Source organism: Ranitomeya imitator, chromosome 9, assembly GCF_032444005.1.
Source record: "Ranitomeya imitator isolate aRanImi1 chromosome 9, aRanImi1.pri, whole genome shotgun sequence".
NCBI classification, from domain to species: Eukaryota; Metazoa; Chordata; class Amphibia; order Anura; family Dendrobatidae; genus Ranitomeya; species Ranitomeya imitator.
In genome coordinates, this window is record NC_091290.1 from 156183791 (window position 1) to 156327969 (window position 144179).

The 144179-nt window shown below is 48.9% G+C and overlaps 1 protein-coding gene across 3 annotated transcripts; it reads right to left on the reverse strand.

Moving 5' to 3' along the window:
- Nucleotides 1–29267: 29267 nt before the first annotated feature.
- Nucleotides 29268–107925, reverse strand: LOC138649320 (adhesion G-protein coupled receptor G1-like). 3 transcript variants are annotated; one of them, XM_069739605.1, is made up of 13 exons: nucleotides 107769–107925; nucleotides 80796–81209; nucleotides 51251–51329; nucleotides 51050–51164; nucleotides 50830–50952; nucleotides 50639–50755; nucleotides 40054–40087; nucleotides 39857–39957; nucleotides 39522–39640; nucleotides 39156–39421; nucleotides 38974–39082; nucleotides 38629–38897; nucleotides 29268–29730 (listed from the first exon to the last, which is right to left on the reverse strand). In XM_069739605.1, exons 1-13 carry the CDS (start codon nucleotides 107797–107799, stop codon nucleotides 29585–29587), a joined length of 1923 nt encoding a protein of 640 aa, XP_069595706.1. In that variant the 5' UTR covers nucleotides 107800–107925; the 3' UTR covers nucleotides 29268–29584. The 3 variants fall into 3 exon arrangements, with proteins under 3 accessions (XP_069595706.1, XP_069595707.1, XP_069595708.1); XM_069739606.1 differs by lacking the exon at nucleotides 107769–107925 and adding an exon at nucleotides 61919–62019 and having other exon boundaries at nucleotides 51255–51329; nucleotides 80796–81116; XM_069739607.1 differs by lacking the exons at nucleotides 80796–81209; nucleotides 107769–107925 and adding an exon at nucleotides 55698–56100.
- Between the last annotated feature and the right edge of the window lie 36254 nt (nucleotides 107926–144179).

Sequence of the window (144179 nt, forward strand, 5' to 3'; positions counted from 1 at the left end):
AATGCCGCGCATCGAGGAGCTGCTTGAGAGGTTAGCTTGCGCAAAATATCTGTCCATTACGGATTTGAGTCGGGGATAAAGGCAGATTCCCCTGAGCCCCGAGGCGCAGGAGAAGTCAACCGTTATCACCCCCTTTGGACTGTACAAGTCCACGGTCATGCCCTTCGGCATGAAGAATGCCCCTGCCACTTCCCAGCGGATGGTCAACCATGATATGAGAGAACTCTAAGGGTACCGTCACACAGTGGCATTTTGATCGCTACGACGGCACGATCCGTGACGCTCCAGCATCGTAACAATATCGCTCCAGCGTCGTAGACTGCTGTCACACTTTGCAATGTACGACGCTGGAGCGATAATTTCATGACATATGTGCGATGTAGAAGCCATTGGTTACTATGCGCACATCGTATACAATATCGTGCACACCTTTGTTACACCATGCGATCATGCCGCCACAGCGGGACACTAGACGACGAAAGAAAGTTTCAAACGATCTGCTACGACGTACGATTCTCAGCGGGGTCCCTGATCGCAGGAGCGTGTCAGACACAGCAAGATCGCTGGAACGTCACGGATATATCGCTGGAATGTCACAAATTTACACACACAAAATATCGATATTTGCAGATGATACAAAACTATGTAAAGCAGTTAATACAAGAGAAGATAGTATTCTGCTACAGATGGATCTGGATAAGTTGGAAACTTGGGCTGAAAGGTGGCAGATGAGGTTTAACAATGATAAATGTAAGGTTATACACATGGGAAGAAGGAATCAATGTCACCATTACACACTGAATGGGAAACCACTGGGTAAATCTGACAGGGAGAAGGACTTGGGGATCCTAGTTAATGATAAACTTACCTGGAGCAGCCAGTGCCAGGCAGCAGCTGCCAAGGCAAACAGGATCATGGGGTGCATTAAAAGAGGTCTGGATACACATGATGAGAGCATTATACTGCCTCTGTACAAATCCCTAGTTAGACCGCACATGGAGTACTGTGTCCAGTTTTGGGCACCGGTGCTCAGGAAGGATATAATGGAACTAGAGAGAGTACAAAGGAGGGCAACAAAATTAATAAAGGGGATGGGAGAACTACAATACCCAGATAGATTAGCGAAATTAGGATTATTTAGTCTAGAAAAAAGACGACTGAGGGGCGATCTAATAACCATGTATAAGTATATAAGGGGACAATACAAATATCTCGCTGAGGATCTGTTTATACCAAGGAAGGTGACGGGCACAAGGGGGCATTCTTTGCGTCTGGAGGAGAGAAGGTTTTTCCACCAACATAGAAGAGGATTCTTTACTGTTAGGGCAGTGAGAATCTGGAATTGCTTGCCTGAGGAGGTGGTGATGGCGAACTCAGTCGAGGGGTTCAAGAGAGGCCTGGATGTCTTCCTGGAGCAGAACAATATTGTATCATACAATTATTAGGTTCTGTAGAAGGACGTAGATCTGGGGATTTATTATGATGGAATATAGGCTGAACTGGATGGACAAATGTCTTTTTTCGGCCTTACTAACTATGTTACTATGTAACTATGTTAAATCGTGCCGTCGTAGCGATCAAAATGCCACTGTGTGACGGTACCCTAAGTATTTTCTTTCTTTAATCCCTTTTTATTTTGTAATTGTCTGTATATACGATACTTGTCTCATTTTATAATATCTTTTTACCCTTTTGAAAACACTGCCTACCTTTTTGAAGTAAAGTATATAAAATTTCTAGCTTCGTTTTTCCTTGCTCTAGAACATACTTTAACGTCATCTGAAGTAAATTAGGCTACTAATTGAGTTGGCTCCTGACCCATTATTAATTAATGGTGGCAGCAGAATTGACCTGCGCTGGTGGGTAACGCTGGCAGTGACTGAATGGGATTTTTAGTTTATTGCCTGGCTGCAGCTGGGAATAATTATATCACCCTCACTGCAGTGTTTAGGGGTTTGTACACATAAGGAGGCAAAGCTGAGGGGCGGGGTGTGATGGGGGCTGTACAGGGAAAGGGGAGATGCTGGGGGTGTGTGATGGGGGACTGTTCAGAAAGGGGTGTTGCTGGGGATCTGTGGTGGGGGCTGTACAGGGAAGGGGGAGATGCTGGGGGTCTGTGTGTGGTGGGGGCTGTACAGGGAAGGGGGAGATGCTGGGGGTCTGTGTGTGGTGAGGGCTGTACAGGGAAGGGGGAGGTGCTGGGGGTCTGTGTGGTGAGGGCTGTACAGGGAAGGGGGAGATGCTGGGGGTTTGTGTGTGGTGGGGGCTGTACAGGGAAGGGGGAGATGCTGGGGGTCTGTGTGTGGTGGGGGCTGTACAGGGAAGGGGGAGATGCTGGGGGTCTGTGTGATGGGGGACTGTTCAGAAAGGGGTGTTGCTGGGGATCTGTGGTGGGGGCTGTACAGGGAAGAGGGAGGTGCTGGGGGTCTGGTGGTGAGGGCTGTACAGGGAAGGGGGAGATGCTGGGGGTTTGTGTGTGGTGGGGGCTGTACAGGGAAGGGGGAGATGCTGGGGGTCTGTGTGTGGTGGGGGCTGTACAGGGAAGGGGGAGATGCTGGGGGTCTGTGTGATGGGGGACTGTTCAGAAAGGGGTGTTGCTGGGGATCTGTGGTGGGGGCTGTACAGGGAAGGGGGAGGTGCTGGGGTCTGTGTGTGGTGGGGGCTGTACAGGGAAGGGGGAGGTGCTGGGGGGTCTGTGTGTGGTGGGGGCTGTACAGGGAAGGGGGAGATGCTGGGGGTCTGTGTGTGGTGGGGGCTGTACAGGGAAGGGGGAGATGCTGGGGGTCTGTGTGTGGTGAGGGCTGTACAGGGAAGGGGGAGGTGCTGGGGGTCTGTGTGGTGAGGGCTGTACAGGGAAGGGGGAGATGCTGGGGGTTTGTGTGTGGTGGGGGCTGTACAGGGAAGGGGGAGATGCTGGGGGTCTGTGTGTGGTGGGGGCTGTACAGGGAAGGGGGAGATGCTGGGGGTCTGTGTGATGGGGGACTGTTCAGAAAGGGGTGTTGCTGGGGATCTGTGGTGGGGGCTGTACAGGGAAGAGGGAGGTGCTGGGGGTCTGTGTGGTGAGGGCTGTACAGGGAAGGGGGAGATGCTGGGGGTTTGTGTGTGGTGGGGGCTGTACAGGGAAGGGGGAGATGCTGGGGGTCTGTGTGTGGTGGGGGCTGTACAGGGAAGGGGGAGATGCTGGGGGTCTGTGTGATGGGGGACTGTTCAGAAAGGGGTGTTGCTGGGGATCTGTGGTGGGGGCTGTACAGGGAAGGGGGAGGTGCTGGGGTCTGTGTGTGGTGGGGGCTGTACAGGGAAGGGGGAGGTGCTGGGGGGTCTGTGTGTGGTGGGGGCTGTACAGGGAAGGGGGAGATGCTGGGGGTCTGTGTGTGGTGGGGGCTGTACAGGGAAGGGGGAGATGCTGGGGGTCTGTGTGTGGTGGGGGCTGTACAGGGAAGGGGGAGGTGCTGGGGGTCTGTGTGGTGGGGGCTGTACAGGGAGGGGGGAGGTGCTGGGGGTCTGTGTGTGGTGGGGGCTGTACAGGGAAGGGGGAGATGCTGGGGGTCTGTGTGTGGTGGGGGCTGTACAGGGAAGGGGGAGATGCTGGGGATCTGTGGTGGGGGCTTTACAGGGAAGGGGGAGATGCTGGGGTCTGTGTGTGGTGGGGGCTGTACAGGGAAGGGGGAGGTGCTTGGGGGTCTGTGTGGTGAGGGCTGTACAGGGAAGGGAGAGATGCTGGAGGTCTGTGTGTGGTGGGGGCTGTACAGGGAAGGGGGAGATGCTGGGGGTCTGTGTGTGGTGGGGGCTGTACAGGGAAGGGGGAGATGCTGGGGGTCTGTGTGTGGTGGGGGCTGTACAGGGAAGGGGGAGATGCTGGGGGTCTGTGTGTGGTGAGGGCTGTACAGGGAAGGGGGAGATGCTGGGGGTCTGTGTGTGGTGGGGGCTGTACAGGGAAGGGGGAGGTGCTGGGGGTCTGTGTGGTGAGGGCTGTACAGGGAAGGGGGAGATGCTGGGGGTTTGTGTGTGGTGGGGGCTGTACAGGGAAGGGGGAGATGCTGGGGGTCTGTGTGTGGTGGGGGCTGTACAGGGAAGGGGGAGATGCTGGGGGTCTGTGTGATGGGGGACTGTTCAGAAAGGGGTGTTGCTGGGGATCTGTGGTGGGGGCTGTACAGGGAAGAGGGAGATGCTGGGGGTCTGTGTGTGGTGGGGGTGTACAGGGAAGGGGGAGATGCTGGGGGTCTGTGTGTGGTGGGGGCTGTACAGGGAAGGGGGAGATGCTGGGGGTCTGTGTGGTGAGGGCTGTACAGGGAAGGGGGAGATGCTGGGGGTTTGTGTGTGGTGGGGGCTGTACAGGGAAGGGGGAGATGCTGGGGGTCTGTGTGATGGGGGACTGTTCAGAAAGGGGTGTTGCTGGGGATCTGTGGTGGGGACTGTACAGGGAAGGGGGAGGTGCTGGGGTCTGTGTGTGGTGGGGGCTGTACAGGGAAGGGGGAGGTGCTGGGGGGTCTGTGTGTGGTGGGGGCTGTACAGGGAAGGGGGAGATGCTGGGGGTCTGTGTGTGGTGGGGGCTGTACAGGGAAGGGGGAGATGCTGGGGGTCTGTGTGGTGGGGGCTGTACAGGGAAGGGGGAGGTGCTGGGGGTCTGTGTGGTGGGGGCTGTACAGGGAGGGGGGAGGTGCTGGGGGTCTGTGTGTGGTGGGGGCTGTACAGGGAAGGGGGAGATGCTGGGGGTCTGTGTGTGGTGGGGGCTGTACAGGGAAGGGGGAGATGCTGGGGATCTGTGGTGGGGGCTGTACAGGGAAGGGGGAGATGCTGGGGTCTGTGTGTGGTGGGGGCTGTACAGGGAAGGGGGAGGTGCTTGGGGGTCTGTGTGTGGTGAGGGCTGTACAGGGAAGGGAGAGATGCTGGAGGTCTGTGTGTGGTGGGGGCTGTACAGGGAAGGGGGAGATGCTGGGGGTCTGTGTGTGGTGGGGGCTGTACAGGGAAGGGGGAGATGCTGGGGGTCTGTGTGTGGTGGGGGCTGTACAGGGAAGGGGGAGATGCTGGGGGTCTGTGTGTGGTGGGGGCTGTACAGGGAAGGGGGAGGTGCTGGGGGTCTGTGTGTGGTGGGGGCTGTACAGGGAAGGGGGAGATGCTGGGGGTCTGTGTGTGGTGGGGGCTGTACAGGGAAGGGGGAGATGCTGGGGGTCTGTGTGTGGTGGGGGCTGTACAGGGAAGGGGGAGATGCTGGGGGTCTGTGTGTGGTGGGGGCTGTACAGGGAAGGGGGAGATGCTGGGGGTCTGTGTGTGGTGGGGGCTGTACAGGGAAGGGGGAGATGCTGGGGGTCTGTGTGATGGGGGACTGTTCAGAAAGGGGTGTTGCTGGGGATCTGTGGTGGGGGCTGTACAGGGAAGGGGGAGATGCTGGGGGGCTGTGTGTGGTGGGGGCTGTACAGGGAAGGGGGAGATGCTGGGGGTCTGTGTGATGGGGGACTGTTCAGAAAGGGGTGTTGCTGGGGATCTGTGGTGGGGGCTGTACAGGGAAGGGGGAGATGCTGGGGGGCTGTGTGTGGTGGGGGCTGTACAGGGAAGGGGGAGATGCTGGGGGTCTGTGTGATGGGGGACTGTTCAGAAAGGGGTGTTGCTGGGGATCTGTGGTGGGGGCTGTACAGGGAAGGGGGAGATGCTGGGGGGCTGTAAAAGGAGAGTGTTATGAACAAAAATAAAATAATATTAAAATCTGTTGCTAGAAGAAAAAGCGAGTGGCAAACCACTCGGAACTAATGTACAGTATAAACCCAAAAACCGTCATATGGACACTCAAGACTAAAAATGTAATAAAGCCACGATAATAGAAATATATAAGCCTTTATATATTTATATGGCATAAATGGCACAACAGTGCATGTACTTGGGAGTCAATAGATAAAAAATATATATATAATAATTATAACAATACATAGGGGAATAGACAGGATAAAATACAGTAAAAATAGTAAATAAATACATACTATCTCACAAAATATTCATAATGTGCATTTCATAAGACTATATGTGTAAACGTATGTTTTTTATGGCAAAAAATATATAAATGTGTGTGCAAAAAGAATGTGTGATATACAAATCAATGTAATTTTAAACAGATGGACCAAAAGTGCATGAACAAAAAATAAAAATGAAAATATATATAACTGTAATTATAAACGATGTGTCTCTACACTTGATAAGAACTAAGTTGCATGTGCTAAAAATATATATATAACGTAATAAATTGGCAATGTGCAAAAAAAAGAAAAAGAACCAATCAATATATGCAGGTTCACATATGCAAAAATATATAAAATAGTAGAAATTAATAAAGGTGCGTGTGCTCAAATGCCAAATAAGTGTCTCATAATTGTAAATACATGTGCTGAATGCAAAATAAACTGTGCTGTGTAGTGTTGAACTAAAAGAAGGAAATCATGCCAATATGTAAGTCCACATATGAAACAGGTGGTATATGCACACCAAAAAGTAAGGAGAAAAGGTATTTTTGAGATATCCCATATACATATATACAGTGGGGCAAAAAAGTATTTAGTCAGTCAGCAATAGTGCAAGTTCCACCACTTAAAAAGATGAGAGGCGTCTGTAATTTACATCATAGGTAGACCTCAACTATGGGAGACAAACTGAGAAAAAAAAATCCAGAAAATCACATTGTCTGTTTTTTTAACATTTTATTTGCATATTATGGTGGAAAATAAGTATTTGGTCAGAAACAAAATTTCATCTCAATACTTTGTAATATATCCTTTGTTGGCAATGACAGAGGTCAAACGTTTTCTGTAAGTCTTCACAAGGTTGCCACACACTGTTGTTGGTATGTTGGCCCATTCCTCCATGCAGATCTCCTCTAGAGCAGTGATGTTTTTGGCTTTTCGCTTGGCAACACGGACTTTCAACTCCCTCCAAAGGTTTTCTATAGGGTTGAGATCTGGAGACTGGCTAGGCCACTCCAGGACCTTGAAATGCTTCTTACGAAGCCACTCCTTCGTTGCCCTGGCGGTGTGCTTTGGATCATTGTCATGTTGAAAGACCCAGCCACATTTCATCTTCAATGCCTTTGCTGATGGAAGGAGGTTTGCACTCAAAATCTCACGATACATGGCCCCATTCATTCTTTCATGTACCCGGATCAGTTGTCCTGGCCCCTTTGCAGAGAAACAGCCCCAAAGCATGATGTTTCCACCACCATGCTTTACAGTAGGTATGGTGTTTGATGGATGCAACTCAGTATTCTTTTTCCTCCAAACACGACAAGTTGTGTTTCTACCAAACAGTTCTAGTTTGGTTTCATCAGACCATAGGACATTCTCCCAAAACTCCTCTGGATCATCCAAATGCTCTCTAGCAAACTTCAGATGGGCCCGGACATGTACTGGCTTAAGCAGTGGGACACGTCTGGCACTGCAGGATCTGAGTCCATGGTGGCGTAGTGTGTTACTTATGGTAGGCCTTGTTACATTGGTCCCAGCTCTCTGCAGTTCATTCACTAGGTCCCCCCGCGTGGTTCTGGGATTTTTGCTCACCGTTCTTGTGATCATTCTGACCCCACGGGGTGGGATTTTGCGTGGAGCCCCAGATCGAGGGAGATTATCAATGGTCTTGTATGTCTTCCATTTTCTAATTATTGCTCCCACTGTTGATTTCTTCACTCCAAGCTGGTTGGCTATTGCAGATTCAGTCTTCCCAGCCTGGTGCAGGGCTACAATTTTGTTTCTGGTGTCCTTTGACAGCTCTTTGGTCTTCACCATAGTGGAGTTTGGAGTCAGACTGTTTGAGGGTGTGCACAGGTGTCTTTTTATACTGATAACAAGTTTAAACAGGTGCCATTACTACAGGTAATGAGTGGAGGAAAAAGGAGCCTCTTAAAGAAGAAGTTACAGGTCTGTGAGAGCCAGAAATCTTGATTGTTTGTTTCTGACCAAATACTTATTTTCCACCATAATATGCAAAAAAATGATAAAAAAAACAGACAATGTGATTTTCTGGATTTTTTTTTCTCAGTTTGTCTCCCATAGTTGAGGTCTACCTATGATGTAAATTACAGACGCCTCTCATCTTTTTAAGTGGTGGAACTTGCACTATTGCTGACTGACTAAATACTTTTTTGCCCCACTGTATATACCTGTCAGTCCTGTGGGCCCAAGTACAGAGCAGCCCGACGCGCGTTTCGGAGTTCCTTCGTCAGGGGGTGATGTACTATCAGAAGCGGAGGTATATATATACTTACAGAGGACGCCGATAGGAATGGATAATGGCTATGGCGGCGCACGCGCTGTCAGGAAGACACCGGAAGCACACAGCGCCAGCGTCACGCAACCCGGCAGTGGAGTCTTTCTTATCTATACTGGATCTGTGCAGCGTGCCCGTCCGTATACCACATCTGTCTTGTCTATACTGGATCTGTGCAGCGTGCCTGTCCTTATACCACATCTTTCTTGTCTATACTGGATCTGTGCAGCGTGCCTGTCCGTATACCACAGAGAATCAAAAGACGTGGGCACAGCTACTTACTGACTCGGGCATCCTCCTTGACAGCGGTGGACACCGCGTCCTGACCCGCCTCTACTACAGCCCGCAGCCGCGGCATTGATCGGAGACTGACATCTCCTAAGGGATTTCCCTGCGATTTACCTCGCTTACAGTAGCATTTCCTCAGCGGCTCTCCTAAACTCTTCTTAGTACGTAACTGACGAAGGCCAGACCAGGCCGAAACGTTTTTCATACTACGAAATAAAATACCACCAGTTTGACTCAAGTTGAGTGCCGGGTTCTATTTATCTATATGTCCGTATACCACATCTTTCTTGTCTATACTGGATCTGTGCAGTGTGCCCGTCCGTATACTTCATCTTTCTTGTCTATACTGGATCTGTGCAGCATGCTCGTCCGTATACCACATCTGTCTTGTCTATACTGGATCTGTGCAGCGTGCCTGTCCTTATACCACATCTTTCTTGTCTATACTGGATCTGTGCAGTGTGCCCGTCCGTATACCACATCTTTCTTCTCTATACTGGATCTGTGCAGCATGCTTGTCCTTATACCGCATCTTTCTTGTCTATACTGGATCTTTGCAGTGTGCCCGTCCGTATACCACATCTTTCTTGTCTATACTGGATCTGTGCAGTGTGCCCGTCCGTATACCGCATCTTCCTTGTCTACAATAGATCTGTGCAGCGTGTACGTCCGTATACCACATGTTTCTTGTCTATACTGGATCTGTGCAGCGTGCCCGTCCGTATACCACATCTGTCTCTTCTACACTGGATCTGTGCAGCGTGTCTTTCCTTATACCGCATCTTTCTTGTCTATACTGGATCTGTGCAGCGTGCCTGTCCGTATACCACATGTTTCTTGTCTATACTGGATCTGTGCAGCGTGCCCGTCCGTATACCACATCTGTCTTGTCTACACTGGATCTGTGCAGTGTGCCTGTATGTATACCGCATCTTTCTTATCTATACTGGATCTGTGCAGCGTGCCTTTCCTTATACCGCATCTTTCTTGTCTATACTGGATCTGTGCAGCGTGCCCGTCCGTATACCACATCTTTTTTGTCTATACTGGATCTGTGCAGCGTGCCCGTCCGTATACCACATCTTTCTTGTCTATACTGGATCTCTGCAGCGTGCCAGTCCGTATACCGCATCTTTCTTGTCTGTACTGGATCTGTGCAGTGTGCCCGTCCTTATACCACATCTTTCTTGTCTATACTGGATCTGTGCAGCGTGCCTGTCCTTATACCACATCTTTCTTGTCTATACTGGATCTGTGCAGTGTGCCCGTCCGTATACCACATCTTTCTTGTCTGTACTGGATCTGTGCAATGTGCCCGTCCGTATATCACATCTTTCTTGTCTATACTGGAACTGTGCAGCGTGCTTGTCCTTATACCGCATCTTTCTTGTCTATACTGGATCTGTGCAGCGTGCCCGTCCGTATACCACATCTTTCTTGTCTACACTGGATCTGTGCAGTGTGCCCATCCATATACCGCATCTTTCTTGTCTATACTGGATCTGTGCAGCGTGCCGTACGTATTCCACATCTTTCTTGTCTGTACTGGATCTGTGCAGCTTATCCGTCCGTATACCGCATCTTTCTTGTCTACACTGGATCTGTGCAGCGTGCACGTCCGTATACAACATCTTTCTTGTCTACGCTGGATCTGTGAAGTGTGCCTGTCCGTATACTGCATCTTTCTTCGCTATACTGGATCTGTGCAGCGTGCCCTTCCAGATACTGCATCTTTCTTATCTATACTGGATCTGTGCAGCGTGCCCGTCTGTATACCACATCTTTCTTGTCTACACTGGATCTGTGCAGTGTGCCCGTCCGTATACTGCATCTTTCTTGTCTATACTGGATCTGTGCACTGTGCCCGTCCGTATACCACATCTTTCTTGTCTATACTGGATCTGTGCTGCGTGCCCGTCCGTATACTGCATCTTTCTTATCCATACTGGATCTGTGCAGCGTGCCCGTCCGTATACCACATCTTTCTTGTCTATACTGGATCTGTGCAGCATGCTTGTCCTTATACCGCATCTTTCTTGTCTATACTGGATCTGTGCATCGTGCCCGTCCGTATACCACATCTTTCTTGTCTATACTGGATCTGTGCAGCGTGCCCGTCCGTATACCACATCTTTCTTGTCTATACTGGATCTCTGCAGCGTGCCCGTCCTTATACCACATGTTTCTTTTCTATACTGGATCTGTGCAGCGTGCCCGTCCCTATACCACATCTTTCTTGTCTATACTGGATCTGTGCAGCGTGCCCGTCCATATTCCGCATCTTTCTTATCTACACTGGATATGTGCAGCGTGCCTGTCCTTATACCGCATCTTTCTTGTCTATACTGGATCTGTGCAGCGTGCCTGTCCTTATACCGCATCTTTCTTGTCTATACTGGATCTGTGCTGCGTGCCCATCCGTATACCGCATCTTTCTTGTCTATACTGGATCTGTGCAGAGTGCCTGTCCGTATACCACATCTTATCTACTGGATCTGTGCAGCATGCTTGTCCTTATACCGCATCTTTCTTGTCTATACTGGATCTTTGCAGTGTGCCCGTCCGTATACCACATCTTTCTTGTCTATACTGGATCTGTGCAGCGTGCCCGTCCGTATACCACATCTTTCTTGTCTATACTGGATCTCTGCAGCGTGCCCGTCCTTATACCACATCTTTCTTGTCTATACTGGATCTGTGCAGCGTGCCTGTCCTTATACCACATCTTTCTTGTCTATACTGGATCTGTGCAGTGTGCCCGTCCGTATACCACATCTTTCTTGTCTGTACTGGATCTGTGCAATGTGCCCGTCCGTATATCACATCTTTCTTGTCTATACTGGAACTGTGCAGCGTGCTTGTCCTTATACCGCATCTTTCTTGTCTATACTGGATCTGTGCAGCGTGCCCGTCCGTATACCACATCTTTCTTGTCTACACTGGATCTGTGCAGTGTGCCCATCCATATACCGCATCTTTCTTGTCTATACTGGATCTGTGCAGCGTGCCGTACGTATTCCACATCTTTCTTGTCTATACTGGATCTGTGCAGCTTATCCGTCCGTATACCGCATCTTTCTTGTCTACACTGGATCTGTGCAGCGTGCACGTCCGTATACAACATCTTTCTTGTCTACGCTGGATCTGTGAAGTGTGCCTGTCCGTATACTGCATCTTTCTTCGCTATACTGGATCTGTGCAGCGTGCCCTTCCAGATACTGCATCTTTCTTATCTATACTGGATCTGTGCAGCGTGCCCGTCTGTATACCACATCTTTCTTGTCTACACTGGATCTGTGCAGTGTGCCCGTCCGTATACCGCATCTTTCTTGTCTATACTGGATCTGTGCACTGTGCCCGTCCATATACCACATCTTTCTTGTCTATACTGGATCTGTGCTGCGTGCCCGTCCGTATACTGCATCTTTCTTATCCATACTGGATCTGTGCAGCGTGCCCGTCCGTATACCACATCTTTCTTGTCTATACTGGATCTGTGCAGCATGCTTGTCCTTATACCGCATCTTTCTTGTCTACACTGGATCTGTGCAGCGTGCCCGTCCGTATACCACATCTATCTTGTCTATACTGGATCTGTGCAGCGTGCCCGTCCGTATACTGCATCTTTCTTATCCATACTGGATCTGTGCAGCGTGCCTGTCCGTATACCACATCTTTCTTGTCTACACTGGATCTGTGCAGCGTGCTTGTCCTTATACCGCATCTTTGTCTACGCTGGATCTGTGTAGGGTACCCGTCCGTATACCACATCTTTCTTGTCTACACTGGATCTGTGCAGCGTGCTTGTCCTTATACCGCATCTTTCTTGTCTACACTGGATCTGTGCAGCGTGCCCATCCATACACCGCATCTTTCTTGTCTATACTGGATCTGTGCAGTGTGCCCGTCCATATACCACATCGTCAATACTGGATCTGTGCAGCGTGCCTGTTCGTATACCACATCTTTCTTGTCTACACTGGATCTGTGCAGCGTGCTTGTCCTTATACCGCATCTTTCTTGTCTACACTGGATCTGTGCAGCGTGCCCGTCCATACACCGCATCTTTCTTGTCTATACTGGATCTGTGCAGCGTGCCGTACGTATTTCTTGTCTTGTCTATACTGGATCTGTGCAGCGTGCCCGTCCATATACCGCATCTTTCTTGTCTATACTGGATCTGTGCAGTGTGCCCGTCCGTATACCGCATCTTTCTTGTCTATACTGGATCTGTGCAGTGTGCCCGTCCGTATACCACATCTTTCTTGTCAATACTGGATCTGGGCAGCGTGCCCGTCCGTATACCACATCTTTCTTGTCTATGCTGGATCTGTGCAGCGTGCCTGTCCGTATACCACATCTTTCTTGTCTACACTGGATCTGTGCAGCGTGCCCGTCCATACACCGCATCTTTCTTGTCTATACTGGATCTGTGCAGTGTGCCCATCCATATACCGCATCTTTCTTGTCTATACTGGATCTGTGCAGCGTGCCGTACGTATTTCGCGTCTTGTCTATACTGGATCTGTGCAGCGTGTCCGTCCGTATACTACATCTTTCTTGTCTATACTGGATCTGTGCAGTGTGCCCATCCATATACCGCATCTTTCTTGTCTATACTGGATCTGTGCAGCATGCCGTACGTATTTCGCGTCTTGTCTATACTGGATCTGTGCAGCGTGCCCGTCCATATACCGCATCTTTCTTGTCTATACTGGATCTGTGCAGTGTGCTCGTCCGTATACCGCATCTTTCTTGTCTATACTGGATCTGTGCAGCGTGCCGGTCCATATACCGCATCTTTCTTGTCTATACTGGATCTGTGCAGCGTGCCCGTCCGTATACCACATCTTTCTTGTCTATACTGGATCTGTGCAGTGTGCCCGTCCGTATACCACATCTTTCTTGTCTATACTGGATCTGTGCAGCTTGCCCGTCGTATACCGCATCTTTCTTGTCTACACTGGATCTGTGCAGCGTGCACGTCCGTATACAACATCTTTCTTGTCTATACTGGATCTGTGCAGTGTGCTTGTCCTTATACTGCATCTTTCTTGTCTATACTGGATCTGTGGAGTGTGCTTGTCCGTATAGTGCATCTTTCTTGTCTATACTGGATCTGTGCAGCGTGCCCGTCCCTATACCACATCTTTCTTGTCTACACTGGATCTGTGCAGTGTGCCCGTCCAGATACTGCATCTTTCTTATCTATACTGGATCTGTGCAGCGTGCCCGTCCCTATACCACATCTTTCTTGTCTACACTGGATCTGTGCAGCGTGCCCGTCCAGATACTGCATCTTTCTTATCTATACTGGATCTGTGCAGCGTGCCCGTCCGTATACCGCATCTTTCTTGTCTACACTGGATCTGTGCAGCGTGCCCGTCCCTATACCACATCTTTCTTGTCTACACTGGATCTGTGCAGTGTGCCCGTCCGTATACCGCATCTTTCTTGTCTATACTGGATCTGTGCACTGTGCCGTCCGTATACTGCATCTTTCTTGTCTATACTGGATCTGTGCAGTGTGCCCGTCCGTATACCGCATCTTTCTTGTCTATACTGGATCTGTGCAGTGTGCCTGTCCGTATACTGCATCTTTCTTGTCTATACTGGATCTGTGCAGCGTGCCCGTCCATATACCGCATCTTTCTTGTCTATACTGGATCTGTGCAGCGTGCCCGTCCATATACCGCATCTTTCTTGTCTATACTGGATCTGTGCAGCGTGCCGTACGTATTTCGCGTCTTGTCTATACTGGATCTGTGCAGCGTGCCCGTCCATATACCGCATCTTTCTTGTCTATACTGGATCTGTGCAGCGTGCCCGTCCGTATACCGCATCTTTCTTGTCTATACTGGATCTGTGCAGCGTGCCCGTCCATTTACCGCAACTTTCTTGTCTATACTGGATCTGTGCAGCGTGCCTGTCCGTATACCACATCTTTCTTGTCTATACTGGATCTGTGCAGTGTGCCCGTCCGTATACCACATCTTTCTTGTCTATACTGGATCTGTGCAGCTTGCCCGTCCGTATACCGCATCTTTCTTGTCTACACTGGATCTGTGCAGCGTGCACGTCCGTATACAACATCTTTCTTGTCTATACTGGATCTGTGCAGTGTGCTTGTCCTTATACTGCATCTTTCTTGTCTATACTGGATCTGTGGAGTGTGCTTGTCCGTATAGTGCATCTTTCTTGTCTATACTGGATCTGTGCAGCGTGCCCGTCCAGATACTGCATCTTTCTTATCTATACTGGATCTGTGCAGCGTGCCCGTCCGTATACCGCATCTTTCTTGTCTACACTGGATCTGTGCAGCGTGCCCGTCCCTATACCACATCTTTCTTGTCTACACTGGATCTGTGCAGTGTGCCCGTCCGTATACCGCATCTTTCTTGTCTATACTGGATCTGTGCACTGTGCCGTCCGTATACTGCATCTTTCTTGTCTATACTGGATCTGTGCAGCGTGCCCATCCGTATACTGCATCTTTCTTATCCATACTGGATCCTCAGCGTGCCTGTCCGTATACCGCATCTTTCTTGTCTACACTGGATCTGTGCAGCGTGCACGTCCGTATACAACATCTTTCTTGTCTACGCTGGATCTGTGCTGCGTGCCCGTCCATATACCGCATCTTTCTTGTCTATACTGGATCTGTGCGGCATGCAGTACATTTTCCCGCTTCTTGTCTATACTGGATCTGTGCAGCGTGCCCGTCCGTATACCACATCTTTCTTGTCTATGCTGGATCTGTGCAGCGTGCCCGTCCATATACCGCATCTTTGTCTATACTGGATCTGTGCAGCGTGCCCGTCCGTATACCACATCTTTCTTGTCTATACTGGATCTGTGCGGCGTGCCCATCCATATACCACATCTTTCTTGTCTACACTGGATCTGTGCAGCGTGCTTGTCCTTATACCGCATCGTTCTTGTCTACACTGGATCTGTGCAGTGTGCCCGTCCATATACTGCATCTTTCTTGTCTATACTGGATCTGTGCGGTGTGCCCGTCCGTATACTGCAGCTTTCTTGTCTATACTGGATCTGTGCAGCGTGCCTGTCCGTATACCACATCTTTCTTGTCTATACTGGATCTGTGCAGTGTGCCCCTCCGTATACCACATCTTTCTTGTCTATACTGGATCTGTGCAGTGTGCCCGTCCGTATACCGCATCTTTCTTGTCTATACTGGATCTGTGCAGCGTGCCCGTCCATTTACCGCATCTTTCTTGTCTATACTGGATCTGTGCAGCGTGCCTGTCCGTATACCACATCTTTCTTGTCTATACTGGATCTGTGCAGTGTGCCCGTCCGTATACCACATCTTTCTTGTCTATACTGGATCTGTGCAGCCTCCCCGTCCGTATACCGCATCTTTCTTGTCTACACTGGATCTGTGCAGCGTGCACGTCCGTATACAACATCTTTCTTGTCTATACTGGATCTGTGCAGTGTGCCCGTCCGTATACCACATCTTTCTTGTCTATACTGGATCTGTGCACTGTGCCGTCCGTATACTGCATCTTTCTTGTCTATACTGGATCTGTGCAGCGTGCCCATCCGTATACTGCATCTTTCTTATCCATACTGGATCCTCAGCGTGCCTGTCCGTATACCGCATCTTTCTTGTCTACACTGGATCTGTGCAGCGTGCACGTCCGTATACAACATCTTTCTTGTCTATACTGGATCTGTGCAGTGTGCCCCTCCGTATACCACATCTTTCTTGTCTATACTGGATCTGTGCAGTGTGCCCGTCCGTATACCGCATCTTTCTTGTCTACACTGGATCTGTGCAGCGTGCCCGTCCATTTACCGCATCTTTCTTGTCTATACTGGATCTGTGCACTGTGCCGTCCGTATACTGCATCTTTCTTGTCTATACTGGATCTGTGCAGCGTGCCCATCCGTATACTGCATCTTTCTTATCCATACTGGATCCTCAGCGTGCCTGTCCGTATACCGCATCTTTCTTGTCTACACTGGATCTGTGCAGCGTGCACGTCCGTATACAACATCTTTCTTGTCTACGCTGGATCTGTGCTGCGTGCCCGTCCATATACCGCATCTTTCTTGTCTATACTGGATCTGTGCGGCATGCAGTACATTTTCCCGCTTCTTGTCTATACTGGATCTGTGCAGCGTGCCCGTCCGTATACCACATCTTTCTTGTCTATGCTGGATCTGTGCAGCGTGCCCGTCCATATACCGCATATTTATTGTCTATACTGGATCTGTGCAGCGTGCCCGTCCGTATACCACATCTTTCTTGTCTATACTGGATCTGTGCGGCGTGCCCATCCATATACCACATCTTTCTTGTCTACACTGGATCTGTGCAGCGTGCTTGTCCTTATACCGCATCGTTCTTGTCTACACTGGATCTGTGCAGTGTGCCCGTCCATATACTGCATCTTTCTTGTCTATACTGGATCTGTGCGGTGTGCCCGTCCGTATACTGCAGCTTTCTTGTCTATACTGGATCTGTGCAGCGTGCCTGTCCGTATACCACATCTTTCTTGTCTATACTGGATCTGTGCAGTGTGCCCCTCCGTATACCACATCTTTCTTGTCTATACTGGATCTGTGCAGTGTGCCCGTCCGTATACCGCATCTTTCTTGTCTATACTGGATCTGTGCAGCGTGCCCGTCCATTTACCGCATCTTTCTTGTCTATACTGGATCTGTGCAGCGTGCCTGTCCGTATACCACATCTTTCTTGTCTATACTGGATCTGTGCAGTGTGCCCGTCCGTATACCACATCTTTCTTGTCTATACTGGATCTGTGCAGCTTCCCCGTCCGTATACCGCATCTTTCTTGTCTACACTGGATCTGTGCAGCGTGCACGTCCGTATACAACATCTTTCTTGTCTATACTGGATCTGTGCAGTGTGCTTGTCCTTATACTGCATCTTTCTTGTCTATACTCGATCTGTGGAGTGTGCTTGTCCGTATAGTGCATCTTTCTTGTCTATACTGGATCTGTGCAGCGTGCCCGTCCAGATACTGCATCTTTCTTATCTATACTGGATCTGTGCAGCGTGCCCGTCCGTATACCGCATCTTTCTTGTCTACACTGGATCTGTGCAGCGTGCCCGTCCCTATACCACATCTTTCTTGTCTACACTGGATCTGTGCAGTGTGCCCGTCCGTATACCGCATCTTTCTTGTCTATACTGGATCTGTGCACTGTGCCGTCCGTATACTGCATCTTTCTTGTCTATACTGGATCTGTGCAGCGTGCCCATCCGTATACTGCATCTTTCTTATCCATACTGGATCCTCAGCGTGCCTGTCCGTATACCGCATCTTTCTTGTCTACACTGGATCTGTGCAGCGTGCACGTCCGTATACAACATCTTTCTTGTCTACGCTGGATCTGTGCTGCGTGCCCGTCCATATACCGCATCTTTCTTGTCTATACTGGATCTGTGCGGCATGCAGTACATTTTCCCGCTTCTTGTCTACACTGGATCTGTGCAGCGTGCTTGTCCTTATACCGCATCGTTCTTGTCTACACTGGATCTGTGCAGTGTGCCCGTCCATATACTGCATCTTTCTTGTCTATACTGGATCTGTGCGGTGTGCCCGTCCGTATACTGCAGCTTTCTTGTCTATACTGGATCTGTGCAGCGTGCCTGTCCGTATACCACATCTTTCTTGTCTATACTGGATCTGTGCAGTGTGCCCCTCCGTATACCACATCTTTCTTGTCTACACTGGATCTGTGCAGTGTGCCCGTCCGTATACCGCATCTTTCTTGTCTATACTGGATCTGTGCAGCGTGCCCGTCCATTTACCGCATCTTTCTTGTCTATACTGGATCTGTGCAGCGTGCCTGTCCGTATACCACATCTTTCTTGTCTATACTGGATCTGTGCAGTGTGCCCGTCCGTATACCACATCTTTCTTGTCTATACTGGATCTGTGCAGCTTGCCCGTCCGTATACCGCATCTTTCTTGTCTACACTGGATCTGTGCAGCGTGCACGTCCGTATACAACATCTTTCTTGTCTATACTGGATCTGTGCAGTGTGCTTGTCCTTATACTGCATCTTTCTTGTCTATACTCGATCTGTGGAGTGTGCTTGTCCGTATAGTGCATCTTTCTTGTCTATACTGGATCTGTGCAGCGTGCCCGTCCAGATACTGCATCTTTCTTATCTATACTGGATCTGTGCAGCGTGCCCGTCCGTATACCGCATCTTTCTTGTCTACACTGGATCTGTGCAGCGTGCCCGTCCCTATACCACATCTTTCTTGTCTACACTGGATCTGTGCAGTGTGCCCGTCCGTATACCGCATCTTTCTTGTCTATACTGGATCTGTGCACTGTGCCGTCCGTATACTGCATCTTTCTTGTCTATACTGGATCTGTGCAGCGTGCCCATCCGTATACTGCATCTTTCTTATCCATACTGGATCCTCAGCGTGCCTGTCCGTATACCGCATCTTTCTTGTCTACACTGGATCTGTGCAGCGTGCACGTCCGTATACAACATCTTTCTTGTCTACGCTGGATCTGTGCTGCGTGCCCGTCCATATACCGCATCTTTCTTGTCTATACTGGATCTGTGCGGCATGCAGTACATTTTCCCGCTTCTTGTCTATACTGGATCTGTGCAGCGTGCCCGTCTGTATACCACATCTTTCTTGTCTATACTGGATCTGTGCAGCGTGCCCGTCCGTATACCACATCTTTCTTGTCTATACTGGATCTGTGCGGCGTGCCCATCCATATACCACATCTTTCTTGTCTACACTGGATCTGTGCAGCGTGCTTGTCCTTATACCGCATCGTTCTTGTCTACACTGGATCTGTGCAGTGTGCCCGTCCATATACTGCATCTTTCTTGTCTATACTGGATCTGTGCGGTGTGCCCGTCCGTATACTGCAGCTTTCTTGTCTATACTGGATCTGTGCAGCGTGCCTGTCCGTATACCACATCTTTCTTGTCTATACTGGATCTGTGCAGTGTGCCCCTCCGTATACCACATCTTTCTTGTCTATACTGGATCTGTGCAGTGTGCCCGTCCGTATACCGCATCTTTCTTGTCTATACTGGATCTGTGCAGCGTGCCCGTCCATTTACCGCATCTTTCTTGTCTATACTGGATCTGTGCAGCGTGCCTGTCCGTATACCACATCTTTCTTGTCTATACTGGATCTGTGCAGTGTGCCCGTCCGTATACCACATCTTTCTTGTCTATACTGGATCTGTGCAGCTTCCCCGTCCGTATACCGCATCTTTCTTGTCTACACTGGATCTGTGCAGCGTGCACGTCCGTATACAACATCTTTCTTGTCTATACTGGATCTGTGCAGTGTGCTTGTCCTTATACTGCATCTTTCTTGTCTATACTCGATCTGTGGAGTGTGCTTGTCCGTATAGTGCATCTTTCTTGTCTATACTGGATCTGTGCAGCGTGCCCGTCCAGATACTGCATCTTTCTTATCTATACTGGATCTGTGCAGCGTGCCCGTCCGTATACCGCATCTTTCTTGTCTACACTGGATCTGTGCAGCGTGCCCGTCCCTATACCACATCTTTCTTGTCTACACTGGATCTGTGCAGTGTGCCCGTCCGTATACCGCATCTTTCTTGTCTATACTGGATCTGTGCACTGTGCCGTCCGTATACTGCATCTTTCTTGTCTATACTGGATCTGTGCAGCGTGCCCATCCGTATACTGCATCTTTCTTATCCATACTGGATCCTCAGCGTGCCTGTCCGTATACCGCATCTTTCTTGTCTACACTGGATCTGTGCAGCGTGCACGTCCGTATACAACATCTTTCTTGTCTACGCTGGATCTGTGCTGCGTGCCCGTCCATATACCGCATCTTTCTTGTCTATACTGGATCTGTGCGGCATGCAGTACATTTTCCCGCTTCTTGTCTACACTGGATCTGTGCAGCGTGCTTGTCCTTATACCGCATCGTTCTTGTCTACACTGGATCTGTGCAGTGTGCCCGTCCATATACTGCATCTTTCTTGTCTATACTGGATCTGTGCGGTGTGCCCGTCCGTATACTGCAGCTTTCTTGTCTATACTGGATCTGTGCAGCGTGCCTGTCCGTATACCACATCTTTCTTGTCTATACTGGATCTGTGCAGTGTGCCCCTCCGTATACCACATCTTTCTTGTCTACACTGGATCTGTGCAGTGTGCCCGTCCGTATACCGCATCTTTCTTGTCTATACTGGATCTGTGCAGGGTGCCCGTCCATTTACCGCATCTTTCTTGTCTATACTGGATCTGTGCAGCGTGCCTGTCCGTATACCACATCTTTCTTGTCTATACTGGATCTGTGCAGTGTGCCCGTCCGTATACCACATCTTTCTTGTCTATACTGGATCTGTGCAGCTTGCCCGTCCGTATACCGCATCTTTCTTGTCTACACTGGATCTGTGCAGCGTGCACGTCCGTATACAACATCTTTCTTGTCTATACTGGATCTGTGCAGTGTGCTTGTCCTTATACTGCATCTTTCTTGTCTATACTCGATCTGTGGAGTGTGCTTGTCCGTATAGTGCATCTTTCTTGTCTATACTGGATCTGTGCAGCGTGCCCGTCCAGATACTGCATCTTTCTTATCTATACTGGATCTGTGCAGCGTGCCCGTCCGTATACCGCATCTTTCTTGTCTACACTGGATCTGTGCAGCGTGCCCGTCCCTATACCACATCTTTCTTGTCTACACTGGATCTGTGCAGTGTGCCCGTCCGTATACCGCATCTTTCTTGTCTATACTGGATCTGTGCACTGTGCCGTCCGTATACTGCATCTTTCTTGTCTATACTGGATCTGTGCAGCGTGCCCATCCGTATACTGCATCTTTCTTATCCATACTGGATCCTCAGCGTGCCTGTCCGTATACCGCATCTTTCTTGTCTACACTGGATCTGTGCAGCGTGCACGTCCGTATACAACATCTTTCTTGTCTACGCTGGATCTGTGCTGCGTGCCCGTCCATATACCGCATCTTTCTTGTCTATACTGGATCTGTGCGGCATGCAGTACATTTTCCCGCTTCTTGTCTATACTGGATCTGTGCAGCGTGCCCGTCCGTATACCACATCTTTCTTGTCTATGCTGGATCTGTGCAGCGTGCCCGTCCATATACCGCATCTTTATTGTCTATACTGGATCTGTGCAGCGTGCCCGTCCGTATACCACATCTTTCTTGTCTATACTGGATCTGTGCGGCGTGCCCATCCATATACCACATCTTTCTTGTCTACACTGGATCTGTGCAGCGTGCTTGTCCTTATACCGCATCGTTCTTGTCTACACTGGATCTGTGCAGTGTGCCCGTCCATATACTGCATCTTTCTTGTCTATACTGGATCTGTGCGGTGTGCCCGTCCGTATACTGCAGCTTTCTTGTCTATACTGGATCTGTGCAGCGTGCCTGTCCGTATACCACATCTTTCTTGTCTATACTGGATCTGTGCAGTGTGCCCCTCCGTATACCACATCTTTCTTGTCTATACTGGATCTGTGCAGCGTGCCTGTCCTTATGCCGCATCTTTCTTGTCTATGCTGGATCTGTGCAGCGTGCCCGTCCATATACCACATCTTTCTTGTCTATACTGGATTTGTGCAGCGTGCCTGTCCGTATACCACATCTTTCTTCTCTATACTGGATCTGTGCAGCGTGCCCGTCCGTATACCGCATCTTTCTTGTCTATGCTGGATCTGTGCAGCGTGCCCGTCCCATATACCGCATCTTTCTTGTCTATACTGGATCTGTGCAGTGTGCCCATCCATATACCGCATCTTTCTTGTCTATACTGGATCTGTGCAGTGTGCCCGTCCGTATACCACATCTTTCTTGTCAATACTGGATCTGGGCAGCGTGCCCGTCCGTATACCACATCTTTCTTGTCTATGCTGGATCTGTGCAGCGTGCCTGTCCGTATACCACATCTTTCTTGTCTACACTGGATCTGTGCAGCGTGCTTGTCCTTATACCGCATCTTTCTTGTCTACACTGGATCTGTGCAGCGTGTCCGTCCATACACCGCATCTTTCTTGTCTATACTGGATCTGTGCAGTGTGCCCATCCATATACCGCATCTTTCTTGTCTATACTGGATCTGTGCAGCGTGCCGTACGTATTTCGCGTCTTGTCTATACTGGATCTGTGCAGCGTGTCCGTCCGTATACCACATCTTTCTTGTCTATACTGGATCTGTGCAGTGTGCCCATCCATATACCGCATCTTTCTTGTCTATACTGGATCTGTGCAGCGTGCCGTACGTATTTCGCGTCTTGTCTATACTGGATCTGTGCAGCGTGCCCGTCCATATACCGCATCTTTCTTGTCTATACTGGATCTGTGCAGTGTGCCCGTCCGTATACCGCATCTTTCTTGTCTATACTGGATCTGTGCAGCGTGCCGGTCCATATACCGCATCTTTCTTGTCTATACTGGATCTGTGCAGCGTGCCCGTCCGTATACCACATCTTTCTTGTCTATACTGGATCTGTGCAGTGTGCCCGTCCGTATACCACATCTTTCTTGTCTATACTGGATCTGTGCAGCTTGCCCGTCCGTATACCGCATCTTTCTTGTCTACACTGGATCTGTGCAGCGTGCACGTCCGTATACAACATCTTTCTTGTCTATACTGGATCTGTGCAGTGTGCTTGTCCTTATACTGCATCTTTCTTGTCTATACTGGATCTGTGGAGTGTGCTTGTCCGTATAGTGCATCTTTCTTGTCTATACTGGATCTGTGCAGCGTGCCCGTCCCTATACCACATCTTTCTTGTCTACACTGGATCTGTGCAGTGTGCCCATCCAGATACTGCATCTTTCTTATCTATACTGGATCTGTGCAGCGTGCCCGTCCCTATACCACATCTTTCTTGTCTACACTGGATCTGTGCAGCGTGCCCATCCAGATACTGCATCTTTCTTATCTATACTGGATCTGTGCAGCGTGCCCGTCCCTATACCACATCTTTCTTGTCTACACTGGATCTGTGCAGCGTGCCCGTCCAGATACCGCATCTTTCTTATCTATACTGGATCTGTGCAGCGTGCCCGTCCGTATACCGCATCTTTCTTGTCTACACTGGATCTGTGCAGCGTGCCCGTCCCTATACCACATCTTTCTTGTCTACACTGGATCTGTGCAGTGTGCCCGTCCGTATACCGCATCTTTCTTGTCTATACTGGATCTGTGCACTGTGCCGTCCGTATACTGCATCTTTCTTGTCTATACTGGATCTGTGCAGTGTGCCCGTCCGTATACCGCATCTTTCTTGTCTATACTGGATCTGTGCAGTGTGCCTGTCCGTATACTGCATCTTTCTTGTCTATACTGGATCTGTGCAGCGTGCCCGTCCATATACCGCATCTTTCTTGTCTATACTGGATCTGTGCAGCGTGCCCGTCCATATACCGCATCTTTCTTGTCTATACTGGATCTGTGCAGCGTGCCATACGTATTTCGCGTCTTGTCTATACTGGATCTGTGCAGCGTGCCCGTCCATATACCGCATCTTTCTTGTCTATACTGGATCTGTGCAGCGTGCCCGTCCGTATACCGCATCTTTCTTGTCTATACTGGATCTGTGCAGCGTGCCCGTCCATTTACCGCATCTTTCTTGTCTATACTGGATCTGTGCAGCGTGCCTGTCCGTATACCACATCTTTCTTGTCTATACTGGATCTGTGCAGTGTGCCCGTCCGTATACCACATCTTTCTTGTCTATACTGGATCTGTGCAGCTTGCCCGTCCGTATACCGCATCTTTCTTGTCTACACTGGATCTGTGCAGCGTGCACGTCCGTATACAACATCTTTCTTGTCTACACTGGATCTGTGCAGTGTGCCCGTCCGTATACCGCATCTTTCTTGTCTATACTGGATCTGTGCACTGTGCCGTCCGTATACTGCATCTTTCTTGTCTATACTGGATCTGTGCAGCGTGCCCATCCGTATACTGCATCTTTCTTATCCATACTGGATCCTCAGCGTGCCTGTCCGTATACCGCATCTTTCTTGTCTACACTGGATCTGTGCAGCGTGCACGTCCGTATACAACATCTTTCTTGTCTACGCTGGATCTGTGCTGCGTGCCCGTCCATATACCGCATCTTTCTTGTCTATACTGGATCTGTGCGGCATGCAGTACATTTTCCCGCTTCTTGTCTATACTGGATCTGTGCAGCGTGCCCGTCCGTATACCACATCTTTCTTGTCTATGCTGGATCTGTGCAGCGTGCCCGTCCATATACCGCATCTTTATTGTCTATACTGGATCTGTGCAGCGTGCCCGTCCGTATACCACATCTTTCTTGTCTATACTGGATCTGTGCGGCGTGCCTGTCCGTATACCACATCTTTCTTGTCTATACTGGATCTGTGCAGTGTGCCCATCCATATACCACATCTTTCTTGTCTACACTGGATCTGTGCAGCGTGCTTGTCCTTATACCGCATCGTTCTTGTCTACACTGGATCTGTGCAGTGTGCCCGTCCATATACTGCATCTTTCTTGTCTATACTGGATCTGTGCGGTGTGCCCGTCCGTATACTGCAGCTTTCTTGTCTATACTGGATCTGTGCAGCGTGCCTGTCCGTATACCACATCTTTCTTGTCCATACTGGATCTGTGCAGTGTGCCCCTCCGTATACCACATCTTTCTTGTCTATACTGGATCTGTGCAGCGTACCCATCCATATACCGCATCTTTCTTGTCTATGCTGGATCTGTGCAGCGTGCCCGTCCATATACCACATCTTTCTTGTCTATACTGGATTTGTGCAGCGTGCCTGTCCGTATACCACATCTTTCTTCTCTATACTGGATCTGTGCAGCGTGCCCGTCCGTATACCGCATCTTTCTTGTCTATGCTGGATCTGTGCAGCGTGCCCGTCCCATATACCGCATCTTTCTTGTCTATACTGGATCTCTGCAGTGTGCCCATCCATATACCGCATCTTTCTTGTCTATACTGGATCTGTGCAGCGTGCCGTACATATTTCGCGTCTTGTCTATACTGGATCTGTGCAGTGTGCCCGTCCGTATACCACATCTTTCTTGTCTATACTGGATCTGTGCAGCGTGCCCGTCCGTATACCGCATCTTTCTTGTCTACACTAGATCGGTGCAGCGTGCACGTCCGTATACATCTTTCTTGTCTACGCTGGATCTGTGCAGCGTGCCCGTCCAGATACTGCATCTTTCTTATCTATACTGGATCTGTGCGGCGTGCCATACATTTTCCCGCTTCTTGTCTATACTGGATCTGTGCAGCGTGCCCGTCCGTATACCACATCTTTCTTGTCTATGCTGGATCTGTGCAGTGTGCCCGTCCATATACCACATCTTTCTTGTCTATAGTGGATCTGTGCAGCGTGCCCGTCCATATACCGCATCTTTCTTGTCTATACTGGATCTGTGCAGCGTGCCGTACGTATTTCACGTCTTGTCTATACTGGATCTGTGCAGCGTGCCCGTCCGTATACCACATCTTTCTTGTCTATACTGGATCTGTGCAGCGTGCCCGTCCGTATACCGCATCTTTCTTGTCTATACTGGATCTGTGCAGCGTGCCTGTCCTTATACTGCATCTTTCTTGTCTATACTGGATCTGTGGAGTGTGCTTGTCTGTATACCACATCTTTCTTGTCTACGCTGGATCTGTGAAGTGTGCCCGTCCGTATACTGCATCTTTCTTGTCTATACTGGATCTGTGCAGCGTGCCCGTCCAGATACTGCATCTTTCTTATCTATACTGGATCTGTGCAGCGTGCCTGTCCTTATACCGCTTCTTTCTTGTCTATACTGGATCTGTGCAGTGTGCCTGTCCGTATACCGCATCTTTCTTGTCTATACTGGATCTGTGCAGCGTGCCCGTCCTTATACCGCATCTTTCTTGTCTATACTGGATCTGTGCAGCGTGCCCGTCCATATACCACATCTTTCTTGTCTATACTGGATCTGTGCAGCGTGCCCGTCCGTATACCACATCTTTCTTGTCTATACTGGATCTGTGCAGCGTGCCCGTCCGTATACCGCATCTTTCTTGTCTATGCTGGATCTGTGCAGCGTGCCCGTCCCATATACCGCATCTTTCTTGTCTATACTGGATCTGTGCAGCGTGCCCGTCCATATACCGCATCTTTCTTGTCTATACTGGATCTGTGCAGCGTGCCCGTCCATATACCGCATCTTTCTTGTCTATGCTGGATCTGTGCAGAGTGCCCGTCCATATACCGCATCTTTCTTGTCTATACTGGATCTGTGCAGCGTGCCCATCCATATACCGCATCTTTCTTGTCTATACTGGATCTGTGCAGCGTGCCCGTCCATATACCGCATCTTTCTTGTCTATGCTGGATCTGTGCAGCGTGCCCATCCATATACTGCATCTTTCTTGTCTATACTGGATCTGTGCAGCGTGCCCGTCTGTATACCACATCTTTCTTGTCTATGCTGGATCTGTGCAGCGTGCCCGTCCATATATCACATCTTTCTTGTCTATACTGGAACTGTGCAGCGTGCCTGTCCGTATACCACATCTTTCTTGTGTATACTGGATCTGTGCAGTGTGCCCGTCCGTATACCGCATCTTTCTTGTCTATACTGGCTCTGTGCAGCGTGCCCGTCCGTATACCACATTTTTCTTGTCTATAGTGGATCTGTGCAGTGTGCCCGTCCGTATACCACATTTTTCTTGTCTATAGTGGATCTGTGCAGTGTGCCCGTCCATATACCGCATCTTTCTTGTCTATACTGGATCTGTGCTGTGTGCCCGTCCGTATAACGCATCTTTCTTGTCTATACTGGGTGTGTGCAGCGTGCCCGTGCATACACTGTGCTCCGTGTCCTTGATGCGTATGAGCACATGGTAGAAGTGGTTTCCACAATGTCTGGCACAACGAGTAATGCACTCTTCAGCTGGAGGACATATGTTAATTACTGATTACACAATGAATCTCTGCACAGGCTAAAAAAACAACCCCGCCGCCTATCTGAGGAACAGAACACAGAGGCAGCAGAAATCTGTCCATAGCGTGCATGTCTGCCCAAATGATGCTGCGCTCTTCAGCGACTGGAGCTTGTCTGGTCGGTGCAGTCATTATTTGAGAGGTCTTCTGTAGTTTCCATATATAATGGATTTATATAGGATGGTGTCAGGGGGAACAGCGGTCGGGATGCCACTTTCACACAAGAGGGTCAGCTGTGGCCCCTCCAGTGGACAAATGGCCCCATAAGAACATATACACACCATTACCTGAATTGACCATGGATTCGACACCAGTGGCATTGGTGAGATTTTCACACACATCTCATCCATTTTCAGACATTTTTTTTTTCTTTCCCTCAATGTCATTTCCACAGATTGTGTTTCTAATGGCTGTAACGACTGCTGGAGCATCTCAGCAGTGTGGCATCCACATCTTGAGCAGAGCCGTGAGCGGTGGCTCTACTGTACCAGAACAAAGAATGCATCTGACTGTATTACAGCTAAGTGTCCAAACTGCGCTCTCTAGTTTCCTGCTCGCCCGCACCATGCTCTCTGTTTTCCTCCCCGCATGGTCCGCACTCTCTGGTATTTTCCTCGCAATAATCTGTTCTTTGGTATCCTCCCCACCCCGACTGAGCTCTCGGGTATCCGCCCTGTGTGGACTACTCTCTCTGGTATCCTCTCCACCCGGCCTGGGCTGTCCAGCATCCTCCCCACGTGGACTGCACTTTCTAGTATCCTCCCCACATGGACTGTGTTCTCTATGTTCTCCACCCCTACTGTGCTTTCTGATATCCTCCTGGCCAGACTGCACTCTGGTATCCTACCCACATGGAATGCGCTTTCTGGTATCCTACCCACATGGACTGTGTTCTCTATGTTCTCCACCCCTACTGTGCTTTCTGATATCCTCCTGGCCAGACTGCACTCTGGTATCCTACCTGCATGGACTGCACTTTCTGGTATTCTCTCCACCCCACTGAGCTCTATGGTATCCTTCCCGAGCGGACTGCGCTCTTTGGTATCCTCCTCAAATGGACTGCGCTCTCTGGTATCCTCCGCTCATGGACTGTGCTCTCTAGTATCCTCCCCACCCCTACATTGGCAGTGGTCCTTGCAGCCCTGTACACGTGGTTCTTGCTGGCCTCACTTTCTCGGCGGGTTCTCTCACAGGAGGTGGGTTGCTGAATCTGCAGAGTGTGAGCGGTTTGTGGATGGCTGTCACGGGTGTGTCAGAGGCTGCAGACCTGTGCACTGCATCTTGCTGCAGAAGATCTCAGCAGTTTGCTTTGCAGACTTCTTCTGGTCCTTCTGACTCTTGCAGTGGCAACTTTCCCCCCAGCTCTAATGAACACACCTGGACCTGGATGTTTGACTTCCAACTTGCTGCTGGAGCTATAGCAGGCGGCTGTCTTAATCTTTGGTGTTTGGAGGACGTCTTTTTTTTCTCTCTGAGTCTAATCAAGCTAAGTGTTGTCGTTATTTGTTTATCCCATCTGTCTTTAGTTATAGTGGGGATCGACCAGCAGGGCTTACTGCTAGGGTCAGGCAGGGATTAGGTATCCTGCTCAGCGATAGGTGCTGAACCTATATTGGGACGCTTAGGGCAGACAGGGTGAGGTTAGATCAACCTAGGGGTCTCCACTCCCCGCTTCCCTAGTGTTTGGGCTCTCATCCCCTTATCCCTTTGTGTTGCACTTTCTCTTTCCTACATTGTGTGTGACAATGGGCTTTGATTTGAATCTCTTTTTATAAATTACAATAGCAGAAAACATTTCTATCATCAGAAGTAAAAAGGCCACAAACATGGAAAATCTAGAGTTCTGCTGGCACCTGGGGGCTCTGAAATGCTCCATCTGCAGCTGGGAGTCCTAGCAGTGAGTACACCATGATATAATGGGGGACCCCACAGCTCACACTGTGCACCAGTCCACACCTGACCAGCAGGTACACAAGCGACACCAGTCTCCTGTCCATGGATCCGTGCTACCATTCATATAAAGTGCGTGTGGTGGGGCGAGGGGGCAGGTGGGACCCGCTGACCCCCATCATCCCAGGAGTTTCTTGTGGTCACTGCTGAGGGTCTGCTCGGCTCGAGGGGAGGCTGGAGTAGCACTCGTACAGTCTGAGGAGTGGGATTGCTTCTTAGCAGAAGATTGCGACAAAGCACAATACCACAGGAGGATGAAGAGACCTGAGGGGAGGAAAAGGCAGAGCGGACATTACTGGGAGCAAATATCACCTATGGGCATTCACCGTCCATACAGGCAGCTCGGGGGTTGGCACCACACAGTTGATAGGTGGTTATTGCTGCACAGGAGGCTTCACTACATGGGTGTTCAGGAGTTATCAGCACAGAGGAGCCATCACCACGTGGGGCCGATCACGCATGGAGACGCAGGGGTTACCACACAGGGTCCACCACCGCATGGTGTCTATCACTCCATGGGCTCAGGAGCTATCACCGCATGGGGGCTCGGGGGTTACCACCGCATGGGAGCCATCTCCGCATGGGGCCTCGGGGGGTTACCACCACACGTGGGCTCAGGAGTTACCACCGCATGGGAGCCATCAACGGATGAGGACTCAGGGGTTACCACTGCTGGGGCTCAGGAGTTACCACCACATGTGAGCCACCACTGCATGGGGCCATCACTGTATGATGACTTGGGGGTTACCACACGGGGGCCATCACTGTACAAGGGCTCGCAGGTTACACTTATTCTCACTGTAACAGATGGAAAGAAACAATTCATAGCTTGGAGGAGCACGGCCCGCACTCCTCCTGGTTATGGGTATTTGGTAATGTCTTTATTGTCTCTACAAGTCTCCTCTAAAATTGTAAAGTGCTGCCGAATATGTCAGCGATATAGAAATTAAAATTATTAATTCAACCGGAGATTTCATGTTTCTCATTAGTCGTCAATAATTCTGTACACCGGGAAATTCTAAAAAAAACCTTGCGGTGACTTATTATATTCAGGATTCGCCTTCTGGGCTGACTGCACCAGAGACCATCAGTGATAACATCATCAGACACACAGATGCCTACTAACCCAGCACAGTATACAGTTGTTCTCAAAAGTTTACAAACCTCGGCAGAATTTTTGCTTTCTTGGTAGTTGTGGATGAGGTTCTTAATTTTCTCAGATGTTAAAGCTGCCCACTCTTCTTGGTAAAAAGCCTCCAATTCCTGTAAATTCCTGGGCTGTCTAGCATGATCTGCGCGCTTGAGATCTGCCCAGAGTGGCTCAATGATATTGAGGTCAGGAGACTGAGATGGCCACTCCAGAACCTTCACTTTGTTCTGCTGTAGCCAATGACAGGCCGACTTGGCCTTGTGTTCTGGATCGTTGTCATGTTGGAATATCCAAGTACGTCCGATGCGCAGCTTCCAGCTGATGATTGCAAATTTGCCTTCAGTATTTGCTGATAACGTGCTGTATTCATCTTTCTTTCAACTTTGACCAAGTTTCCTGTGCCTTTGTAGATCACACATCCCCAAAACATCAGCAATCCACCTTCATGCTTTACAGTAGGAATGGTGTTCCTTTCTTCATAGGCCTTGTTGACCTCTCTCCACATGTAACGCTTATGGTTGTGGCCAAAAAGTTCAATTTTGGTCTCATCACTTCAAATTACCTTGTTCCAGAAGTTTTTGAGGCTTGTCTCTGTGCTGTTTTGCATATTGTAGGGGAGATACTTTGTGGCATTTGCCCAGTAATGGTTTTCTTCTGGCGACACGACCATGCAGCCCATTTATCTTCAGGTGCCTCCTTATTGTGCATCTTGAAACAGCCACACCACTAGTTTTAAGAGAGTCCTGTATTTTATCTGTTATTTGTGTTTTTTTCTTTGCATCCCAAACAATTTTCCTGGCAGATGTGGACGGCATTTTTGTTGGTCTACCTGACCATGGTTTTGTTTTTACAGAGCGCCTGATTGTCCATTTGTTAATTACAGTTTAAACACTGCTGACTGGCATTATCAATTCCTTGGATATCTTTTTGTATCCCCTTCCTGTTTTATACAGTTCAACTATCTTTTCCCGTAGATCCATTGACAATTATTTTGCTTTCTCCATGACTCACAATCCACAAACGTCAATGGCTGGATGAAAGATGTAAGAGTCTGTCTGGATGCCAGAAACTCACTTAGTTTTTATGCACACACTGATTACAAGCAAGCAAGTCCCAGGTGAGGATGTTGCCTTTAGTAGCCATTCAAACCCATTTGTGTCAACTTCTGTGCATGTTATCAGGCCAAAATCACCAGGATATGTGAACTTTTGATCAGGGTCATTTGGATGTTTTGGGTTATCGTCATGATTTAAAAAGAGAAAACACAGTAGTTTGACAATAAATGGCTTCACCCAACCACTAACTATGAGTGTAGAAAAAGTTTTGGTGCGGTCGTTCATATTCTCTGATAAAAAGGCCAAGAAAGCAAAAATTCTGCCGGGGTATGTAAACTTTTGAGCCCAACTATAGATACAGCAGATACAGATGGTCTATAATCCCGCACAGTATATATACAGCAGAAACGCAGTCGGCCAGTAACCCCACACAGTTTATATACATCAGACGCACAGACGGCCGATAGCCCCTCACAGTATATATAGGGCAGACACACAGACGGAAGATAACTCTGCACAGTATACATACAGCTAGGCCTAGAAATCTTTGTCCAGTAATGAATCCTGTGCATGAAAAGGTATCCAGCTCAGGAAATAAAATCTAGTCTTTATTTGGACAAGTTAAAAAATAAGCTGCTTGACAAACCGGTGCATACCGAAGGAAGGGATGTCTTGAGTGACTGGACGCGTTTCGAACAAGTAACTGAGGATTAAGAATACTATACGTGTTCGAAACGCGTCCAGTCACTCAAGACATCCCTTATTTCGGTATGCACCAGTTTGTCAAGCAGCTTATTTTTTAACTTGTCCAAATAAAGACTTTTGATTTTATTTCCTGAGCTGGATACCTTCGTTTTCATGCACAAGTACCTGGCGTCAAGCAGAGACGTTTCTGTTCTCGGATTAAAATTCTCATGGGCTGTGAGAGTACCATCATAAGGGTGAGCTGAATTATTTCCTTTTTTCTGTTCAATAATGAATCCTAGTGATTGCAGCTCTGCGGGCCAATATTTTGCAATTGACGTGAAGAGTTTCTGTTCAACCCCTCTAATTAACCCTGAAACCTCTTGTGAAACGTTTAGGATTGGCAGCCATTTCCCTTCAAATCCTTCTCATTTCATGGGCTCTGAAGTAATAGGACAAATTCACTTTCCCATGAATATAATGTCCATGTTTAACCCTTTTTAGGGAATCCTTTGCACTATGACGGCCTGAAGTCTAGGAGCCATGGACATCACCATCGCTAGTCTCCTCTATTGTGAGGCTTTGCAGCAATAATGGTCTGGACTCCAGTTTTTCAATGTATATTTTTAAAATGTGGTGCCCAGAACTGGACACAGTATTCCAGATGAGGCCTGACCAAGGAGGAATAGAGGGGGATGGACACAGTATTCCAGATGAGGCCTGACCAAGGAGGAATAGAGGGGGATAATTACTTATCATGATCTAGACTCTATGCTTCTCTTAATTCATCCTAGAGCGGTGTTTGCCTTTTTTGCTGCTGCATCACACTGTTGACTCATGTGCTTTCTCTGATCTATTAGTATACTCAAGTCTTTTTGCGGTTACTTAGTTCTATTCCTCCCATTCTATAGATGTTATTTTTTGTTTTTCTTGACCAGAAGTAGAATTTTGCATTTCTCCCTGATAAATACCATTCTATAAGTCGCAGCACAATCATCAAAGAGGGCGATAAATTGAAGACATCATTCAATACCCACAATGGTTACTATGAATTTCTAGTGATGCCTTCTGGATTATGCAATGAACTGGGCTGAGTTTGGGATAGTTTGGGATTTTGTCACCGATCTTCCCAATGCACAGGGTTTCACTACTGTCTGGGCTGTCTCATTTTGTGCTTCTACCAGGTATTCCATCCATGCCACAGCTGGCTCAAGCATTAGTCAGAGATTTTCCAGTTTCATGGCCCTCCAGCTCATATAGTCTCAGACTGTGGTATACAATTTGTTTCCAGGTTCTTGAGGATGCCCACAAGAACTTAAGTTTCCCTGGAATTCTCAGCCCATCACCCCAAAGTAATCGACAAAATGAAAGAGTTAATCAGTCTATGGAACAATATTTGCGAATATTCTCCAACTCCCACCAAAATAATTTGCCTGATGTCATGATCCAGACCGGGTTTTGAGTCCTGTCTTCCCTTTTTTCCGGTCTGGTCATGCCAGGGCTTAACTTTCTCAGCTTCAGTCTTGTCTCAGGTATGCTATTTATCCCCGCTCTGTCTTGCAGACCATGTCAGTTATAGCTTCTGCCTACTGCATGAGTTCCTGACCCCATTTGCCTTGATTTGTCCTGCTGCTCGCTTACTGAACCCGTGTCTGTTTATCCCCTCTTCCCTTTCCGACTCTGTGTTCCCCTTTCGTGTATTGACTCTGGTTTTTTGACTCTGCTTGGACCCTGACCTCTTGTTTTGTCTCTTGTTTTTGGCATATCGGCTCCTTAATGGTACTGACCCATTGGGCTTGCTATTGACCCTGTGTTTGCTTATTCCCTTTGTACTGCGCTACGGTCTTATATTGACCTGGCTTGTTTTGACTATTCTGCTGCCACCTGGTGAGGGCTTCTCCGCTGCATTGCAGGTGTGGTCCTGCTGTGTGCAGTTCCCCCTCCACTCTATTGCCACCTAATGGAGCCTGCAATTACCTGTATTGCAGCGACGTGACACCTGACCTGTTTCCCTAGGCCGAATTTGCCCATAATTCGGCTTGTCTTTCAGAAGATCTCCATTTGTTACAGTGTTCGGCCGAGAACCTCGTCTCCCTCTACCTATTCCAGCTAAAGGTCCACTTCCAGCGGTGATCATCAGGACATCCATAACAACTGGGAGGTACAAGGTAATTTAGCTGCAGCAGCAAGTTCTAAGAAGAGATAGACACCTTCTCACTGTGCCCAACATCGCCCCTGGAGATAAATGTTTGGCTCTCCACAAAAAAACATTCTACTGAAGGCTTCTTTGAAAAAAGATGGCACCTACGTTCATTGGTGCCATTTAGCATGTCAACCTGGTTACCTTCCATCTGAAACTACCTTCTACTCTGAGAATCTGTAATGTCTTCCATGGTTCTCTTCTATGCCCTCTGGTCTTCAATAGTTTCACTCCTATGATCAAGTCTGTCCCTGCTCCCGCTTATGATTCCAGCGCAGAGTGTGAGATCAATCAGATCTTGGACTGTAAGGTTTGTCTTAAACTCCTTTACTTGCTTGACTGGAAGGTATCCAGCCTTGGAAGAGAGATGTTGGGTACCAAAAATAGACATAAATGCTCCAATGTTGCTCAGCAAATTCCATGTCAAGCATCCGCCTTCATCTATTATGGATTCATCTGAGAGGGGCCCTAAGAGGGGGGTACTGTTATGCATCTGTTCCAGAGCCATACCTTGCTTCCATCACCTTGGTCCGCTAGACTCTGTTGTACTCCATGTAGGGTTTTGCCACATGATCTCAAGTGAGCATTCGCTCGGGCCTATATCAGTTTTACCAAGACACACCCCTGTGTTTTGGTATTAAAGGGAACCTGTCACCCCCAAAATGGAAGTTGAGCTAAGCCCACCGGCATCAGGGGCTTATCTACAGAATTCTGTAATGCTGTAGATAAGCCCACAATGTAACCTGAAAGATGAGAAAAAGAGGTTAGATTGTACTCGCCCATAGGCGGTCCCGCTGCAGTGGGCGTTGCGGTTCGGGGCCTCCCATCTTCTTACGATCACGTCCTCTTCTTGTCTTCACGCCGCAGCTGCGGGAAAGGTCAGAGAGGCCCGGCGCCTGCGCATTGCAGTACTTTGCTCTGCCCTCAACGGGCAGACAAAGTACGCCTGCACCGGAGCCGCAGCGTGAAGACAAGAAGAGGACTTCATCCTATGAAGATGGGAGGGCCCGGACTGGACCGCGACGCCCATCAGACCAGACCGCAGCGGGAACGCTCCTGGGTGAGTATAATCTATCCTCTTTTTCTCATCTTTCAGGATACATCGGGGGCTTATCTACAGCATTACAGAATACTGTGGGCTTAGCTCCATTTCCATTTTGGGGGTGACAGGTTCTCTTTAAGACTTCCGTGTTGCTAGACTCTGTCTTGTGCTGCACTCTTTGAACTGCTCAGCTGCTATTTGCAGTGTCCTGGATGTCTCCCTCCTGTTCACTTGTGGTCTCCTGGACATCTCCACCCTGCTTGCCTGTGGTCTCCTGGACGTTTCCATCTTGCCAGTGGTTTCCAGTATTCCACCTGCTTGAATGTGGTCTCCTGGCTGTCTCCCACCTGCTAGCAGTTTCCAGTATCCTGCTTGCTTGGCTGTCATATCCTGGCAGTCACTTGTCTGCCTGCAGTTTGCTATTTGTTCTATTCTTGGTTGGTCACTTTTAATTTCTTTTTGTTTTCATGCATCTTGCTTACACTATGTGATTTGTAGATCCCAGATTTCTTATATATGATGGTGCCCTCTTATATCTAGCTTCTACATTGTGTGCCTGCAGTTTCCATCATCCCACTTGTCCGCAGTTTCCTAAATGTCTTCTGTCTGCCTGTGGTTTCCTACATCCCACCTACCTGCCTGTGGTTTTCAGTCCCTCAGCTGTCCTTGTGCAGGCATGGCCGTGTGCCCAACCGGAACATCAGCTTGGAGGATCCATCTCACCTGCTGAGACTAACATGGGCTGGCTTCTTTTAGATTTTTTTTTTGTAAACTCTAATCTGGCCTTTCTAAGTTTCCTGCTGATTAATGGTTTGCACCTTGTGGTGAAACTTCGTTATTTGCTCTCATAACGTCTTCTCTTTATGGTAGACTTGGGTACTGAGATCCCGACTTCCTGGAGAGTGGTCTTCACTTGGGGGGGATGTTGTGAATGTGTTTTTCTTCACCATGGGAGGGATTCTGCATCATCCATCACTGGTGTCGTCTGTGGACATCCATTCATTTCTGAGTTCCTGAGCTCAACAGGGTGATCTTTTTTTGAAGAATGTAAAAACTGTTGATTTGGCCTCTCCTAACATTTCTGCTCTCTGATGGATTTCTTATTTTTTTCAGCCTAATGGTGGTCTGTTTCTCCTCTAACCGCATGTTGTGGGTTCACAGCAAGACCTTCCAAATGCAAATTCTGCTCCTGGAATCCGCTCCAGACCTTTTACCTACTTAACTGATGATGGATTAATGAGGGAAAAGCTCATGCAGCTCATTTATGAGTGTCTGAGATAATTGTCCAATTACGTCTGGTCCACTTAATAAGAGGCAGCACCATATTACAGAGCTATACTTCCTAACCCCATCCTCCAATCAGGATGTGAATCCCCTCAGAGTGAAGCTGAAAGTCGGCACTTTATGCCCAGATTGGTGATGGGACTGGATCCCGAATGTGTTCTGTTAAACGGCTAAAAGGTCAAAACTTGTAACACCATCCAAAGATTTCTAGACCTGTGTGTGTGTGTTTGTGTGTATGTATATATATATATATATATACTAGCTGTAGAGCCCGGTGTTGCCTCGGCATAGTAAATATCTGTGGTTAGTTATAGCACCTCACTTCTCTTATTTTCCCATCACGCCTCTCATTTTCCCAATCACATCTTTCATTTTCCCCCTCACATCTCTAATTTTCTCCCTCACACCTCTCATTTTCTCCCTCACTCCTCTCATTCCCCCCTAACACTTGTCATTTCGACCTCACATTTGTCATTTTCCGATCACTCCACTATTTTCCCTCACTCCCTCTCATTTTGCACTCACACCTTTTCATTTTCACCTCACACCTCTCATTTTCACCTCAGTATATACATGTTTGACATCTCCCTTATATATAGTATACACCTGTATGTCATCTCCTGTATATAGTATATACCTGTATGTCATCTCCCCTGTATATAGTATATACCTGCTGTGTCATCTCCCCTGTATATAGTATATACCTGTATGTCATCTTTTCCTATATATAGTATATACCTGTATGTCATCTCCTTCTATATATAGAATATACCTGTATGTCATCTCCTCCTGTATATAGTATATACCTGTGTCATCTCCTCCTGTATATAGTATATACCTGTGTGTCATCTCCCCTGTATATAGTATATATCTGTGTGTCATCTCCTCCTGTATATAGTATATACCTGTATGTCATCTTCTATATATAGCATATACCTGTATGTCATCTCCTCCTGTATATAGTATATACCTGTAGGTCATCTGCTCCTGTATATAGTATATACCTGTGTCATCTCCTCCTGCATACATTTTTCCTTTCACTTTTCCCCATTATGTAGATAGGGGCAAAATTGTTTGGTGAATTGGAAAGCACGGGGTTAAAATTTCACCACAACATAGCCTATGATGCTCTCAGGGTCAAGACGTGTGAAAATTTTATGGCTGTAGCTGCGACGGTGCAGATGCCAATCCCGGACATACACATATATATACACACACACGCCACTCGACTGACCGGTGGCTTCCGTCACGTGGGGCGGTCACACGTCTGACCCATGTCTTCCTTCATGTGGGGCAGTCACACGTCTGACCCGTGTCCTTCACGTGTGGTGGTCATGCGTCTGACCCGTGGCCTCCATCATGTGGGGCGGACACACGTCTGACCCATGGCCTCCGTCATGTGGGGCGGACACACGTCTGACCCGTGGCCTCCGTCATGTGGGGCGGACACACGTCTGACCCGTCGCCTTCTTCACGTGGGGTTTTCACACGTCTGACCCGTGGCCTCAGTCACGTGGGGCGGTCACACGTCTGACCCGTGGCCTCCATCACCTGGGGAAGTCACATGTCCAACCTGTGGTTTCCGTTACATGGGGCGGTTACACATCTGACCGGTGGCTTCCATCACATGGAGCCGTCATACTTCTGACCTGTGGCCTCCGTCACGTGGGGCTGTCTCGGCCATGGTATCGTGCTACCAAGCACACAAGTTATGCCTGACCTGTGGGGACGGGAATTGATGTCTCACCTTGCAGAGTGTTCAGAATGCTGAACAGATACTGGGCCGCCAGGTACAGGGCTCCGTAGGAGAAGAAGGCCAGAGCCCACGGCAGTCCCAGCATGCAGCTGAGCCCAAGCAGTGTGACACAATGGCGGTTCTTCTCTGCCCGCGTGTGTGCAGACAGTCTCAGGACGCAGCGGGTCATGGCCACCATCATACAGGTATTAAACAGGAGGATGGCGGCACAGAAGCTCAGGTTCAGCACCTGGTGGACGATTGGCTTAGTTAGCCAACAACTACGAGAAAACAGAGCACAAATGTAAGCGAGAGTCCGAGGACGAGTCGGCCATGACGGTGACTGGAAGAACTTACATGGTGGCGGTGGAGTTGGGGGACGATGGTCGCTCCACCTGGAGGTGATAAACACCATAATTCTCCAGATCCATCACCATCAGCATGGCCACAATGAGGAGCGGGACCCCTGCCAAAGACACCAGAAGGCTCAGCATCTCCCCCGGACCAGCACAGGCTGCACAACACAAGCCAGGACTCACCCCAGCCCACCAGGGCCAGCCGCATGGTGGTGACCGCGGAGGCCAGGAACACCTTCACCACTAGACGGTAGAGATTGAAGCCTTCAATGGCCATCCAGGAAAAAGTGCAGAGCAGAGCAAGGTGCAGAACAGCTGCAGAGCCAACACAGAGGCTGTGCTCCTGCAGAGCTCCCAACACGGCGCTCAGAATGAAGCTCAGGTCCAAGAGTAGCACGGCCACCAGTAGGTTCATGTGAATCTGCAACGTGGGGTTCCCCAACACCTTCCTGTCCCGAAAAAGAGTGTCATAGTCCTGCACTTCACACATGTAACCCGTCAGCCCGCAGCACAAACACGTGTAACACATCAGTGCGCGGAACACTATACCTGGAGCAGAAGATCCAGATGACTGTGAAGATGCAAGAGAGAGCGGAGACGCTGCATCCGGCAAATGTCAGGACCGACAGCGACACCAGATGGAGCTCAGAGATCAACTCAGGAGGGCGCTAAACGACAACACAGCTCAGCGGGGGCTGGGAAGTGTTTGTGACAGTCCGGGTGGCGTAGGGTTTGTGGGGGTCCAGGTTGTGTAGGGTTTGTGGGGGTCCTGGTCATGTAGGGTTTGTGGGGGTCTGGGTTGTGTAGGGTTAGTGGGAGTCCGGGTCTTGTAGGGTTTGTGGGTGCGTATTACTAATTTCTCAGAAGACTTTTCCGTTACTCACCATTAATAATGCAAAGTACGTCAGGTGGTTACATCTACAGTCTGTGCCCCCCGCCACGGGGTCTGAGCGGCAGCCGTCCGTCCTCCACTGTTCTGATAACTCTGTGGCAACGAACATAGGATCGTTTGTCACTACTGAGATATTGAATAATGGCATCCCCAAGAAGTTACCTCAAATCAGCAGGTAGCGCCACTCACCGTCCCAAAACACACAGAGCAGAGACAAGTTCACCTGGGGTGCAAGGATGAGAAATCATGAGTCACATATCAGTGTATATACAGAAAAAAGTTAAGTCTCCCTCCACCCCCCCCACCCCCACATCCCAGAAATATACAGAGAAAAGTATGTGCTCCCCATCCATCCATGACAGAAGCTTAAGGGAACTGGATACTTAGTTACAGTAAACAATGTGTTGTCACGGTCATCCCCATAGTCCTTAACTTTATACTAACCCCCCCTAATCCCGAACCCTGGCAATTAACTAGCCATCTGTCCCTCTGTCCTCCCACCTGCCACCTCCTGCCCTCTTGTTCCCACCTGCTACCTCTTGCCCTCTTTCTCCCACCTGCCATCTCCTGCCCTCTCCCGCTCACACTTGCCACCTCCTGCCCTCACCTGCCACTTCCTACCCTCTCACGCTCATCCCTGCCATCTCCTGCCCTCTCCCGCTCCCTCCTGCCCTCTCCCCTGCCACCTCCTCTCCTCACACTCCTACATGTCCCCCACCTGCCACCTCCTGCCCGCTCCCCCCACCTGCCCTCTCCCACATGCCACCTCCTACCTGCTCCCACCTGCCACCTCCTGCTCTTTCCCGCTCCCACCTACCATCTCCTGTCCTCTCCCACCTCCAGCCCTCTCACCTGCTACCTCCTCATACTCCCACCTGCCACCTCCTGCTGCCACCTCCTGCCCGCTCCCATCACCTGCCCTTTCCCGCTCCCACCACCTGCTGCCACCTCCCTCCTGCCCTCTCTTGCTCCCTCCTGCCCTGTCCTGCCCTCTCCCGCCCTCACCTGTTGCCACCTCCTGCCCTCTCTTGTTCCCACCTGCCCTCTCACGCTCACTCCTGCCCTCTCCGCTCCCACCTGTCACCTCCTGTCCTCTCCTGCTGTCACATCCTGCCCTCTGCCTCCTCCTGCCCTCTCCCGCTCCCACCTTCCATCACCTATGCTCCCCTACTCCCACCTGCCATCTCCTGTGCTCTCCTGCTCCCACCTCCTGCCCTCTCACCAGCCACCACCTCTCCTCATGCTCCCACCATCTGCCCTCTCCCGCTCCCACCGCCTGCCCTCTCCCGCTCCCACCACCTGCCACCTCCTGCCCTCTTGCTACCTCCTGCCCTCTCGCGCTCCCACCTGCCACCTCCTGCCCTCTCACCTGCCACCTCCTGCCCTCTCACCTGCCACCTCCTGACCTCTCCCGCTCCAACCTGCCCTCTCCTGCTCCCACCACCTGTCACCTCCTGTCCTTTCCTGCTCCCACCTACCTCCTGCCCTCTCACTCCTACCCTCTCCCGCTACATCCATGATCTTTCCATTTCTAACAAACTTTCCTTCCTCGTCATCATGGATACCTGGCACGCCTCCTCAGACACAGCCTCTGCGGCTGCACTTTCGCATGGTGGACGCCATCTTTCTCACACACCCCTCCCTAGCAGCAAGCATGGTGGAGGAGTTTTTCTCCTGTCAGATAACTGCTCCTTCACCTCAAATCCACTGCCACCTACTGTTACTGTCCCTTCTTTCAAGGTGCACTGTGTGCGCTTCTACTCCTCCCTAAAACCTCCAAACGGCTGTCATTTACTGCTCCCCAGGGCCAGCCACCACCTTCTTCGACCACTTCACCACCTAGCTACTTCATTTCCTCATCAAAACATCCCCACTATCATGGGTGACTTCAACATCCCAATTGACACTTCCCACTCAGCAATCTCTATGCTACTCTCATTTCCTCCTGCCTCGCTCAGTAGTCCTGCACAGCCACTCACAAAGATGGCCACACACTTGACCTCATCTTCAACCGCCTCTGCTCCCTATTTAACCTCTCTAACTCACCTCACCTCTTTCTGATCACAACCTACTCACATTATCTTCCCTTTCCTCTTCAGGTCCACAATCCCCACTCCACAAACTTGCACACCCTCGCTGTAATCTCAATCACCTTGATCTTCACTCATGTCTATAGGGAGAAGTACGTTCCTTACGCAGTGCAGACACTGTGGCCACTTTATATAACACAACAGCTGTAGCTCTCGATTTGGTCGCCCTTGCACATACCAAAGTTGGCACACTCAACAGGCAACCCCGGCATACCAGCCTGACTAAAGAACTGTGACGGGCTTCTATAGTTGCTTCGCAGAGATGGAAAAGATCACACTCCATCGAGAACTTCATCGCATTCAAACAGTCCCTCATTACTTTCAAGTCCACACTCACTGAAGCAAAACAAACCTCCTCATCTCTCATATCCTCCCTGTCTCACAACCTTAAAGAGCTATTCAACAATTTCAATTCTCTCCATCTTCTCAGCTGAAGACTTTGATTCATTCTTCAAGCACAAGATTACCATCAGAGAAAGCCATCCTCAAAAAGCCACCCTTGACCCATACTTTGTGGGTCACCCGTTATCACTTTTTCCTTTATGCCTCAAAATTACTGGAACAACATGTCCATTTTGAACTGTCCTTCCAGCTCTCCTCCTGCTCCCTCTTTGACCGCTTACAATCTGGCTTTGGACAGCATCATTCCACTGTTACTTCCCTGACTAAAGTCTCTAATGACCTAACTGCCAAATCCAAGCAACACTACTCTCCTCCTGGACCTGTCCTCTGCCTTTGACACAGTAGTCCACTCCCTCTTACTACAGACCCTCTCATCTCTTGGCATCACAGATATGGCCCTATCCTGGATCTCGTCATACCTAACAGACATTCAGCGTCTCCCACTCACACACCAGCTCCTCACTTCTCCCCCTATCTGTCGGTGTCCCCCCAAGCTTCAGTCCAAAGGCCCCTGATTTCTGCTTTTACACCTTCTGCCTGGGACAGCTCATAGAATCTCACGGCTTTCAGTATCACTTCTATGCTGATGACACACAGATCTACATCTCTGGACCAGATATCCCCTCCCTACTAACCAGAATCCCACAATGTCTGTCCGGTATTTTATCATTCTCTGCTAGATTTCTAAAGCAACATGGACAAAACAGAATTCATCATCTTTCCTTCATCTCACTCAACCCCCACAACAGACCCATCCATCAAAGTCAATGGTTTCCCACTCTCCCCAGTTTCACAAGCTTGCTGTCTTGGGGTGACCCTGAACGCTGTTTTCTCCTTCAAACCACATATCCAAGCCCTTTCTGCTTCCTGCTGACTCCAACTCAAAAATATTTCCTGTATCTGCACATTCTTCAATCAAGAACCTACAAAAACACTCAAACATGCCCTCATCATCTCCCACCTTGACTATTGTAAACTCCTGCTCAGTGGCCTCCCCTCTAACACTCTTGCACCCCTCCAATCTATACTAAACTCTGCTACTCCACTAATCCACCTGTCCCCCTTGCTATTCCCCAGACTCTGCCAAATCCTCCACTGGCTCCCCATTGCCCAGTCTCCAATTCAATAACATAAGCATGGCATACAAAGCTATCCACAACCTGTGTCCTCCCTACAACTGTGACCTAATCTTCAGATACTTACCTGCACACAACCTCCGATCTTCTACTCCCCTCTTATGTCCTCTTCCCATAATCACACACAAGATTTCTCCCGTAGATCGCCCCTACTCTGGAACTCTCTACCCCAACATATGTCAGGATTCGAACCCAGCAGCTCCTGTGCACCAGGCGGAAGCTATTCAGCTCACTAGACAGTTCCTTACTAAATTAGATACTAGTACCTGTGTTGTTCCTGATGTCTTCACCCCAAGTTCCTGATTGGCTTACCCTGTGATCTCTTGATTGAGCACACTACTTAAATCTGGTACTGCATTTCCTGCATTGCAAGATTATTGAGCTCTGGCCTTTAGTGTAACTTCTTCCCACCTGCTGTTTATCCTCAAGATACTACTGCTGCTCCGTGCAATGATCTCTGGCAATATCCTGCCTACGATTCCTGATTATCCTCCCAACTACACTGCTGCTCCGTGTACCGACCTCTGGCTGTATCCTGACTACGCTACCTGCTTATCCTCCCAACTACACTGCTGCTCCATGTACTGACCTCTGGCTATATCCTGACTATGATTCCTGCTTATCCTCCCAACTATACTGCTGCTCCGTGTACCGACCTCTGGCTATATCCTGACTACATTACCTGCTTATCCTGCCAACTACACTGCTGCTCCATGTACAAACCTCTGGCTATATCCTGACTACATTACCTGCTTATCCTCCCAACTACACTGCTGCTCTGTGTACCGACCTCTGGCTATATCCTGACTACATTACCTGCTTATCCTCCCAACTACACTGCTGCTCTGTGTACCGACCTCTGGCTATATCCTGACTACATTACCTGCTTATCCTCCCAACTATACTGCTGCTCCATGTACCGACCTCTGGCTATATCCCGACTACATTACCTGCTTATCCTCCCAACTATAGTGCTGCTCCGTGTACCGACCTCTGGCTATATCCTGACTACATTACCTGCTTATCCTCCCAACTACACTGCTGCTCCGTGTACCGACCTCTGTCTATATCCTGACTACGATTCCTGCTTATCCTCCCAACTATACTGCTGCTCCATGTACCGACCTCTGGCTATATCCCGACTACATTACCTGCTTATCCTCCCAACTATAGTGCTGCTCCGTGTACCGACCTCTGGCTATATCCCGACTACATTACCTGCTTATCCTCCCAACTATAGTGCTGCTCTGTGTACCGACCTCTGGCTATATACTGACTACATTACCTGCTTATCCTCCCAACTACACTGCTGCTCCGTGTACTGACCTCTGGCTAGATACTGACTACATTACCAGCTAATCCTTCCAACTATAGTGCTGCTCCGTGTACCGACCTCTGGCTATATCCTGACTACATTACCTGCTTATCCTCCCAACTATACTGCTGCTCCGTGTACCGACCTCTGGCTATATCCTGACTACATTACCTGCTTATCCTCCCAACTACACTGCTGTTCCGTGTACCGACCTCTGGCTATATCCTGACTACATTACCTGCTTATCCTCCCAACTATACTGCTGCTCCATGTACCGACCTCTGGCTATATCCCGACTACATTACTTGCTTATCCTCCCAACTATACTGCTGCTCCGTGTACCGACCTCTGGCTATATCCCGACTACATTACCTGCTTATCCTCCCAACTATACTGCTGCTCCGTGTACTGACCTCTGGCTATATCCTTACTACATTACCTGCTTATCCTCCCAACTACACTGCTGCTCTGTGTACCGACCTCTGGCTATATCCTGACTACATTACCTGCTTATTCTCCCAACTATACTGCTGCTCCGTGTACCGACCTCTGGCTATATCCTGACTACATTACCTGCTTATTCTCCCAACTACACTGCTGCTCCGTGTACCGACCTCTGGCTATATCCTGACTACATTACCTGCTTATTCTCCCAACTACACTGCTGCTCCGTGTACCGACCTCTGGCTATATCCCGACTACATTACCTGCTTATCCTCCCAACTACACTGCTGCTCCGTGTACCGACCTCTGGCTATATCCTGACTACATTACCTGCTTATTCTCCCAACTACACTGCTGCTCCGTGTACCGACCTCTGGCTATATCCTGACTACATTACCTGCTTATCCTCCCAACTATACTGCTGCTCCATGTACCGACCTCTGGCTATATCCCAACTACATTACTTGCTTATCCTCCCAACTATACTGCTGCTCCGTGTACCGACCTCTGGCTATATCCCGACTACATTACCTGCTTATCCTCCCAACTATACTGCTGCTCCGTGTACTGACCTCTGGCTATATCCTTACTACATTACCTGCTTATCCTCCCAACTACACTGCTGCTCTGTGTACCGACCTCTGGCTATATCCTGACTACATTACCTGCTTATTCTCCCAACTATACTGCTGCTCCGTGTACCGACCTCTGGCTATATCCTGACTACATTACCTGCTTATTCTCCCAACTACACTGCTGCTCCGTGTAATCGACCTCTGGCTATATCCTGACTACATTACCTGCTTATTCTCCCAACTACACTGCTGCTCCGTGTACCGACCTCTGGCTATATCCCAACTACATTACCTGCTTATCCTCCCAACTACACTGCTGCTCCGTGTACCGACCTCTGGCTATATCCTGACTACATTACCTGCTTATTCTCCCAACTACACTGCTGCTCCGTGTACCGACCTCTGGCTATATCCTGACTACATTACCTGCTTATCCTCCCAACTACACTGCTGCTCCGTGTACCGACCTCTGGCTATATCCTGACTACACTACCTGCCAGTGCTGCCCCTACTGGTTGCAATATCACTACTGCAACTCAGGTCAGTTCTTCACAATATCAGACTCTCGCCTACAGTAGAAACCTTCAAAAAGAATCTGAAGATCTAGATCTCCAGAGAAGCCTACAATCTGAAGTAACCCCCTATCCACCTTACTACGAATAGCTCTGCCCAAACCATTATATCCTCACCCATCCCTTCTAGACTGAGCCCTCGCGGGCAGGGTCCTCTGCTCCTGTACCAGTCGTGACTAGTATCGTCCCTGATTAATTATTGTACTTATATATACTCCTAATCACATGTAATGCGCCATGGAACAAGTGGCGGTATAATAATAATAATCATAATAATAATACAGTACTGTGCACAAGTTGTAGACAGGTATAGAAAAAATGTGGCAAAGTAAAAAGATTCCACAAATAGAAGCTCTGTAGAAGAAATATAAAGAAAATGCAAACTGAAGAAAATAGAAATGTAAATCCCATCAGTATCTGGTGACTGCTCGTTGCCTCCGTCATCAATCTCTGGTGAGTACCCATCGCCTCCGTCATCCATTGATTGAATTGATGCATTTTCTCTACTTTTGCCTAAAGCTTTTGCACAGAACTGTAGTAAGAAGCATATTGTGCCCCCCACATCCACCTCCGGGGGCTTTCCTTTCCTCCATCTATATCCATAGACGTTAATATGGAGACAGTATGTGCCCCCCACATCCTCCTCCAGGGGCTTCTGTGTCCTCTTCTACATCCATAGACATTAATATGGAGAAAAGTATGTGCCCCCCACATCCTCCTCCGGGGGCTTCTCTGTCCTCATCTACATCCATAGACATTAATATGGAGAAAGTATGTGCCCCCCACATCCACCTCCGGGGGCTTCACTGTCCTCATCTACATCCATAGACATTAATATGGAGACAGTATGTGCCCCCCACATCCCCTTCCGGGGGCTTCTGTGTCCTCATCTACATCCATAGACATTAATATGAAGACAGTATGTGCCCCCCACATCCACCTCCGGGGGCTTCTCTGTCCTCCTCTACATCAATAGACATTAATATGGAGACAGTATGTGCCCCCCACATCCTCCTCCGGGGGCTTCTCTGTCCTCATCTACATTCATAGACATTAATATGGAGAAAGTATGTGCCCCCCACATCCCCTTCCGGGGGCTTCTGTGTCCTCATCTACATCCATAGACATTAATATGAAGACAGTATGTGCCCCCCACATCCACCTCCGGGGGCTTCTCTGTCCTCCTCTACATCAATAGACATTAATATGGAGACAGTATGTGCCCCCCACATCCTCCTCCGGGGGCTTCTCTGTCCTCATCTACATCCATAGACATTAATATGGAGAAAGTATGTGCCCCCCCACATCCTCCTCCGGGGGCTTCTGTGTCCTCATCTACATCCATAGACATTAATATAGAGACAGTATGTGCCCCCCACATCCACCTCCGGGGGCTTCACTGTCCTCATCTACATCCATAGACATTAATATGGAGAAAGTATGTGCCCCCCACATCCTCCTCCGGGGGCTTCACTGTCCTCATCTACATCCATAGACATTAATATGGAGAAAGTATGTGCCCCCCACATCCTCCTCCGGGGGATTCACTGTCCTCATCTACATCCATAGACATTAATATGGAGAAAGTATGTGCCCCCCACATCCTCCTCCGGGGGCTTCACTGTCCTCATCTACATCCATAGACATTAATATGGAGAAAGTATGTGCCCCCCACATCCACCTCCGGGGGCTTCTGTGTCCTCATCTACATCCATAGTCATTAATATGGAGACAGTATGTGCCCCCCACATCCACCTCCGGGGGCTTCTCTGTCCTCATCTACATCCATAGTCATTAATATGGAGAAAGTATGTGCCCCCCACATCCTCCTCCAGGGGCTTCTGTGTCCTCTTCTACATCCATAGACATTAATATGGAGAAAAGTATGTGCCCCCCACATCCTCCTCCGGGGGCTTCTGTGTCCTCATCTACATCCATAGACATTAATATGGAGACAGTATGTGCCCCCCACATCCTCCTCCGGGGGCTTCTCTGTCCTCATCTACATCCATAGACATTAATATGGAGACAGTATGTGCCCCCCACATCCTCCTCCGGGGGCTTCTCTGTCCTCATCTACATCCATAGACATTAATATGAAGACAGTATGTGCCCCCCACATCCTCCTCCGGGGGCTTCACTGTCCTCATCTACATCCATAGACATTAATATGGAGACAGTATGTGCCCCCCACATCCACCTCCGGGGGCTTCTCTGTCCTCATCTACATCAATAGACATTAATATGGAGACAGTATGTGCCCCCCACATCCTCCTCCGGGGGCTTCACTGTCCTCATCTACATCTATAGACATTAATATGGAGACAGTATGTGCCCCCCACATCCTCCTCCGGGGGCTTCTCTGTCCTCATCTACATCCATAGACATTAATATGGAGAAAGTATGTGCCCCCCACATCCTCCTCCGGGGGCTTCACTGTCCTCACCTATATCCATAGACATTAATATGGAGACAGTATGTGCCCCCCACATCCTCCTCCGGGGGCTTCTGTGTCCTCATCTACATCCATAGACATTAATATGGAGAAAGTATGTGCCCCCCACATCCTCCTCCGGGGGCTTCACTGTCCTCATCTACATCCATAGACATTAATATGGAGACAGTATGTGCCCCCCACATCCTCCTCCAGGGGCTTCTGTGTCCTCTTCTACATCCATAGACATTAATATGGAGAAAGTATGTGCCCCCCACATCCTCCTCCGGGGGCTTCTGTGTCCTCATCTACATCCATAGACATTAATATGGAGAAAGTATGTGCCCCCCACATCCTCCTCCGGGGGCTTCACTGTCCTCCATCTACACCCATAGACATTAATATGGAGACAGTATGTGCCCCCCACATCCACCTCCGGGGGCTTCACTGTCCTCACCTACATCCATAGACATTAATATGGAGAAAGTATGTGCCCCCCACATCCACCTCCGGGGGCTTCACTGTCCTCATCTACATCTATAGACATTAATATAGAGACAGTATGTGTCCCCCACATCCTCCTCCGGGGGCTTCACTGTCCTCATCTACATCCATAGACATTAATATGGAGAAAGTATGTGCCCCCCACATCCTCCTCCGGGGGCTTCACTGTCCTCATCTACATCCATAGACATTAATATGGAGACAGTATGTGCCCCCCACATCCTCCTCCAGGGGCTTCTGTGTCCTCTTCTACATCCATAGACATTAATATGGAGAAAGTATGTGCCCCCCACATCCTCCTCCGGGGGCTTCTGTGTCCTCATCTACATCCATAGACATTAATATGGAGAAAGTATGTGCCCCCCACATCCTCCTCCGGGGGCTTCACTGTCCTCCATCTACACCCATAGACATTAATATGGAGACAGTATGTGCCCCCCACATCCACCTCCGGGGGCTTCACTGTCCTCACCTACATCCATAGACATTAATATGGAGAAAGTATGTGCCCCCCACATCCACCTCCGGGGGCTTCACTGTCCTCATCTACATCTATAGACATTAATATAGAGACAGTGTGTGCCCCCCACATCCACCTCCGGGGGCTTCTGTGTCCTCTTCTACATCCATAGACATTAATATGGAGAAAAGTATGTGCCCCCCACATCCTCCTCCGGGGGCTTCACTGTCCTCATCTACATCCATAGACATTAATATGAAGACAGTATGTGCCCCCCACATCCTCCTCCAGGGGCTTCACTGTCCTCATCTACATCCATAGACATTAATATGGAGAAAGTATGTGCCCCCCACATCCTCCTCCGGGGGCTTCACTGTCCTCATCTACATCCATAGTCATTAATATGGAGAAAGTATGTGCCCCCCACATCCACCTCCGGGGGCTTCACTGTCCTCATCTACATCCATAGACATTAATATGGAGACAGTATGTGCCCCCCACATCCTCCTCCGGGGGCTTCTGTGTCCTCCTCTACATCCATAGACATTAATATGGAGACAGTATGTGCCCCCCACATAAACCTCCAGAGGCTTCTTTGTCCTCCTTTTATTCAGGACGGACGCAACGAGGAGAGGTTTGTGACCAGGTGCAGTGAAGAGTGGGGGATACCCAGAAGCTGGGTACAGGATGGGCACACAGAGGCCCACGTCTTCAGATGCATTTTCTATCTCCACTCGGTCGATGTCTGACCGCCTCCCCCATGTGTGGTTCTTTTTGGTCGCTAGCTGAGGGGTCTCCATGAAGCCCTCTCTTTAGAGTTTAGCCCCGAGCACCGCAGTTACCTGTAAGGGCTGATGGTGAAAGGTGACGACAATATCCTCAGTAAGATTGGAGACCTGTATTCCCTCCAGAGTGACGCCGACCACACGATTGCCCATGACCGTGCTGTTTGCAGCATCCTGTGTGCACAGATATGACAGTCAGTGATTCTCGGCTCTGTGGACCCCGTTACCGTGCCGTGTTGGTATCTCACCTGGAAGAGTGCACTGGCGGCAAGCATCCGCACTACCTGCAACCTGGTCCCAGGGACCACAGTCTCCAACAACTGTTTAGGAAAAGACAAAGAAATGCCCAGACGATCGGGAAGAGAAGAGAGCTGTAGGGGAGACACATCGGTTACATGACCACAGCGCTGTACCACGTCCCCATGGTCCAATCCATGGCACAGAGACGCCACTCATTACCCAACTCACCACATTGGCCGAGTGCAGCTTATACACCACCGCCTGCAGGGGACCCTTCCCAAAATGGTGTGTCTCCTCATCAAATGTCACCTGGGAAAGCATGGATTCAATCCAGTCACGGAGCCTGAAAGTGACAGAACAGAAGGGTACATCATGGGTGAGGGGTACGCCTGGCTCCACGTGCTTCTCCAACTACAGGGAATGACTTACACACGCCCATTGCCAGAGAAACGCTCCTTGTCCAGATAGTCGGCAACTTGCAAGATCTCGTGATCTACACTCCTCGTATCTACAAGACAAGATGTGCCATGATCAATATGGACCTTAGCAGCACAACCCCCGTCAACTCAATAACAGACAGAAAAAGTCTAAAATATGATCAGAAGCAATACACATTATCCTGCTGGTGCCAGGATCTCTGCTCATGTCCTCCACACCTCTAACAAGAACATTGTCTACCTTTCCTCTTATGTTCTTGGTCCTGCTGGTGCCAGGATCTCTGCTCATGTCCTCCACACCTCTAACGAGAACATTGTCTACCTTTCCTCTTATGTTCTTGGTCCTGCTGGTGCCAGGATTTCTGCTTGGGTCCTCCACACCTCTAAGCAGAACATTGTCTGCCTTTCCTCTTATGCTCTTGGTCCCTGCCCTGCCTACACATACAGTAGGTCCATTCACTCCTTAGCTCAGTTCCTTCCCTATCTGCACTACTTCCCATTCCTCCTTAAGCTCAGTCCCTCCTATGCCTACTCTAGATCTCTCCCCTGCCTACATGCTGTCCCCCCTGACTACACTATGTCCTTTCCCTCTGTCATAGAAAATATTAAAATTATATGGCACACTAGAGAGGGTCATTTACCTCCCTCGCTCCTCCTACTCTGTCAAACAGAATTGCAGCAGGAAACAAGATCTTCCAATCTAGCGGACACTCTAAGAAATAGGCTAATAATAAAGAAAAGTGAACCATCCACCCCCTATTAGACATAATGAAGGGATCGGATCCACTCCCTATTAGACATAATGTAGGGATCAGTTCCACCCTCTATTTGACATAGAGGAGGGATCCAATCCACCCCCTATTAGATATAACGGTCATCTGGCTCCATGGAGACGTTCGGAGAAGCCAGGTTGTGACCCTCCGTATTAGACATAAGAGGGATTGGATCCACCCCCTATTAGACATAATGTAGGGATTGGATCTACCATCTATTACACTATGTGCAGAATTATTCGTCAAGTTGTATTTTGATCACATGATAGTTTTTATACTTGTTGTCCTACTCCAAGCTGTTCAGGCTTGAGAGCAAACTACCAATTCAGTAAATCAGGTGATGTGCATCTCTAATGAGGAGGGGTGTTGTCTAATGAAATCAACACCCTATATAAGGTGTGCTTAAGTATTAGGCAACTTCCTTTCTTTTGGCAAAATGGGTCAGAAAAGAGATTTGACGGGCTCTGAAAAGTCCAAAATTGTGAGATGTCTTGCAGAGGGATGCAGCAGTCTTGAAATTGCCAAAGTTTTGAAGCGTGATCACCGAACAATCAAGCATTTCATGGCAAATAGCCAACAGGGTCGCAAGAAGCGTGTTGGGCAAAAAAGGCGCAAAATAACTGCCCATGAATTGAGGAAAATGAAGCGTGAAGCCGCCAAGATGCCATTTGCCACCAGTTTTGCCATATTTCAGAGCTGCAACGTTACTGGAGTAACAAAAAGCACAAGGTGTGCGATACTCAGGGACATGGCCAAGGTAAGGAAGGCTGAAAAACGACCACCTCTGAACAAGAAACATAAGATAAAACATCAAGACTGGGCCAAGAAATATCTTAAGACTGACTTTTCAAAGGTTTTCTGGACTGATGAGATGAGAGTGACTCTTGATGGGCCAGAGGCTGGATCAGTAAAGGGCAGAGAGCTCCACTCCGACTCAGACGCAAGGTGGAGGTGGGATACTGGTATGGGCTGGGATCATCAAAGATGAACTTGTGGGACCTTTTTGGGTTGAGGATGGAGTGAAGCTCAACTCCCAGACCTACTGCCAGTTTCTGGAAGACTTCTTCATGCAGTGGTACAGGAAGAAGCCGGTATCGTTCAAGAAAAACATGATTTTCCTGCAGGACAATGCTCCATCACATGCCTCCAACTACTCCACAGCGTGGCTGGCCAGTAAAGGTCTCGAAGAAAAAATAATGACATGACTCCCTTGTTCACCTGATCTGAACCCCATAGAGCAGAGGTCCCCAACTCCAGTCCTCAAGGCCCACCAACAGGTCATGTTTTCAGGATTTCCTTTGCATTGCACAGGTGATGCAATTATTACCTGGGCAAGACTAAGGAAATCCTGAAAACATGACATATTGGTGGGCCTTGAGGACTGGAGTTGGGGACCCCTGCCATAGAGAACCTGTGGTCCCTCATAAAATGTGAAATCTACAGGGAGGGAGAACAGTCCACCTCTCGGAACAGTGTCTGGAGGCTGTGGTGGCTGCTGCACCAATGTTGGCCGTAAACAGATCAAACAACTGACAGAATCTATGGATGGAGGCTGCTGAGTGTCACCATAAAGAAAGGTGGCTGTATTGGGCACTAATTCAGAAATGTTTATTTCTAAATTTTGTGCAGTTATATTGGTTTACCTGGTGAAAATAAACAAGTGAGATGGGGATATATTTGGTTTTATTAAGTTGCCTAATAATTCTGCACAGTAATAGTTACCTGCACAAACAGATATCCTCCTAAGATAGCCAAATCTAAAAAAAACCACTCCAACTTCCAAAAATATTAAGCTTTGATATTTATGGGTCTTTTGGGTTGATTGTGAACATAGTTGTTGATGAATAATAAAAATAATCCTCTAAAATACAACTTGCCTAATAATTTTGGACACAATGTAGATATAGAGGAGTGATCGGATCCACCCCCTATAAGATATGATGGAGGGATCGGATCCACCCTCTATTAGACATAGAGGAGGGATCAGATCCACCCCGTATTAGGGCTCATGCTCACCTGTGAGAAACTCGGATGAGTCTCGCACGTCAATACCCGGCGCTGCTGCCTGCACTCAGGAGCAGAGCGTGCGGCTGCATGTATTCCTATGCGGCCGCATGCCCCGATCTGAGTGACGGCAGCAGCGCCGGGAATTAACATGCAAGACTCATCCGAGTTTCTTACAGGTGAGTATGAGCCCTTAGACATAGAGGAGAGATCGAATCCACCCTGTATTAGACATAGAGGAGGCCTCATACACATCTGGTCACATTGTCATGTATTGGTCTCCTCGACACATAATGACTATGCACTTCTGAGGGTTTTCTACTGAGGAGATGTCCTCCAGACCATGGAATAGTCTATGGGGAGCAATATAATACCGATAGGAAAATTTCTGCATCGCCTGCCAGGAAAAAAGCACATTTTTGGTTCGTTCTGGGTGCATTTTTTTACTGATTTGAGTGACATGAATGGTGAAAAACGCAGGATGCAAAAACATCGAGAACTGACATGCAGATTTTTAGCACCAAATCTGCATGTCAAAAATACTCTGTGTGCATGACACGGCAGCGTTTTCAGCAATTTTGCTAGCATCAGGTTTTGCTTCATGTTTGGTCACAAATCTATGCAGAAAAAAAATGTGATAAAAATGCACCAAATTTGCAACGTGTGCACACAATATAAAAATTTTTGACAGTTTTTTGCAAGTTATATACCAATGAAATGTACCCAAGAACACATAATGCTGTATGGCTAAGGAATGTAACCCTGCAAAATTAAAAAAAAAAATTTTTTTGAGTCTTATATATCACAAAAATGTACCCCAGAACACAGAATAATGTATGAGTAAGAAATGTCAAGAAACATTCTTACTTTTTTTCCACGGTTATATACCATAAAAATGTGACATAAAGCACACAATACTGTATGGATGAGTAATCTGATAATGAAATATTTTTCTACGCTTTTTGTAAGTTTTACATACCACCGTAGCATAACAATAACCGTGATAAACTGTATGGATGAGTCACCGAATCCATAAAGTTTTGAACTAAAATATTTTGATAGTAGTTGCTGTACTTATACAGTCATAAAAGCTTTACAGAAAGTGTAAGGCCAGACAGAAATTGTAAGGAGGGCTATCCATGGACCCCTGAAAGACAACAACTGATGGGCCTCCTTCAAATATTGAATATTACAAACACTTTATGCGCTGTTATCATCTGGTGGTGTGGAAAAGTGAGGGCTAATCCAGGCTACGTTCATTGTTATCGGAGTGAGCCTATCTGCATTCTGTTGACAGGTGAAAGCTCCTGTCTGTTATGACCCCCCAGCGGCAATAAAAACCCATTCAAACAAGAAGTGTTAGCAGCAGGGCAGCACAACACCTCCAAGGCATAGAGGGACAGCTTATGCCAGGTGTCCAGCTTTGAGACCCAATAGTTGAAAATCGCAGAGGAATTAGGGAGTACGCTGGTTTGGTCGGCCAGGTGTTGCTTAACCATCTTTAAAAACTTTCCCTTCTTGTCAAAAGTACCCAGTTATCAGTCCCTGGGCTTTGGGAGGGTGTCACGAAATTGGCCCATGACCTTTGACAGTGTACCACTACCTCTACTGTGTGTCTCCCTGGCCCCTCGTCAGTTGGGCAAGAAAAAGCTTGCTCCCTACCGATAGCGTTGTCTAATGGGAATTTGTTCAACATATTTTCCACAATGGCCTTCTGGTATAGCACCATTTTACAAGACTTCTCCACCTGAGGCAGAAGAGATGCAAAGTGTTATGATCTGGTGGTTTAGGAACAACATGAGACAAGCTCTGAAGGAGGTGGTATCTGTACTGACCGCAGACCCTGAACCTAGCAGCGCAACTAGAAATAGCCGTGGGGGGTACCTGACGCTCCCTAGACCCCTCGGCACAGCCTAAGATCTAACTTCCCCTAAAGATGGAAACAGGAAACCTATCTTGCCTCAGAGAAAATCCCCAAAGGAAAGATAGCCCCCCACAAATATTGACGGTGAGATGAGGGGAAAATAACATACGCAGAGATGAAATCAGATTTTAGCATAGGAGGCCAGTCTAGCTTGATAGATAGGACAGGAAAGGATACTGTGCGGTCAGTATAAAAACTACAAAACAATCCACACAGAGTTTACAAAATCTCCACACCTGACTAAAGGTGTGGAGGGTAAATCTGCTTCCCAGAGCTTCCAGCTAACAGAAAAAATCCATAATGACAAGCTGGACAAAAATAGAATGCACAGAACAATAAGTCCACAACATGTGGACTGAAATGAGCAAAGCCAGAACTTATCTTTGCAGAACTGGTCAGGAAACCAGGAGAATCCAAGCAGAGATGTGAATCCAGCCAGAGAACATTGACAAGTGGCATAGGCTGAAGACTAGAGCCAGGTTAAATAGCAGAGCCAGGAGAGACGATTAGTGAAAGCAGCTGCTAAAGCTAAACCCAAGGAGCGGCAGTTCCACTCAAAACCACCAGAGGGAGCCCAAGGGCAGAATTCACAAAAGTGCCATTTACAACCACCGGAGGGAGCCCAAGAACGGAATTCACAACAGTACCCCCCCCACCCCCCTTGAGGAGGGGTCACCGAACCCTCACCAGAGCCCCCAGGCCGATCAGGACGAGCCAAGTGAAAAGCACGAACCAAATCGGTAGCATGGACATCGGAGGCAACAACCCAAGAATTATCCTCCTGGCCATAACCCTTCCACTTGACAAGATACTGGAGCCTCCGCCTCGAAAGACGAGAATCCAAAATCTTCTCAACCTCATATTCCAACTCTCCCTTAACCAATACCGGGGCAGGAGGGTCAACCGAGGGAACAACGGGCACCACATATCTCCGCAACAAAGATCTATGGAAAACATTATGAATGGCAAAAGAGGCTGGAAGAGCCAAACGAAAAGAGACCGGATTAATAATTTCAGAAATGTTATAAGGACCAATAAACCGAGGCTTACACTTAAGAGAACAAACCTTCATAGGAACATGACGAGAAGACAACCAAACCAAATCCCCCACACGAAGCCGGGGACCAACACGCCGACGGCGGTTAGCAAAACGTTGAGCCCTTTCCTGAGACAACGTCAAATTGTCCACCACATGAGTCCAAATCTGCTGCAGCCTGTCCACCAAAGAATCAACACCAGGACAATCAGAAGGCTCAACCTGCCCAGAAGAAAAACGAGGATGAAAACCAAAATTACAAAAGAAAGGTGAAACCAAAGTAGCCGAACTAGCCCGATTATTAAGGGCAAACTCGGCCAACGGCAAGAAAGACACCCAATCATCCTGATCAGCAGACACAAAGCATCTCAAATAGGTCTCCAAGGTCTGATTAGTTCGCTCAGTTTGGCCATTAGTCTGAGGATGAAACGCCGAAGAAAAAGACAAATCAATGCCCATCCTAGCACAAAAGGCCCGCCAAAATCTAGAGACAAACTGAGAACCTCTGTCAGACACAATATTCTCCGGAATGCCATGCAAACGAACCACATGCTGAAAAAACAATGGAACCAGATCTGAGGAGGAAGGCAACTTAGGCAAAGGTACCAAATGGACCATTTTAGAGAACCGGTCACAAACAACCCAGATAACAGACATCTTCTGGGAAACAGGAAGATCCGAAATAAAATCCATGGAAATATGCGTCCAGGGCCTCTCAGGGACCGGCAAAGGCAAAAGCAACCCACTAGCGCGGGAACAGCAAGGCTTGGCCCGGGTGCAAGTCCCACAGGACTGCACAAAAGCACGCACATCGCGAGACAAGGAAGGCCACCAAAAGGACCTAGCAACCAAATCTCTGGTACCAAAAATCCCAGGATGACCAGCCAACACTGAACAATGAACCTCAGAAATTACCTTACTTGTCCATCTATCAGGAACAAACAGCTTCCCCACAGGACAGCGGTCAGGCCTATCAGCCTGAAATTCCTGAAGCACCCGGCGCAAATCAGGGGAGATAGCAGAAAGAATCACCCCCTCCTTAAGAATGCCAACCGGCTCAAGGACTCCAGGAGAATCAGGCGAAAAACTCCTAGAGAGGGCATCAGCCTTAACATTCTTAGATCCCGGAAGATACGAGACCACAAAATCAAAACGGGAGAAAAACAGGGACCATCGAGCCTGTCTAGGATTCAGACGCTTGGCCGACTCGAGGTAAATCAGATTCTTATGATCGGTCAGGACCACAACACGGTGTTTAGCTCCCTCAAGCCAGTGTCTCCACTCCTCAAACGCCCACTTCATAGCCAACAACTCCCGATTGCCGACATCATAATTGCGTTCCGCAGGCAAAAACTTTCTGGAAAAAAAAGCACACGGTTTCATCAAAGAACCATCAGACTCCCTCTGAGACAAGACGGCCCCTGCCCCAATCTCAGAAGCGTCGACCTCAACCTGAAAAGAAAGAGAAACATCCGGTTGACGCAACACAGGGGCAGAAGTAAATCGGCGTTTAAGCTCTTGAAAGGCCTCAACAGCCTCAGAGGACCAATTCATCACATCAGCGCCCTTCTTCATCAAATCAGTAAGGGGCTTAACCACACTGGAAAAGTTGGCAATGAAACGGCGATAGAAATTAGCAAAGCCCAAAAAATTTTGAAGACCCTTCACAGATGTGGGTTGGATCCAGTCATGAATAGCTTGAACCTTAACAGGATCCATTTCTATAGACGAGGGAGAAAAAACAAAACCCAAAAAAGAGACCTTCTGAACTCCGAATAGGCACTTAGACCCCTTCACAAATAAAGCATTATCACGAAGGATCTGGAACACCATCCTGACCAGGAGAATCCAAGCAGAGATGTGAATCCAGCCAGAGAACATTGACAAGTGGCATACGCTGAAGACTAGAGCCAGGTTAAATAGCAGAGCCAGGAGAGACGATTAGTGAAAGCAGGTGCTAAAGCTAAACCCAAGGAGCGGCAGTTCCACTCAAAACCACCAGAGGGAGCCCAAGGGCAGAATTCACAAAAGTGCCATTTACAACCACCGGAGGGAGCCCAAGAACGGAACTCACAACAGCAAAGTTCTCCTTGTTGCATGGGTCTAGCAGTGTGAACAACCAGTACTCTTTTTTTTGGCCAAGATTAATGTAACTCAAGGGTCATGTTAAAGGCAGCAGTACATAAAGTCGGCCATATCTGCCAAGCTCCTTGTAGCCAACACTTCCCTGTCTCCACCATGATGACTCTCCATCTCCTCATCCCTCTCTTCCTCCTCATTCACATACTCAGCTCATCCACATAGGAGAGACGGAACAAAGGTTGTGTGGCTACTAGCCACCAGCACCTGTTCCTCCTCTTCCTCAGTGTTCCCCATCTCATTGCTATCCAAATCACGCTGAGAAGTTAAGATGAAGCTGAGCTGGGTACAATCTCTCTCTGTTATGTCTTCCTCCATCCCCACCTAGTCCGTACGCAAAGCTTCATGTTTAATTATGAGAATAAGGCACCATCGCCACTCACCAACTTTGTGGAATCCTCAAAGTCTTGGAAAACCACACAAATGTCAGACATCCATGCCCACCTTTCAGTTGTTATGTTCCGAGGCTGACCAGAATAACAAAGGGCATTTTGGAGCTGGTACTTAAGCACTGGCCTCTTCTACTCATAAATCCTTTCCAGCATGTGCAGTGTGGAATTCTAGCACGTGGTGATGTCACACACCAGTCGGTGAGCTGACACTTGAATTCACTGCTGCAGCACTGCCAGAGTATCGGCAGCTGTAGCCAACTTGTGGAAATGGGCTCTGATGTAGCGTACCTTGACCAGATGCTCTGGCAAATCTGGACATGTTTTCAGAAACCGCTGAAAGTTGAGCATGTGTGCCAAGCATGGTAAGTGTGTTTCACAGCCGCCACCAGGTTATGGTCATTATCACACACGACCATGACTAGTTGGAGCTTCAGTGGTGAGAACCACAGATCTGTCTGGTCTGTTATTCCTTTCAATATCTCTTCCGTGGTGTGTAGTTTGTCTCCTAGACAAATTACCTTTAGCAAAGCCTGTTGCCGCCTTGCTGAGGCAATGCTGCAGAGCTTCCGGCTGATGTGGATGATGTGCTTTGAAACATCGTTAAGTGTTTAACGTCGTTAAGTAGCCAATGCCAACGTCGTTAAGTAGCCAATGCCAGTAACTGTGTTGGTAAGGGCATGGGTGATGTTCCTGGACATGTGCTGGAGGAGGGGTCATCCAGACCAGGAGAAAAAGTGGCAGCTAGGGACTGAGTACCAAGGGATGACTGCCGCCATGAGTGGGCGGAAATCCTCCTTGTCTACCAGCCTAAATGGCAACATTTTCACTGCAAGCTGCCTGGAAGTGTTCCTGTTTAACATTTGGGCCTGTGGTTGGGTGGGTGGGCACCAATCGTGGATCCAGGTGTTCGGACCACCAAGTCGAGTGCTTAGATGACATGTGCCTGATCATGCTGGTAATGGTTAGGTTCTTGGTGGTCAGGCCTTTGCTGATCTTGGCGTGGCACAGGTTGCAAATGGCCATTTTGTTTGTCCCAAAACCCTTTAAAAAACTCCCAGACTGGGAAACATGTAACTCTTTGACAGAGAAATTCAGCAGTGTCAGTGCTCTGTGGAACAGTTGCCCGCCTTGTCCCTCTGGTCAACCCACTGCCTCTTCCTGTCTGTTTCCGTGCTGCCAATCTCTCCCCTCTGTGCTGCAGGCCTCTATTTGCATGCCAGCTTCCCAGGTTGGGTTGGTGACTTTATCGACCACCTCATCTTCCACCACCACACTCTGGTCCTCCTGACTTCTTGATTTAAATTAAGACTTAGCGGCATCTGTGTCTTATCATCATAATCCTCCTTATTCCAAATTTGTCATTCCTCACCGTCATGGTCTTGTGGCCGTGGCTGCTCTAAGTTTTGTGCATCACTAAACACCATGTCTTCCTATCTCTCTTGGAACATGCAGGTTGAGAGCCCACAACTAAGAACTTATATTGTAAAATCTCCTCAGAATGTCCTAGTGTGGGATCAATGATCTCCTGTGACTCAACATGGTGGGAGGAAGAGGAATCAGGGTGAGGATTAAGTGATCCAGACTTTAAGCTAATGAGACTGGACCGTTTGGAAGACTGGGTGGTGCTACCATGCCTGCTTTAAAGGGCCACTGTCGCCCCCTCCAGCCGTCTGCAAGCCTGGCTGTGACGTCAGACGGCCAAAGCTCACTGCGCCTGCCCCCACACAGTAGTACACAGCGCAGGCGCCGGATTTCAAGTGAAAACAGCGCGGAGGGGGCGGTGCCCGGAGCCCCTGAATATTTGAGTGACGGCAGTGTGGCGTTTCAAGCAGGGGGGTGAGGACCTTCCTCCCTGGCGAAAGAAAGATATTTTGGAGAAGTAATAAAACGCTTTATTTTGGGAATACATGCACCAAAAACTAAAAGAGCCACCTTGTTAGAATGCAGCATTACTGCTGCACAAGGTGGCTCTTTTAGTTTATAACGTCTGGAGGGGGTGACAGTGGCCCTTTAAGTATTATCCGCAATCCAACTGACCACCTGTTTGCACTGCTCTGGCTCCAGAAGTGGTATACCAAGGCTCCCTGCAAAGTGGGACAGGAACCTACAGTTGTGCTCAAAATGTACATACCCATGCAGAATTTTTGGTTTCTTGGCTTTTTTTCAGATAATATGATTGATAACACCAAAACATTTTCTCCACTTATGGTTAGTGGTTGGGTGAAGCCATTTGTCAAACTACTGTGTTTTCTCTGTTTAAATCGTAATGACAGCCAAAAACATCCAAATGATTCTGATCACAAGTTCACATATCCTGGTGATTTTGGCCTGATAGCATGCACAGAAGTTGGCACTAATGGGTTTGAATGGCTACTAAAGGTAACATCCTCACCTGTGACCTGTTTGCTTGTAATCAGTGTGTGTGCATAAAAGCTGAGTGAGTTTCTGGGATCCAGACAGACTCTTGCATCTTTCATCCAGCCACTGACGTTTCTGCATTGTGAGTCATGGGGAAAGAAAAATTATTGTCAATGGATCTACGGGAATAGGTAGTTGAAGTGTATAAAACAGGAAAAGGATACAAAAAGAGATCCAAGGAATTGATAATGCCAGTCAGCAGCGTTCAAACTTTAATTAACAAATGGTAAATTAGGGCTCTGTAAAAACAAAACCACAGTCAAGTAGACTAACAAAAATGTTGTCCACAACTGCCAGGAAAATGGATCGGGATGCAAAGAAAAACCCACAAATAACATCAGCTGAAATACAGGACTCTCTGAAAACTAGCGGTGTGGCTGTTTCAAGATGCACAATAAGGAGGCACTTGAAGAAAAATGGGCTGCATGGTCGTGTCGCCAGAAGAAAACTATTACTGCGCAAATGCCACAAGGTATCTTGCGTACAATATGCAAAACGGCACAGAGACAAGCCTCAAAATGTCTGGAAAAAGGTATTTTGAAGTGATGAGACCAAAATTGAACTTTTTGGCCACAACCATAAACGTTACATTTGGAGAGAGGTCAACAAGGCCTACTGTAAAGCACGGAGATGGATCGCTGATGTTTTAGGGATGTGTGAGCTACAAAGACACAGAATACTTTGTCAAAGTTGAAGGAAAGATGAATGAATCACATTATCAACAAATACTGGATAGAAATTTGCAATCATCAGCCTGGAAGCTGTGCATCGGACATACTTGGATGTTCCAACATGACAATTATCCAAAACACAAGGCCAAGTCGACCTGTCATTGGCTACACCAGAACAAAGTTAAGATTCTGGAGTGGCCATCTCAGTCTCCTGACCTCAATATCATTGAGCCACTCTGGGGAGATCTCAAGCGCACGGTTCATGCTAGACAGCCCAGGAATTTACAGGAACTGGAGGCTTCTTTCCAAGAGTGACCAGCTTTACTGTTTGAGAAACTAAAGAACCTCATCCACAACTACCACAAAAGACTTAAAGCTGTCATTGATGTTAGAGGGAGCAATACACGCAATATATTAGGAAATGGGCTATGTGAACTTCTGACCAGGGTCATTTGGATGTTTTGGGTTGTCATTATGATTTAAAAAGAGAAAACACAGTAGTTTGACAATAAATGGCTTCACCCAAGCACTAAACATAAGTGGAGAAAAAAGTTTGGTGTTATCAATCATATTCTCTGAAAAAAGGCCAATAAAGCAAAAATTCTGCCGGGGTATGTAAACTTTTGAGTAGAACTGTATTTGTTGTGGATGGGCATGTTTCTTGTGCTCCAGCAACAGGCATAGTTGCACCTGCCCCACGTCCTCAGCATCTGCGAGCACCGTCATTAGCACTTCCCCATCCCTTACCGCACGCGCATTTTGAAATTGCTAGGTCTCTTGTAGTTAAGTTTTATTTGGAATAATAACAAAAAACATTTGTCACCTGCAGCAATCAAAGCATTTTTGAGAATTTAATGTAATAGAAAGAACACATAAGTGATGACAAATATTCAATCCAAAAAAAGTTTCAATGATTTTTCTCACTTTTAGAGATAACAGAAATGTTCACACACCACGTAACACTGTATGGCTGAGAAAATGAGGCCTACAACATTTTTAAAAGCATTTTCTTAGTTTGAGATCACAGAAATATACTCCACACTACGAAATAGTGTATGGCTGAGAAATGTAGTCCAGGAAAATATTTCAATGGTTTTTGGGTGTGTTATATAACTCAAAAGAGCCTGAAAGCACGTAATAATTGATGGAACAAAATATATTCAATTTTTCCAGCACCACAGAAAAGATGCAGCTGTGTATAGCAACAGACCGCGCACACCTAATCCCCGTCTACAGACCGGATTCTGTCACTGTCCCAGCTCCTGTGACTCTCTGCCTCCCTAGGCTACATTCAGATTGTATGTAATACAGACCAGGGGTGTCAAACTACATTCCTCGAGGGCCGCAAACCATGCGTGTTTTCAAGATTTCCTTAGCTTTGCACAAGGTGCTGCAATCATTATGTGTGTACGTAATTAAAATATCACTTGTGCAGTACAAGGAAATCCTGAAAACATGACCTGTTTGCAGCCCTTGAGGAATGCAGTTTGACACCCCTGATACAGACGATTAGCCCTGAGCAGGGCTGTTAGTATGTTGGCTTAGCACCAGTATAATCACTACAGGCCTCCGATTTGTTACACAGACATGGATAAGCACTCTCTCCCTCCAATACGGAGTGTCAGAGCTGTGCAATGGCGTCAGTGTGCCGAGCCCGCACCTGTCCTTTCATGACCTCTGGTGATGTCACAACCAAGATGGCTACGACCTTACAGTGACTCACAGGCAATCTCTGCATGCTTATTGGCTGCATAACACCGGCCAAAGATGTGGGGCAGGGATTAGAGTCTTACATCGAGCGCTGCCCATTACTCGCCGAGAAACGATCACAGCAACACCAGAGCGACGGCCCAGCACCACTGCAACAGAGTGATGGCCGACCACTGCACACGTTCGCTCATCCACACTAGTTACACACATGGACCCCTTTGGTTACAGGTCTCTCCTGAAATACTCTGTGCTGTTGAGGCATGATGAACGTTATAGTGTAGTGCGTGAAGCTCCAGCTCTGCAGAGGCTTCTTATTAGAGCATGAGCTCTTGTGCCCCAAGGCTGCAGTGACAGTGCGGTTCTGTCCCCTCCTCCACTCTTTCCCCCAGTGATTGGCATCGGGGCCCAGGGGAGGACACAGCGACTTTGTACTTGGCATATATTTCAGATAAGTGAAATTCCACGAGAACACGGCTGAGTGGAAATAATGGTGAAGTCTGATGGCGTCTGCACATACGCAGACCCCTCCACGCAGGAGAAGGACCTTCAGCAAGGAGCGGGGGCCGCAATGACAAATCTCCATCTACAGGAAACCAAATCGCTAAAGAATTTACCACAAATCTGCATTAGAAACTTCTCTTATTCCAAATTATGTGTCTGCCGAATGTACTATGGCCAAAAGGGAGGAGCGCAGGGTGTGTAACCATGGAAACGCATAGTCTGCACAGAGCTGCAGACACAGAGCGCAACAGCGCACACCGGGGGGGGGGGGGGGGGGGGGCGATGGCGCGCACAACCGGGGGGAAGGAGGGGGCGATGGCGCGCATACCCGGGGAGGAAGGAGAAGGGGCGACAGCACGCACACCTGAGGGGGAAGGAGAAGGGGCAACAATCCATACACCCCAAGGGCACGGCCGTACAGGCTACACCTTAACACTGTTATTTTAACCATTCTTGTGCCGGTATCTGTGTGGCAGGAATCAGACACTACAACCCTCATTCTCCACCTGAAAGCGGCGAGTGTGGAAACAGTCACCATGGCTGATGTCACAGAGCGAGACAGACAGGAAACGGAAACCACTGAGGTCTCTGACCCAATATGGGGAGAAGCGGCAAGCGAGACAGAGAAAGAGAGAGACAAGTGGCGAGCGAGACAGAGAAAGAGAGAGACAAGTGGCGAGCGAGACAGAAAGAGAGACAAGCGGCAAGCGAGACAGAGAAAGACAAGTGGGGAGTGAGACAGAGAAAGACAAGCGGCAAGCGAGACAGAGAAGCAGCGAGTGAGACAGAGAAAGAGAGACAAGCGGCGAGTGAGACAGAAAGAGACAAGCGGGGAGTGAGACAGAAACACAAGCGGCGAGTGAGACACAGAAAGAGACAAGCGGGGAGTGAGACAAACACAAGCGGCGAGTGAGACATAGAAAGACAAGTGGCGAGTGAGACAGAAACACAAGCGGCGAGTGAGACACAGAAAGAGACAAGCGGGGAGTGAGACAGAAACACAAGCGGCGAGTGAGACACAGAAAGAGACAAGCGGGGAGTGAGACAAACACAAGCGGCGAGTGAGACATAGAAAGACAAGTGGCGAGTGAGACAGAAACACAAGCGGCGAGTGAGACACAGAAAGAGACAAGCGAGGAGTGAGACAGAAACACAAGCGGCGAGTGAGACAGAGAAAGAGACAAGCGGCGAGTGAGACAGAAACACAAGCGGCGAGTGAGACAGAGAAAGACAAGCGGCGAGTGAGACAGAGAAAGACAAGCGGCGAGTGAGACAGAGAAAGAGACAAGCGGCGAGTGAGACAGAGAAAGACAAGCGGCGAGTGAGACAGAGAAAGACAAGCGGCGAGTGAGACAGAGAAAGAGACAAGCGGCGAGTGAGACAGAGAAAGAGACAAGCGGCGAGTGAGACAGAGAAAGAGACAAGCGGCGAGTGAGACAGAGAGACAAGCGGCGAGTGAGACAGAGAAAGGGACAAGCGGCGAGTGAGACAGAGAAAGAGACAAGCGGCGAGTGAGACAGAGAAAGACAAGCGGCGAGTGAGACAGAAACTCAAGCGGCAAGCGAGACAGAGAGAGACAAGCGGTGAGTGAGACAGAAAGACAAGTGGCGAGCGAGACAGAAAGAGAGAGGCAAGCGAGACAGAGACAAGCGGCAGATGAGACAGAAAGACAAGCGGCGAGCGAAACAAAGACAAGCAGCAAGTGAGACAGAGAAAGACAAGCGGCAAGTGAGACAGAGAAAGAGAGACAAATGGCGAGCAAGACAGAGAGAAAGGGAGAGACAAGTGGCGAGTGAGACAGAAAAACAAGCAGCGAGCGAAACAAAGAGAAAGAGACAAGCGGCAAGTGAAACAGAGACAAGCGGTAAGCGAGACAGAGAGAGACAAGCGGTAAGCGAGACCGAGAGAGACAAGCGGTGAGCAAGACAGAGAGACACCCTCCATGACACCCAGGTGAAATTTCTGCTGTATGTAGATGACCTTGTGCTGTTATCACCAACAGAGAAAGGCCTCCAAGATCATCTGAAAATCCTAGAAACCTTCAGTAGCACATGGGCACTGCCAATCAACCAGAAAAACACATATGGTGTTCCAGAAAAGAAAGCAGACACCCACTGGCAATCCTACCTTTATGACAGACAACCGTCCACTTACAGAAACCTACAGGTACACCTACCTGGGCCTAGAACTCAGCCAGTCAGGGAGCTTCAAGCGAGCCATAGAGTCACTAAAAGACAAGGCATCCAAAGCCTTCTATGCCATCAGAAGGCGTCTGTACCACCTCAAGGCACCAGTAACCGTATGGCTAAAATTTTTTGACTCCATCATTGCCCCTATCCTTCTATACGGTAGTGAGGTCTGGGGCCCAGTCTCATACCCAAACTGGTCAAAGTGGGACGCTGGGCCGACAGAAATATTCCACCTAGAGTTCTGCAAGCATCTTCTCCAAGTCCATCGGAGCACATCAAATAGCGCCTGCCGAGCAGAGCTGGGCAGATTCCCACTACACATCGCAATAAAGAAGAAGGCGCTGTCATTCAAGGCTCATCTACAAAGTAGCAGTCCCAGCTCCTACCATCACAAAGCCTTCCTACACCAGGAAGCCTCAGGAAGCCTCCCAAGAAAAAGTACCCAAAGCCAGTCTGACCAAGCCATCAACCTCTGACAAAAGGTGAAATCCAGAAAATGGTACACAAAGTCAAAGAGGAATATCTCAGCATCTGGAGGAACGACATAAACAAATCCCAGAAACTGACAATATACCGGAATCTACAGAGGGAGTACAAACTGGCCCCATATCTAGAGAAACTAGAAAACCCCAAAGATCGACAGATCCTGAGCCGGTACAGACTGAGCGCCCACAGCCTACTCATCGAATCCGGACGGCACCGACAGAACTACAAGCCTCGAGAGAACAGACTTTGCCAGCAGCGCCCCCAGGAGGCCGTGGAGGATGAGGCAGACTCTGCCAGCAGCGCCCCCAGGAGGCCGTGGAGGACGAGGCAGACTCTGCCAGCAGCGCCCCTAGGAGGCCGTGGAGGATGAGGCAGACTCTGCCAGCAGTGCCCCCAGGAGGCCGTGGAGGATGAGGCAGACTCTGCCAGCAGTGCCCCCAGGAGGCCGTGGAGGATGAGGCAGACTCTGCCTGCAGCGCCCCCAGGAGGCCGTGGAGGATGAGGCAGACTGCCAGCAGCGCCCCCAGGAGGCCGTGGAGGATGAGGCAGACTCTGCCAGCAGCGCCCCCAGGAGGCCGTGGAGGATGAGGCAGACTCTGCCAGCAGCGCCCCTAGGAGGCCGTGGAGGATTAGGCAGACTCTGCCAGCAGCGCCCCTAGGAGGCCGTGGAGGATGAGGCAGACTCTGCCAGCAGCGCCCCCAGGAGGCCGTGGAGGATGAGGCAGACTCTGCCAGTAGCGCCCCCAGGAGGCCGTGGAGGATGAGGCAGACTGCCAGCAGCGCCCCCAGGAGGCTGTGGAGGATGAGGCAGACTCTGCCAGCAGCGCCCCCAGGAGGCCGTGGAGGATGAGGCAGACTCTGCCAGCAGTGCCCCCAGGAGGCCAAGGAGGATGAGGCAGACTCTGCCAGCAGTGCCCCCAGGAGGCCGTGGAGGATGAGGCAGACTCTGCCAGCAGTGCCCCCAGGAGGCCGTGGAGGACGAGGCGGACTCTGCCAGCAGCGCCCCCAGGAGGCCGTGGAGGATGAGGCAGACTCTGCCAGCAGTGCCCCCAGGAGGCCAAGGAGGATGAGGCAGACTCTGCCAGCAGCACCCCCAGGAGGCCGTGGAGGATGAGGCAGACTCTGCCAGCAGCGCCCCGTGGAGGATAAGGCAGACTCTGCCAGCAGCGCCCCCAGGAGGCCGTGAAGGATGAGGCAGACTCTGCCAGCAGCGCCCCCAGGAGGCCGTGGAGGATGAGGCAGACTCTGCCAGCAGCGCCCCTAGGAGGCCGTGGAGGATGAGGCAGACTCTGCCAGCAGCGCCCCCAGGAGGCCGTGGAGGATGAGGCAGACTCTGCCAGTAGCGCCCCCAGGAGGCCGTGGAGGATGAGGCAGACTGCCAGCAGCGCCCCCAGGAGGCTGTGGAGGATGAGGCAGACTCTGCCAGCAGCGCCCCCAGGAGGCCGTGGAGGATGAGGCAGACTCTGCCAGCAGTGCCCCCAGGAGGCCAAGGAGGATGAGGCAGACTCTGCCAGCAGTGCCCCCAGGAGGCCGTGGAGGATGAGGCAGACTCTGCCAGCAGTGCCCCCAGGAGGCCGTGGAGGACGAGGCGGACTCTGCCAGCAGCGCCCCCAGGAGGCCGTGGAGGATGAGGCAGACTCTGCCAGCAGTGCCCCCAGGAGGCCAAGGAGGATGAGGCAGACTCTGCCAGCAGCACCCCCAGGAGGCCGTGGAGGATGAGGCAGACTCTGCCAGCAGCGCCCCGTGGAGGATAAGGCAGACTCTGCCAGCAGCGCCCCCAGGAGGCCGTGAAGGATGAGGCAGACTCTGCCAGCAGCGCCCCCAGGAGGCCGTGGAGGATGAGGCAGACTCTGCCAGCAGCGCCCCTAGGAGGCCGTGGAGGATGAGGCAGACTCTGCCAGCAGCGCCCCCAGGAGGCCGTGGAGGATGAGGCAGACTCTGCCAGCAGCGCCCCCAGGAGGCCGTGGAGGATGAGGCAGACTCTGCCAGCAACGCCCCCAGGAGGCCGTGGAGGATGAGGCAGACTCTGCCAGCAGCGCCCCCAGGAGGCCGTGAAGGATGAGGCAGACTTTGCCAGCAGCGCCCCCAGGAGGCCGTGAAGGATGAGGCAGACTCTGCCAGCAGCGCCCCCAGGAGGCCGTGGAGGATGAGGCAGACTCTGCCAGCAGCGCCCCCAGGAGGCCGTGGAGGATGAGGCAGACTGCCAGCAGTGCCCCCAGGAGGCCGTGGAGGATGAGGCAGACTCTGCCAGCAACGCCCCCAGGAGGCCGTGAAGGATGAGGCAGACTCTGCCAGCAGCGCCCCCAGGAGGCCGTGGAGGATGAGGCAGACTCTGCCAGCAGCGCCCCCAGGAGGCCGTGGAGGATGAGGCAGACTGCCAGCAGTGCCCCCAGGAGGCCGTGGAGGATGAGGCAGACTCTGCCAGCAACGCCCCCAGGAGGCCGTGGAGGATGAGGCAGACTCTGCCAGCAGCGCCCCCAGGAGGCCGTGAAGGATGAGGCAGACTCTGCCAGCAGCGCCCCCAGGAGGCCGTGAAGGATGAGTGTTATGGCTGGCAATCAGGCAACACAGCGTGCAGTAATCAGCGCACATACAGAGATCTGGCAATAACCAAAAACAATAGGACGAGCTCTGAGATGTGGAATCTCTGTAGACTGCAGTACCTGATCTATCCTCACACAACTATAAGCAGCAGTGGATTGCGCCTAACACTACCTATGCAACTCGACACTGCCTGAGGAGCTGACTAGCCTGAAGATAGAAATACAAGCCTGACTTACCTCAGAGAAATACCCCAAAGGAATAGGCAGCCCCCACATATAATAACTGTTAGCAAGATGAAAAGACAAACGTAGGAATGAAATAGATTCAGCAAAGTGAGGCCCGATATTCTAGACAGAGCGAGGATAGCAAAGAGAACTATGCAGTCTACAAAAAACCCTAAAACGAAAACCACGCAAAGGGGCAAAAAGACCCACCGTGCCGAACTAACAGCACGGCGGTGCACCCCTTTGCTTCTCAGAGCTTCCAGCAAAAGTTAATAGCAAGCTGGACAGAAAAAACAGAAAACAAACTAGAAGCACTTATCTAGCAGAGCAGCAGGCCCAAGGAAAGATGCAGTAGCTCAGATCCAACACTGGAACATTGACAAGGAGCAAGGAAGACAGACTCAGGTGGAGCTAAATAGCAAGGCAGCCAACGAGCTCACCAAAACACCTGAGGGAGGAAGCCCAGAGACTGCAATACCACTTGTGACCACAGAAGTGAACTCAGCCACAGAATTCACAACAGTACCCCCCCCTTGAGGAGGGGTCACCGAACCCTCACCAGAACCCCCAGGCCGACCAGGATGAGCCACATGAAAGGCACGAACAAGATCTGGGGCATGGACATCAGAGGCAAAAACCCAGGAATTATCTTCCTGAGCATAACCCTTCCATTTGACCAGATACTGGAGTTTCCGTCTAGAGACACGAGAATCCAAAATCTTCTCCACAATATACTCCAATTCCCCCTCCACCAAAACAGGGGCAGGAGGCTCCACAGATGGAACCATAGGTGCCACGTATCTCCTCAACAACGACCTATGGAATACATTATGTATGGAAAAGGAGTCTGGGAGGGTCAGACGAAAAGACACCGGGTTGAGAATCTCAGAAATCCTATACGGACCAATAAAACGAGGTTTAAATTTAGGAGAGGAAACCTTCATAGGAATATGACGAGAAGATAACCAAACCAGATCCCCAACACGAAGTCGGGGTCCCACACGGCGTCTGCGATTAGCGAAAAGCTGAGCCTTCTCCTGGGACAAGGTCAAATTGTCCACTACCTGAGTCCAGATCTGCTGCAACCTATCCACCACAGAATCCACACCAGGACAGTCCGAAGACTCAACCTGTCCTGAAGAGAAACGAGGATGGAACCCAGAATTGCAGAAAAATGGAGAGACCAAGGTAGCCGAGCTGGCCCGATTATTAAGGGCGAACTCAGCCAACGGCAAAAATGACACCCAATCATCCTGGTCAGCGGAAACAAAACATCACAGATATGTTTCCAAGGTCTGATTGGTTCGTTCGGTCTGGCCATTAGTCTGAGGATGGAAGGCCGAGGAGAAAGATAGGTCAATGCCCATCCTACCACAAAAGGCTCGCCAGAACCTCGAGACAAACTGGGAACCTCTGTCAGAAACAATATTCTCAGGAATGCCATGTAAACGAACCACATGCTGGAAGAACAAAGGCACCAAATCAGAGGAGGAAGGCAATTTAACCAAGGGCACCAGATGGACCATTTTAGAAAAGCGATCACAGACCACCCAAATGACCGACATTTTTTGAGAAACGGGAAGGTCAGAAATGAAATCCATCGAAATATGTGTCCAAGGCCTCTTCGGGACCGGCAAGGGCAAAAGCAACCCACTGGCACGTGAACAGCAGGGCTTAGCCCTAGCACAAATTCCACAGGACTGCACAAAAGCACGCACATCCCGTGACAGAGATGGCCACCAGAAGGATCTAGCAACCAACTCCCTGGTACCAAAGATTCCTGGATGACCGGCCAGCACCGAACAATGAAGTTCAGAGATAACTTTACTAGTCCACCTATCAGGGACGAACAGTTTCTCGGCCGGACAACGATCAGGTTTATTAGCCTGAAATTTCTGCAACACTCTCCGCAAATCAGGGGAGATGGCAGACACAATGACTCCTTCCTTGAGGATACTCGCCGGCTCAGATAACCCCGGAGAGTCGGGCACAAAACTCCTAGACAGAGCATCCGCCTTCACATTTTTAGAGCCCGGAAGGTATGAAATCACAAAATCAAAACGAGCAAAAAATAACGACCAACGGGCCTGTCTAGGATTCAAGCGCTTGGCAGACTCAAGATAAGTAAGGTTCTTATGATCAGTCAAAACCACCACGCGATGCTTAGCACCCTCAAGCCAATGACGCCACTCCTCGAATGCCCACTTCATGGCCAGCAACTCTCGGTTGCCCACATCATAATTACGCTCAGCAGCAGAAAATTTCCTGGAAAAGAAAGCACATGGTTTGAACACTGAGCAACCAGAACCTCTCTGTGACAAAACCGCCCCTGCACCAATCTCAGAAGCATCAACCTCGACCTGGAACGGAAGAGAAACATCAGGTTGACACAAAACAGGGGCACAGCAAAAACGACGCTTCAACTCCTGAAAAGCTTCCACGGCAGCAGAAGACCAATTAACCAAATCAGCACCCTTCTTGGTCAAATCGGTCAATGGTCTGGCAATGCTAGAAAAATTACAGATGAAGCGACGATAAAAATTAGCAAAGCCCAGGAATTTCTGCAGACTTTTTAGAGATGTCGGCTGAGTCCAATCCTGGATGGCCTGAACCTTAACCGGATCCATCTCGATAGTAGAAGGGGAAAAGATGAACCCCAAAAATGAAACTTTCTGCACACCGAAGAGACACTTTGATCCCTTCACGAACAAGGAATTAGCACGCAGTACCTGGAAAACCATTCTGACTTGCTTCACATGAGACTCCCAATCATCTGAGAAGATCAAAATGTCATCCAAGTAAACAATCAAGAATTTATCCAGATACTCACGGAAAATGTCATGCATAAAAGACTGAAAAACAGATGGAGCATTGGCAAGTCCGAACGGCATCACCAGATACTCAAAATGACCCTCGGGCGTATTAAATGCCGTTTTCCATTCATCTCCCTGCCTGATTCTCACCAGATTATACGCACCACGAAGATCAATCTTAGTAAACCAACTAGCCCCCTTAATCCGAGCAAACAAGTCAGAAATCAATGGCAAGGGATACTGAAACTTAACAGTGATCTTATTAAGAAGGCGGTAATCAATACACGGTCTTAGCGAACCATCCTTCTTGGCTACAAAAAAGAACCCTGCTCCCAATGGTGACGACGATGGGCGAATATGTCCCTTCTCCAGGGACTCCTTCACATAACTGCGCATAGCGGTGTGTTCAGGTACGGACAAATTAAATAAACGACCCTTAGGGAATTTACTACCAGGAATCAAATCGATAGCACAATCACAATTCCTATGCGGAGGTAGGGCATCAGACTTGGACTCTTCAAATACATCCTGAAAGTCCGACAAGAACTCTGGGATGTCAGAAGGAATGGATGACGAAATTGACAAAAATGGAACATCACCATGTACTCCCTGACAACCCCAGCTGGTTACCGACATAGAGTTCCAATCCAATACTGGATTATGGGTTTGTAGCCATGGCAACCCCAACACGACCACATCATGCAAATTATGCAGTACCAGAAAGCGAATAACTTCCTGATGTGCAGGAGCCATGCACATGGTCAGCTGGGCCCAGTACTGAGGCTTATTCTTGGCCAAAGGTGTAGCATCAATTCCTCTCAACGGAATAGGACACCGCAAAGGCTCCAAGAAAAATCCACAACGTTTAGCATAATCCAAATCCATCAGATTCAGGGCAGCGCCTGAATCCACAAACGCCATGACAGAATACGATGACAAAGAGCACATTAAGGTAATGGACAAAAGGAATTTGGACTGTACAGTACCAATAACGGCAGAGCTATCGAACCGCCTAGTGCGTTTAGGACAATTAGAAATAGCATGAGTAGAATCACCACAATAGAAACACAGTCTGTTCAGACGTCTGTGTTCTTGCCGTTCTACTTTAGTCATAGTCCTGTCGCACTGCATAGGCTCAGGTTTACTCTCAGGCAGTACCGCCAGATGGTGCACAGATTTACGCTCGCGCAAGCGACGACCGATCTGAATGGCCAAGGACATAGACTCATTCAAACCAGCAGGCATAGGAAATCCCACCATTACATCCTTAAGAGCTTCAGAGAGACCCTTTCTGAACAAGGCCGCTAGTGCAGATTCATTCCACAGAGTGAGTACTGACCATTTCCTAAATTTCTGACAATATACTTCTACATCATCCTGACCCTGGCATAAAGCCAGCAGATTTTTTTCAGCCTGATCCACTGAATTAGGCTCATCGTAAAGCAATCCCAGCGCCTGGAAAAATGCATCAACATTACTCAATGCAGAATCTCCTGGTGCAAGAGAAAACGCCCAGTCCTGTGGGTCGCCACGCAAAAAAGAAATAATAATCAAAACCTGTTGAATAGGATTACCAGAAGAATGAGGTTTCAAGGCCAAAAATAGCTTACAATTATTTCTGAAGCTCAGGAACTTAGTTCTGTCACCAAAAAACAAATCAGGAATCGGAATTCTTGGTTCTAGCATCGATTTCTGATCAATAGTATCTTGAATCTTTTGTACATTTACAACGAGATTATCCATTGAGGAGCACAGAGCCTGAATATCCATGTCCACAGCTGTGTCCTGAAGCACTCTAATGTCTAGGGGAAAAAAAAGACTGAAGACAGAGCTAAGAAAAAAAAATGATGTCAGGATTTCTTTTTTCCCTCTATTGGGAATCATTGGTGTGGCTCCTTGTACTGTTATGGCTGGCAATCAGGCAACACAGCGTGCAGTAATCAGCGCACATACAGAGATCTGGCAATAACCAAAAACAATAGGACGAGCTCTGAGACGTGGAATCTCTGTAGACTGCAGTACCTGATCTATCCTCACACAACTATAAGCAGCAGTGGATTGCGCCTATCACTACCTATGCAACTCGGCACTGCCTGAGGAGCTGACTAGCCTGAAGATAGAAATACAAGCCTGACTTACCTCAGAGAAATACCCCAAAGGAACAGGCAGCCCCCCACATATAATGACTGTTAGCAAGATGAAAAGACAAACGTAGGAATGAAATAGATTCAGCAAAGTGAGGCCCGATATTCTAGACAGAGCGAGGATAGCAAAGAGAACTATGCAGTCTACAAAAAACCCTAAAACGAAAACCACGCAAAGGGGCAAAAAGACCCACCGTGCCGAACTAACAGCACGGCGGTGCACCCCTTTGCTTCTCAGAGCTTCCAGCAAAAGTTAATAGCAAGCTGGACAGAAAAAACAGAAAACAAACTAGAAGCACTTATCTAGCAGAGCAGCAGGCCCAAGGAAAGATGCAGTAGCTCAGATCCAACACTGGAACATTGACAAGGAGCAAGGAAGACAGACTCAGGTGGAGCTAAATAGCAAGGCAGCCAACGAGCTCACCAAAACACCTGAGGGAGGAAGCCCAGAGACTGCAATACCACTTGTGACCACAGAAGTGAACTCAGCCACAGAATTCACAACAGATGAGGCAGACTCTGCCAGCAGCGCCCCCAGGAGGCCGTGGAGGATGAGGCAGACTCTGCCAGCAGCGCCCCCAGGAGGCCATGGAGGATGAGGCAGACTCTGCCAGCAGCGGCCCCAGGAGGCCGTGGAGGATGAGGCAGACTCTGCCAGCAGCGCCCCCAGGAGGCCGTGGAGGATGAGGCAGACTGCCAGCAGCGCCCCGAGGAGGCCGTGGAGGATGAGGCCCACTTCCTGCTGAGGTGCCCCAAATACGCCGCAGTGAGGGACACTCACCTCAAGAGACTGTCTGATCTCCTCCCAGACTTCACCTCCAAGGAGGAGGAAGAGAAACTACAGATAATACTGGGGGAAGAGTAAAGTGCAGCGACCATAGCAGCAGAATATGTCAGTGCCTGCTACAGACTAGGAGGAGCCTGATATGTCATGGACTCTTGTACCCCACCCTGGACATGTCCCTATCCCCCAACTAAAGAGCCTGATATGTCATGGACTCCTGTACCCCATCCTGGACATGTCCCTATCCCCAGAAGAAAGAGCCTGATATGTTATGGACTCCTATACCCCACCCTGGACATGGCCCTATCCTCTAAAAGGAGCCTGATACATCCTGGACCTCTATATGCCTCCCTACCCGCCTATTTTTACCATATGCTTTGGCAATGCTAACATGTACTTAGTCCTGCCAATAAAGCTCATTTGAATTTGACAAGCGCGAGACAGAGAGGAGTGTATGAACGTAACCCAGAAGGAGTACACCTAGCGGTAAAAGACCTTAACGACATTCTCTATGCAGTGGCAGAAATGTCCGACCTGAAAAAAAGCATGAACAAGAGGCCGAGTAAACAAAATCCCAACAACTGGTTTGACAAATAATGTAAGACCATAAGGAAGGGACTAAGAATGGCCTCAAATAAAAAACAGAGACCCCAACAACCCCACTCTGAGAGGTGTGACACCCCAGGCCAGAAGGGGGAGCTCTAAACCTGGTTTATGGTGAACTCCCTTATAAATATAGGGGCAGCACGGTGGCGCAGTGGTTAGCACAGCAGCCTTGCAGCGCTGGAGTCCTGGGTTCAAGCCCCACTAAGGACAACATCTGCAAAGAGTTTGTATGTTCTCTCCGTGTTTGCGTGGGTTTCCTCCGGGCACTCCGGTTTCCTCCCACATTCCAAAGACATACTGACAGGGAATTTAGATTGTGAGCCCCAATGGGGACAGCAATGATAATGTGTGTAAAGCGCTGCGGAATATGTTAGCGCTATATAAAAATAAAGATTATTATTATTTATTTAAATACATTCTGGTCTGGAGGGAAAGGGTCAGTGAGTGAGCATTCTGTCAGACTCGGCAGACAGACATAGAGTGTCAGAAGGTCTGAAGGGGCCATGTAGCCTGAGGTACTACAGCTCCTGGAGAAAAGAAAACTTAGAAAGAATGAACAACTTGTGGAAAGTGTGCAGGAGAGAGAAGGCACAGAAGAGTGATACAAGCGGAGCAGAGCAGTGAATTGGCTACCTCCCTGGCTGGCGCAGATTCCGATAGCCGGAAGACCGTGGCCGTGCTGAACTCTAAGTGGCACAGCTGAAACTTCAAGCTACCTGTCCGCCTTTACACCCAGGAGACACAGTGATACTTACAGGGCCCGGGTCGTGATAGAGACCCTATAAAAAGGCCTGCTTCACCTGTCATACGAGTTATGTCCTAACCTTTATGGGTGACAGAGAGGAACTGTGAGGACCTCATCAGAAGCCATAGGCAGTAAGGGACTAGAGCACCACCGCGCTAGAGGAAGGCTTAAAAACTCCACCTTGTAAAGGGGAATTTGGACTTGCTTCCAAGCCGGCCGGACCCTGCCTGCCCTGTGATCTGGTGTCCTGGACTGCGGTTGCCTGAAGCTTCAGTAAACTAGGTAAAGAGACTGCAAACCTGTGTCCTTGTTCTTTACTGCGTCATTCACCATCTTCCATCGACACATCGGGAGCCCTGTGGACCTATTTCATCTGTGGGAAGTTATACCATCTAGCTGCCATACCATCACCTCAGAGGACCCCTTTAAGCAGCGTTGGTCCCTACTGACCGAATACCACAGGTGGCGTCACGAACATAAACTTTAATCAATATCCCTTTTACATGGGCACCCAGGGCCACAAACCAGGTCGCCACGGTGACACGTCCCCTTAAGTAATGGACCCGGTACCGAGTGCCCCATGGCCCTGGCGGGTGATCCTTAAGCCTACCACACCGTACAAGGAAACTTCAAAGCCATTCTCAAGAGAGAAAGAGAGCGAGATGACAGTGAGAAAGGAAGAGAGAGAGAGAGACAGAAAGAGAGGGGGTGCAGACGCTGCAGCGGTGCTCTCACCTGGGTCCGTGGGCTGGAGGGGGGTGCTGACACTGCGGTGGCGCTCTCACCTGGGTCCGTGGGCTGGAGGGGGGTGCTGACACTGCGGTGGCGCTCTCACCTGTGTCAGCGGGCTGGAGGGGGGTGCTGGCACTACGGTGGCGCTCTCACCTGTGTCTGCGGGCTGGAGGGGGGCGCTGGCGCTGCGGTGGCGCTCTCACCCGTGTCCGCGGGCTGGAGGGGGGCGCTGATGCTGCGGTGGCGCTCTCACCTGTGTCCGCGGGCTGGAGGGGGAGCTGGCGCTCACCTGTGTCCGCAGGCTGGAGGGGGGTGCTGACGTTCCGGTGGCGCTCTCACCTGTGCCCGCGGGGTAGAGGGGGCGCTGACACTGCGGCGGCGCTCTCACTTGTGTCCGCAGGCTGGAGGGGGGTGCTGCGGTGGTGCTCTCACCTGTGTCCGCAGGCTGGAGGGGGGTGCTGATGCTCCGGTGGCGCTCTCACCTGTGTCTGCAAGCTGGAGGGGGCGCTGATGCTGCGATGGCGCTCTCACCTGTGTCCGCAGGCTGGAGGGGGGTGCTGCGGTGGCGCTCTCACCTGTGTCCGCAGGCTGGAGGGGGGTGCTGATGCTCCGGTGGCGCTCTCACCTGTGTCTGCAAGCTGGAGGGGGCGCTGATGCTGCGATGGCGCTCTCACCTGTGTCCGCAGGCTGGATGGGGGCGCTGAGGCTGCGATGGCGCTCTCACCTGTGTCCGCAGGCTGGAGGGGGGTGCTGCGGTGGCGCTCTCACCTGTGTCCGCAGGCTGGAGGGGGGTGCTGCGGTGGCGCTCTCACCTGTGTCCGCAGGCTGGAGGGGGGTGCTGATGCTCCGGTGGCGCTCTCACCTGTGTCTGCAAGCTGGAGGGGGCGCTGATGCTGCGATGGCGCTCTCACCTGTGTCCGCAGGCTGGATGGGGGCGCTGAGGCTGCGGTGGCGCTCTCACCTGTGTCCGCAGGCTGGATGGGGGCGCTGACGCTGCGGTGGCGCTCTCACCTGTGTCCGCAGACTGGAGGGGGTCGCTGACGCTCCGGTGGCGCTCTCACCTGTGTCCGCAGGCTGGATGGGGGCCCTGACGCTGCGGTGGCGCTCTCACCTGTGTCTGCAAGCTGGAGGGGGCGCTGATGCTGCGATGGCGCTCTCACCTGTGTCCGCAGGCTGGATGGGGGCGTTGACGCTGCGTTGGCGCTCTCACCTGTGTCCGCAGGCTGGATGGGGGCGCTGACGCTCCAATGGCGCTCTCACCTGTGTCCGCAGACTGGAGGGGGGCGCTGACGCTCCGGTGGCGCTCTTACCTGTGTCTGCAGACTGGAGGGGGGCGCTGACGCTCCGGTGGCGCTCTTACCTGTGTCTGCAGACTGGAGGGGGGCGCTGACGCTCCGGTGGCGCTCTTACCTGTGTCTGCAGACTGGAGGGGGGCGCTGACGCTCCGGTGGCGCTCTTACCTGTGTCTGCAGACTGGAGGGGGGCACCGACGCTCCGGTGGCGCTCTTACCTGTGTCTGCAGACTGGAGGGGGCGCTGATGCTGCGGTGGCGCTCTCACCTGTGTCCGCAGGCTGGAGGGGGCGCTGACGCACCGGTGGCGCTCTCACCTGTGTCCGCAGGCTGGAGGGGGGCGCTGACGCTCCGGTGGCGCTCTTACCTGTGTCTGCAGACTGGAGGGGGGCACCGACGCTCCGGTGGCGCTCTTACCTGTGTCTGCAGACTGGAGGGGGCGCTGATGCTGCGGTGGCGCTCTCACCTGTGTCCGCAGGCTGGAGGGGGCGCTGACGCTGCAGTGGTGCTCCCACCTGTGTCCGCAGGCTGGAGGGGGCGCTGACGCTGCGGTGGCGCTCTCACCTGTGTCCGCAGACTGGAGGGGGGCGCTGACGCTCCGGTGGCGCTCTCACCTGTGTCCGCAGACTGGAGGGGGCGCTGACGCTGCGGTGGCGCTCTCACCTGTGTCCGCAGACTGGAGGGGGGCGCTGACGCACCGGTGGCGCTCTCACCTGTGTCCGCAGACTGGATGGGGGCGCTGACGCTCCAATGGCGCTCTCACCTGTGTTTCGCAGACTGGAGGGGGGCGCTGACGCTCCGGTGGCGCTCTTACCTGTGTCCGCAGACTGGAGGGGGGCGCTGACGCTCCGGTGGCGCTCTCACCTGTGTCCGCAGGCTGGAGGGGGCGCTGACGCTCCGGTGGCGCTCTCACCTGTGTCCGCAGGCTGGAGGGGGCGCTGACGCTCCGGTGGCGCTCTCACCTGTGTCCGCAGGCTGGAGGGGGCGCTGACGCTCCGGTGGCGCTCTCACCTGTGTCCGCAGACTGGAGGGGGGTGCTGATGCTGCGGTGGCGCTCTCACCTGTGTCCGCAGACTGGAGGGGGGCGCTGACGCTCCGGTGGCGCTCTCACCTGTGTCCGCAGGCTGGAGGGGGGTGCTGAGGCTCCGGTGGCGCTCTTACCTGTGTCCGCAGACTGGAGGGGGGCGCTGACGCTCCGGTGGCGCTCTCACCTGTGTCCGCAGACTGGAGGGGGGTGCTGATGCTGCGGTGGCGCTCTTACCTGTTTCCGCAGACTGGAGGGGGGCGCTGACGCTCCGGTGGCGCTCTCACCTGTGTCCGCAGGCTGGAGGGGGGCGCTGATGCTGCGGTGGCGCTCTTACCTGTGTCTGCAGACTGGAGGGGGGCGCTGACGCTCCGGAGACGCTCTCACCTGTGTCCGCAGGCTGGAGGGGGGCGCTGATGCTGCAGTGGTTTCCTGCTGGCTGCCCGTTGAGGGTGAGGTTGATGAGCAGCTGCTCGGGGCGACAGGGTGCCGGGATGTATGATGGGCGACTCTTGTTGGAGGCGATGACCGGCACGGTCCAGGACTTGGTGCCTCCATATGTGAAGTTGAAGATGTGCAGGGCAGGAATCCAGTGCACGCAGAAGATGTAGGGCCCGGGCAGAGGCTGCAGGGTGGCGCTCCCCACAGGCAGTCCCGGAGACCGCACCAGTAGCGCCTTCTCCGTGTTCACCACAATCAGCACGTCTTCTCCAGAGCCGTCAGCGTACTGCAGGCTGTTACCTCCACTCTGCTGGATCCGCCATCCACACAGTGACAGCCCGCGGGCGCCCGGAGCCAGCGCTGAGGACAGAGCACCAGGCACAGCAGTCAGATTATAGCAATGGGATCCCATCATCTCAAGAATCAGTCTGCGGCTATTCACTGGACACATTGTAACGGACCCTCAGCTATGTCCAGGATTACAGACGTCAAATGACTGTGCCCCGTTACTGACAACAAACACAAGTTCATGGACACCCGCCATATATCAGGGACGCCCCGAAAGATCCGTCATATACCGAGAACGCCCCGCCGTGTACTGAGGACACCCCGTAACACCCCCGTATACCAGGGATGCCCCGCCGTGTACCGTAACGCCCCGTAACACCCGCCGTATACCAGGGAAGCCCCGCCGTGTACCGGGGATGCCCCGCAAGCCCCGCCATATACCGGGGACATCCCGTAACACCCATCGTAAACCAGGGACGCCCCGCCATATACCGGGGACGCCACGCAAGCTCAACCATATACCGAGGATGCCCCACCGTATATCGGGGACTCCCCGCAAGCCCTCCATGTACCGGATATGCCCCGCAAGCCCCGCTTTGTACTGAGGACGCACCGCCGTATAGCGGGGACGCTTCGCAAGCCACGCGATATACCGGGGATGCCCAGCAAGCCTGGCTATATACCGATGACGCTCTGCAAGCCTCGCCGTATACCAGGGACACCATCAAATGTCGCTGTATAGTGACATCCCGCAAGCCCTGCCATATGCCGGGGACGCCCAGCAAGACCCCCGTATACCGGTGACACCTTGCAAGACCCGCCATATACTAGGGACACCCCACAAGACCCGTTGTATACCAGGGGCACAGGAGTGTGGAAGATGAGGAGGACGACAACACAGGAGTGCCGAAGAGGAGGACACAGCAGTCTGGAGGTGTTTCTCACAGCACAGCAGTGCAGGGGAACAGTCAGAGCGAGAACTTTCAGGTAAAGGTTTCATATTCACCGCAGTCATCAAGAGGTGGTGGTATCTCAGACTGTACCATGCAGGATAGGATTAGATGCACGGCTCAGCAGACAGTATCACACAGGATAGGATTAGATGCACGGCTCAGCAGTCAGTATCACACAGGAGAGGATTAGATACAGCTCAGCAGTCAGTATCACACAGGATAGGATTAGATACAGCTCAGCAGTCAGTATCACACAGGAGAGGATTAGATACACGGCTCAGGAGACAGTATCATACAGGATTGGATTAGATACAGCTCAGCAGTCAGTATCACACAGGACAGGATTAGATACAGCTCAGCAGTCAGTATCACACAGGAGAGGATTAGATACAGCTCAGCAGTCAGTATCACACAGGATAGGATTAGATACAGCTCAGCAGTCAGTATCACACAGGAGAGGATTAGATACACAGCTCAGCAGTCAGTATCACACAGGAGAGGATTAGATGCACGGCTCAGCAGTCAGTATCACACAGGAGAGGATTAGATACAGCTCAGCAGTCAGTATCACACAGGATAGGATTAGATACAGCTCAGCAGTCAGTATCACACAGGAGAGGATTAGATACACGGCTCAGGAGACAGTATCATACAGGATTGGATTAGATACAGCTCAGCAGTCAGTATCACACAGGACAGGATTAGATACAGCTCAGCAGTCAGTATCACACAGGAGAGGATTAGATACAGCTCAGCAGTCAGTATCACACAGGATAGGATTAGATACAGCTCAGCAGTCAGTATCACACAGGAGAGGATTAGATACACGGCTCAGCAGTCAGTATCACACAGGATAGGATTAGATGCACGGCTCAGCAGTCAGTATCACACAGGAGAGGATTAGATACAGCTCAGCAGTCAGTATCACACAGGATAGGATTAGATACAGCTCAGCAGTCAGTATCACACAGGAGAGGATTAGATACACGGCTCAGGAGACAGTATCATACAGGATTGGATTAGATACAGCTCAGCAGTCAGTATCACACAGGACAGGATTAGATACAGCTCAGCAGTCAGTATCACACAGGAGAGGATTAGATACAGCTCAGCAGTCAGTATCACACAGGATAGGATTAGATACAGCTCAGCAGTCAGTATCACACAGGAGAGGATTAGATACACAGCTCAGCAGTCAGTATCACACAGGAGAGGATTAGATGCACGGCTCAGCAGTCAGTATCACACAGGAGAGGATTAGATACAGCTCAGCAGTCAGTATCACACAGGATAGGATTAGATACAGCTCAGCAGTCAGTATCACACAGGAGAGGATTAGATACACGGCTCAGGAGACAGTATCATACAGGATTGGATTAGATACAGCTCAGCAGTCAGTATCACACAGGACAGGATTAGATACAGCTCAGCAGTCAGTATCACACAGGAGAGGATTAGATACAGCTCAGCAGTCAGTATCACACAGGATAGGATTAGATACAGCTCAGCAGTCAGTATCACACAGGAGAGGATTAGATACACAGCTCAGCAGTCAGTATCACACAGGAGAGGATTAGATGCACGGCTCAGCAGTCAGTATCACACAGGAGAGGATTAGATACAGCTCAGCAGTCAGTATCACACAGGATAGGATTAGATACAGCTCAGCAGTCAGTATCACACAGGAGAGGATTAGATACACGGCTCAGGAGACAGTATCATACAGGATTGGATTAGATACAGCTCAGCAGTCAGTATCACACAGGACAGGATTAGATACAGCTCAGCAGTCAGTATCACACAGGAGAGGATTAGATACAGCTCAGCAGTCAGTATCACACAGGATAGGATTAGATACAGCTCAGCAGTCAGTATCACACAGGAGAGGATTAGATACACGGCTCAGCAGTCAGTATCACACAGGATAGGATTAGATGCACGGCTCAGCAGTCAGTATCACACAGGAGAGGATTAGATACAGCTCAGCAGTCAGTATCACACAGGATAGGATTAGATACAGCTCAGCAGTCAGTATCACACAGGAGAGGATTAGATACACGGCTCAGGAGACAGTATCATACAGGATTGGATTAGATACAGCTCAGCAGTCAGTATCACACAGGACAGGATTAGATACAGCTCAGCAGTCAGTATCACACAGGAGAGGATTAGATACAGCTCAGCAGTCAGTATCACACAGGATAGGATTAGATACAGCTCAGCAGTCAGTATCACACAGGAGAGGATTAGATACACAGCTCAGCAGTCAGTATCACACAGGAGAGGATTAGATACACGGCTCAGCAGTCAGTATCACACAGGAGAGGATTAGATACACGGCTCAGCAGACAGTATCACACAGGATAGGATTAGATACACAGCTCAGCAGTCAGTATCACAGGACAGGATTAGATACAGCTCAGCAGTCAGTATCACACAGGAGAGGATTAGATACAGCTCAGCAGTCAGTATCACACAGGACAGGATTAGATACACGGCTCAGCAGTCAGTATCACACAGGAGAGGATTAGATACACAGCTCAGCAGTCAGTATCACACAGGAGAGGATTAGATACACGGCTCAGCAGTCAGTATCACACAGGAGAGGATTAGATACACGGCTCAGCAGACAGTATCACACAGGATAGGATTAGATACACAGCTCAGCAGTCAGTATCACACAGGACAGGATTAGATACAGCTCAGCAGTCAGTATCACACAGGAGAGGATTAGATACAGCTCAGCAGTCAGTATCACACAGGACAGGATTAGATACACGGCTCAGCAGTCAGTATCACACAGGAGAGGATTAGATACACGGCTCAGCAGTCAGTATCACACAGGACAGGATTAGATACGTGGCTCAGCAGTCAGTATCACACAGGACAGGATTAGATACAGCTCAGCAGTCAGTATCACACAGGATAGGATTAGATACACGGCTCAGCAGTCAGTATCACACAGGAGAGGATTAGATACACGGCTCAGCAGTCAGTATCACACAGGACAGGATTAGATACACGGCTCAGCAGTCAGTATCACACAGGATAGGATTAGATACACGGCTCAGCAGTCAGTATCACACAGGAGAGGATTAGATACAGCTCAGCAGTCAGTATCACACAGGATAGGATTAGATACACGGCTCAGCAGTCAGTATCACACAGGAGAGGATTAGATACACGGCTCAGCAGTCAGTATCACACAGGACAGGATTAGATACACAGCTCAGCAGACAGTATCACACAGGAGAGGATTAGATAGACAGCTCAGCAGTCAGTATCACACAGGACAGGATTAGATACAGCTCAGCAGTCAGTATCACACAGGAGAGGATTAGATACAGCTCAGCAGTCAGTATCACACAGGATAGGATTAGATACAGCTCAGCAGTCAGTATCACACAGGAGAGGATTAGATACACAGCTCAGCAGTCAGTATCACACAGGAGAGGATTAGATACACGGCTCAGCAGTCAGTATCACACAGGAGAGGATTAGATACACGGCTCAGCAGACAGTATCACACAGGATAGGATTAGATACACAGCTCAGCAGTCAGTATCACACAGGACAGGATTAGATACAGCTCAGCAGTCAGTATCACACAGGAGAGGATTAGATACAGCTCAGCAGTCAGTATCACACAGGACAGGATTAGATACACGGCTCAGCAGTCAGTATCACACAGGAGAGGATTAGATACACGGCTCAGCAGTCAGTATCACACAGGACAGGATTAGATACGTGGCTCAGCAGTCAGTATCACACAGGAGAGGATTAGATACAGCTCAGCAGTCAGTATCACACAGGATAGGATTAGATACACGGCTCAGCAGTCAGTATCACACAGGAGAGGATTAGATACACGGCTCAGCAGTCAGTATCACACAGGACAGGATTAGATACACGGCTCAGCAGTCAGTATCACACAGGATAGGATTAGATACACGGCTCAGCAGTCAGTATCACACAGGAGAGGATTAGATACAGCTTAGCAGTCAGTATCACACAGGATAGGATTAGATACACGGCTCAGCAGTCAGTATCACACAGGAGAGGATTAGATACACGGCTCAGCAGTCAGTATCACACAGGACAGGATTAGATACACAGCTCAGCAGACAGTATCACACAGGAGAGGATTAGATAGACAGCTCAGCAGTCAGTATCACACAGGACAGGATTAGATACAGCTCAGCAGTCAGTATCACACAGGAGAGGATTAGATACAGCTCAGCAGTCAGTATCACACAGGATAGGATTAGATACAGCTCAGCAGTCAGTATCACACAGGAGAGGATTAGATACACAGCTCAGCAGTCAGTATCACACAGGAGAGGATTAGATACACGGCTCAGCAGTCAGTATCACACAGGAGAGGATTAGATACACGGCTCAGCAGACAGTATCACACAGGATAGGATTAGATACACAGCTCAGCAGTCAGTATCACACAGGACAGGATTAGATACAGCTCAGCAGTCAGTATCACACAGGAGAGGATTAGATACAGCTCAGCAGTCAGTATCACACAGGACAGGATTAGATACACGGCTCAGCAGTCAGTATCACACAGGAGAGGATTAGATACACGGCTCAGCAGTCAGTATCACACAGGACAGGATTAGATACGTGGCTCAGCAGTCAGTATCACACAGGATAGGATTAGATACACAGCTCAGCAGTCAGTATCACACAGGATAGGATTAGATACACGGCTCAGCAGTCAGTATCACACAGGAGAGGATTAGATACACGGCTCAGCAGTCAGTATCACACAGGACAGGATTAGATACAGCTCAGCAGTCAGTATCACACAGGACAGGATTAGATACACAGCTCAGCAGTCAGTATCACACAGGACAGGATTAGATACAGCTCAGCAGTCAGTATCACACAGGAGAGGATTAGATACAGCTCAGCAGTCAGTATCACACAGGACAGGATTAGATACACGGCTCAGCAGTCAGTATCACATAGGAGAGGATTAGATACGTGGCTCAGCAGTCAGTATCACACAGGATAGGATTAGATACACGGCTCAGCAGTCAGTATCACACAGGACAGGATTAGATACGTGGCTCAGCAGTCAGTATCACACAGGACAGGATTAGATACAGCTCAGCAGTCAGTATCACACAGGATAGGATTAGATACACGGCTCAGCAGTCAGTATCACACAGGAGAGGATTAGATACACGGCTCAGCAGTCAGTATCACACAGGATAGGATTAGATACAGCTCAGCAGTCAGTATCACACAGGAGAGGATTAGATACACGGCTCAGGAGACAGTATCATACAGGATTGGATTAGATACAGCTCAGCAGTCAGTATCACACAGGACAGGATTAGATACAGCTCAGCAGTCAGTATCACACAGGAGAGGATTAGATACAGCTCAGCAGTCAGTATCACACAGGATAGGATTAGATACAGCTCAGCAGTCAGTATCACACAGGAGAGGATTAGATACACAGCTCAGCAGTCAGTATCACACAGGAGAGGATTAGATGCACGGCTCAGCAGTCAGTATCACACAGGAGAGGATTAGATACAGCTCAGCAGTCAGTATCACACAGGATAGGATTAGATACAGCTCAGCAGTCAGTATCACACAGGAGAGGATTAGATACACGGCTCAGGAGACAGTATCATACAGGATTGGATTAGATACAGCTCAGCAGTCAGTATCACACAGGACAGGATTAGATACAGCTCAGCAGTCAGTATCACACAGGAGAGGATTAGATACAGCTCAGCAGTCAGTATCACACAGGATAGGATTAGATACAGCTCAGCAGTCAGTATCACACAGGAGAGGATTAGATACACGGCTCAGCAGTCAGTATCACACAGGATAGGATTAGATGCACGGCTCAGCAGTCAGTATCACACAGGAGAGGATTAGATACAGCTCAGCAGTCAGTATCACACAGGATAGGATTAGATACAGCTCAGCAGTCAGTATCACACAGGAGAGGATTAGATACACGGCTCAGGAGACAGTATCATACAGGATTGGATTAGATACAGCTCAGCAGTCAGTATCACACAGGACAGGATTAGATACAGCTCAGCAGTCAGTATCACACAGGAGAGGATTAGATACAGCTCAGCAGTCAGTATCACACAGGATAGGATTAGATACAGCTCAGCAGTCAGTATCACACAGGAGAGGATTAGATACACAGCTCAGCAGTCAGTATCACACAGGAGAGGATTAGATACACGGCTCAGCAGTCAGTATCACACAGGAGAGGATTAGATACACGGCTCAGCAGACAGTATCACACAGGATAGGATTAGATACACAGCTCAGCAGTCAGTATCACACAGGACAGGATTAGATACAGCTCAGCAGTCAGTATCACACAGGAGAGGATTAGATACAGCTCAGCAGTCAGTATCACACAGGACAGGATTAGATACACGGCTCAGCAGTCAGTATCACACAGGAGAGGATTAGATACACAGCTCAGCAGTCAGTATCACACAGGAGAGGATTAGATACACGGCTCAGCAGTCAGTATCACACAGGAGAGGATTAGATACACGGCTCAGCAGACAGTATCACACAGGATAGGATTAGATACACAGCTCAGCAGTCAGTATCACACAGGACAGGATTAGATACAGCTCAGCAGTCAGTATCACACAGGAGAGGATTAGATACAGCTCAGCAGTCAGTATCACACAGGACAGGATTAGATACACGGCTCAGCAGTCAGTATCACACAGGAGAGGATTAGATACACGGCTCAGCAGTCAGTATCACACAGGACAGGATTAGATACGTGGCTCAGCAGTCAGTATCACACAGGACAGGATTAGATACAGCTCAGCAGTCAGTATCACACAGGATAGGATTAGATACACGGCTCAGCAGTCAGTATCACACAGGAGAGGATTAGATACACGGCTCAGCAGTCAGTATCACACAGGACAGGATTAGATACACGGCTCAGCAGTCAGTATCACACAGGATAGGATTAGATACACGGCTCAGCAGTCAGTATCACACAGGAGAGGATTAGATACAGCTCAGCAGTCAGTATCACACAGGATAGGATTAGATACACGGCTCAGCAGTCAGTATCACACAGGAGAGGATTAGATACAGCTCAGCAGTCAGTATCACACAGGATAGGAGTAGATACACGGCTCAGCAGTCAGTATCACACAGGAGAGGATTAGATACACGGCTCAGCAGTCAGTATCACACAGGACAGGATTAGATACACAGCTCAGCAGACAGTATCACACAGGAGAGGATTAGATAGACAGCTCAGCAGTCAGTATCACACAGGACAGGATTAGATACAGCTCAGCAGTCAGTATCACACAGGAGAGGATTAGATACAGCTCAGCAGTCAGTATCACACAGGATAGGATTAGATACAGCTCAGCAGTCAGTATCACACAGGAGAGGATTAGATACACAGCTCAGCAGTCAGTATCACACAGGAGAGGATTAGATACACGGCTCAGCAGTCAGTATCACACAGGAGAGGATTAGATACACGGCTCAGCAGACAGTATCACACAGGATAGGATTAGATACACAGCTCAGCAGTCAGTATCACACAGGACAGGATTAGATACAGCTCAGCAGTCAGTATCACACAGGAGAGGATTAGATACAGCTCAGCAGTCAGTATCACACAGGACAGGATTAGATACACGGCTCAGCAGTCAGTATCACACAGGAGAGGATTAGATACACGGCTCAGCAGTCAGTATCACACAGGACAGGATTAGATACGTGGCTCAGCAGTCAGTATCACACAGGAGAGGATTAGATACAGCTCAGCAGTCAGTATCACACAGGATAGGATTAGATACACGGCTCAGCAGTCAGTATCACACAGGAGAGGATTAGATACACGGCTCAGCAGTCAGTATCACACAGGACAGGATTAGATACACGGCTCAGCAGTCAGTATCACACAGGATAGGATTAGATACACGGCTCAGCAGTCAGTATCACACAGGAGAGGATTAGATACAGCTTAGCAGTCAGTATCACACAGGATAGGATTAGATACACGGCTCAGCAGTCAGTATCACACAGGAGAGGATTAGATACACGGCTCAGCAGTCAGTATCACACAGGACAGGATTAGATACACGGCTCAGCAGTCAGTATCACACAGGAGAGGATTAGATACACGGCTCAGCAGTCAGTATCACACAGGACAGGATTAGATACGTGGCTCAGCAGTCAGTATCACACAGGAGAGGATTAGATACAGCTCAGCAGTCAGTATCACACAGGATAGGATTAGATACACGGCTCAGCAGTCAGTATCACACAGGAGAGGATTAGATACACGGCTCAGCAGTCAGTATCACACAGGACAGGATTAGATACACGGCTCAGCAGTCAGTATCACACAGGATAGGATTAGATACACGGCTCAGCAGTCAGTATCACACAGGAGAGGATTAGATACAGCTTAGCAGTCAGTATCACACAGGATAGGATTAGATACACGGCTCAGCAGTCAGTATCACACAGGAGAGGATTAGATACACGGCTCAGCAGTCAGTATCACACAGGAGAGGATTAGATACACAGCTCAGCAGTCAGTATCACACAGGACAGGATTAGATACACAGCTCAGCAGACAGTATCACACAGGAGAGGATTAGATAGACAGCTCAGCAGTCAGTATCACACAGGACAGGATTAGATACAGCTCAGCAGTCAGTATCACACAGGAGAGGATTAGATACAGCTCAGCAGTCAGTATCACACAGGATAGGATTAGATACAGCTCAGCAGTCAGTATCACACAGGAGAGGATTAGATACACAGCTCAGCAGTCAGTATCACACAGGAGAGGATTAGATACACGGCTCAGCAGTCAGTATCACACAGGAGAGGATTAGATACACGGCTCAGCAGACAGTATCACACAGGATAGGATTAGATACACAGCTCAGCAGTCAGTATCACACAGGACAGGATTAGATACAGCTCAGCAGTCAGTATCACACAGGAGAGGATTAGATACAGCTCAGCAGTCAGTATCACACAGGACAGGATTAGATACACGGCTCAGCAGTCAGTATCACACAGGAGAGGATTAGATACACGGCTCAGCAGTCAGTATCACACAGGACAGGATTAGATACGTGGCTCAGCAGTCAGTATCACACAGGATAGGATTAGATACACGGCTCAGCAGTCAGTATCACACAGGAGAGGATTAGATACACGGCTCAGCAGTCAGTATCACACAGGACAGGATTAGATACAGCTCAGCAGTCAGTATCACACAGGACAGGATTAGATACACAGCTCAGCAGTCAGTATCACACAGGACAGGATTAGATACAGCTCAGCAGTCAGTATCACACAGGAGAGGATTAGATACAGCTCAGCAGTCAGTATCACACAGGACAGGATTAGATACACGGCTCAGCAGTCAGTATCACATAGGAGAGGATTAGATACGTGGCTCAGCAGTCAGTATCACACAGGATAGGATTAGATACACGGCTCAGCAGTCAGTATCACACAGGACAGGATTAGATACGTGGCTCAGCAGTCAGTATCACACAGGACAGGATTAGATACAGCTCAGCAGTCAGTATCACACAGGATAGGATTAGATACACGGCTCAGCAGTCAGTATCACACAGGAGAGGATTAGATACACGGCTCAGCAGTCAGTATCACACAGGATAGGATTAGATACAGCTCAGCAGTCAGTATCACACAGGAGAGGATTAGATACACGGCTCAGGAGACAGTATCATACAGGATTGGATTAGATACAGCTCAGCAGTCAGTATCACACAGGACAGGATTAGATACAGCTCAGCAGTCAGTATCACACAGGAGAGGATTAGATACAGCTCAGCAGTCAGTATCACACAGGATAGGATTAGATACAGCTCAGCAGTCAGTATCACACAGGAGAGGATTAGATACACAGCTCAGCAGTCAGTATCACACAGGAGAGGATTAGATGCACGGCTCAGCAGTCAGTATCACACAGGAGAGGATTAGATACAGCTCAGCAGTCAGTATCACACAGGATAGGATTAGATACAGCTCAGCAGTCAGTATCACACAGGAGAGGATTAGATACACGGCTCAGGAGACAGTATCATACAGGATTGGATTAGATACAGCTCAGCAGTCAGTATCACACAGGACAGGATTAGATACAGCTCAGCAGTCAGTATCACACAGGAGAGGATTAGATACAGCTCAGCAGTCAGTATCACACAGGATAGGATTAGATACAGCTCAGCAGTCAGTATCACACAGGAGAGGATTAGATACACGGCTCAGCAGTCAGTATCACACAGGATAGGATTAGATGCACGGCTCAGCAGTCAGTATCACACAGGAGAGGATTAGATACAGCTCAGCAGTCAGTATCACACAGGATAGGATTAGATACAGCTCAGCAGTCAGTATCACACAGGAGAGGATTAGATACACGGCTCAGGAGACAGTATCATACAGGATTGGATTAGATACAGCTCAGCAGTCAGTATCACACAGGACAGGATTAGATACAGCTCAGCAGTCAGTATCACACAGGAGAGGATTAGATACAGCTCAGCAGTCAGTATCACACAGGATAGGATTAGATACAGCTCAGCAGTCAGTATCACACAGGAGAGGATTAGATACACAGCTCAGCAGTCAGTATCACACAGGAGAGGATTAGATACACGGCTCAGCAGTCAGTATCACACAGGAGAGGATTAGATACACGGCTCAGCAGACAGTATCACACAGGATAGGATTAGATACACAGCTCAGCAGTCAGTATCACACAGGACAGGATTAGATACAGCTCAGCAGTCAGTATCACACAGGAGAGGATTAGATACAGCTCAGCAGTCAGTATCACACAGGACAGGATTAGATACACGGCTCAGCAGTCAGTATCACACAGGAGAGGATTAGATACACAGCTCAGCAGTCAGTATCACACAGGAGAGGATTAGATACACGGCTCAGCAGTCAGTATCACACAGGAGAGGATTAGATACACGGCTCAGCAGACAGTATCACACAGGATAGGATTAGATACACAGCTCAGCAGTCAGTATCACACAGGACAGGATTAGATACAGCTCAGCAGTCAGTATCACACAGGAGAGGATTAGATACAGCTCAGCAGTCAGTATCACACAGGACAGGATTAGATACACGGCTCAGCAGTCAGTATCACACAGGAGAGGATTAGATACACGGCTCAGCAGTCAGTATCACACAGGACAGGATTAGATACGTGGCTCAGCAGTCAGTATCACACAGGACAGGATTAGATACAGCTCAGCAGTCAGTATCACACAGGATAGGATTAGATACACGGCTCAGCAGTCAGTATCACACAGGAGAGGATTAGATACACGGCTCAGCAGTCAGTATCACACAGGACAGGATTAGATACACGGCTCAGCAGTCAGTATCACACAGGATAGGATTAGATACACGGCTCAGCAGTCAGTATCACACAGGAGAGGATTAGATACAGCTCAGCAGTCAGTATCACACAGGATAGGATTAGATACACGGCTCAGCAGTCAGTATCACACAGGAGAGGATTAGATACACGGCTCAGCAGTCAGTATCACACAGGATAGGATTAGATACACGGCTCAGCAGTCAGTATCACACAGGACAGGATTAGATACACAGCTCAGCAGACAGTATCACACAGGAGAGGATTAGATACACAGCTCAGCAGTCAGTATCACACAGGAGAGGATTAGATAGACAGCTCAGCAGTCAGTATCACACAGGACAGGATTAGATACAGCTCAGCAGTCAGTATCACACAGGAGAGGATTAGATACAGCTCAGCAGTCAGTATCACACAGGATAGGATTAGATACAGCTCAGCAGTCAGTATCACACAGGAGAGGATTAGATACACAGCTCAGCAGTCAGTATCACACAGGAGAGGATTAGATACACGGCTCAGCAGTCAGTATCACACAGGAGAGGATTAGATACACGGCTCAGCAGACAGTATCACACAGGATAGGATTAGATACACAGCTCAGCAGTCAGTATCACACAGGACAGGATTAGATACAGCTCAGCAGTCAGTATCACACAGGAGAGGATTAGATACAGCTCAGCAGTCAGTATCACACAGGACAGGATTAGATACACGGCTCAGCAGTCAGTATCACACAGGAGAGGATTAGATACACGGCTCAGCAGTCAGTATCACACAGGACAGGATTAGATACGTGGCTCAGCAGTCAGTATCACACAGGAGAGGATTAGATACAGCTCAGCAGTCAGTATCACACAGGATAGGATTAGATACACGGCTCAGCAGTCAGTATCACACAGGAGAGGATTAGATACACGGCTCAGCAGTCAGTATCACACAGGACAGGATTAGATACACGGCTCAGCAGTCAGTATCACACAGGATAGGATTAGATACACGGCTCAGCAGTCAGTATCACACAGGAGAGGATTAGATACAGCTTAGCAGTCAGTATCACACAGGATAGGATTAGATACACGGCTCAGCAGTCAGTATCACACAGGAGAGGATTAGATACACGGCTCAGCAGTCAGTATCACACAGGACAGGATTAGATACACAGCTCAGCAGACAGTATCACACAGGAGAGGATTAGATAGACAGCTCAGCAGTCAGTATCACACAGGACAGGATTAGATACAGCTCAGCAGTCAGTATCACACAGGAGAGGATTAGATACAGCTCAGCAGTCAGTATCACACAGGATAGGATTAGATACAGCTCAGCAGTCAGTATCACACAGGAGAGGATTAGATACACAGCTCAGCAGTCAGTATCACACAGGAGAGGATTAGATACACGGCTCAGCAGTCAGTATCACACAGGAGAGGATTAGATACACGGCTCAGCAGACAGTATCACACAGGATAGGATTAGATACACAGCTCAGCAGTCAGTATCACACAGGACAGGATTAGATACAGCTCAGCAGTCAGTATCACACAGGAGAGGATTAGATACAGCTCAGCAGTCAGTATCACACAGGACAGGATTAGATACACGGCTCAGCAGTCAGTATCACACAGGAGAGGATTAGATACACGGCTCAGCAGTCAGTATCACACAGGACAGGATTAGATACGTGGCTCAGCAGTCAGTATCACACAGGATAGGATTAGATACACGGCTCAGCAGTCAGTATCACACAGGAGAGGATTAGATACACGGCTCAGCAGTCAGTATCACACAGGACAGGATTAGATACAGCTCAGCAGTCAGTATCACACAGGACAGGATTAGATACACAGCTCAGCAGTCAGTATCACACAGGACAGGATTAGATACAGCTCAGCAGTCAGTATCACACAGGAGAGGATTAGATACAGCTCAGCAGTCAGTATCACACAGGACAGGATTAGATACACGGCTCAGCAGTCAGTATCACATAGGAGAGGATTAGATACGTGGCTCAGCAGTCAGTATCACACAGGAGAGGATTAGATACACAGCTCAGCAGTCAGTATCACACAGGATAGGATTAGATACACAGCTCAGCAGTCAGTATCACACAGGATAGGATTAGATACACAGCTCAGCAGACAGTATCACACAGGATAGGATTAGATACACGGCTCAGCAGACAGTATCACACAGGAGAGGATTAGATACACAGCTCAGCAGTCAGTATCACACAGTATAGGATTAGATACACGGCTCAGCAGTCAGTATCACACAGGATAGGATTAGATACACGGCTCAGCAGTCAGTATCACACAGGACAGGATTAGATACGTGGCTCAGCAGTCAGTATCACACAGGACAGGATTAGATACAGCTCAGCAGTCAGTATCACACAGGATAGGATTAGATACACGGCTCAGCAGTCAGTATCACACAGGAGAGGATTAGATACACGGCTCAGCAGACAGTATCACACAGGAGAGGATTAGATACACGGCTCAGCAGACAGTATCACACAGGATAGGATTAGATACAGCTCAGCAGTCAGTATCACACAGGATAGGATTAGATACACGGCTCAGCAGTCAGTATCACACAGGAGAGGATTAGATACACGGCTCAGCAGACAGTATCACACAGGATAGGATTAGATACACAGCTCAGCAGTCAGTATCACACAGGAGAGGATTAGATACACGGCTCAGCAGACAGTATCACACAGGAGAGGATTAGATACACGGCTCAGCAGTCAGTATCACACAGGAGAGGATTAGAGACACGGCTCAGCAGACCGTATCACACAGGATAGGATTAGATACACGGTTCAGCAGACAGTATCACACAGGAGAGGATTAGATACACAGCTCAGCAGTCAGTATCACACAGGAGAGGATTAGAGACACGGCTCAGCAGACAGTATCACACTGGAGAGGATTAGATACACGGCTCAGCAGTCAGTATCACACAGTATAGGATTAGATACACGGCTCAGCAGACAGTATCACACAGGATAGGATTAGATACACAGCTCAGCAGACAGTATCACACAGGAGAGGATTAGATACACAGCTCAGCAGTCAGTATCACACAGGATAGAATTAGATACACGGCTCAGCAGTCAGTATCACACAGGATAGGATTAGATACACGGCTCAGCAGACGGTATCACACAGGATAGGATTAGATACACGGCTCAGCAGTCAGTATCACACAGGATAGGATTAGATACACAGCTCAGCAGTCAGTATCACACAGGAGAGGATTAGATACACGGCTCAGCAGTCAGTATCACACAGGAGAGGATTAGATACAGCTCAGCAGACAGTATCACACAGGATAGGATTAGATACACGGCTCAGCAGACAGTATCACACAGGATAGGATTAGATACACGGCTCAGCAGACAATATCACACAGGATAGGATTAGATACACGGCTCAGCAGTCAGTATCACACAGGAGAGGATTAGATACAGCTCAGCAGACAGTATCACACAGGAGAGGATTAGATACACAGCTCAGCAGTCAGTATCACACAGGATAGGATTAGATACACAGCTCAGCAGACAGTATCACACAGGAGAGGATTAGATACACAGCTCAGCAGTCAGTATCACACAGGATAGGATTAGATACACAGCTCAGCAGACAGTATCACACAGGAGAGGATTAGATACACAGCTCAGCAGACAGTATCACACAGGATAGGATTAGATACACGGCTCAGCAGTCAGTATCACACAGGATAGGATTAGATACACAGCTCAGCAGACAGTATCACACAGGAGAGGATTAGATACACAGCTCAGCAGACAGTATCACACAGGATAGGATTAGATACACAGCTCAGCAGTCAGTATCACACAGGAGAGGATTAGATACACGGCTCAGCAGACAGTATCACACAGGAGAGGATTAGATACACGGCTCAGCAGACAGTATCACACAGGAGAGGATTAGATACACGGCTCAGCAGACAATATCACACAGGATAGGATTAGATACACGGCTCAGCAGACAGTATCACACAGGATAGGATTAGATACACGGCTCAGCACTCAGTATCACACAGGAGAGGATTAGATACACAGCTCAGCAGTCAGTATCACACAGGAGAGGATTAAATACACGGCTCAGCAGACAGTATCACACAGGATAGGATTAGATACACGGCTCAGCAGTCAGTATCACACAGGATAGGATTAGATACACGGCTCAGCAGTCAGTATCACACAGGAGAGGATTAGATACACGGCTCAGCATACAGTATCACACAGGAGAGGATTAGATACACAGCTCAGCATACAGTATCACACAGGAGAGGATTAGATACACGGCTCAGCAGTCAGTATCACACAGGAGAGGATTAGATACACGGCTCAGCAGACAGTACCACACAGGATAGGATTAGATACACAGCTCAGCAGTCAGTATCACACAGGAGAGGATTAGATACACGGCTCAGCAGACAGTATCACACAGGATAGGATTAGATACACGGCTCAGCAGTCAGTATCACACAGGGGAGGATTAGATACACGGCTCAGCAGTCAGTATCACACAGGGGAGGATTAGATACACGGCTCAGCAGACAGTATCACACAGGAGAGGATTAGATACACGGCTCAGCAGTCAGTATCACACAGGATGGGATTAGATACACGGCTCAGCAGACAGTATCACACAGGAGAGGATTAGATACACAGCTCAGCAGACAGTATCACACAGGATAGGATTAGATACCCGGCTCAGCAGACAGTATCACACAGGAGAGGATTAGATACACGGCTCAGCAGTCAGTATCACACAGGAGAGGATTAGATACACGGCTCAGCAGACAGTATCACACAGGAGAGGATTAGATACACGGCTCAGCAGACAGTATCACACAGGATAGGATTAGATACAGCTCAGCAGACCGTATCACACAGGAGAGGATTAGATACACGGCTCAGCAGTCAGTATCACACAGGAGAGGATTAGAGACACGGCTCAGCAGACCGTATCACACAGGATAGGATTAGATACACGGCTCAGCAGACAGTATCACACAGGAGAGGATTAGATACACAGCTCAGCAGTCAGTATCACACAGGAGAGGATTAGAGACACGGCTCAGCAGACCGTATCACACAGGATAGGATTAGATACACGGCTCAGCAGACAGTATCACACTGGAGAGGATTAGATACACGGCTCAGCAGTCAGTATCACACAGTATAGGATTAGATACACGGCTCAGCAGACAGTATCACACAGGATAGGATTAGATACACAGCTCAGCAGACAGTATCACACAGGAGAGGATTAGATACACAGCTCAGCAGTCAGTATCACACAGGATAGAATTAGATACACGGCTCAGCAGTCAGTATCACACAGGATAGGATTAGATACACGGCTCAGCAGACGGTATCACACAGGATAGGATTAGATACACGGCTCAGCAGTCAGTATCACACAGGATAGGATTAGATACACAGCTCAGCAGTCAGTATCACACAGGATAGGATTAGATACACAGCTCAGCAGTCAGTATCACACAGGATAGGATTAGATACACGGCTCAGCAGTCAGTATCACACAGGATAGGATTAGATACACGGCTCAGCAGTCAGTATCACACAGGAGAGGATTAGATACACGGCTCAGCAGTCAGTATCACACAGGACAGGATTAGATACAGCTCAGCAGACAGTATCACACAGGATAGGATTAGATACACGGCTCAGCAGACAGTATCACACAGGATAGGATTAGATACACGGCTCAGCAGACAATATCACACAGGATAGGATTAGATACACGGCTCAGCAGTCAGTATCACACAAGAGAGGATTAGATACAGCTCAGCAGACAGTATCACACAGGATAGGATTAGATACACGGCTCAGCAGACAGTATCACACAGGAGAGGATTAGATACACGGCTCAGCAGACAATATCACACAGGATAGGATTAGATACACGGCTCAGCAGTCAGTATCACACAGGATAGGATTAGATACACAGCTCAGCAGACAGTATCACACAGGAGAGGATTAGATACACGGCTCAGCAGACAGTATCACACAGGAGAGGATTAGATACACGGCTCAGCACTCAGTATCACACAGGAGAGGATTAGATACACAGCTCAGCAGTCAGTATCACACAGGAGAGGATTAGATACACGGCTCAGCAGACAGTATCACACAGGATAGGATTAGATACACGGCTCAGCAGTCAGTATCACACAGGATAGGATTAGATACACGGCTCAGCAGTCAGTATCACACAGGAGAGGATTAGATACACGGCTCAGCATACAGTATCACACAGGAGAGGATTAGATACACAGCTCAGCATACAGTATCACACAGGAGAGGATTAGATACACGGCTCAGCAGTCAGTATCACACAGGAGAGGATTAGATACACGGCTCAGCAGACAGTACCACACAGGATAGGATTAGATACACGGCTCAGCAGACAGTATCACACAGGAGAGGATTAGATACACGGCTCAGCAGACAGTATCACACAGGATAGGATTAGATACACAGCTCAGCTGTCAGTATCACACAGGATAGGATTAGATACACGGCTCAGCAGTCAGTATCACACAGGAGAGGATTAGATACACGGCTCAGCATACAGTATCACACAGGATAGGATTAGATACACGGCTCAGCATACAGTATCACACAGGAGAGGATTAGATACACGGCTCAGCAGTCAGTATCACACAGGATAGGATTAGATACACAGCTCAGCAGACAGTATCACACAGGAGAGGATTAGATACACGGCTCAGCAGTCAGTATCACACAGGAGAGGATTAGATACACGGCTCAGCAGACAGTATCACACAGGAGAGGATTAGATACACAGCTCAGCAGACAGTATCACACAGGAGAGGATTAGATACACGGCTCAGCAGACAGTATCACACAGGAGAGGATTAGATACACGGCTCAGCAGTCAGTATCACACAGGATGGGATTAGATACACGGCTCAGCAGACAGTATCACACAGGAGAGGATTAGATACACGGCTCAGCAGACAGTATCACACAGGATAGGATTAGATACCCGGCTCAGCAGACAGTATCACACAGGAGAGGATTAGATACACGGCTCAGCAGTCAGTATCACACAGGAGAGGATTAGATACACGGCTCAGCAGACAGTATCACACAGGAGAGGATTAGATACACGGCTCAGCAGACAGTATCACACAGGATAGGATTAGATACACAGCTCAGCAGTCAGTATCACACAGGAGAGGATTAGATACAGCTCAGCAGACCGTATCACACAGGAGAGGATTAGATACACGGCTCAGCAGTCAGTATCACACAGGAGAGGATTAGAGACACGGCTCAGCAGACCGTATCACACAGGATAGGATTAGATACACGGCTCAGCAGACAGTATCACACAGGAGAGGATTAGATACACAGCTCAGCAGTCAGTATCACACAGGAGAGGATTAGATACACAGCTCAGCAGACAGTATCACACAGGATAGGATTAGATACACAGCTCAGCAGTCAGTATCACACAGGATAGGATTAGATACACGGCTCAGCAGACAGTATCACACAGGAGAGGATTAGATACACAGCTCAGCAGTCAGTATCACACAGGATAGGATTAGATACACGGCTCAGCAGTCAGTATCACACAGGATAGGATTAGATACACGGCTCAGCAGTCAGTATCACACAGGAGAGGATTAGATACACGGCTCAGCAGACAGTATCACACTGGAGAGGATTAGATACACGGCTCAGCAGTCAGTATCACACAGTATAGGATTAGATACACGGCTCAGCAGACAGTATCACACAGGATAGGATTAGATACACAGTTCAGCAGACAGTATCACACAGGAGAGGATTAGATACACAGCTCAGCAGACAGTATCACAGGATAGGATTAGATACACGGCTCAGCAGTCAGTATCACACAGGATAGGATTAGATACACAGCTCAGCAGTCAGTATCACACAGGAGAGGATTAGATACACGGCTCAGCAGTCAGTATCACACAGGAGAGGATTAGATACAGCTCAGCAGACAGTATCACACAGGATAGGATTAGATACACGGCTCAGCAGACAGTATCACACAGGAGAGGATTAGATACACGGCTCAGCAGACAATATCACACAGGATAGGATTAGATACACGGCTCAGCAGTCAGTATCACACAGGATAGGATTAGATACACAGCTCAGCAGACAGTATCACACAGGAGAGGATTAGATACACGGCTCAGCAGACAGTATCACACAGGAGAGGATTAGATACACGGCTCAGCAGACAATATCACACAGGATAGGATTAGATACACGGCTCAGCACTCAGTATCACACAGGAGAGGATTAGATACACAGCTCAGCAGTCAGTATCACACAGGAGAGGATTAGATACACGGCTCAGCAGACAGCATCACACAGGATAGGATTAGATACACGGCTCAGCAGTCAGTATCACACAGGATAGGATTAGATACACGGCTCAGCAGACAGTATCACACAGGAGAGGATTAGATACACAGCTCAGCAGTCAGTATCACACAGGATAGGATTAGATACACAGCTCAGCAGTCAGTATCACACAGGATAGGATTAGATACACGGCTCAGCAGTCAGTATCACACAGGAGAGGATTAGATACACGGCTCAGCAGACAGTATCACACTGGAGAGGATTAGATACACGGCTCAGCAGTCAGTATCACACAGTATAGGATTAGATACACGGCTCAGCAGACAGTATCACACAGGATAGGATTAGATACACAGCTCAGCAGACAGTATCACACAGGAGAGGATTAGATACACAGCTCAGCAGACAGTATCACAGGATAGGATTAGATACACGGCTCAGCAGTCAGTATCACACAGGATAGGATTAGATACACGGCTCAGCAGTCAGTATCACACAGGAGAGGATTAGATACACGGCTCAGCAGTCAGTATCACACAGGAGAGGATTAGATACAGCTCAGCAGACAGTATCACACAGGATAGGATTAGATACACAGCTCAGCAGTTAGTATCACACAGGAGAGGATTAGATACACGGCTCAGCAGACAGTATCACACAGGAGAGGATTAGATACACAGCTCAGCAGACAGTATCACACAGGATAGGATTAGATACACGGCTCAGCAGTCAGTATCGCACAGGAGAGGCTTAAATACACGGCTCAGCAGTCAGTATCACACAGGAGAGGATTAGATACACAGCTCAGCAGTTAGTACCACACAGGATGGGATTAGATACACGGCTCAGCAGTCAGTATCACACAGGAGAGGATTAGATACACAGCTCAGTAGTCAGTATCACACAGGAGAGGATTAGATACACGGCTCAGCAGTCAGTATCACACAGGAGAGGATTAGATACACGGCTCAGCAGACCGTATCACACAGGATAGGATTAGATACACGGCTCAGCAGTCAGTATCACACAGGATAGGATTAGATACACGGCTCAGCAGTCAGTATCACACAGGAGAGGATTAGATACACTGCTCAGCAGACAGTATCACTCAGGAGAGGATTAGATACACGGCTCAGCAGTCAGTATCACACAGGATAGGATTAGATACACGGCTCAGCAGTCAGTATCACACAGGAGAGGATTAGATACACAGCTCAGCAGTCAGTATCACACAGGATAGGATTAGATACACGGCTCAGCAGTCAGTATCACACAGGATAGGATTAGATACAGCTCAGCAGTCAGTATCACACAGGAGAGGATTAGATACACGGCTCAGCAGTCAGTATCACACAGGATAGGATTAGATACACAGCTCAGCAGTTAGTATCACACAGGAGAGGATTAGATACACGGCTCAGCAGACAGTATCACACAGGAGAGGATTAGATACACAGCTCAGCAGACAGTATCACACTGGAGAGGATTAGATACACGGCTCAGCAGTCAGTATCACACAGGATAGGATTAGATACACGGCTCAGCAGTCAGTATCACACAGGATAGGATTAGATACACGGCTCAGCAGTCAGTATCACACAGGAGAGGATTAGATACACGGCTCAGCAGACAGTATCACACTGGAGAGGATTAGATACACGGCTCAGCAGTCAGTATCACACAGTATAGGATTAGATACACGGCTCAGCAGACAGTATCACACAGGATAGGATTAGATACACAGTTCAGCAGACAGTATCACACAGGAGAGGATTAGATACACAGCTCAGCAGACAGTATCACAGGATAGGATTAGATACACGGCTCAGCAGTCAGTATCACACAGGATAGGATTAGATACACAGCTCAGCAGTCAGTATCACACAGGAGAGGATTAGATACACGGCTCAGCAGTCAGTATCACACAGGAGAGGATTAGATACAGCTCAGCAGACAGTATCACACAGGATAGGATTAGATACACGGCTCAGCAGACAGTATCACACAGGAGAGGATTAGATACACGGCTCAGCAGACAATATCACACAGGATAGGATTAGATACACGGCTCAGCAGTCAGTATCACACAGGATAGGATTAGATACACAGCTCAGCAGACAGTATCACACAGGAGAGGATTAGATACACGGCTCAGCAGACAGTATCACACAGGAGAGGATTAGATACACGGCTCAGCAGACAGTATCACACAGGAGAGGATTAGATACACGGCTCAGCAGACAGTATCACACTGGAGAGGATTAGATACACGGCTCAGCAGTCAGTATCACACAGTATAGGATTAGATACACGGCTCAGCAGACAGTATCACACAGGATAGGATTAGATACACAGCTCAGCAGACAGTATCACACAGGAGAGGATTAGATACACAGCTCAGCAGACAGTATCACAGGATAGGATTAGATACACGGCTCAGCAGTCAGTATCACACAGGATAGGATTAGATACACGGCTCAGCAGTCAGTATCACACAGGAGAGGATTAGATACACGGCTCAGCAGTCAGTATCACACAGGAGAGGATTAGATACAGCTCAGCAGACAGTATCACACAGGATAGGATTAGATACACAGCTCAGCAGTTAGTATCACACAGGAGAGGATTAGATACACGGCTCAGCAGACAGTATCACACAGGAGAGGATTAGATACACAGCTCAGCAGACAGTATCACACAGGATAGGATTAGATACACGGCTCAGCAGTCAGTATCGCACAGGAGAGGATTAGATACACAGCTCAGCAGTCAGTATCACACAGGAGAGGATTAGATACAGCTCAGCAGTTAGTACCACACAGGATGGGATTAGATACACGGCTCAGCAGTCAGTATCACACAGGAGAGGATTAGATACACAGCTCAGTAGTCAGTATCACACAGGAGAGGATTAGATACACGGCTCAGCAGTCAGTATCACACAGGAGAGGATTAGATACACGGCTCAGCAGACCGTATCACACAGGATAGGATTAGATACACGGCTCAGCAGTCAGTATCACACAGGATAGGATTAGATACACGGCTCAGCAGTCAGTATCACACAGGAGAGGATTAGATACACTGCTCAGCAGACAGTATCACTCAGGAGAGGATTAGATACACGGCTCAGCAGTCAGTATCACACAGGATAGGATTAGATACACGGCTCAGCAGTCAGTATCACACAGGAGAGGATTAGATACACAGCTCAGCAGTCAGTATCACACAGGATAGGATTAGATACACGGCTCAGCAGTCAGTATCACACAGGATAGGATTAGATACAGCTCAGCAGTCAGTATCACACAGGAGAGGATTAGATACACGGCTCAGCAGTCAGTATCACACAGGATAGGATTAGATACACAGCTCAGCAGTTAGTATCACACAGGAGAGGATTAGATACACGGCTCAGCAGACAGTATCACACAGGAGAGGATTAGATACACAGCTCAGCAGACAGTATCACACAGGAGAGGATTAGATACACAGCTCAGCAGACAGTATCACACAGGATAGGATTAGATACACGGCTCAGCAGACAGTATCACACAGGAGAGGATTAGATACACGGCTCAGCAGACAATATCACACAGGATAGGATTAGATACACGGCTCAGCAGTCAGTATCACAGGAGAGGATTAGATACACAGGTCAGCAGTCAGTATCACACAGGATAGGATTAGATACACGGCTCAGCAGTCAGTATCGCACAGGAGAGGATTAGATACACGGCTCAGCAGACAGTATCACACAGGATAGGATTAGATACACAACTCAGCAGACAGTATCACACAGGAGAGGATTAGATACACGGCTCAGCAGACAGTATCACACAGGATAGGATTAGATACACAACTCAGCAGACAGTATCACACAGGAGAGGATTAGATACACAGCTCAGCAGACAGTATCACACAGGATAGGATTAGATACACGGCTCAGCAGTCAGTATCACACAGGATAGGATTAGATACACAACTCAGCAGACAGTATCACACAGGAGAGGATTAGATACACGGCTCAGCAGACAGTATCACACAGGATAGGATTAGATACACAACTCAGCAGACAGTATCACACAGGAGAGGATTAGATACACGGCTCAGCAGACAGTATCACACAGGATAGGATTAGATACACAACTCAGCAGACAGTATCACACAGGAGAGGATTAGATACACGGCTCAGCAGTCAGTATCACACAGGATAGGATTAGATACACGGCTCAGCAGTCAGTATCGCACAGGAGAGGCTTAAATACACGGCTCAGCAGTCAGTATCACACAGGAGAGGATTAGATACACAGCTCAGCAGTTAGTACCACACAGGATGGGATTAGATACACGGCTCAGCAGTCAGTATCACACAGGAGAGGATTAGATACACAGCTCAGTAGTCAGTATCACACAGGAGAGGATTAGATACACGGCTCAGCAGTCAGTATCACACAGGAGAGGATTAGATACACGGCTCAGCAGACCGTATCACACAGGATAGGATTAGATACACGGCTCAGCAGTCAGTATCACACAGGATAGGATTAGATACACGGCTCAGCAGTCAGTATCACACAGGAGAGGATTAGATACACTGCTCAGCAGACAGTATCACTCAGGAGAGGATTAGATACACGGCTCAGCAGTCAGTATCACACAGGATAGGATTAGATACACGGCTCAGCAGTCAGTATCACACAGGAGAGGATTAGATACACAGCTCAGCAGTCAGTATCACACAGGATAGGATTAGATACACGGCTCAGCAGACAGTATCACACAGGATAGGATTAGATACAGCTCAGCAGTCAGTATCACACAGGAGAGGATTAGATACACGGCTCAGCAGTCAGTATCACACAGGAGAGGATTAGATACACAGCTCAGCAGTCAGTATCACACAGGATAGGATTAGATACACGGCTCAGCAGACAGTATCACACAGGATAGGATTAGATACAGCTCAGCAGTCAGTATCACACAGGAGAGGATTAGATACACAGCTCAGTAGTCAGTATCACACAGGAGAGGATTAGATACACGGCTCAGCAGACAGTATCACACAGGAGAGGATTAGATACACAGCTCAGCAGTCAGTATCACACAGGAGAGGATTAGATACACGGCTCAGCAGACAGTATCACACAGGATAGGATTAGATACACAGCTCAGCAGTCAGTATTACACAGGAGAGGATTAGATACACGGCTCAGCAGTCAGTATCACACAGGAGAGGATTAGATACACGGCTCAGCAGTCAGTATCACACAGGAGAGGATTAGATACACAGCTCAGCAGTCAGTATTACACAGGAGAGGATTAGATACACGGCTCAGCAGTCAGTATTACACAGGATAGGATTAGATACACGGCTCAGCAGTCAGTATCACACAGGAGAGGATTAGATACACGGCTCAGCAGTCAGTATCACACAGGAGAGGATTAGATACACGGCTCAGCAGACAGTATCACACAGGAGAGGATTAGATACACAGCTCAGCAGTCAGTATCACACAGGAGAGGATTAGATACACGGCTCAGCAGTCAGTATCACACAGGAGAGGATTAGATACACGGCTCAGCAGTCAGTATCACACAGTATAGGATTAGATACACGGCTCAGCAGACAGTATCACACAGGATAGGATTAGATACACAGCTCAGCAGTCAGTATTACACAGGAGAGGATTAGATACACGGCTCAGCAGTCAGTATCACACAGGAGAGGATTAGATACACAGCTCAGCAGACAGTATCACACAGGAGAGGATTAGATACACGGTCAGGGCACATACCCGGCAGTAGCAGGAGGAGGAGGGCGGCCATGGCGGTGTCTTCTCCCCTGGGATCCCTCGCACACTGGAACCTTTGTTAATATTTGCTGAGGAGGAGGCGACAAGTGACAGCGGCGTCGGCGGGAGGAGGAGCACGAAGGGTTAACAGTGCTGGCACGGAGCACAGTCTGCGCCTGCCCTCACTGCAAAATGCTTGTCCTTGGTTAGATGTGAAGCAATAACCCGAGTAATGGAAGCCTACAATGCTAACCTGTGGGAATAATGTTTATTATTGCATATATTACAACTACTATGTGCTACTGTTTATATAAATGATAATAATTGTTGCCTGAGTCTGTCTCCAATAGTTATATTGTCAATAACAAAGGACGTTCCTGCGCACTGCTCACACTGTGTGTGTAGATGGAGCACATTCTGCTTTCACTTTACAAGCTGGCAGACACGATGCCAAGATCCCGAGCTGTAAGAAATACCAGTTGTAAGCTGCGTTATCTTTGTTCATGAATAAATCTATCTTCACTGAACAGCTGGACTGTACACAGGTTAATCCACTGCCCACATAACCACCCAGCCACCGTGCTGACCAAGAGCTGTTTACGGGCCAAGTCATGAAAATGACTTCCAACACCTATGAGAAGGTTGTGAAAAGAGAAACTAGTTCCCATTACAGCCACTCTCTTCAGTTTGTAAAGTGCCTGAGAGGTGGAATCTCAGCATGCTCTGTCCAAGTTGAACCCATGACTTCAATAACATTACTAACCACTAAGCCAAGACACCTATCCATTATTAATCCAATAGTAGTAAATGGTTAATAATACACACACAATAATAAATAAATATTTTCATGAAATAAATACACATTGTGTTTTAAAATCTTTATTGTACGCTTAATCCGCCTGAAGACCCGTGTTCTGTAAAATAAAAAACATATAAAAGCAACAATATCCCATACCTTCCGTCGTTCAGTCTGTAAATCCATCTGAAGAGGTTAGATAATTTTACAAGCAGAAGCCTGCTAATGCAGCTGTTGCTCCTGGTTGTAAAAACTGGGAAATGAATGGAATGCAGGGGAACGTAGCATCGTAGACTTATGGTGATGCGCTCCCTGGTGGCATAACCTCATATGAACTGTAGCGTGGGAAAATATTCAGAAAAATTCCTACGCTAGAGTTCATATGAGTTTATGCCACCAGAGGGTGCATCACCACAAGTCTACGATGCTACGTTCCCCTGCATTCCATTCATTTCCCAGTTTTTACAACCAGGAGCAACAGCTGCATTAGCAGGCTTCTGCTTGTAAAATTATTTAACCTCTTCAGATGGATTTACAGCGTGGGACAAAACTGAACGACGGAAGGTATGGGATATTGTTGCTTTTTTATGTTTTTTATTTTACAGAATGAGGGTCTTCAGGTGGATTAAGCGTACAATAAAGATTTTAAAACACCATGTGTATTTATTTCATTAAAATACTTAATTATTACTGTGTGTGTATTATTAACCCTTTACTACTATTGGATTAATAATGGATAGGCGTTTTACTGACATCTCTCCATTATTAACCTGGCTTAATGTCACCTTACAATAGCAAGTTGACATTAACCCCTTATTACCCCATATCCCACCGCTACTCAGGAGTGGGAAGAGAATGGCCAAGTGCCAGAATAGGCACATCTTAGATGTGCCTTTTCTGGGGTGGCTGGGGGCAGATGTTTTTAGCCTGGGGGGGGGGGGGGGGCAATATCCATGGTCCCTCTCTAGGCTATTAATATCTGCCCTCCGCCAGAGTGGGAAAGCCAGTGACTAAGAAAATTGTGCGGGAGTCCACGCCAGTTTTTTTTCCGTGATTTAACCCTTTATTTTAATACCTAGAGATTCCAAATTTTGCACACATACACTTCTAACATTATTAGTGTGGAATATGTAAAAAAATAAGGGATATGTCTCATATCCTGTCGGGTTTAAGGCGATAGCAAAAGCCGGCAATTGAATTACCGGCTTTTAAGCTATCTAGCGCTGTATTAAATATATATACAGTCTATATATATATATATATATATATATATATATATATAAACTGTATATATGTTTTCATGATTATTTGAGCCCATGGATCCATTCTATGTCCATTTTGCAAGCCAGCGAGTAAATCTCGCCATGCGGATGACACACGGATAATTTTTAGAGAAAAAAAATGCATCCTCGCATTGAATATGGATCACTGTTCAGGAACTGTTCTGCGTATTATGCCAGTAAAAAATGGACTGTATTTCCCTATGGTAAGTGTGATGCCGGCCTATGATATACAAAGCCATCCACAACCTGTCTCCTCCATACATCTGTGACCTCGTCTCCCGGTACTTACCTACACGCAACCTCCGATCCTCACAAGATCTCCTTCTCTACTCCCCTCTTATCTCCTCTTCCCACAATCGCATACAAGATTTCTCTCGTGCATCACCCCTAATCTGGAGTTCTCTACCACAACACATCAGACTCTCGCCTACCATCGAAACCTTCAAAAAGAACCTGAAGACCTACCTCTTCCGACAAGCCTACAACCTGCAGTAACCACCGATCGACCAAACCACTGCATGACCAGCTTTACCCTACCTACTGTATCCTCACCCATCCCTTGTAGATTGTGAGCCCTCGCGGGCAGGGTCCTCTCTCCTCCTGTATCCTCACCCATCCCTTGTAGATTGTGAGCCCTCGCGGGCAGGGTCCTCTCTCCTCCTGTATCCTCACCCATCCCTTGTAGATTGTGAGCCCTCGCGGGCAGGGTCCTCTCTCCTCCTGTATCCTCACCCATCCCTTGTAGATTGTGAGCCCTCGCGGGCAGGGTCCTCTCTCCTCCTGTATCCTCACCCATCCCTTGTAGATTGTGAGCCCTCGCGGGCAGGGTCCTCCCTCCTTCTGTATCTTCACCCATCCCTTGTAGATTGTGAGCCCTCGCGGGCAGGGTCCTCCCTCCTTCTGTATCTTCACCCATCCCTTGTAGATTGTGAGCCCTCGTGGGCAGGGTCTTCTCTCCTCCTGTATCCTCACCCATCCCTTGTAGATTGTGAGCCCTCGCGGGCAGGGTCCTCTCTCCTCCTGTATTCTCACCCATCCCTTGTAGACTGTGAGCCCTCGCGGGCAGGGTCCTCTCTCCTCCTGTATCCTCACCCATCCCTTGTAGATTGTGAGCCCTCGCGGCAGGGTCCTCTCTCCTCCTGTATCCTCACCCATCCCTTGTAGACTGTGAGCCCTCGCGGCAGGGTCCTCTCTCCTCCTGTATCCTCACCCATCCCTTGTAGATTGTGAGCCCTCGCGGCAGGGTCCTCTCTCCTCCTGTATCCTCACCCATCCCTTGTAGATTGTGAGCCCTCGCGGCAGGGTCCTCTCTCCTCCTGTATCCTCACCCATCCCTTGTAGACTGTGAGCCCTCGCGGCAGGGTCCTCTCTCCTCCTGTATCCTCACCCATCCCTTGTAGATTGTGAGCCCTCGCGGGCAGGGTCCTCCCTCCTTCTGTACTTGTTATTGCCTTGTTTTTTGCTCATGTTTAATGTATTTGTCTATATTTGCCCCCTCCTCACATGTAAAGTGCTGTGGAATAAATGGTGCAATAATAATAATAATAATATCAATGACCTAGCCATCAGGTAATGCTCAGGCAGCACAGTGGCCCAGTCGTTAGCTCAAATATCTTTCAACACTTGGGTCCTTAGTTCAATTCTGACTGAGGTCAGAGTAATTCTATTTCTCACTTGTACATTGGAAATTGCAATTAGACCTTCTCTAGTTTTTCCTGATCTTCAGATTGGTGCTGGCAGTAATATCAATGACTTTGCCAAAATGGTGCTTCTTAAGCAGCATGGTGGCCCAGTAGAAAGGACTGGTGGTTTGCAGCATGCGAGTCCAGGGTTCAAATCCCACCATGGGAAATTGCAAATGGACCCGCTACAGCTTTTCTTGACCTGTTGGTGGGCACTGATAGACATTTTGATGTCCTAGCCATCAGTCAATTCTCAGGTAGCACGGTGGCTCAGTAGTTAGCTCGATTACGTTTCAACATTTGGGTCCTTAGTTCAATTCTGAATGAGATCTGAATAATTCAACCTCTCAGTTGTGATTCAGAAATTGCAAATGGACCAGCTCTAGTTTTTCCTAATCTTCCCATAGGTGCTGGTAGTAATATCAATGACTTTGCCTGAGGTAATTTTCCGAGCAGCACGGTGGCCCAGTGGAAAGGACTGGTGCTTAGCGGCATGGGAGTCCAGAGTTCTATTCCCACCATGGGATGTGCAAAAAGATCTTCTCTAGTTTTTCCTGATCTTCCTGGTGCTGGTAGTAATATCTATGACTTCGGAGAAGGTTATTTTCTGAGCAGCAAGGTGGCCCAGTGGAAAGGAATGGTGCTTTGCAGCATGGGAGTCCAGGGTTCTAATCCCACCATGGGAAGTAACAAATGGACCTGCTAAAGTTTTTCCTGATCTTCCTGGTGCTGATAGTAATATCAATGACTTCGGAAAAGGTTACTTCATGAGCAGCACGGTAGCCCAGTGGAAAGGACTGGTGCTCAGCAGCATGGGAGTCCAGGGTTCTAATCCCACCATGGGAAGTAAGGAATGAACCTGCTCTAGTTTTTCCTGATCTTCCTGGTGCTGGTAGTAATATCTATGACTTCCGAAAAGGTTATTTTCAGAGCAGCATGGTAGCCCAGTGGAAAGGACTGGTGCTCTGCAGCATGGGAGTCCAGGGTTCTAATCCCACCATGGCCGACATCTGCAAGGAGTTTGTATGCTCTCCCTGTGCTCAGGTGGTGGCCAACCATGATGTAAAGACATGCAGTGATGAAAGTGTTATTTGTGTGAAGTAACTGTCCTGTGTTTCTGAAGATGGAAGGAATATCAGGATTTAGGGAAATGAGAAGGAAGAAATGGTGAAAATTTTGGCTAAGTCCAAAAGGACTTTGTGCAGCTCAGCTAGGCTGAGCTGCATATATAACAGCTGATCAGGATACTTGCCCAAAGGGGGGACAGGCAAGTAGCCCTCCTGGATGCTGTTCAGGTGACACATCATTAGCCACAGCACTTGTCCACACCTGTATGTTTTTAGAGCCGCCCACCTGAGCACGGGGAGAACATACAAACTCCTTGCAGATGTCGTCCATGGTGGGATTAGAACCCTGGACTCCCATGCTGCAGAGCACCAGTCCTTTCCACTGGGCTACCGTGCTGCTCTGAAAATAACCTTTTCGGAAGTCATAGATATTACTACCAGCACCAGGAAGATCAGGAAAAACTAGAGCAGGTCCATTTCATATTTCCCATGGTGGGATTAGAACCCTGGACTCCCATGCTGCAGAGCACCAGTCCTTTCCACTGGGCTACCGTGCTGCTCTGAAAATAACCTTTTCGGAAGTCATAGATATTACTACCAGCACCAGGAAGATCAGGAAAAACTAGAGCAGGTCCATTTCATATTTCCCATTGTGGGATTAGAACCCTGGACTCACATGCCGCAAAGCACCAGTCCTTTCCACTGGGCTACCATGCTGCTCACAAAGTAACCTTTTCTGATGTCATTGATATTACTACCAGCAGCAGGACGATCAGGAAAAACAATAGAAATTCCATTTACATTTTCCCATGGTGGGATTAGAACCCTGGACTCTCAGGCTGTAAAGCACCAGTCCTTTCCACTGGGCCACCGTGCTGCTCAGAATATAGTCCTTGGCAATGTCAGTGATATTACTACCAGCACCTATGGAAAGACTAGGAAAAAGCGAGATCAGCTCCGTTTGAAATTTCCTAATGTGAGATTTGAACCAATGACTCACATGCTCTAAAGCACCAGAACTTTCCACTGGGCCACCAACAGGTCATGAAAAGGAAGAGCAGGTTTAATTTGAGGTCTCTGATTTCATTTTCTAAGATGTGTCTGAGAGGAGGAATCCCATTGCCTCATTCAGAGACCTCAAATGAAACCTGCTCTTCCTTTTCATGACCTGTTGGTGGGCACTGATAGACATATTGATGACCTAGCCATCAGGTAATCCTCAGGTAGCACGGTGGCACAGTGGTTAGCTCACTTACCTTTTAACGCTGGGTCCTTAGTTCAATTCTGAATGAGGTCAGAGTAATTCAGTTGTACTTTAGAAATTGCAATTGGACCTGCTCTAGTTTTTCCTGATCTTCCCATATGTGCTGGAAGTAATAACAATGACTTCGCCAAAGATTATGTTCCAAGCAGCATGGTGGCCCAGTGGAAAAGACTGGTGCTTTGCAACATGGGAGACCAGGGTTCTAATCCCACCATGGGAAATTGCAAATGGACCTGCTCTAGTTTTTCCTGATCTTCCTGGTGCTGGAAGTAATATCTATGACTTCGCCAAAGGTTGTCTCTCGAGCTGCATGATAGCCTAGCAGAAAGGACTGGTGCTTTGCAGCATGGGAAATACCAAATGGACCTGATGTAGTTTTTCCTGATCTTCCCATATGTGCTGATAGTAATATCAATGAATTCGTCAAAGGTTGTTTTCTGAGCAGCACGGTGGCCCAGTGGAAAAGACTGGTGCTTTGCAGTATGGGAGTCCAGGGTTCTAATCCCACCCTGGGAAATTGTACATGTAATTTCTTTAGTTTTTCCTGGTGCTGGTAGTAATATCAATGACTTTGGCAAACGTTATCTTCCGAGCAGCATGGTGGCCCAGTGGAAAGTACTGGTTCTCTGCAGCATGGGAGTCCAGGGTTCTAATCCCACCATGGGAAGTAAGGAATGGACCTGCTCTAGTTTTTCCTGATCTTCCTGGTGCTGGTAGTAATATCTATGACTTCAGAGAAGGTTACTTTGTGAGCAGCACGGTAGCCCAGTGGAAAGGACTGGTGCTTTGCAGCATGGGAGTCCAGGGTTCTAATCCCACCATAGGATAATAGCAAATGGACCTGCTCTAGTTTTTCCTGATCTTCCTGGTGCTGGTAGTAATATCTATGACTTCCGAAAAGGTTTCTTTGTGAGCAGCACGGTAGCCCAGTGGAAAGGACTGGTGCTCTGCAGCATGGGAGTCCAGGGTTCTAATCCCACCATGGACAACATCTGCAAGGAGTTTGTATGTTCTCCCCGTGCTCAGGTGGGCGGCTCTAAAAACATACAGGTGTGGACAAGTGCTGTGGCTAATGATGTGTCACCTGAACAGCATCCAGGAGGGCTGCTTGCCTGTCCCCCCTTTGGGCAAGTATCCTGATCAGCTGTTATATATGCAGCTCAGCCTAGCTGAGCTGCACAAAGTCCTTTTGGACTTACCCAAAATTTTCACCCTTTCTTCCCTCTCATTTCTCTAAATCCTGATATTCCTTCCATCTTCAGAAACACAGGACAGTTACTTCACACAAATAACACTTTCATCACTGCATGTCTTTAGATCATGGGTGGCCACCACCTGAGCACAGGGAGAGCATACAAACTCCTTGCAGATGTCATCCATGATGGGATTAGAACCCTGGACTCCCATGCTGCAGAGCACCAGTCCTTTCCACTGGGCCACCATGCTGCTCACAAAGTAACCTTTTCGGAACTCATAGATATTACTACCAGCACCAGGGAGATCAGGAAAAACTAGAGCAGGTCCATTCCTTACTTCCCATGGTGGGATTAGAACCCTGGACTCCCATGCTGCAGAGCACCAGTCCTTTCCACTGGGCCACCGTGCTGCTCACAAAGTAACCTTTTCGGAACTCATAGATATTACTACCAGCACCAGGGAGATCAGGAAAAACTAGAGCAGGTCCATTCCTTACTTCCCATGGTGGGATTAGAACCCTGGACTCCCATGCTGCAGAGCACCAGTCCTTTCCACTGGGCTACCGTGCTGCTCACAAAGTAACCCTTTCCGACGTCATTGATATTACTACCAGCACCAGGAAGATCAGGAAAAACTAGAGCAGGTTATTTCCCATGGGGGGATTAGAACCCTGGACTCCCATGCTGCAGAGCACCAGTCCTCTCCACTGGGCCACCGTGCTGCTCGCGAAGTAAACTTTTCCGACGTCATTGATATTACGTCCATCACTAGGAAGATCAGGAAAAACTAGAGCAGGTCCATTTGGTATTAACCTATGGTGGGATTAGAACCCTGGACTCCTATGTTGCAAAGCACCAGTCCTTTCCACTGGGCCACCGTGCTGCTCAGAGGATAACTTTTGGCAAAGTCATTGATATTACTACCAGCACCTATGGGAAGATCAGGAAAAACTAAACGAGGTCCATTTGCAATTTCTCAAGGTTGGAATTGAACCTTGGACTCCTATGCTGCAGAGTACCAGTCCTTTCCACTGGGCCACCGTGCTGCTAAGGAGACAACCTTTGGCAAAATCATTTATAGGACTCGCAGCACCAAAGGGAAGATCAGGAAAAAACAGAGCAGGTCCAATTGCAATTTCTGAAGCACAACTTAGAGATTGAATTACTCTGATATCATTCAGAATTGAACTAAGGACCCAAGCGTTGAAAGGTAAGTGAGCTATCCACTGAGCCACCGTGCTACCAGATGGATTGGTCATCAAAATGTCTATCAGTGCACACCGACAGGTCAAGAAAAGCTGTAGCAGGTCCATCTGCAATTTCTCAAGGTGGGATTAGAACCCTGGACTCCCATGCTGCAAAGCATGAGTGCCGTCAATGGGGCCACTGAGCTGCTTAGTAAATATCTTTTGGCAAAGTCATTGATATTACTGCCAGCACCAATGGGAAGCTCAGGAAAAACTGGAGGAGGTCCATTTGCAATTTTGCATCATGGGATTTGAAACCTCTACTCCCATGCTGAAAAGCACCAGTACTTTCCACTGGGCCACCATGTTGCTTGGAAAATACCCTTTGGCAAAGTAATTGCTATTAATACCAACACCAACGGGACGATCAGAAAAACTAGAGAAGGTACAGTTGCAATTTCTCTTGGCGGGATTTGAACCCTGGATTTCCATGCTGCAAAGCACCAGTGCTTTCCACTGGGCCACCGTGCTACTTGGAAGTGGTCATTTGCCAAAATCATTGATATTACTACCAGCGCCAATGAGAAGATCAGGAAAAGCTAGAACGGGTCCGTTTGCAATTTCTAAAGTACAACTGAGAGGTAGAATTACTCCAACCTCAGTCAGAATTGAACAAAGGACCCAATATTTGAAAGGTAATGGAGCTAATCACTGAGCCACCACAGCATTACCTGACAACTAGGTCATCAATATGTCCATCGACAAGTCCTGAAAAGGAAGAGCAGGTTTCATTTGAGGTCACTGATTTCATTTTCTAATGTGTCTGAGAGGAGGAATCTCATTGACAGAGTAGAACTAAGGACCCAAGTGTATGATGGCAATGGAGGTAACCACTGAGCCACTGTGCTGCCTGAGACTTTATTTCTGGCCAGATCATCAATAGGACTCGCAGCATTTATGGGAAAGTGAGAAAAAACTAGAGCAGGTCCCATTACAATCACTGACTACTATTTCTACAATACACCTGAGAGGAGGAATCTCATCGCCCTCAGTCAGAGCTGAATCCAGGACGCCAGCAGTGCTAATCACTGCACCACCATGCTGCCCGAGTGCTAACCTCTGGGTAAGTCATCTATACGACTCCCGGCACCTATGGGAAGGTCGGGAAAAATAGACATAGCTGCCCAACACATCTAACCAATAGACATAGCTGCCCAACACATCTAACCAATAGACATAGCTGCCCAACACATCTAACCAATAGACATAGCTGCCCAACACATCTAACCAATCTGTTCATTGATTTCAATTTCTAAATAGAGTTGGCTCAGGGGGTGTGTCCAGGTGTGCTCTTCACCTCGGAGTGTACAGGTGTGCTTGTCTTTTCATGGCTGTGTACAGGTGTGCTCCTGCCCTCAGGGGGTGTGTCCAGGTGTGTTCCTCTCTTTAGGGTGTGTCCAGGTATGCTCCTCTCCTCAGGTGTGCTTCTGCCCTCAGGGTGTGTGTCCAAGTGTGCTTCTCCCCTCAGGGGTTTTCAGGTGTGCTCTCTTCTTCAGGGATGTTTCCAGGTGTGTTCTTCCCATCAGGGGGGTACAAGTGAACTTCTTCCCTTAGACAGTGTACAGGTGTACAGGGGCTGTCCAGTTGCACTCCTTCCCTCAGTGGATGTACAGCTGTGCTCCAGCCCTTAGGGGCTCCCTAGGTGTGCTCTTCCAATTAGGAGGTGTATAGGTGTGCTCCTTCACCAGGATGTGTATCCAGGTGTGCTCCTGCCCTCAGGGGGGTGTCCAGGTTTTCTCCATCAGAGGGTGTACAGGTAAGTTTCTCCTTTCAGAGGTGTATTCAGGTGACCTCCTCCCTTCAGTGAGTGGACAGGTAAGCTCCTCCCCTCGGAGGTGTGACAAGGTGAGCTCCTCCATCAGGTTGTGTGTCTAGGTGAGCTCCTCTCAGGTGTGTCCAGGTGAGCTCCTTCATCAGGCATGTGTCCAGGTAAGCTCTTCCATCACAATAGTGTGTCTAGGTATGCTACTCTCCTGTGGTGTGCTCCTCCCCTCAGGGTATGTGTCCAGGTATGCTCCTCTCCTCAGGAGTTGTCCAGGTGTGCTCTTACCCTCAGAGTATGTGTCCACGTGTGCTCCTTCCCCAGCGGGTGTCCCAATGTGTGCTCCTCTGCTCAGGCTCTGTGTCCAGGTGTGCTCCTTCCCCAGCGGGTGTCCCTGTGTGCTCCGTCGCTCAGGCGCTGTGTCCAGGTGTGCTGCTCTCCCCAGGGGGTGTCTAGTTCTGCTCCTCTCCTCACAACTGTGTCCAGGCATGCTTCTCCCCTCAGGGTGTGTGCCCAGGTGTGCTCCTGCCAGCAGGGGGTTCAGGTGAACTCCGCTCCTCAGGGAGTGTAAAGGTGAACTACTACCCTCAGGGTGTGTGTACATGTGTGCTTCTTCCCTCAGGGGTGTTCAGCTTTGCTCCCCTTTTCAATCGAGCATGTGTCCAGGTAAGCTCTTCCCTCAGGGGAGTGTGTCCAGGTGAACTCCTCCCTTCATTCACGATTCCTCTGCTCACAGCGTCTGGGACTCAGTGATGGACAGCTCTGTCATCCTATCCTTTGCTGGGGCGTGCTGAGTTGTCGGTGCTTTGATTGACAGCTTGGTTGACCTATCTGAGACTGGTATTTCCAGAGATTTCCACGGGAGTTCCCTGTTCTTGGTAATTGCCCTACTATTTAGGTGAGCTGTCTGGCCCAGATCATTGCCAGTCAAAAACTTGTTCTAAGCCTGTACTCCCTGGTGTGTGGTTGCCTGATCCCTCTGTTGTAAGTTCTGATCTTCTGCTGCTGACCTTTGGACCTTGTTCAGACTACCCGTTTATTATGGCCCCTGTGAGGCAATGACCGGATATATATGTGAGGGTCCCCCAGGATGTGCAAAGAAGCATATGGAGGCTGTGGGAGTGTATTGCAGTCACAGGCATAGCTGTGGTTGCAATAAAGAATAAAAGTGAGTGTTGGTCTTGGGCAAACTTTTTATTCGAGGCAGATTTAGGACAACCTGCGATGGGCTTTTATTTTTTAAATGGACTACAGGATGGTAGTTGGGCATTCTGTTTACCCCCCCCCGGGCCTTGTTTTCCATGTGGCCTACGGTCACAGGTTATTGTAAAAACCCTTATAGCAGGGGGTTTGGTGTCTCAGTTTTGGTCTTGCAAGCAGTGAGAGCAGTCGGCACTGCAGAACACTACCTGTGTGAGGCAACAGAGGGCGAAGCAGAGCCAAAAAGCCTGGCACTCTCAGTATACGGAGGTGCAGTCACCCACGGCAACCGGTCACGGACTTATCTTGTTTTCCCAGCTGCGATACGGAGTTATGTTCTGTTTGTGAGTACGCTGGATATTAAAAGAGATTTTACTTTGAATCTTCCTGGGTCACTGCCTCATCACTGCATAGTGTGGATACCACTGCACTACAGCCCTTTGCATCTGATATTCTGCTGCTGATCTTTGGACCTCTTTGATGAGGCGGCTCTGTCTGGTGAAATATGGGGCTATAGCTCTCTCTGATGAGGCGGCTCGTGAAATATGGGGCTATAACTGCTCTGATGAGGACAGGAGAACAGGTACTGTTATATCATTGGTCCTGCGGCGGTAGGGTTGAGGACAGGAGGACAGGTGCTTTGACTTGTTCACATTAATGTATACAGTATAATAATTTGAACTTGATCTCCATGACTCCTCCTCATTGTGTAAATGCCGACATATTCTCATCAGTGTATTGGTATCACTCAGGTGCCACATTTCACACCCATATTGTTTACTACACATACACAGATAGGAAAACCACACCAGGCACATACCAGGGGCCAACGGATATCTTCAGGGTGAAGGAGAGTGAAATATACAGAACCAACCCAATCCACAGTCCTGTTTCAGCCCTGACATTTCTCGACCATAACATCTCTCAGCCCCGTATCTAGGCCTGCACCTGGAGATCTCTCAGCCCTGACCTCTCTCAGCCCCGTATCTAGGTCTACTCCTGATGATCTCTCAGCCCCGTATCTAGGCCTGCTCCTGTTCATCTCTGAGCCTGACCTCTCTCAGTCCCGTATCTAGGCCTAGTCCGTGATTTCTTAGCCCTGCATCTAGGCCTATTCCTGTTAATATCTCGGCCCTAACATCTCTGAGCCCCATATCTAGGCCTACTCCCGATGATCTCTTGGCCCTATATCTATGCCTACTCCCAGTGATCTCTCAGACCCGTATCTAGACCTACTCCCGGTGATTTTTTGGCCCTGATCTCTTGTTCCCGTATCTAGGCCTACTCCCGGTGATCTCTCGGCCCTGACACCTCTTGGCCTGCTCCTGGTGATCTCTCAGTCCCATACGTAGGTCTGCTCCTGGTGATCTCTCGGTCTTGACATCTCTTGGGCCCGTATCTAGGCCTGCTCCTGGTCATCTCTCAGCCCCGTATCTCGGTCTATTCCTGTTAATTTCTCGGCTCTAAAGGTACCGTCACACTAAGCGACGCTGCAGCGATACCGACAACGATCCGGATCGCTGCAGCGTCGCTGTTTGGTCGCTGGAGAGCTGTCACACAGACAGCTCTCCAGCGACCAACGATGCCGGTAACCAGGGTAAACATCGGGTTACTAAGCGCAGGGCCGCGCTTAGTAACCCGATGTTTACCCTGGTTACCAGCGAAGACATCGCTGAATCGGCGTCACACACGCCGATTCAGCGATGTCAGTGGGAGAGCCAGCGACGAAAAAGTCCTGGCCTTTCTGCAGCGACCAGCGACAGCACAGCAGGGGCCTGATCGCTGCTGCCTGTCACACTGGACGATATCGCTAGCCAGGACGCTGCAACGTCACGGATCGCTAGCGATATCGTCTAGTGTGACGGTACCTTTACATCTCTCAGCCCCATATCTAGGCCTACTCTCTGTGATCTTTCGGCCCTGTATCTATGCCTACTCCTGGTGATATCTCAGATCCGTATCTAGGCCTACTCCCGGTGATTTCTTGGCCCTAACATCGATATACCCCTTCTATAGGCCTGCTCCTGGTCATCTCTCAGTCCTGACGTCTCTCAGCCCCGTATCTAAGTCTGCTCCTGTTCATCTCTCAGACCTGTATCTAGGCCTACTCCCGGTGATCTCTCGTCCCCGTTTCTAAGCCTACTCCCAGTGATCTCTTGGCCCTAACACCTCTTGGCCTGCTCCTGCTGATATCTCGACCCCATAGCTAGGTCTGCTCCTGGTGATCTCTCGATCCTGTCATCTCTCAGCCCCGTATCTAGGTCTGCTTCTGTTCATCTCCCAGCCCCGTATCTAGGCCTATTCATGTTAATTTCTCGGCCCTAACATCTCTCAGCCCTATATCTAGGCCTACTCCCAGTGATTTCTTGGCCCTGACATCTCTATATCCCATATCTGGGCCTGCTCCCGGTGATCTCTCAGCCCCATATATAGGCCTGCTCCAGGTGACGACCTCCTCTTCTTGGTGATCCTTAGGTCCAGACATCTTTCAGTCTTTTGTATGGCGGTGCTGGTTGTTCTCTTGTTGGCAGTTTGGAATGTCCTCAGACTCGGGAATTGTCTATGGCCACAATGACTGCAGATGAGTAACACAAAAATGTCTCTGCAAGGCCCACACCTGCCCAATCCTCCATGACAGCTGCTAGGAGACCCTCAGCTAGTCATGTGTCCACATGTGTCAGCACCATACCCAAGGAAGTAGAAGGGATTAGATACACAGGAGAAATCACAGTCCCCTACTTGACTTTTTAATTTTTCTATACAATTTATAAAAAAAAAACCCAGGCAGAGAATGTGCTTTAAGGACATGGTAATCGAGAATTTAATCATTTTATCAATGACCGGCATCTACTGCCCAAATTTCTGATCTGGGACATCGGTTGCTGTCACTGGGAACTGAGGAGAATGGACCAAAAAAGATAATCATGTGGGAACCTCAATCAACAGAAAAAAATAAAACAAAAAAAAATTCCTATCCTTTGGAAGAGAGACCGCAGTTCATTTGATGACTTCATGAAGTATCTTAGCACCAACGTTGCTGGCATTGTCTTTATCTACGAGATTGGTGGCGATCAGATCACTTTTCTCAGTCTCCCCACCTAGGATGACCAATGGCTCCCTCAAAACTTCAGTTTATCGCAACCCCACAGCCATCCTCCTTTCCTGTTGAAGAGAGGAATCCAGAAAAGACAATTCCTGAGATTGCAAAGTAATTGCTCCTCATAGGCAGACTTCAAATCTCAGTCCATAGATCTTCAGCACAGCAGATTCAGCAAGGCTAGTTATCAAGAATAGAGGGGTCCTCACGCTTTTTTTGTTTTAAATTATTTAAATAAAAACGGCATGGGGTCCCCCCCCATTTTTGACAACCAGCTTTGCTAAAGCTCACAGCTGGGGGCTGATATTCTCAGATTGGTAAGGGGCCATGGATATAAGACCCCCCAGCCTAAAAATAGCAGCCCGCAGGTTTTTGACATCTTAAAGAGGCATTGGCAGATTTTGAGCTTGGATCTAGATATCTGTGATTTTATCCCCTTGGTTCCATTTGTCACCTATAGGAAGGGGAAATCAATAAGGGACTGTGTAGTACATAGTCACATTACCCCACCCAAACGGGAAAATATATGTGTGGCTAATGGATCCCAGGGCACTTTCATGTGCGGCCACTGTACATTTTTGTCGTTACAACTGCCCCTCAAATTCCTTTAAGAGTTCAGTGACAAACAGGAAAGATGACAGAACCATGGGAGTGGTGCATCTCCGCACATGCGCATGTCCCAAGGAAAAGCTACGCGCAAACTGCGTGTGCGCATTGGAGAACATATGGAGGACATGAGACACCGCACGGATACACAACTGGCATGTCCACCCTGTACATAAGGGCGATACGGGGTCCATCTCATTCCATGTAATAGAAATAGATTCACCTTCTGTTAGACAGCAAATCATCCAACGTGACATTAGATGGATATATTGGCTGGAGTCCATGAGCCCTAAAGGTCTTAATGAACAAGTCCCTTACAATACCCAATTAAGACCCTTACAGTACCCTAAATAGACCCTGACAAGACTCCAACAGTACCATTACATTTTCCCATCAAGACCCTTGCAGTACCCCAAGACCCTAAGAGCACTCCTACAAGACCCCAACAGTACCCTTACAGTACTCCAAAAAGACCCTTACAGTACAAGAACAGTACTTTTACAGAACCCAAACAAGACCCTAACAGCACTCCTACAAGACCCCAACAGTACTCTTACAGAACCCAAACAAGTCCATAACAGTACCCTTACAGTACCCCAACAAGACCTTAAGAGTGCCCTAACAAGACCCTTACATTACCCTAACAGTACCCTTACAAGACCCTAGCAAGACCCCAAAAAGACCCTTACAGTGCCCAACAGTACCCATGCAGTGTCACAAGACCCTTACAGTGCTGCAACAAAACCCTTACAGTGCCTTAACAAGACCCTTATAGTACCCCAACAGTACGTTTACAGTGCCCCAACAAGACCAATAGTACCCTTTAATACCCTAACAAAACCCCAACAAGACCCTTCAAGACCCTTACAGTACCCCAACAAGACCCTTACAAGACCCTTACAGTACCCCGAGACCCTTACAGTGCCCCAACAGTACCCTTACAGTGCCCCAACAATACACTTACAGTGCCCTAACAGTACATTTACAATACCCCAACAAGACCAACAGTATCCTTTAATACCCGAACTCAGTCGAGGGGTTCAAGAGAGGCCTGGATGTCTTCCTGGAGCAGAACAATATTGTATCATACAATTATTAGGTTCTGTAGAAGGACGTAGATCTGGGTATTTATTATGATGGAATATAGGCTGAACTGGATGGACAAATGTCTTTTTTCGGCCTTACTAACTATGTTACTATGTTACTAACAAAACCCCAACAAGACCCTTACAGTAACCCAACCCCAACAAGACCCTTACAGTAACCCAACAGTACCCTTACAGTACCCCAACAATATCATTACAAGATCTTTTATTATTACTTTTGTCAGATTCAAGTTATATCTGTGACCATTGTAGGTTTTTCTGTCATTAATCAAGGGGTACCAACAATTTTGACCACGTGTAGATACGCCATTCCCATATATAAGATTATACATTTCAGCATACATCCAGACTCTCCGTTGAATGCTCCCATTAAGTTTGTCCCTTTATCTTACACTTTCCTGATGAGTAACGTCTTTGGTGTGCTGTACCCTTTTTACAACCATAACTAGAACCAAACAACTTAAAATTAAACTTAAACCTCCCATTCAGTGAAAGGTAGGGTTGTTAGTTATCCTGAGATTGAAAAGCATACCTGTTACCATTTTCCTCAAGACATAACAATCCGAACAGTCAAGTGCATCCCACAGAACTTAGATCCCTCCAACTTCAAGGGATCCGTACATCAGACCAGAGTTGGACTAGCTGATTCTCTTAAATGTTGGAAACAAAGGAGAACAAACAGTGGCATGAACACGAGAACAGTGTCCCTCTTTTCACGAAACATCTCCCTGTCCCTTATCATGTGTCAACGTTTTCTGTAAGTCTTCACAAGGTTGCCACACACTGTTGTTGGTATGTTGGCCCATTCCTCCATGCAGATCTCCTCTAGAGCAGTGATGTTTTTGGCTTTTCGCTTGGCAACAAGGACTTTCAACTCCCTCCAAAGGTTTTCTATAGGGTTGAGATCTGGAGACTGGCTAGGCCACTCCAGGACCTTGAAATGCTTCTTACGAAGCCACGCCTTCGTTGCCCTGGCGGTGTGCTTTGGATCATTGTCATGTTGAAAGACCCAGCCACGTTTCATCTTCAATGCCCTTGCTGATGGAAGGAGGTTTGCACTCAAAATCTCACGATACATGGCCCCATTCATTCTTTCATGTACCCGGATCAGTCGTCCTGGCCCCTTTGCAGAGAAACAGCCCCAAAGCATTATGTTTCCACCACCATGCTTTACAGTTGGTATGGTGTTTGATGGATGCAAATCAGTATTCTTTTTCCTCCAAACACGACAAGTTGTGTTTCTACCAAACAGTTCCAGTTTGGTTTCATCAGACCATAGGACATTCTCCCAAAACTCCTCTGGATCATCCAAATGCTCTCTAGCAAACTTCAGACGGGCCCGGACATGTACTGGCTTAAGCAGTGGGACACGTCTGGCATTGCAGGATCTGAGTCCATGGTGGCGTAGTGTGTTACTTATGGTAGGCCTTGTTACATTGGTCCCAGCTCTCTGCAGTTCATTCACTAGGTCCCCCCGCGTGGTTCTGGGATTTTTGCTCACCGTTCTTGTGATCATTCTGACCCCACGGGGTGGGATTTTGCGTGGAGCCCCAGATCGAGGGAGATTATCAGTGGTCTTGTATGTCTTCCATTTTCTAATTATTGCTCCCACTGTTGATTTCTTCACTCCAAGCTGGTTGGCTATTGCAGATTCAGTCTTCCCAGCCTGGTGCAGGGCTACAATTTTGTTTCTGGTGTCCTTTGACAGCTCTTTGGTCTTCACCATAGTGGAGTTTGGAGTCAGACTGTTTGAGGGTGTGCACAGGTGTCTTTTTATACTGATAACAAGTTTAAACAGGTGCCATTACTACAGGTAATGAGTGGAGGAAAGAGGAGACTCTTAAAGAAGAAGTTACAGGTCTGTGAGAGCCAGAAATCTTGATTGTTTGTTTCTGACCAAATACTTATTTTCCACCATAATATGCAAATAAAATGTTAAAAAAACAGACAATGTGATTTTCTGGATTTTTTTTTCTCAGTTTGTCTCCCATAGTTGAGGTCTACCTATGATGTAAATTACAGACGCCTCTCATCTTTTTAAGTGGTGGAACTTGCACTATTGCTGACTGACTAAATACTTTTTTGCCCCACTGTATATACATTGGATCCATTGATGGTTAGAGACTTGTGGTCCTTTGTTTTGTGTAGAACAATATCTCCATCCAAAAAATGAAGGAGTTTCATTATAATGGGACGAGGGGAAAGAAGGGGGACGTGGCCTCCCTGCCAAACATATCCAGAAGCCATGCTTCAAAATAGATGACTGGGTCTTGGCCCTCCATCTTTTCTGGCACCCCCACAATGCCCAGGTTGTCCTTGACCAATTTTCAAGGTCATCCACTTTATTAAGAAGCCTATTAATATTTTGCTTATGAATTTTAACCTCCTTCTGTAAACCAGGAACAATGTCCTCCATTTCAATGTCCTCCACTACAAGGCCTCCAGTACAGTAGTGGGGAACTTGCCATGCGTGGGCAGAGGACGACCTGCACTATAGGAGATAGACTATGAGGCCTATAAGAAGGCATCAGGAAAAGCAGTGGTGTGTGTGTGTGTGTGTGTGTGTGTGTGTGTGTGTGTGTGTGTGTGTGTGTGTGTGTGTGTGTGTGTGTGTGTCATTGAGGAGGCTGTACCAGTAGCACCAAGTTACTGAGTAGTTTGACTAAATTCAGGGTCTAGGATTTAGGAGCGACCAGAGACCCTTGGTGGGAAAAGTCGCTCCCATACTCCAGACCAGGTGTAACAGGCCTGATAACAGCAGCTGGGTTATTTCAGAAGGGGAGCGTTGCTGGAGCTCGAACTGCCTGCGCTACCAAGCTTGGGAGGACTGCACTTCATTTAGTTTTCCTTGAAGAACGACCTGTATGTTTACCTTATTGTACCACGGAAAAAGGATTTCAGTTGGAGTGCGAAAAAACGCACTTAAGTTGTTGTTGATGTTGTTTTGCACAAGACCTGTGCCTGTGCTAAGTGCCTATGCCAAGTGCTCACCGATGAGCTGAACCACTACAAGCAGCTCTCTAATCACCCAGAATGCACCATGTGATGATGCCAGGATGGAGGTCCTTATGGCGGGTGTCTGGTCTATCATTACGAGTCTGCAGATAGATGCTCAGGTCACCTGCCTGGTGTGGGGCAGGGGTCAGGGTAGTTGATGAATGCACCCGTCCCCATCCAGTGAGATTCTTGGCTCCTCTCCATCATTCTCCTTGGATAATAAGGTGAATCAGAGCCAAGAGCGGAAGAAAAGATGCCGAGACCTGGAAGGTGAATTCCAGGAATGTGAGAGCAAGAGTTGTCCCTGCCCCCACGCCCTCCGGTGTCAGCGCCTCATTAACCCTACATTGAACATGCAGCAATCCAAGCGTGTAAGTGCCACACCCATTGTCACATTACAGGGACCACGACCACCGACATGGCGCAAAGTCATCCGATTACTAATATGACCGCGACATAACGAGAATCCACATAGGGTTCACAAGAGCAGCGCATGATGGCAGCGCCGAGACTAGGAACAGATAAACGCCGGCTGGTCTCGGAGCATGCTAACCAGAGAAACGCCGGCTGCTCTCGGAGCATGCTAACCAGAGAAACGCCGGCTGCTCTCGGAGCATACTAACCAGAGAAACGCCGGCTGCTCTCGGAGCATGCTAACCAGAGAAACGCCGGCTGTTCTCGGAGCATGCTAACCAGAGAAACGCCGGCTGCTCTCGGAGCATGCTAACTAGAGAAACGCCGGCTGCTCTCGGAGCATGCTAACCAGAGAAATGCCGGCTGCTCTCGGAGCATGCTAACCAGAGAAACGCCGGCTGCTCTCGGAGCATGCTAACCAGAGAAACGACGGCTGCTCTCGGAGCATGCTAACCAGAGAAACGCCGGCTGCTCTCGGAGCATGCTAACCAGAGAAACGCCGGCTGCTCTCGGAGCATGCTAACCAGAGAAACGACGGCTGCTCTCGGAGCATGCTAACCAGAGAAACGCCGGCTGCTCTCGGTGCTTTGTTACGGGGATACACGCCGGCTGCTCCCGGTGCATAATAACCAGAAAAACGCGGGCTGCTCCCGATGCTTAATAACCAGAGAAACGCGGGCTGCTCGCGGAGCATGCTAAGGCTACATTCACATTAGTGTCTTTGGGCGCAGCGTCGTCGATGGATACCGACACATGCGTCATGTGCCCCTATCTTTAACATGGGGGGCACATGGACATGCGCCGGTATGCGTTGTCAAGCGTTGTACGACGCATGCGTCATTTGGGCGCACCAGACAGGGCACGGCCGACACTACATGTTGCATTTTTCCTGCGCCAAATTTCCGGTAAACAACGCATGCATCGCACTTGCGTCGTAAATGCGCCAAAAAACACATTCGTGTCTATGTAAAACGCATAGGGCGCAGGTGCCTGCGTTGACCCGCGTTGTTCGACGCATGCGCGTTTTGAGTAAAAAACAAGTGATGAAGTGTCTAGACAGTGACAAGAGCATAAGCATTAGCCAAGGCAAAATCCAACTCCATATTCATGTAGATACTCTCCATGGGACGCTCCATCTTGATGCTGGAAACACAAGCAAAATGGGAGGAATTCATCTCTGCAAGGGTATATATACACAAATTCCATTGGTGGTCTTTCTCTTATAGTGTCAAGACACTTTTTTGGGTGTTTTTTTATCTTCAATTGTGTCAAGAATAATAACATTTTAGGACAACGCATGCGTCAAAAAACGCTGCGTTGTGTATGTGGTTTGACATGCGTTTTGGGTTGCGTCGACGACACTGCGCCCAAAGATGCTAATGTGAACGTAGCCTTACCAGAGAAACGCCGGCTGCTCCTGAAGCGTAATAACCAGAGAAACGCCGGCAGCTCCCAGCGCGTAATAACCAGAGAAACGCCGGCTGCTCATGGTGCTTTGTTACGGGGATACACGCCGGCTGCTCCCGGTGCATAATAACCAGAGAAACGCCGGCTGCTACTGGTGCTTTGTTACGAGATACACGCCGGCTGCTCCAGGTGCATAATAACCAGAGAAACGCCGGCTGCTCCTGACGCGTAATAACCAGAGAAACGCCGGCTGCTCTCGGAGCATGCTAACCAGAGAAACGCCAGCTGCTCCTGACGTGTAATCAGAGAAACGCCGGCTGCTCCTGACGCGTAATAACCAGAGAAACGCCAGCTGCTACCAGCCCGTTATAACTAGAGAAACGCCGGCTGCTGCTGGTGCTTTGTTACCGGATACACGCCGGCTGCTCCCGGTGCATAATAACCAGAGAAACGCCGGCTGCTCTCGGCGCGTAATAACCAGAGAAACGCCAGCTGCTCCCAGCACGTAATGACCAGAGAAACGCCGGCTGCTCTTGGAGCATGCTAACCAGAGAAACGCCGGCTGCTGCTGACGCGTAATAACCAGAGAAACGCCGGCTGCTCTCAGCACGTAATAACCAGAGAAACGCCTGCTGCTTCTGGTGCTTTGTTACGGGGATACATGCCGGCTGCTCCCGGTGCATAACCAGAGAAACACCAGCTGCTCCCAGTGCATATTAACCAGAGAAACGCCGGCTGCTCCCGGTGCATAATAACCAGAGAAACGCCAGCTGCGCCCGGTGTGTAATAACCAGAGAAAGCCGGCTGCCCTGGCGTGAAATAACCAGATAAAAGAGGGCTGCTCACAGCGAGTTATAACTAGAGAAACGCCGGCTGTTGCTGGTGCTTTGTTACCGGATACATGCCAGCTGCTCCCGGCACGTAATAACCAGAGAAACACCGGCTGCCTCCTGGTGCTTTGTTACTGGGATACACGCTGGCTGCTCCCGGCGCATAATAACCAGAAAAACGCCGGCTGCTACTGGTGCTGTGTTACGGGGGATACACGCCGGCTGCTCCCGGCGCGTAATAACCAGAGAAACACCAGCTGCTCCTGGTGCTTTGTTACCGGGATACACGCTGGCTGCTCCCGGCCCATAATAACCAGAGAAACGCCGGCTGCTCCCGGCACGTAATAATCAGAGAAAGACCGTCTGCGCCCGGTGCATAATAACCAGAGAAAGACCGTCTGCGCCCGGTGCATAATAACCAGAGAAAGCCGGCTGCCCTGGCGCGATTTAACCAGATAAAAGAGGGCTGCTCCCAGCGCGTAAGAACCAGAGAAACACAGGCTGCCCTGTGGGAGTGCTTCCTCTCCCAAGACACCATCCAGACTGACTAATATCCAGGTATTTAACCAGGACCATGTGATGATCACGATTGCAACATCACCGCAGGTCCTGCTAGTACACATGAGCTCTACTGGAAGAGATATGGTGAGCACTCTCCCTCCCACTCTATAAGCGCTCACATAAAACCAGCCCATGTGTGCAGTTTAACCTTCCAAACACTTAGTGTGATGGAGGAAAAATATTCTGGTTTCATACCACTTATGCCAACATGTGCAGTGACACATATCTCCCCTCGTACACAGTGCAAGTGACCCTGTCACACCAGATACACGAAGGCTGCTCCTGGCACATAACCAGAGAGATAATGGAACGGAGCCACAACTGTACACTGGAACCCGAAGCTACAACTGGAGCCCAGACACGGAACCTGGGAGGACCCAAAACTGCACAACTCTAATCCCCCGACTACAGACCGCACAGCCCTAGTCCTCCATCTACAGACCGCAAGGCCCTAATTCCCCCCATCTACCGACAGCACGGCCCTTATCCCCTGTCTACAGAGAGCACAGCCCTAATCCCCCGTCTACAGACAGCACGGCCCTAATCCCCCATCAACAGACAGCACGGCCCTTATCCCCTGACTACAGACAGCACAGCCCTAATCCCCCATCAACAGACAGCACGGCCCTAATACCCTGTCTACAAACCACAGGGCCCTAATCCTCCCTCTACAGACTGCATGGCCCTAATCCCTGTCTACAGACCTATTCCCTTTGTAAAGACCGGATTCTGTCTTTATCCCTGTCTACAAACTTCAGGGCCCTAATCCCCCCTCTACAGACCGCAGGGCCCTAATCCTCCCTCTACAGACCACACGGCCCTAATCCCTGTCTACAGACCTAATCTCTTTGTACAGACCGGATTCGGTCATTGTCCCTGTGAGCTCCTGTGACTCTCTGTGGCATGATGGGTGAAGGATAAGTAAATGCACAACAAAGGGAATAGGGAGGGGGTGCCCAAACACTAGGGAAGGGGGAAGAGGAGACCCCTAGGCAGATCTAAAAATCATAGTTTGCTCTAAACGTCCCTATATAGGTTCTGCACCCATTGCCGAACAGGAACCTAATCCCTACCTGACCCTAGTGACAAACTTACACAGGGAGGAGATGGTGTTGCTAGTCAGTCCCCACTAAAACTAAAGAGAGAGGGAAGATGGATGGGGGAACACTTAACTTGAGTAGACAACCAAGATCTCACACCAGCAATACTCCAAGGGTTCTCAGGGAAAGACACCAGCCAATTGCTAGAACCTCCAACAAGACTGAGGCGCGTATGAGCCAACACCCGCACTCTGCTGCAGCAATTGAATGTATTTAAACCTACGGCACTGGTGTGCAATTAGCAGCAGAAGGTGGATGTAACCATTAGGTCCTAGAGAGAGGATATTGCTCCATAACAGATGCCAAACTCAAGAAGGTGCTTTAGCTAAACGCAAAGTGTCACGATTCACGCCGTGACCGTCACCCCTACGTCACGGGTCGGGGTGACTTTAGGCCAACAGACGGCTATCACATGTGCAGGGGGGCTTATCTTAGATATCCCTCCACCCCACAATGTGATGAAAAAAAAACACACAAGACTATTGACCTCTCAGTTTACAGCAGGAGCTTATTCTAGGTATCCCACTGTTCTTCAATATACCACGAACTGCAGGGATTTATGTATATCCCGCTTACAGTTCCCCTTGAAACTTGCAGCTCTCTGGCGCCCCCCCCTTACTCTCAGGTCAGATTAGGTACTGCACCTGGGGTAATTAGTCGCCAGAACGGCTGCCTGCTATGTACTGGCTATTGGACACGCTGCAGCAACGCGATTAACTACTCCCACTCAGGCAGGAACAATAATTATCAACGCCGCAGTCACTACAATGCCACCCAAAAGCCTGCACAAATGTATGCTGCCACCAGCTTCGATTAAACGGGTACGAAGGTAACCCAAAAACAGTAGCGTAATCCCCTTCAGGAGACTTAGGTTATGTTTTAGAGCATGAAGAACGACTCTAGTATTAAATATTATACTCCGTCAAAAGTTTCAGGCAGTGTTTATAAACGGTCATATAAAGATTTTACAATAAGAGACAATTGAAAATATGTACAAGGTAATTATAAAATAAAGGGATTAAATAAGAAAAGGTACAACTCACATGTTCTCAGTTCATATCAGGCAAAAACCCATGCTGCATGCACAGCCCAGATGTCCCAATGCATGGGGACTGGCAGTCAGGGCTTCCCAGGTAAAACTCAGACTCACATAGGCTCCAGCAGATAGACTGACTGCTGGGATCTGGCCAAAAACTTATAGCTCAACCTGGTGACATCACTAAAAAGGGTTGGTTTCCCCCGTCCCTCCTACCTCTTCGGTTTAACTAACTTTACCCTAAATTTCTCTAATGCTTGTAACTCCGCTACAGAACATGTCATGGTCATAACAAACCCAGCATTCATCTCGTATTAACATTGGCATTCTAATGAGATCAAATATGTCCTATGGGTGATGCGTAATTACAGAGAAATCCCTACTTTTTTAAATGATGGAGTTAGAAGCTCATGTTTACAGCGGTTAACAGATCCGTCGCTGGACATAAAGAATATGTATTTTCCTTTTTTCTAGCCTAACTCATTTGCCCAATATCTTATCATATTGGAACAAAGGACTCTCATGGATTTCTGGAAACTTCTAGACAGTTCTGCTAGAGGGAGATTTGAGCCTTGTCGTAAATACCTTTCGGCAATAAAACCCTCTTCCCCCATACATTCCAACACAGAGACAAAGAGAGCCACAGAGAGAAGGGGGGGTTTAGCCCCCAGCATGAGCTGAAGGACAAAGCTACAACATCATATTTCATACAATATCGTGACACAAAGACCTTCTACTGCCAGATGCAGGGCGACTGTCTGTAGCATCTGACACCAGTACCCCACTCCCTCTACCAGTGGCCTTAGGGTATGTTCACACTATGTAGTTTTAACCGCGGAACCGCCGCGATTTTGCCGCTGCGGGTCCGCAGCTGTTTTCCATGCAGGGTACAGTACAATGTTACCCTATGGAAAACAAAAACCGCAGTGCACATGATGCGGAAAATCCCGAAAAAAACACGCAGAATTGCTGCGGAAAAAAAGGACCATGTCACTTCTTTGTGCAGAATCGCAGCGATTCTGCACCCATAGAAATGCATTGATCCGCTTACTTCCCGCATGGGGCTGTGCACACCATGCGGGAAGTAAGCGGATAATGTGCGGGTTATACCCGGGGTGGAGGAGAGGAGACTCTCCTCCAGGCCCCGGGAACCATATTTGTGGTAAAAAAAAAAAAAGAATTAAAATAAAAAATAAGCTATACTTACCTCTGAAGTCTCAGCGCTGCACGCGGCCGTCCGGTCTCAGGTTTGCTATGCGACCAGGACCTTCGGTGACGTCGCGGTCACATGACCGTGACGTCACAAAGGTCCTGGTCACACAGCATCTTTGGAACCGGACCGCCGCCTGCAGCGCCGAGATCGGGACGTCAGAGGGTGAGTATATAATTATTTTATTATTTTTAACATTACTATTGATGCTGCATATTGCTGCATATGCAGCATCAATAGTAGGAGTAAATCCCGCAGCGGAACCCGCAGGACAAACCGCGATAAATCTGCAGGGATAACCGTAGCGAGTTGTCTCAAACTCTCTAGGCTCGCATCTGAGTACAGAGCAGCCTGGAACTCCTGGCTGGAGGCAGCCATAAGTGACGTCATTGTCGCTTCCCCACGGGAACCCTCTGGCACCTGCTACGGGTCCATCTCTTGTTCAGTCACACCTGTGACTGAGGAGGGTCCAGAAGGCAGAATGCTATGTGAGTTTCTGGCACTCTGACTGCGGGTGACAGCAGCTACGTAGGCTGTCTCCTCGGGGATTTTCACAGACCCATCAGTTGGCGCTGCTATGGGCTCTACCTCCCCATCCACCCCCAACACTCCAGGGGCCGTGCTACTTATGGGCCAGTTACCTTCCTCTGTAGCACTGATCAGTTGCACGGCATCACCTTCCTCACGGTTAGCACGCATCTCCCCATTTCCCTGAGCACCATCGCTTGCTCCTGTTAGGGGTTCCTCAGCCATCCCACCCCGCAGAGTGACATGGCTGAGCACTCCTGCACCTGTGAACACATCATTCTTAGGACATACATGGTTAGCAGGTAACATGCACATTTTCATCATCAGCATTACCTTCGGCATTTTCAGAAAAATGGTTATCAGGTACATCGTTAATCGGTAAAGCATTGTCAGGTAACACATGCAATTTCCCATTGCTATCATCAGCATTCGATCGGGGGGGGGTTTCAGGGCCATAATATGCAACCATCCTCCCCAAATCAGTCCCCAATAAAACATCAGTAGGCAAGTTATTGAACAGCCTCACTTTATTCACCTTGCTCCTGGCACCCAAATCTATATACACCCGGGTCATTGGCAGGGGACAGCAGATGCCCCCCATCCCGGTGACAGTCAGGGTATTCCCCTGATTAATCTCTTTAGGGGCCGCCAGCTCGGGTCAGATGAGGGTTCTATCAGCCCCGGTGTCCTTGAGACCTGTAGCGATATGGCCTCCCTCGGTGACGAGCTGTATGTTGTCACACACCCTCCCAACCACACCTCCCACCAAAAGAACTGCTGCATTAGGCCCTGGGGCCTTGGCTGGGAGGTTCCTCCGCTTCTCTGGACAGTTGGAGCTGGTATGACCAGTCCGTTTGCAGGAAAAACACTGGCAAAGGTCGGTGGTAGGTGCTGTTTTCAATGGGTACAGGGCCTCTGGTGTGGTGGCTGGCAGGGGTACTGGCGTTGGATGCAGGCTTATCCCCTCTCCAGCTGGCAGTGACGGGATTCTGCACTTCCAATTTACGGTTGGCCTCATAGGCATCGGCAATCTGCGCTGCTTTCGTCACGTCTTTGGGCTCTCTGTCCATCACGAACTGTCGCACCTCAGCTGGGCAAAGATGTAAGAACTGGTCTTTGATCATCAGGTCTCGCAGCTGTGCAAAGGTGGTCACTGACAGTCCTTGGGTCCACTGGTCAAAGTGGGTCACGAGTCCATGCACCACATCACTGTAACTGTCGTGTGGGCCACGTTGTAGGTTCTGAAACTTTCTACGGTAAACCTCAGGTGTAAGCTGGTACTTTGTTATCAGGGCCTGTTGATGGCCTCATAATCTTCATCTTGGTTTGGCAGGAGAGAAGCAAACGCCTCAAGAGCTTTGCCTTATAGCCTTGGGGTCAGGTATCGGGCCCATTGGTTATCCGGCAGCCGGTACTGTCGTCAGGCTTTCTCAAAGGCCCGCAGAAAAGTATCAGGCTATGTGCAGAAGTTGCAGAAAACGCTGTGCCCATGCTGCGTAAAAAAAACATGCGGAAACGCAGCGGTTTACATTACGCAGCATGTCAATTATTTGTGGGGATTCCGCTGTGGTTTACACCTGCTCCACAATAGAAATCCGCAGGTGTAAAACCGCAGTGGAATCTGCATAAAAACCGCGGTAAATCCACAGGTAAAACGCAGTGTCTTACCTGCGGATTTCTAAAATCGGCTGTGGAAAAATCTGCAGAGGTCCATTCTATGTGTGCACAGAGCCTCAAAGTCCCCATCCTTTTCCATCACAGGAAAGTGCTCTGGCCAGGGTTTTGGGAACTGCGTGTTGCTGGACTCACTGCTCTGCGTGGTATATGGAACGGCTCGGAGTTGGGCCAGCCGCAGTTCATGGTCCCTCCAAGCTTGGGCCTCTCACTCAGTTCTCTCCGCTTCCCGCTGGGCTCTCTCTGCCTCTCGCTTTTCCGCTTTCTCTTGGTATTGCAGGATCAGCTGCAGACATCCATCACGGTCGTTGACAGGGAGTTGTTCCAAGGCCGCCAGCAGGAGGGAGTCCAATCCGCCCTGGTTGCTAGTAGGGCCGGCATTCAGTGGCTGGATCTCTGCTGCAGCACCATTTTCGCTGGTGCTGGCTTCGGGCTTGGTCCGCTTCAAATTGCACCAGTTCTGTGACCAATTGATCCTTGGTTTTGCCATGGGGGTCCAGGCTGTGGTACGTGCATACTCCAACAAGTGTCCTTCTTCTGCTGGGTGTCCCAGGCTTCTCCTTTTTGCGGCCATCATTGCCAAATAAAAGATAGATAGCAAAAGAAAGAGGGAGAGGATAATTGCTATACACACACAACTGTCTCAGGACTAGTAAACACTGAGCTCGTTCTCCAAAACTTTTTTGCACTAAGTCCTCGCAAGAACTGTGAGAGTTTTTAGTGAGAAGAATGATTGCTCAAACCAGATCACTAATGCTCTGTTATCCCACCACACTGCCACCAATATGTCATGGTTCACGGGGAGGATTTCCCTTATCCCCACCACTCGCACCCATTTGTCATGAACCAAGGTAGTTTGGTTGCCCCCGGTTCTTTCTGAAGGGGATTTATCTATATCCCACTTACCAGTTGCAGTTTGGAACTTCAGGCTCTCTGGCACCTACCTTACCCTCAGGTCAGACAGGGCACTGCACCTAGGATGATTAGTCGCCAGAAAGGCTGCCTTACTTTGTACTGGCTAATGGGCACACTGCAGCAAGGGAGATATAATTACTCCCACTCAGGCGGGAACAATAATTATCAACGCCGCTGTTGCTACAAAGCCTGTCAAACACACAGGACAAATTCCACTGCCACCAGCTCCGATTTCATAACTATTAATGGATCCGGAGCCAACCCAAATTAGTAGCGTAATTAACCTCAGAGGATGTGACCGTACATTATAGAGCAAGGAGAGACAAAGCTAGTAATTTTATATTTTACTCCAAAAAAGATAGGCAGTGTTTACAGAAGTATAAAAAGACATTATAAAGACAAGTATCGTATGTACAGTATAATTACAAATAAAATGGGATTAAAGTTGAAGAGAACACTTACATGGCTTTCAGATCATTTCATCTTATGGCTGTGTAGGGGATGGGCGACATATCCAGATGCATCACACCTCTTGCAGCTAGACTCTGGACAAAAATACACTGGAAGATTGCTGCTTCACTCACTTATTTCCCAGCCTAAAACCAAGGCACTCCCCCTGTGGTGATCTCACTCAGGGCTGAATTCTCCCCTTTCTTAGAGCTGTGACAAACCATTTTTATACATAGCTCGCTATATGAACCTCGTATACAAATGACACAATGATGAGGATGTGCACCACATCAGGGGGAAACTTTTAAGTGTAAACACGACGTAGTTACATGACCCGCTTACAGAGAAACCCACTCCTTGCACTTGTTGGGTTTAGCTCCTAGCGATTTCCATGAGCTATAGATCTCTCGATGGACATCCGGAATATATAATCCTTATATCTCTAGCCCGGATCAGTGCCAATATACATAACCTAAAGGCCCCGTCACACATAGTGACGCTTAAGCGATCCCGACAACGATACGACCTGTCAGGGATCGTTGCTGCGTCGCTATGTGGTCGCTGGTGAGATGTCACACAGTGCGATCTCCCCAACGACGCAGCAGCGATGCGGCGACCTGTAGCGACCTGTACAACGATGCTATTTCATGATGATTCAATGGGACGTCCTGTCAACGAGGTCGTTGGTAAGGTGTCAAACACAGCGATGTGTGCTACCCAGCGGGACCTCAACGATCAAAAAACGGTCCAGGCCATTCCGACACGACCAGCGATCTCACAGCAGGGGCCTGGTCGCTGCTACGTGTCACACATAGCGAGATCGCTACTGAGGTCGCTGTTGCGTCACAAAACTTGTGACTCAGCAGCGATCTCGCTAGCGATCTCGCTATGTGTGACTGGGGCTTTAAAAGAACAGTAGAATCCCATGCTTGATGTACCAGTTTTAGCCAGTATCAGGTGGGAGGGGGGATGAGGGGTTTTACACAGTCTGGCTTTCACAGCACCAAGCCATAAACATTCCTGAAGGAGGGGGAAATGAGGGGTTTAGGATTACACACACAGGCACAGGAAACTGCAGCTGAGAGCTCTGTGTAACTGAAGTAATCAGAACTTTCCTATTTCCTGACACAGTCAATACAAGAGAAGATAGTATTCTGCTACAGTTGGATCTGGATAAGTTGTAAACTTGGGCCGAGAGGTGGCAGATGCGGTTTAACAATGGTAAATCTACGGTTATGCACATGGGAAGAAGGAATCAGTATTACTCACCGAACGGGAAACCACTGGGTAAATCTGACAGGGAGAAGGACTTGGGGATCCTAGTTAATGATAAACTTACCTGGAGCAGCCAGTGCCAGGCAGGAGCTGCCAAGGCAAACAGGATCATGGAGTGCATTAAAAGAGGGCTGGATACACATGATGAGAGCATTATACTGCCTCTCTACAAATCCCTGGTTAGATTGAACATGGAGTACTGTGCACAGTTTTGGGCACCTATGCTCAGGAAGGATATAATGGAACTAGTGCGAGTACAAAAGAGGGCAACAAAATTAATAAAGGGTATGGGGGAACTACAATACCCAGAGAGATGAGAAAAATTAGGATTATTTAATCTAGAAAAAAGACAACTGAGGGGCGATCTAATAACCATGTATAAGTATATAAGGGGACAATACAAATATCTCGCTGAGGATCTGTTTATACCAAGGAAGATGACGGTCACAAGGGGGCATTCTTTGCGTCTGGAGGAGAGAAGGTTTTTCCACCAACATTGAAGAGTATTCTTTACTGTTAGGGCAGTGAGAATCTGGAATTGCTTGCCTGAGGAGGTGGTGATGGAGAACTCAGTCGAGGGGTTCAAGAGAGGCCTAGATGTCTTCCTGGAGCAGAACAATATTGTATCTTACAGTTATTAGGTTCTTTAGTAGGACGTAGATGTGGGGATTTATTCTGACGGAATATAGGCTGATCTGGATGGACAAATGTCTTTTAGGCCTTGCTATGTTACTATGTTACCTCTGATGCTCAAACCCACATCCTTTCTTCTGGACCATAACCCCTCCAGTGCACCAAGTACTGCAGGGAAAGATGCTGAAGATGAGACTCAACAATCCTCGAAATATGGAACTCCAAATTACCATCAACAATGATTGGGGTTGGCGGCAGAGGAGAGGACTCAAGAGGTTCAACATGCTTCTTGAGTAGAGACTTGTGGAACACATTGTGGATTTTAGGAACCTGAGGTAACTCAAGACAAAATGCTGCAGGATTAATGACGGCGGTTATTTTATAGGGGCCAATAAACCTGGGTCCCAATTTCCAGGAAGGGATCAACCACCTGATATTCCTAGTCGACAACCACACAAAGTCATTCACACCTAGGTACGGACCTGGCGAGCGTTTTCCTGTCAACCATACATTTATACCTGTCTCCCATGATCTTCAAATTGCTCCGAACCCCTCACCACACTGAAGACAGCGACAAAGCAAAATGTCCCTCCTCCGTAACTCCAGAAGCCCCTCATCGCTAAAGGTAGCAAACAGTGGATGGTAACCATAAGCACCAAAGAATGGTGACCTGCTGGTAGATTCTTGGCGATGATTATTTTTAGCAAATTCTACCATCTGTAAGCAGGATGCTCAGTCCTCCTGGTTTTCGGAGATAACACCTGAGGTAAGTCTCCAAATTCTGAGTAATGCGCTCGGTCTGTCCATTCGACTAAGGATGGAAAGCAGCGGAAAAGGACAGCTACACCCCAAATCGAGTATTGAACGCCTTCCAGAACTTGCAAACAAATTAGGTCCCCTGATCTGACACCACATTAGAGGGAACCCTGTGAAGCTTCACGATTTCATTAATAAAAACCTGAGCAAGAGTCCTGGCATTTGGAAATGCCGCTGCAGCAATTAAATTAACCATTTCACTGAACCTATCTACAACCACCAAAATCACAGTCTTGCCTGCCAATACCGGCAGGTCAATAATAAAATCCATTGAAAAGTGTGTCCATGGCCTGCTAGGAGTGGGCAGTGGAAGAAGAGGATCAGACGGATGGGTATGTGGTACTTTAGAACGTGAGCAAACACTGCAGACACCTGTTCGACCACATCCCGACGCAACCCCAGCCACCAAAAACAACGATAAGGATAAGTGCACAGCGGGGATAGGTAGAGGGGAGTCCAAACACTAGGGAAGTGGAGACCCCTAGGCAGATCTAAAATCGTCCTGTCTGCCCTAAGCATCTCTATATAGGTTCTGCACCTATCGCTGAGCAGGAAACTAGTAGCAAAGCCACAAAAGAGGACTGAAAATCCTCAGAAAATTCAAAAGTACAGCAGAAACAGGGGCAGCCCCGCTTACCTGCCCAGGTCTCTGAACAAAGTAACTACAGGATGCAGCCAGCCCATGTAGCTAGGATGTTAGCAACACAGGTGCAAAATACTAAATAGACAGCCCCTCTCAGTCTACCAATTAATGGACGGGGTCACTGCTTAGTATGTGTTTGCACAATAGAGGCCTGTATAGGACGCTGGTCACATGCAGGTAATGCACAGTGTCTGGTTCTCAGCCTATTAGTCACGCCCATACTATTCGATTAGGTGGGTTAGCCAGCAATCTCTCAATGCATCCCAGTGTGAACACCCCTGTATACAAGACCCAACCTGCTGGGCTCAGTTGCACCCTGAAAAATAAAGTGAACAAAATACATATAAATGTGAGGTATTGGTTGATATTTTGGCCAAGATATGCAAGCACACAACCGAACGTCAAGGGTCCTCACGCTTGGGAGTCCTACCACTAATCTAGTAGTAAACTTTTGTGGCTTTGGTACTAGTTTAGTGATAGGGGATGGCGTGCCCACTACAACTAAAGCCAGAGAGGGAAGGCGCATGGGGAGAAGACACTTCGCTTGAGAAGACAACTGAGATGTCACGCCAGCAATCCTCCAAGAGTCCTCTGGGAAGGAACTAACCGATTGTTCGTACATCCAACTAGACAGAGACAAGTGAGAGCTAACACATGGACCATGCTGCAGCAATAGAATGTATTTAAACCTTCAGCACAAGTGTGTAATTAGCAGAAGATGGTGGAGGTAACTGCTGGGTCCTAGAGGGAGAGAGATATCGCTCCATAACAAGAGATGCAAAAATTAAGAAGGTGCTGGAGCTAATCGCAAAGACCTTCTACAGCCGAATTAAGGATGCCTGTGTCACTGTCCCAGCTCCTGTGACTCTGCCTCCCTAGGCTACATTCAGATTGTATGTAATACAGACTGTCAGGATATAGTATGAAATATATGATTTTGTAGCTTTGCCGTTCAGCCCATGCTGTGGGCTAAACCCCCCCCCCCCTTCTATCTCTGGCTCAGTTTGCTTCTATGTGTGAGTGAAGCTTTTATTTCATGCTCTGCCCTGCCCCCCAAGCCAGAAAGGAATTTTTACGACCGCATAGCTGAAGTGGACAGTTGCACTAGCTGAAACTGGTATAGAAGTCTCCAAAATCCATGAGAGTCTTTGTTCTAATATGATAAGATTCTGGGCCACCGACTTGGGCTAAGAGAATAATAAATACATATTGCTAATGTCCATCGGCGCATCTATCCATCACTGTAAGCAGGAGTCTCCAAGTCCAACAGGGACAGAATACAGATTTCTTGGGAATGGAGTGTCCCTACTAGCCTGAATTTAGTTATAGATATAGAGAGCAAATCCTAATACAAGATGAATGCTGGGTGTGTTCTGATTGACATGTTCTGTAGCGGAGATACAGGCATTAGACAAACTTGTGTTAAATCTAGTAAGACGGAAGAGATAGGAGGGTCTGGGTAAGCCAGCCCTGTTGGTGATGTCACGGGCTGCGGTTTATAAGTTTCTGACAGACCCCCAGCAGTTAAGTTTTTACCTGGGAAGCCCTGACTGCTAGCCTGATGCATTGGGACATATTGGAACTAGCCTGGTTGCCTGCAATGCTCTGAACACATTGTATGTGTTGATTTCTCATTTAACCCGTTATTTTTATAATTACCTTGTACATATTTTAAATTGTCTCATAGTGTAACATCTTTATATAACGGTTTATAAACACTGCCTGAAACCTTTGATGGAGTATAATATTTAATACTAGATTCGTTCTTCCTGCTCTAAAACGTACCGAGTCTTCTGAAGGGAATTACGCTACTGTGTTGGGTTAGCTTCGGACCAGTTTAATCGAAGCTGGTGTCAGCATACCTTTGTACTGGGTAATTGGGAGTCATTGTAGCGATGGCGTTGATAATTATTGTTCCTGCCTGAGTGGGAGTAGTTAAATAGCCTCTGCAGCGTGCCCAATAGTCAGTACATAGCAGGCAGCCTTTCTGGCGACTAATAACCCTAGGTGCAGTACCTAATCTGACCTGAGAGTAAGGGGGGCGCCAGAGATCTGCAGGTTTCAAGTCGAACTGTAAGCGGGATATACATAAATCCCTGCAGTTCGTGGTATATTGAAGAGCAGTGGGATACCTAGAATAAGCCCCTGCTGTAAACTAAGAGGTCAATAGCCTTGTGTGTGTTTTTTTTCATCACATTGTGGAGTGGAGGGATAACTAAGATAAGCCCCCCTGCACATGTGATAGCCATCTGTTGGCCTAAAGTCATCCCGATCCGTGACGTAGGGGTGACGGTGTGAATCGTGACACAGACGATTAGCCCTGAGCAGGGCTGTTAGTATGTTGGCTCAGCACCAGTACAATCACTACAGGCCTCCGATTTGTTACACAGACATGGATAAGCACTCTCTCCCTCCAACACGGAGTGTCATAGAGCTGTGCAATGGCGTCAGTGTGCCAAGCCCGCACCTGTCCTTTCAAGACCTCTGGTGATGTCACACAGCCAGCCAATCACAGTAATGCCACAACCAAGATGGCTACAACCTTACAGTGACTCACAGGCAATCTCTGCATGCTTATTGGCTGCACAACACCGGCCAAAGATGTGAGGTGGGGATTAGAGTTCTACATTGAGCGCTGCCCATTACTTGCCGAGAAACTATCACATCAGAGTACCGCAACACCAGGGGGACGGCCCAGCGCAGCAACACCAGGTGGACAGCCCAACGACACCAGGGGGGACGGCCCAGCACCGCAACACCAGGGGACAGCCCAGCGCCACGACACCAGGGGGACGGCCCAGCACCGCGACACCAGGGGGGACGGACCAGCGCAGCAACAACAGGGGGGACGTACCAGCAACACCAGGTGGACAGCCCAAAGACACCAGGGTGATGGCCCAGCGCGACACTGGGGGACGGCCCAGCACCACACCAGGGGGACGTGTTGTGAGTTCTGTTGTCGGGCTCCCTCCTGTGGTCATGAATGGTACTTCGGCTGGTTCTGTCCATGGACTTCCTCTGGTGGGTGTTTCTGAGTTTCCTTCCACAGGTGACGAGGTTAATTCGTTAGCTGCTGCTCTATTTAACTCCACTTAGATCTTTGCTCCATGCCACCTGTCAATGTTCCAGTATTGGTCTAGTTCACTCCTGGATCATTCTTGTGACCTGTCTTCCCATCAGAAGCTAAGCTCCAGCTTGTATTTCTTTGGTTTGCTATTTTTCTGTCCAGCTTGCTATTTAATTTGTTGTCTTGCTTGCTGGAAGCTCTGGGACGCAGAGGGAGCGCCTCCGCACCGTGAGTCGGTGCGGAGGGTCTTTTTGCGCCCTCTGCGTAGTCTTTTTGTAGGTTTTTGTGCTGACTGCAAAGTAACCTTTCCTATCCTCGGTCTGTTCAGTAAGTCGGGCCTCACTTTGCTAAATCTATTTCATCTCTGTGTTTGTATTTTCATCTTTACTCACAGTCATTATATGTGGGAGGCTGCCTTTTCCTTTGGGGAATTTCTCTGAGGCAAGGTAGGCTTTATTTTTCTATCTTCAGGGCTAGCTAGTTTCTTAGGCTGTGCCGAGTTGCATAGGGAGCGTTAGGCGCAATCCACGGCTATTTCTAGTGTGGTTGATA

Excerpts from the sequence above, each read along its gene's own strand:
- LOC138649320 (XM_069739605.1), bottom strand. The coding sequence starts at position 107,799 with ATGGCCGCCCTCCTCCTCCTGCTACTGCCGG. Across the intron at positions 81,210-107,768 it reads CCTCCTCCTGCTACTGCCGG|CGCTGGCTCCGGGCGCCCGC; the intron begins GTATGTGCCCTG and ends CTCTGTCCTCAG. Across the intron at positions 38,898-38,973 it reads CCCAACTCCACCGCCACCAT|TTGTTGGCTAACTAAGCCAA; the intron begins GTAAGTTCTTCC and ends GTTTTCTCGTAG.